General features: G+C 39.2%; 2 protein-coding genes across 2 annotated transcripts; one reads left to right on the top strand and one right to left on the bottom strand.

The window, feature by feature from the left end:
• Nucleotides 1–5140: 5140 nt before the first annotated feature.
• On the bottom strand, nt 5141–29757 carry VPS26C (VPS26 endosomal protein sorting factor C). The gene is made up of 8 exons (XM_009905723.2): nt 29642–29757; nt 20919–21062; nt 19551–19700; nt 15338–15418; nt 12535–12609; nt 7416–7566; nt 6933–7085; nt 5141–5266 (listed from the first exon to the last, which is right to left on the bottom strand). Exons 1-8 carry the CDS (start codon nt 29696–29698, stop codon nt 5184–5186), a joined length of 894 nt encoding a protein of 297 aa, XP_009904025.1. The 5' UTR covers nt 29699–29757; the 3' UTR covers nt 5141–5183.
• Nucleotides 29758–52690: 22933 nt separating this feature from the next.
• On the top strand, nt 52691–132683 carry DYRK1A (dual specificity tyrosine phosphorylation regulated kinase 1A). The gene is made up of 12 exons (XM_054165779.1): nt 52691–52845; nt 81145–81224; nt 111784–111989; nt 121045–121137; nt 122017–122205; nt 122959–123106; nt 124932–125218; nt 126271–126417; nt 127183–127323; nt 127613–127919; nt 128713–128837; nt 129884–132683. The coding sequence occupies exons 2-12, from the start codon at nt 81215–81217 to the stop codon at nt 130505–130507; spliced, it is 2277 nt and encodes a 758-aa protein (XP_054021754.1). The 5' UTR covers nt 52691–52845; nt 81145–81214; the 3' UTR covers nt 130508–132683.
• Nucleotides 132684–144179: the final 11496 nt, after the last annotated feature.

Raw genomic sequence — 144179 nt, 5'->3', positions numbered from 1 at the left:
TCAAGTAACTTAACATTTTACATACAGGGCTCCAGTGATGATCCTTGCACAATTTGTCATGATGAGCTACACGAAGACTTGTGTGAACTAGAATGTGGGCATCATTTCCACAGAGAAGTAAGGATGTTCTCACCACTTAAATGCAAATGCTCAGAAATTCAGTTATGTTCTCATTCTGCTTTCTAACAGCAGCCCTTCCCTCTCTGCACTGTTCTTTAAGCATTGAAAGGTCACTTTTCTTTTACATGCTTGCTGTATGTATGGCTTTACCCTGTCACAAAGTTTTCAATTTCAGACTCCTAAGTAAAATGGTAGTCCATCAGAATGAACCTAAGCTTATTCATCAAAGAACAAACGTGGTAGTCCAGTTGTAGGTTGGGTTGCAGCATACTTACAGAAGGGACTGTCACTATAAACCCTGTATTTGCCACCTGATAGCCCTTGCATTTGTAACTTCATATATCAAGAAAGCCTGGATTATGTGAGGGTAACTTGGTGTTTCCATCCCTGACTTCTTCCCATTACTGTAGCTCTTTAGTTGCTGATCTGTTGCTGCAGAATAGGTGCAAATTTAAATGGATCAGCACAGCATCAAAATGGGAGAAGAGATTTTTAAAATGTGCTGGAAAAGTGCTTGCCTATTAGTGAGTTCCTTAAGCTGAACTCCTCATACCAGTCTTGGTGGTCATACCATCTTCCTGTTCTTGCAGTGCATTAGAAAGTGGCTTAAGCAACAATCAAGTACCTGCCCTATCTGCCGCGTCCACGTTCTCTTACCTGAAGACTTTCCTGAGTTCTCTGCACGGAAATAACCACTGCAAACAACCGCCCTGGTAAGGAACAGGTGCCCAGCAAGGAACAGAACCCTGGGTTTATTGGATTCATTAGTGGAACTCAGACTGATTCAGTATTTAACGCCTCCTGTTAAGATGCGAGTGGCTGGTACTGCAGAACCAAGTCAGTGTGCTCCAAGATCCAGAGCTTTTTGGCTAAGGACTATTGAAACCGCTGAATCAACTGTTCTTAAAGTCTGGTGTGTAATTCCTGTGAAGAGCGGGCTTTCCTCCACAGCTTAGCCCACACTGCAAGTCAATTCTCCTATCAAACAAGTAGGTAACCTGAATGGCAGACTACTAGAGTTTGGCACAGCCAAGACATTACCTTTCTCTGGCATAAACAGTAACAATTTAACTGCAGGCTTCAAACCAGGCTTGTGATTATTATGAATGCTCTTCATGGAATTGCCGCTCCCTTACCTGTATAAATTCATCACTAATAATTAATTCAAATAATAACTTCTGAAGCCCTTGCTTCAGAATTTTACAGAAGTATTCACGTGATTTCTTTGGTTTTGTATATTGAGTGACTGAATTCTTTAATCTCAAAAACATGTTCTTAAATTTCTCTCATTGCTGAAGAGCTAATTTGTTTAAATCAGAATTACAGGACTTTTTCTTTTGAATGAAGCAACACTGCATCTGTATTCCGTGCATCAACCTTCATCAACGGTGAGGTATACAGTGAGAATACGAATAGCTGAACAGCTACCCTACTGCTTTAAAAGTCTGAGCTTGACAGAGTACCTTCATCACTGCAAAATTTCATCTCAAACAGCCCAAAAGCCAGGACTAGAGGGTGTATGGTTTAACCTCTCTGATAGCAGAATATGACCGTTGTTTGGATACAGGCAGTGGTAAATGGATTATATGAGATGAAGTTCATTAATGCTGGGAATCCTTTGTTCCCCAAAGGGAGTATGTAACCTCCAGATGAAGTTGTAAACTGTTCTGCAGTTAATCTGTATGTTAATTGGCACCTGCATAAAAAATAAAGTTATTACTGCAGCTGTTGTGGTTATTTTGGGTAGCATTTTTGCTGAATTATTGATGAATAATCTACTCTCTGCTAGAGCCTTATCCGGCACCTTGCTGCCTGAAGAACTGGGTACCGTGTTGCTCTGCAATACCGCACTTGCATCCTTTTCATCAGCATCCACAATTGTCTTGGGAGGGGGACTTCTCACAAAAGCACACTAAGTCCTTGGCACTCAGGACATTTTTCCATAGCAGAGATATCCCTGACTTGCAAAGAAGTTAGCAACTGCTGTAGTAGACTGCGTTCTCCCAATAGAACCCAACACGCCGCAAGGTAATGAAGGTAAGCTGGCTGCGGCAACAGTAGAGAGTCAGCACTGAACCCATATACTTGTTCATGGTCAGCCAATCTCCTTTTTCCAGTATTCACAGCACAGACAGGCCCACAGGATGGCTTTTGACCCATGCTCCTGTTCCCTGACTCCCTTAAGCAAGGATTTTGGTGGTATCCAGAGACAGTTTATTCACACCCTCCTTTAAAAGGGGGATGCTGTCTGCTCTAATACCTCCCTGGACTACTGCTGTGCAGGGACGGGGACCGTCCAGCAGGCTGCAGCAGGAGGATGCAGCCCAAGGCAGGATGAAGTCCAGCTCCATCTTTCCAAAGAACTGTGGAAGGTGATAGTGCCACTTTGAGCAGCAGGTGGCACTCTCACAACAATGTGTAGACTAGAAGTGCCTTTGTCTTCCTGAAAATCAGCCTGGACCAGTTCCTGATCTGAGGGTAGGTGACTTTCCTCTTGTAAAACACTGAAACAGATTTCAGATGTTTACTTCTAAAATACAGATAATTGGCAAGACTGCTGAATTAATGCTAAAGGAGATGATTGGTTTTTGCATTTCTGTCTGTTCAGGTTGTCACCTTTACACTTTGTATAATACTTCATATACTTAGTCTGTGTGGAAAATTCACAAGCAGGATGAAACTGTTCTGTTAAAGCAACATCAAAATCAACAACCTGTGTTGGCAAACTCAGTTTTACCAAAATAACCTTTCCTATGATAGTTCCTTTAAGCTGTATAGTTACAAAATTTTATTTACTGTAACTTATTCCCATCCTGGCATTTCTATTTATACTTTCAAGTTGAACAAGTGACAATATTAATCCACCTAATGAAGAGTGACTGTTTCCCCTGCAACAGTTACTAGTACCATGACAAGACACATCCTAAAAGCAGGAGGTGCTGCAGTGTGCAAGGTTTTAATGCCATCCTTCCACCATCAGCAGAAGCTGGTCTGCAACAATCACAGAATCACAGAATCGTCAGGGTTGGAAGGGACCTCAAGGATCATCCAGTTCCAGCCCCCCTGCCAGAGGCAGGGACACCTCACACCAGATCAGGTTGCCCAGAGCCACATCCAGCCTGGCCTTAAAAACCTCCAGGGATGGGGCTTCTACCACCTCCCTGGGGAACCTGTTCCTGTGTCTCACCACCCTCATAGTGAAGAATTTCTTCCTAACATTCAGTCTGAATCTAACCCCTTCTAATTTTGCTCCATTTCCCCTAGTCCTATCACTACCTGACACCATAAAAAGTCCCTCCCCAGCTTTCTTGTAGGCCTCCTTCAGATACTGGAAGACCAAAATAAGGTGTCCTCAGAACTTTCTCTTCTCCAGACTTGAATAGCCCAAACTCTCTCAATCTGTCTCCACAGGGAGAGGTGCTCCAGTCTTCTGCTCATCCTCATGGCCCTTCTCTAGACATGCTCCAGCACATCCAGATCCTTCCTGTAAGAGGGGTTCCAGAACTGGATGTAGTACTCCAGGTGGACTCTCACCAGAGTGGAGTAGAGGGGGGAGAATCACCTCCCTTGACCTGCTGGCTATGCTTCTCTTGATGTGGCCCACTATGTGATTTGCTTTCTGGGCTGCAAGTGCACACTGCTGGCTCATGTTGAGCTTCTCATCCACCAGCACCCCCAAGTCCTTTTCTTCAGGGCTGCTCTCAAGTCAGTCACTGCCCAGCCTGTATCTGTGCTTGGGATTTCCCCAACCCAGATGCATGACCTTGCACTTTGTCTTGTTGAACCTCATGAGGTTGTCATGGGCCCAGCTCTCCAGCCTGTCAAGGTCCCTCTGGATGGATCCCTTCCCTCCAGTGTGTCTGCTGCACCACACAGCTTGGTGTTGTCAGCAAACCTGCTGCGGCTGTCCATGTTGCCAACAAAGATGTTAAACAAGACTGGTCCCAGCACTGATCCCTGAGGGACTCCACTTGCCACTGGCCTCCACTTGGACATGGATCCATGGACAGCTTTTTTTTTTCATGCACTGATTTGTCCATCCATCCAACCCACAATTCACCAGCTTGGAGACCAGGATGTCGAGCGGGACAGTGTCAAAGGCTTTGCTCAGGTCCAGGTAAATGATGTCAGTTGCTTGTCCCTCATCTCTTAAGGTTGTAACCTTTTCATAGAAGGCCACCAGGTCTGTCAGGCAGGATTTGCCCTTGGTGAAGCTGTGTTGATTGTATCCACTCACCTCCTCCTTACTCTTCTGTCTCAGCTGTGCAATGGAGTGGTGCTGTTTGTCACATGACAGACTTCCTTTCTTTCTTTTGTTGTTTTCCACATCAAAACTGATCTGTAGAAGTCTTCTAAGAGGGAAGATAATGCAAAGAAGTATCTTCTCAAACTAAAAACTTTTGACTTACCATCTTTTTGGCAACTATTTTACACAAATCTGAAAGAAAAAGTAATCCAAGGGATGAGCCCAGGGAGAAACCACACGGCTCTAAGCATTCCTCCCACGCAGAGTCATCTTCCCCATTCACCCAAAATACCATTTCACATCACTTATTTCACTTTCAACTTGTGATACTCATCCCACACCAGCACTTTGCACTGTTGTAGCACCATTTATTGTGCCTTCAAAGACCCTATTCAGTATTATATTGCAAGTCCCATACTCTCCTCCCCTTACATATAGACACAATCTGTGTAACAGGACTTAGTAGATTTAAGAGACCTTTAAAGAAGCCTGGAACAATTGTTACAAAATGAAGTTCAAGAGAGGAACCAAGTATTCCCACACACTGTAGGAATACAGAGAACCATTCCTTCAGCATTTATCCAAGAATAATTGGGGAAAATGTGGTTGCTGAAGTCAGAAAGATCCCTGTCAAGGCTGTATGGATAGATACATCCTGCAGGCTATCACAAGGCAGGCAAAGTCTTAGCAAGATTACCGAGAACTGAAGACACAAGAGCTCCCAGCAGGGAGAAGGAAGTGATGTGTTTTCAGTTAAAATAAGACATGGAATTCTGTCCTTTTTCAGGAAGTCCTGAAGTGATTCTCCTCTGGCTATTTACATCCTGCAGAGCTTCAGTGGGAAGTTCTCTGTGATGAGATGATCATCATGCAGAAGGACAACAATGTTAACTTCAAACTCTGGAAGAAGGGGAGACAAAGAAAATAAAGGTTTCCATATGAGTCTGAATGGTAGCAGTAGAGTGGAAGGCAGGCAGTTCCTGCTCTCAGACGCAGCACTTCACAGGGCTCTTTCAAGCTCTTCAAATACACTGGATTTTCCTGTGACAGGTACTCCAGACAGAACTTTACCACAGGCATCCCCAACCTTTAACTGTTTCTAGAGAATCTTGCCCCATTGTAACCTCTGTGATCTCTCTGGATTCACAGCCACATCATGGAAACACTACAACATGCAGTCTTCTGGACAACAGGCACAGTTTAGATTAACATGTTGGGGAAAAGGTGCCTCAAACCACTATGCATTGGTTAAAAGCATGTAAGGGCAACAGTTAGGAAACAGATTCCTCCCCTGCTGTCAGCTTGTAACAGAGTCTTGGAATCTTGCATTATGTATGGCCTTATGAAATTAAACACCAAAATACATTGCACCTGCAAGCCATGAAATCATTTCAGAAGAAAATCTCTTTAGATACTACTCTGTGTTGTTCAAAAGCAGTATCAGATCTATAACCAATCCAAAATGAAAATGACATCAAACTGTTGGAATAGCTCCTAAGGAGGGCCACAAAGACAACCAGAGAGCTGGAGCACCTCCCCTATGGGGACAGGCTGAGACTGTTGAGCCTGGAGACGAGAAAGCCCAGGAGGACCTTATAGCAGCCTTGCAGTTACTGAAGGTACTGGAAGGCCTACAACAGGAGGGTACTTTCAGGCATACAACAAAGCTGGGGAGGAACTTTTAACAAGGGTTTGTTGTGACAGCACAGGAGGGGATGACATTAGGCTGGAGGAGGGTCCATTTAGACTGGGTATTAGAAGGAAATTCTTTACAATAAGGGTAGTGAGACACAGGAACAGGTTGCCCAGGGAGGCTGTGGATGCCTCCTCCCTGGAGATATTCAAGACCAGGCTGGATGAGGTCTTGAGCAACCTGCACTAGTGAAGGGTGTCCCAGCCCATGGTGGAGGGGTTGGAACTAGATGATCTTTAAGGTCCCTCTCAACCCAAACCATTCCAGCATTCTATAAAGAAGGAAAAGTCAGGTAGAGTTAATAAATTAAGGGAACCAGAGATCAAAATAAAGTGAAAATAACTGTATTAAGACTGTTCTTTATAAATAAAAGTAGATTCTCCACTAACAGTAGCCATTTGTCACTGCAAATTACTATTCAATAGCTGGAAATGGTAGAAAGTAGAGAAGAACATTATTTTGGGGAAAACCACCACATCTCAGATATAAAAATGTTCTTGGAGGAAAAGATAAACAGGTAGGCAAAGCTAGTTGTCCACATCTGTCCAAGATGCACAGCAGAAGTGTAGGAGGGACTTGAGCTGGGAAGGATCCTAAAGGCAAGGACTTGCAGCTTCAGTAAGATACATTAAAACAAATTCAAAAGAACCACCAAGAGATTCCAGCAGAACGGAGCAAAGGAAGACAGGCTAGCAAAGAGAATTTCTGCACTAGTTATTTGAAGAAGCGAGGGAAATCCTGAATCTCAGGGGTTCAAGGAAAATTTGGGATTTTGGCAACAAAACCCAAGAAGAAGCAGCTGGTGTAGATCAAGAAAAGCAAAATCATGTACAGCTGAAGACATCAACAAAGCAGACAGTCCTATCCACTTACCGACTTTGAAGTTTGTTGTTTCCAGGTTGGGGCAGGTGAACAACCTGGGAAACACCATGTATATAGGAATTGGTAGGCCCCTGCAGACATCCCCATCAGCAATCTGAATGTTCTGTATCTCTGTGGCATCTCTGGCATAACCCTCTGCACACCCTGGTGAAAGCAGGGAATTCAGAGGGAGAAGGAGGGAAAAGGAAAGAGAGAAGGTAAGGCAGTAGCCAAAATTTAAAATAAAGGCACACTGAGGTTGGAGGGAGGTATCTGTGGGCAAAAGATTCTGCCTTCTGACCTGCAGGTTTCCACATAAGCACTCTGAGTTAAGGATCACAGAGGTTATTTAAATTCATGTTTGGACTGTTACACCCAAAGTTGAAAACAATTTTTGGCCTGTATTGCTGATTTTGAGAGTCTGTCATATGCAAGCAGGAAGAGTGCAAGTGGCACTTACTGCAGTCTGCACACGTGCCCTTTAGAGGGACTTACCACAGGTCTCCACTCGCACTAACTGCAGCTCAATACTCTTGACTGCTGCCTCTGCATTCTCCACTACCAGCTCCCCTGTCAGTGGCTGGGTGATGATACAGTTTGTAGAACTGAGATGACCTCTGATGAGAAATTTTGGAAGTGAAGCTCTCTGAAAGAAAAAGAAAACATGGAGAGTGGGGAGAATAAAGAAAGACAACTGCCAGAGCAGACTAAGGGAAAAACCCAAACAACTTGACAGAAAGACAGTTAGCAGCACATGTAGGAAATGCCCCAAAGTTGCAAAGTTAAGAACCCACTTCAGAACCGCCTCAAGTAACGTAATGTAACTTTTAAAGTACGCATCCTTAAGCAGATGCATTAAGATATCTCTTACTACCCTCCCCCATGACATGCATCCCCCTTGCTCCTTCTATCCACAGGAACATTTTTCCTGAGGGGAGCTGGCAAAACAGGGCTATTACAATTAATCCAGAAGCTGGGAATTGCGTGGTGAAAGAGGTGGGCTGGCAGGAACTAACAGGATGGTCAAGTTGCATCTGCTGGCAGTGCTCTAGAGAACTGCATTCTGGTCCCATTTTGTTACAGATTACAGTAGTCTAGCATTTCAGTGATTTTCCCACCTTTTGAAACTGGACAGTCTTGGGATGGAAGACAGGCATCTAGAACTCTTTGTTTAGTAAAAGATGTAACATCCTGCTTACGTGCTCAGACACCCATTAAAGACAGCTAATAGAGAGATTCATCTAAATAGAGAATCACACCATTTGTAAAAGTTTCTTATCAGCAAGCATGTTTCCTGCTTTTTATGGAGGAAGCAGTATAAAAAAGTTGATCAAGGATGACATTCTATAGATCAGTTTCCATAGAAGATCAAAGCAGGGGTTTTGCTCCCCTTGGCCTCTCCTTTTGCAGGCCAGCAGGCATTGCAGATACTGTCTGCCAGGAGAGAAACTCGTATGACAGAAGCTCCAGTTACATTTCAAGTTCTGGCAGGAGGCATACTGAAACAGTCAAGTTTTCTACCCACATCTTCAGCTCATATCTTTACCATCCAGCTTTCTTAAGACTCTCTGAGCATGCTTCTCTAACCTTTCCCTTCTTTTGCAAGCCTCCTTCTTCTCTCTCTTTTTTTCATTACTGACATCTTTGATGTAAGCCCCTACCTTCCAACCATCTGTTCACACTTGCTTGTGGCGTCGGATTTCCTTCCCCGTGTAACTGATTCGCCCTTCTTCCAAACCAACTCTTGTTGCAATTCCTTTTTCTCCCCATCTGTTTGTTTTGCTTCTTAGTCCTGGCTGCCAGTAGCAATGGCAGAAAAAGTTCCCCTCAGCTATTCTTTAGACTGCTTCACTCAGATACCAAACACCTCTGCAGAATTTAGCTGCTCCATTCAAAACAAATCTCAGAGAAATAAAGAGAGGAATTTTCATGTGGTTTGTAAATATGATCTCACTTGGGTATTTTCTCCTAACTTACATGAGGGAACTTACATTCCAGACAAAATCACTCCATGAAATATTGAGTTCTACTAGTAGGTTAGTGAAATGCTTTCTCATTGTATGATCCCTTGTAGGTTCTTCTCATCACCACTATTAGTAAACACAGAACTCCCTGCTTGCTTCACAAGGACATCACATAGCTATCCATCCCCTGAAGTATAGAGGTCAGCAACCTGAGAGACAGAGACAAAAGGAACTTGCAGAAGGAGAACTCAAGGCCATTTTGCTCAGTCCTAGTCTGCAAGACTTGGCTTTTTTAAAGATATATTTCCCCTAGAGCCTTACTACTTTTTTCACTACTCTTCATATTCTAATACTAGCTAGGTCTTCTCTCATAGGACCTATCATTTACACTCTATTTCATAATCCCTCCAAAATGAGGATCAAGAACATGAAAGCAAATCTATCCCGGTTTTTCATCTAACCTCTTTGTGCTTTACTTGGCCACTCTAAAACTCTTGATCAGTTTTCTAGTAGTCTACCAGAAACTATAATTTAGTGTGGTGGGTTGAAAATTCCCCCCCTCGCCCCAAACATGAAATGTGCCACTCCAGCTCAGTTGGAAGCAAATGAAGGCTGTATTTACAAGCAAAACTCCAATCTACAATGGCATGCAATGAATATGTACAAATTTTACAGGATTTACAATATTTACAGGTATTTACAATGAATGAACAGCACGAGGACCCCCCTGGTTGAAGACCAGGGGAAGCTAATAGCTTCTCCCTTCCTACCACCCCCTTATTCCCCTGTACAAAAGGGACAAGAGACAGAACAGAGAATCATAGAATCAGTCAGGGTTGGAAGGGACCACAAGGATCATCTAGTTCCAACCCCCCTGCCAAGGGCAGGGACACCCCACACTAGATCAGGCTGGCCAGAACCTCATCCAGCCTGGGCTTAAACACCTCCAGGGACGGGGCCTCAACCACCTCCCTGGACAACCCATTCCAGGGCTTCACCACTCTCATGGGGAAGAACTTCCTCCTCACATCCAGCCTGAATCTCCCCACCTCCAGCTTCATTCCATTCCCCCTAGTCCTATCACTACCTGAGATCCTGAGAAGTCCCTCCCCAGCCTTCTTGTAGACCCCCTTCAGATACTGGAAGGTCACAATTAGGTCACCTCGGAGCCTTTTCTTCTCCAGACTGAACAGCCCCAACTCCTTCAGTCTGTCCTCATAGGAGAGGTGCTCCAGCCCTCTGCTCATCCTCGTGGCCCTTCTCTGGACACCTTCCAGCACATCCAGATCCCTCTTGTAATAGGGGCTCCAGAAGTAGAGGCAGTACTCCAGGTGGGGTCTCACCAGAGCTGAGTAGAGGGGGAGAATCACCTCCCTTGACCTGCTGGCCACACTTAGAGAAGGTAATACCAGTCACTACAAAAGTGATGCAGCCAAGGTCAGTGAAGCCAATTAGTATCTCCCAGCCCAAAGAAGCGAGAAGAAATTGTTTACATGACTGGCTTAAGTCCATTATCTTTCCAATGGGATTGTTTAGAACTATCATTATTTTCCTTTTTATGACCAACAGTGATTTATTTACATTTTACTACTTTCTGTTCAAGATCTGTGAAAAATTTTAAGGGCATAGCCTAAAACTACCACATGCAGTCACAATCTCCAGACAGAGTATTGCAATGTTAATATTTTAAATGCACCAAAACAGACACTTTTTCTACCTGTCCAGGAGGTAGTCACTTCAGACCCATACATTTTCTGAGTCAAGAAGTTAAAAAAGAGGCCACTGCTTGTGCTACCACACACATTCAATACCATTCCTTAGATAGCTCCACAATTAAACACCAAGATCTGCTGGATTGGAGGCATCAGAAGTTTTAGCGCCTACTTTTGTAGTTATGCACTTGAAATAGAGGAAGGCACAGGATCTGCCACCAAACTTAAGGAAGAGCTTTTAACAGACAGGACCTTCTCATAATGTACACCACTGAGTTTCTGCTAAGCCTCTGAACAAAGTGTCAAGATACAGAAGATGAAGAAACGAAGCTGTTAATGTGGAAACAGAGTTTGTAAGAAGACCAGACGGCTAAGGTCTCAGTATTTAGCAGTAGTCTCAAAGGTAATTTTACCACCAAGAACAGTTGTTATGTCCTTGTATTTGCAAAAAAACATGCTTTCAGAGTGCAGGCCTCTAACTCAGCTGGAGCTTGGCTTTGGCCATGACAGCTGGTGGTTTTCTAGAATCACCTCCTCCGTGCTCAAGAACAGTCTATTCCGATATGCAGACAGTCAAAGGTAGGAAGAGAGCTGCACTGATGAAGAAGATGCTACTGATAAAAATCATGAAGTATACAAAGATGGAAGTAGGGTCAGGTGACTTAGGAGGAGCATTAAAACACTATCTGAGTGTGCAGGGATGGTTTTGGGAAACCCTAAGAAAACCTAGAGATGGGAAGGGCACATGTGGCCTCAGTAGGGGAGAGCAGAGGGTGTGAAGAACTTCCCCTCAACCTGCTGGTCACACTCTCCTTAATGCAGGATTTCACTGGCTTTCTGTCCACAAGAGCACACTGCTGGCTTGCAGTGAGCTTGTCCAGAAGCACTCACAGCATGAGGATGGTTAAGAGCACATGACATTCAAGAAGAGACTGAGGGCTGGGATTGTACATTCTGCAAAACAGAAGGCTCCAGGGAATACTATCAATGTGTGAGTTTCTGATGGGAATGAGTAAAGAAGATGGAGTCAGACTCCTCTCAGTAGTATCTAGTGAAAAGAAAAGGAGACATGGGAACAAAACAAAAGAAAAATGTACTTTTTAGTCCTGTGAGGCTGGTCAAACACTGTAACACTGCTGAGTGGTTGCCAGTCTCCATCCTTTGAGATACGGAAAACTTGACAACACATGGCCCTGAGCAACGTGCTCTAGATGACTAGGCTCTCAGCACAGCAGCTCTACAGACCCATCTCCAGAGGTCCCTCCCAACCACAATGATTCTTGAATCTGTAAAATGAAGTCAACAACAGCATGAAACCACCAAGCAGCTGATTATGAGTCTGCTTTGAGAAACAGGTGGAAGAGTAGGTCTAAATTGAGGTCTGGAACTAAAAGCAATGAAAGACAAACTGGGGCTGCAGAAAGGAGACCCAAAGCAGAAAAGCAGTCTTATTAACACAGAAAGCACAGGGAGAAAATATGGAAAAACAGAACACAGGTTTCAGTGTACAAACAGAAACCACTGTTCAGAAAGCTAAATAACCAAGATAGCCACTGCTGTTTATACAGACTTCCCACAGCCGTGCAGGGCTATAAAAAAAGGCACAACCAAGGATCAAAATATACCTTTTTAAAGGATCTTGGCCACACATGATATGGAATGTTTTCCTTTTGCATCTTCCAGTGACAGAAACAATAAAAATGCTTAACCATTACTGAACAAAGTTCCACCTTACATTAAGTCACCATTATCACAAGGGATCAGGGAGAATCACTTTATTGCTTGCAAAAATAAAAAGTACAAAAGGGGGAAAAAGAAAAGAGTTGATGATCTGCAGGGTAGCATTTAATCATTCCTCCCATCACAGGCATTATGTTTAAAATAAATCAGAATCACACAAGCACTACATTTAAAATAAGATTGTAAGAAAATCCTTACCTCTTTAACATTTTGCAAAGTTTCAGGAGTAATTGTGAAGTCTACTGGGCGTGCTGTCAGTTTCCTTTTCTGTGACTACAAATAAAGAGTGAAACTGTAAACTACGATTTACAAAACACAGAGAGAGAATACTAAGTAAGGCAACAAAGTCAAGCAACTGTTAGACGTGCTAGTTTCCAGGATTGCCTTCATACTAAAAGTGTGCACCTGTGTAACTGAAAACCTGAGACTTCCTGCCTTTGTTATTAAATAACATTACAATATTGTCTAAATACAAGTCACAATGCATCACAAACCTAAACTGCAGAAACAGAGCTGTAGCAATTTCAGGTTACTTTGTGCTTGCCACGGTGATAAACAACCAAAAGCTCTCCTTCTGTAAAGTTTTTGGCATAAGCTCTGCCTACAGAGTGGGTGGTGGAGTCACCATCACTGGAGGTGTTCAGGAGAAGACTTGATAGAGTGCTTGGCTGCATGGTTTAGTTGATTAGGTGGTGCTGGATGATAGGTTGGACATGATTATCTTGAAGGTCTCTTCCAACCTGGCCTATTCTATTCTATTCTATTCTATTCTATTCTATTCTACTCTGTTCTATTCTATTCTACTCTGTTCTATTCTACTCTACTCTACTCTATTCTACATGGAAAAAAATAAAAAGGAAAGCAAAACCAAAAGATGTGGCTGACTACTATAAACCACCTGCAAAAGAAGAAATACATTACCTATCTGAAGAATATGGTATACTGTAGAAAAAAGCTGAACTCCACGTTTCTGTATTCACAAATAATTACATGTTCTATGTGGCTTGCAGTATTTCCCTTCATTCTTAATACTTAGTAAACTTGGGCAGGGGACAGGGGGAGATTATAAACTGATTTGCTCCACTTCTTCCAGTATGTTTTATAAACTCTCCCTCTTGTTGTCTCTGAGAACTTTGATGTCTTTCTCCTGCCCTTTCAGTAACAGCTCAGGTCTCCTAAGCCATCCTCGTATTACTAGGAGATCCTCAGCTGATGGAATCTAGCATAGCATTGATTTAATGCTATTAAGCAGTCCAGCTTCTTTAACAGAAAAATAGAAGTTAGTCCAGATTAGGTTTTCACACTGGAAAAGCAATTTTGGGGGCACACTTCTACAGTTCTTCAGTATCTATTAACATCTTTTATCACAAAAGCAAGAAGTGCTTCCATAAGAGGCTGAACGGGCCCCAAAGCTCTGCTGAGATGGCAGCCTGTATTCTGCATCAGGAAAGCAAGCTTTGCTTACTGTTCATCAACCCCTCAGTGAGCAGCACAGTCTTTTCCATACATACTTAGAGTAAGTGGCCAGTGCAGGATTATGGGAGACACAACTGCATGTAACTGGGACTTGGCAGTGCACATCACCACCAGCGGGCTTAACTTGAACTCTTAGTTAGGATCTACTGTCACTACTTAAGAATTCAAAATAGCTTCTGCTGCCCAGATGCAAGATGGAAGATGTTAGCAAAAGATGGACTGTATTTTCCCATAAATGACAAATTCTGGCAAAGAATAAGGTTAGGGGAAATGGTACATTGAGCACTGACAGTGAAAATTATACATTCAGTAAAATGTGATTTATTTACCCTGCCTCAGAGATTAGTGATTTACTGACTCATGATCTAAGCAGTGCTGTAGTGGGAACAAGAAAGAAAACAAGGAAATTGTCTAATACACAATTCATTCCCTATTTTGACAAGTGTGGCTTACTTGTAACAATGGACCAGTAAAATATGGCATAATCTATTTTAGAAAATAATGAAGTTTTAGCAACAGAAAACTGCTTTACAGCACCTAGCTCAATCTCATAAAAAGGTACTATAGAACTAAAATAACACATTTCCACCATGATTCATAAGTAAGACAAAAAAGGGTCTAATAGTTTATTGTCCTGTTATGAGTTCAAAGGGATGATGCAAACAGTATGTTCCAAGAAGTCGTGGGTGGAAAAAGAGACAATTAGGCCTGCACAGTCTGTACTGACATTAGATGTACTGACATTAGAAGTACAGGTCAATATAAACTAAAATCCCAACCTGATACAGGAACTTGAAATAGCAAGCAGCAAGAAAGTATTTTTTGTGTAACAGTCAAGTCTCATCCCACTGAATCTCCACAGAAGGAAGTGCATCTCCATGTTGCCAAGTGCAGGTTGAGGGCATTTGTTAGCCTAATTATTTTAGCATACTGCCAGCCACAGGCTTATTTGCCAGTAAAGGTGATTAAGATGACAAGCTTCTTACTAGCAACTTGATGCAGTCTAAGTTTTGATACTTTTGAGTTAGGGCTTTAAATCGTAATTAGTCATCTGAAGAACAGAAATCAAATATTTTCTCTTCACCAAGGAACTTGCATTTCTAGGACAGGCACTGTGGGTGCCTGGAACTTTTTGACTAAGAAATGCTTAGCTAATTTGGAGCAGTGTTTAGAAGAACACTATTAATATTTATCTAACCACACCATTGTTTCAGAACCAAAAGGATGAATAAGAGAATAAACTCAGTGCAGTACAAAAAAGGTCTTATAATCCAACCCCTCTTTGTGCTATTTTTCTTTAAATGAAAAGAGATTATGTGTTGTTCTAATCAGAAGCAACTGACATCCCAGCTCTTCCAAATGTTTGTTTTGAGGTTAGCTTCCTTTACCCATATCTCATGTGTTGCTACTGTAAATGAAATGATTTTACTCGATTTTGTAACTTTGCTGCTAAACTTTAAAGTGGGTGGGTGGAAAACAAAACACCCAAAGCACACTGTGTACAGTTAATACAAGCCACACTTACCAGTGAGTGGACAATGAATTCACAAGTCTTAGTTAGGTCCTTTGCCAGCAAAGAACGTCGCATATCACACCGCAGGGTATACTGGCAAGAATAGGATGGCAGAGAAAAAGAAGAGAGCCGTAGTTAAGATTCCCCCTCTCTCTTAACTTTTCATCTTTGCATTGCAGATGTTACTATATGTTACTATTCTTCACATTTAAGGCACTGTTTAACCCGGATTAGCAGGCCAGGTATATACCAGTGATAGGGAAAACAGGTAACAGGCATACGATTTTAGATGCTCCCAAATGAACGCTGGCTTTCCTTCGTGTTTACAGTCCTGCAGTCATTTGCAAAAGCTTCTGTATCTTGTGTCATTCAACAGCCTGTGAGACTGAGGAACTAATTTACTGACAGTGAGCAGTATTCTCATATCACACAATCACAGAATGTTAGGGGCTGGAAGGGACCTCAAAAGATCATCTAGTCCAATTCCTCTGTCAGCCCCAGGATTACCTAGAGTAGATCATGCAGGAATGCATCCAGGAGAGTTTTGAATGTCTCCATAGAAGGACACTCCACAAACTCTCTGGGCAGCCTGTTCCAGTGTTCTGTCACCTTCACACTAAAGAATTTTTTCCTTATGTTTACATGCTTCAGCTTGCACCCCCTTGTCCTATCATTGTATGGCTTTAGCATCCAAAGTACATTCAGTTAAGATTGCTTCTATCTTTTGGATAGGTGATTACCAAAAAGAAAGATGTATCCACAGGCCTCAAATTTTAAATATGGTGCAAGAGTTTAATAGTGGTAACAGTTGTAGCCACATTTAATGGTGAACTGTCTCAAACCACACAGCTGAACTTAAAAGCAGCATGCAATGAAGTCAGGCAACAAGGTTAATTTTGCTGTTCACTGGTAAAAAACTTGCTCCCAACTTCCTCCCCTCCTTTCTCATCTAAAAAGGGAGCCATAAATGAGAGACTGGAAGAAGTCTGATACAGTAATCGAACTCTTTTGCATCTATAATGGCCTTTCAATGTCCTTACAAGATAGGGAATTTGTTTGGGTCAGGTTTTTTGTTGTTTTGTTTTTAATACCTTTATTCACCAGTGAGGAATTAGTAAAAACAGGTGCACTCAGGGGAGGGACTCCGTAACTTCTAGTTCATGACGCCTCTCTGCACAAAACTTGAACATGAACACAAAAACAAGGCCAGGGAGCCTTTCCCCATCACAGACTATGATTTCCACTGATGCTGATCACTGTTGAGTAAACTTTCTACTACTGCACTGCCCTCAGACTAGGGAACACAGATGCAGCATGACCACACAGACCTTGCAATCTGGCCCACATTGCCTCCCCATCAGTGTCTAATTAGAAGGTCTCTGCATGAGAACAGAGACTTGAATCACGATTCTGAACCCCCAGCTAACATACTAATACCTAGATGCAGAAATAGAGCCTTTCTTTTAAACTACAGAAGACTTGGACAGGGACCTAAGAAGTGTTTCTTAAACAGCACCTCAGGACTACATTTTTCCTCTTCAGGAGAGCAGGTCTCTCAAAAGTTCACTGAAATCTAATGATCAACCTTTTAGTTACATTCCACCCCCTGTCTGTAAAAAGAAGCTACATAGATGAGAGAAAGAATGGCAGAACAACCCAAATATTCACCATTGAAATATACCTTAAAACAACAAATACTGACCATAGGAAAGGCATCTGGATTACGGAAAGCAACTCAACTGCTTTTGCATTATTTTTTGACATACCTACCACAAATAACAGATGTTACATTAGGAAGAAAGCCTAGGCTAGTAGATGGAGGAGGTTCTGTATTTTTGGTTGGCTTGTTAGGGTTTTGAACTCACAGACTGTAATGTAAGACTTCTGGTTCAGCTAAATGGCAAGTTGTCTTATACTCTGTCATCCAGCCACATAATCTCATCAGTGAGCTGGAAGTAGGGGTTAAAAACAAGAAGTTTTACAACCCAGTGAGCCTTCATCAGTATTGGTCTGAAAATTTTTGCACTTAGTGGCTCCTTCAGCTTTTCCTTTGAAGGAAAAAAATAAACCACCAAAATACCGCCAAGCCAAAAAACACTCCTCAGTAAATCAAGCATTGCCTAATACAATATTTATATTCAAGAGATGGCTGAAGACTTTCCCTCAAAAAACACCCCAAACAAAACAAATAGAAACAAACAAGCTAAAAAACCTACAATATACAAAATAAACCCCCTGAATCCTCTCAAACCAAACCCATCTATGTTAAGAAAACTTTTAACCAAAAAAGGTAAAAGTTTCAAAGTCATATTTCCACAAGATTCTATTGTAAGCATGTAATACACACAGATTTGAGCAGGAAGTGTTATTATTCATCTGGAAACCAAACAATTCATGGTTTTGAATATGCTAGAAGCTCTCAACACTTTGCTTTGAGTCTTCATTATGAAATTACACAGCCATGTTTGTGTGGAACAAAAGGACTGTGATGCAGTCTCTTTTCATTGAGAGAATGTTTATAGTTGGATACCACATAAGGAAGTATTGGCTATGTTACAGTAGTTCTGACAAGGTATTTCAGGCAAGAAATCTTGTTACTGTTCTGTCCATGCCATCCTTCTTTAAAGTTTACTCCATACAGAAGGCCTGAAACAGTAAGTGATAGGAAGATTTCCTCTAGTTACGAGGATGCTTCTCACAAAAGAATGCAGGAAAACAGACTCTGAGCACTAGGTACCTTTGTTCCTGTAAGTTTTATCCCTGTACCTTAAAATGGATCTGGTATTCTGTACACTTAATTTTTAATCTTTAAGTTTTATGAGCAGTAATTGGATGTCTATTATGCTAACCAAGTCTCATTGGTACCAGATTAACGGTACGCACACTTAATCATAGAATAGAATCATAGAATTAACCAGGTTGGAAAAGACCTCAGAGATCATCAAGTCCAACCTACTACCTAACACCTCCTCACAACTAAACCATGGCTCCAAGTGCCACATCCAAGCCTTTTTTGAAGGCTTGTATCTTGTATCAGTGTATGTACTACTACAGTAACTGACTGCAACATGATAAAATTTGACTTCTTTGACAATAAAATCAGAACTAAATCAAAACATCATCCTGTAAGAGAACTCTGCAAGATTTAACACACGGGCCAAATACATTTTATCCTTTTTCAACACAAAGCCCCTCTTTCTGGTATGCTTTTCATTCTCTCTTGCAAATCCCATGCTTTATCTGATGGGTTTCATTACCATCAACTATTTTCAATTAAAGGCTTAAATCTGATGGAGAAGGAGAAGGAGAAGGAGAAGGAGAAGGAGAAGGAGAAGGAGAAGGAGAAGGAGAAGGAGAAGGAGAAGGAGAAGGAGAAGGAGAAGGAGAAGGAGAAGGAGAAGGAGAAGGAGAAGGAGAAGGAGAAGGAGAAGGAGAAGGAGAAGGAGAAGGAGAAGGAGAAGGAGAAGGAGAAGGAGAAGGAGAAGGAGAAGGAGAAGGAGAAGGAGAAGGAGAAGGAGAAGGAGAAGGAGAAGGAGAAGGAGAAGGAGAAGGAGAAGGAGAAGGAGAAGGAGAAGGAGAAGGAGAAGGAGAAGGAGAAGGAGAAGGAGAAGGAGAAGGAGAAGGAGAAGGAGAAGGAGAAGGAGAAGGAGAAGGAGAAGGAGAAGGAGAAGGAGAAGGAGAAGGAGAAGGAGAAGGAGAAGGAGAAGGAGAAGGAGAAGGAGAAGGAGAAGGAGAAGGAGAAGGAGAAGGAGAAGGAGAAGGAGAAGGAGAAGGAGAAGGAGAAGGAGAAGGAGAAGGAGAAGGAGAAGGAGAAGGAGAAGGAGAAGGAGAAGGAGAAGGAGAAGGAGAAGGAGAAGGAGAAGGAGAAGGAGAAGAAGGAGATACTGCAATTTTTTTTTAAAGCAACATTATATTGATGTGATTCTGAGACCTCAGGAAACTAGTATTTAAAAGGTTGACATGTATCACACTTTTTATTCTTAAATTATATCCAGAAAATGCACCTGAACAATGCTATGTTAATAAAGAGAAACTTAAACGCTACTTTAAAAGTGCTCTTAACTTTCTGCTCATTCTTCAAACTGAGAAAAGAAAACATACTGCACTATGAAGAGAAAACTACCACAAAACTTTGTCCTCTGCTTCCATGGAATAAGACATATTTTAGAATACATTCTGCAGATGATGTAAGTTCAGATTTTCTTTACAGATACAACTGCCTTACCTGAATATTAACAAAGACACCATGATATGTCTCATACAGGACTTTGTTCCCCTTCATATGCAATGGAAATTCAAATGGGATTTCTGTCCTGCCACTGGGAAGTTTCCCTGGTTTTACCATTTCAACAGTGTTGTTAATAATCTGAATAGGCTGTAAAGATAAATATTAAGAGGTTCAGGTTGAAGCAAAATGACAATCCCATCATTTCAAGAACTAGCAACATCCACTCTAATATAATTCCTGAATTTCCAGAAACTCCACTATTTTTTCACAACACACAGCTCTCCAGTCTTAAAAGAAATATAAAGAATGCTTTCCTCATTTTTGTGATCTATTTTATGGATGTATCATGTTAATAGACATCTATATATTTAGAGGGATAAACAGTAGAGTCTCAAGCACTGTGGTAAGTGGAGTTATATATTTCAAATTATGACCCTTAATAGTAGCAGCAAGAATCCACAGCTGTGTGTGCCAGCTGAGTAAGGAATCATTCCCTTCAACCTTCTTCCCAGCCCTTTCCCACCCTAAACATCAAGAGTTAGGGCTAGTCTCTTACTGACACAATGGTTAACTACAATTTTACAGGGAAGTCTACATGAAGATTATGCTTCTTTTCTGTATGGAGTGTTACTATTTTCCCTCTAGCAGCACAGCAATAATAAAATCTGTTGCTTCTGGTTTTCACTCATTTATGGGTCAGTTATTCACACAATTAAAGAAAAAATGTAAAAAGACCTTAAAAAGCCCTTCACTGAATTTCACCTAACTTTAGTGAACCATATTGCAAAGGTAGCTATACCGCCTCCAGAAAGAGCTGGCCTTGTTTCAATCAGTACTCATGTGCAGCCTGAGATAATTTGTCCTGCTAGATCCAAATCCCATGCTTCCAAACCTGGAGACCAGTACAAAGGTCTTCCAGGAGCTCCTCGGTCAAGAAGTCTGTACACAGCCTCATGCTCCACAGAAGAATATATGCAGGTCCTGTATCATGTCCAGTAACACAAAACCCTAACAGCCTCTGCTGAAACTATTGTGATAGTGACTGATCTGGCACAAAAGTTCAATTAAAAGCAACAATTTTATAAAGAGAGAAATCACACAACTTAAAATTTTTCTTTCAATCGTGGTCCTTGGACGCATCATCCAGTAACCATGCTATTTATGTTATTGGATTTCAGCCTCTCCAATTGCTGCAAGTTTCTCCCCCAAAACATCATCACCTAACACTAGACAATGTTGAGCATTTCTCTTCTTTCTGTCATTTGCATAGCATCAAGTGCAATCTGAGAACCATTAAGGAAGGGTATTGTTTGAGAAAGGAAAGAAAGGTTTTGTGCTAGAAATATTAACCTGCACAGGTCTTACCTTGACAGAGTTATAGAAAGCTTCAAACACACCCACACTTTTGGCACTAAGCTGCAAATTTACTGATCCTTCCATTGTTAATGAGATACCTTGGTGCTGGACTGTGTCCTTACTTGTTATGACGACGACTCCAGAAAGAACCTCCTAACAGGAGAAAAAACACAAAAACATTTGTTCAAATAGATTTCTCCTATAGCTGTTACTTAGTGTGCTAACTTGTTTTCATACTTGAGAAAACTGCTGCCAGAGAACAGTCAATCCTTGTCAGAAAAGACAAATATTGATACTAAAAGCAATGTGAGGAAGAGAGCTCTGTACTTCCAGTTTGTTTTCTTTTAAAAGTATTTTCTTTCTTCCTTGTAGAAGTACTAACCAAAGTTTCAATTTCTTTCAGAAGATTCAAGACCTTACTCTCCAAGAAGACAAAATGTACCCTCCTAAACAATTACTGAGTCAGTTGATAATTGACATGCTCCATTTCACAGCTTAGAATGAAATCCCAGGATGAATTTTTATGTGGAGATTAGGATGGTCAGCCATGGGAGATTGAAAGGAAGGCATAATAGTAGACCTGAGGGCAAACCCAGGATAAGACTCACCTCAAGTGTGGAGCAGAATAGACTTTAAATAAATAAATAAGTAGATACAGAGTTGTTCTACTACACAAGCAAACTGCATGGTACATGGGAAAGAGGATCAAAGGCACAAGTAGTATGACTCAAAAGACGGTCACTTATCCCCTTAAGAATGTTTTGTCTACAAAATTGTGTTTACAAAAGAACGGTGCATCTTGGAAGTATCAACTTAGAAGTTCTAACACTGAAAAAGAGATTAACTGCAGGAGAGGAACACATAATTTTACATACCCATAGCTTATGTTTCCCCTCTCCTACAACAGAGACTTCACTCCAATCCAGAGCTCCAGGTCAAACATTCACACACAACTGGAAATAGCAGCAAGTGATTTGAGCACCTGAAGAAAGTTTCCTGGGGCTCACATTCTCTTCTGCTTTGACGGTAATACACTCTGCACCTTCATCAGGCTTGCAAACTAGACACCAAATTACAGATCCCTCCAACCAAGGATAATTCAGACTGCCCACTCTACACTCAACCAGTTAAAACCAGTTCTAACCATGTACATCTCTGACAGATGCTATTTGAATTTTGCCAGCCTTTTGTCTTTACTCATGGTACAAGATGACAATATAGAAAATGGGTCAGGAGGTTGAGATCAGAACAGGACAGCAGTGGAGCATCAAGCATCACAATGAAGGCTGACAACACTAGAAGTCTGAAAAGAGGACCTGCAGCAACTGGGAAATGCCAGGAACAGGAGGCACAAGCACAAAAGGACAGTGAAGAAAAGCTGACCTAAATACTGTACTGCTTTGCTAACAGGCTTTAATTAGTACAAGCAATTAGGTTATTGCTTTGAAAAACGAGTACAGCTGAACTATAAGAAGCAAGGATAATTCTGAACATGTGAACTGCTTTAATAAATGAGAGCAGTCTCCCACCATACAGTGACAACCTATTGCAGAACTATTGCCTACATACTTGGACACAATAAGGGTGTACATATTTAGGGCAGAAAAGAGAAGAATGACTTGAAGTCAAGTATGATTTTTTTTTTTTTTGTAACATTCAATGTCTCCTGAGAAATTAAAAAAGCACCTCAAAATCAACACCAAAAATCTTTAAAGGTGACTAGTGTGAGGGAGAGGGATGTATGATGAAAAAGATGCTATAATATTGAAATGGTTTATATGCAATCAGATTGTATATCTTTTTGATGTATGTGAAGAAGTCAGCCATGTGTTTTCTAGAGAAGAGCTACTTTGTCCTTTTTTTTCCCCTTTAATAAACCCATGGTTCCTTCTAAATAGAAATCTGTCAGTATACTTGTCCTCCTAAGAATACAAATCAAAGAACATAAACTTACCAAAATGTTCAAATACTTTAGGAGTTAGCACGCAATTGATAATAAAACTTTACTTTTGCAAAACACCTACAAACATGCATCATGTTTGTAGCAGGAGGAACAGAGGCTGAGGGAGCTGGGGTTGTTTAACCTGGACAAGAGGAGGCTCAGGGGAGACCTTATTGCTCTCTACAACTACCTGAAGGAAGGTTGTAGACAGGTGGGGGGCTGGTCTCTTCTCCCAGGCAACCAGCACCAAAACAAGAGGACACATTCTCAAGCTACGCCAGGGGAGGTTCAGGCTGGATGTTAGGAAGAAATTCTACACAGAGAGAGTGATTGCCCATTGGAATGGGCTGCCCAGGGAGGTGGTGGAGTCACCATCATTGGAGGTGTTTAGGAGGAGACTTGATAGGGTGCTTGGTTGCATGGTTTAGTTGATTAGGTGGTGTTGGATGATAGGTTGGATGCGATGATCTTGAAGGTCTCTTCCAACCTAGTCTGGTCTATTCTATTCTATTCTACTCTACTCTACTCTATTCTATTCTACCCTATCATTTGTGCAAGTTACATGACATCAAGTAATACCAAACTAGTACCCTCTTCAGTCCATATCAAAAGAACTTCATTTACCTTTAACACCATGACACTAAAGGGGTAGAGAATGTCACTACTGGAATAAATCTGCGTGTTACACAATACAGTAACTTATAATCAGTTGCTGTCTCTCACTTTTTTCTCTGTCCCTTACTTACTAGGAACTCCTCATGGCTTCATCATGCGATGACAAAACTTTAAGATGGAACTAAACTACTACATAATTATTAATTATTATTATTATTTATTATATATTATAATTATTTATTATTATTCTTTAAACTACACAGAATTATTTATCTAAACACAGCATCCACCTGAAGGAAGGCCAGTGAGTACATTATGTGAAGCAGACACAGAAGCCAAGTACTTATGCCGAACTGCAAATTCATGTGCAAAGACTGTCCCAGGTTAATGATCACAAACAAGCTTTTCAGCTTTCTGTTGTCAGTTCCTTACCATTCAGACATGCACATGAAATTGACAGGAAGACACTTTCAAAGCTCCAGTTACTTTTAAGGTCACAACTAAGATGAATATAAGCTTAAACTGAACCAGCAGCACAATCCCTCATTTCTCTAGTGGTGCAGCAGTGTTACCCAAGTCTGGCTGAGGACAATTTGGATCGATCTTCAATCAGTAACATGAAATAATGCATAGCACACATCACAGAATCTCATCTTGAGAGTCCTAAGTCACATTTAGCATTCTGACTGAACTAGACAGGTATTTGGTATCTATAAACTTTATGTAAAGGATCAAAGTACGTGCTATACTGTCCCATCAATTGTTGAGATAAGTCTTTTTTTACTGTTAAAATAGATAGTAATTACAACCTGACTGTTTACATTGTGAGATCTGTTTGCTACATTAAGGAGGATAAAAAATAGGTTAAGCAAGGTATTATGTACATTCAGATTGTATAGATTGTATGCAATATCTTAACAACACCATTTCAGAGAAAAACCCACAGCTTCCCCCCCCCCCAAATGCAAGGTAGCTTTGAAAAACTTAAAATGGCTTGCAACTTCAGTTCCATGTAATATCCACTATACATCTATGGATTAAGTTTATTTTAGTAGAATGGAAGTCCATGATCTTATAATGGCTTAGGTTGGAAGGGACCTTATAGATAATCTACTCCAACCTCTCCACCATGGGCAGGGCCACCTCACAACTAGACTTGGCTGTTCAAGGCCTCATCCAGCCCGGCTTTAAACACCCCCAAGGAGGAGGCATCCACAACCTCCCTGAGCAGCCTATTCCAGAAGAACTTCTTCCTAATAGCCAGTCTAAAGCTACCCTCCCTCAGCTTCAAACCATTCCCTCTTGTCCTATTGCCAGACACCCTTATGAAAAGTCCTTCTCCAGCCTTTCTGTAGGATCCCTTCAGGTATTGAAAGGCAGCTATAAGGTCCCCCACCAGGGTCTTCTTGATCAGCTGGTTACCAGCAAGATGCTTTAGGTTCCTTTTAGATTCCACTTTCCATGTCACATCCCTTCACTTTTACAACAATGGGTCTTCTTGATCAGGGTCTTCTTGATCAGCTGCTTACCAACAAGACGCCTTAGGTTCCTTTTAGATTCCACTTTCCATGTCATATCCCTTCACTTTTAGAACAATGGGTAGGCACTTGGTGCTTTTAAAATTCACATAAAGTTCATGTAAGTCACATTAAATAAATCCTGATCATTTCCTTCCCCACCTCTCCCTCTATGCAAGCCACCTGCAAATCTTAACGACACAGCCTTCTAATTATTTAGAAACGGACCACGTTCAACAGAACAAGGCTACCCCACCAAACTAATTAATCACTTGATGATCTAAATCCTCAACGATCAGATTTCCTAATTAGTTTGCTTTTTCAGAAAAAGGAAAAGGCCTCCTTGTGGGCAAATTCCTACTCAAGTTTAGTTTGGATTCACTTGACATCAAAAGTCTTGGCTGCCGTTAACTATGGCACCTTTTCTTTGTACAATGCATCTTTCATGCCTTGCAGCCTAGAATTGTTTTAATTATCGATCTCAAGACTACAACTGCCAGAGTTACTCCTGTCATCTTGGCTCAGGTTTTCTAAACAAAACGTATCATTAGGTATGCTTGACCCCTCATTCTTCTAGCATTCCAGAGTTTATTAAATGAGCCTCAATGGCTCAAGAATTCCCCATCCAATTAAAAGAGAAATCTCCGGAACAAAGATCTTCTGCTTCTAGGAACTTAAACATAGCTTTGCTTCAATAGGCCTTATTTTGCTTCACAGGACATGGTATGAGGATCCATTTGATTGACTTTTTGTTAAATCCTCTTTTTTGTTGTTGTTGGTTTTGTTAAACAATCCTAGTAGTTGCTTGGTCCAAGAAACTGCAAACTAGTTTCTTACTCACGTTTCAAAGTAATCTGTTTAAGCCAGTTTTTCTCAAACTGCAGTCTGGACAAAATGCAAGTCTCGGTTTGCTTAGCTCCTCCAGTTTCTGATGACAATAATTAACAAATACAGAAACTGCTTACTTTTTATCTTTTAACCAATTTCTTTTCTGCAAGCAGGAACACAATCTCAGGCTTGCATAAGGCATGACTATTTCACAAATGTTGTGTCTACTTTCTCCCAGTAAAAAAAAGAACAGTCAACACAGAAGGAAAGAACAACTGATAAGAACAAAATAGCTGCCTGTGCAATTTACCTAGAACTAAAGAAAGTTTTAGGAAGTGAAGTGACTCTTACATGGTGTAGGAGATTGCTTTGGAACAATGGGAAAAAAAATAACCACAGAATCATAGAGTATCAGGTTGGAAGGGACCTCAAGGATCACCCGGTCCACCCTTTCTTGGCAAAAGCATGGTCTAGATAAAATGACCCAGCACCCTGTCCAGTTGAATGTGAAAAGTGTCCAATGCTGGAAGATCTACCACATCCCTGGAGAGATTACTTTAACACCCAATTGTTCTCGTTGTGACAATTTCTCCTCTTGTGTCCAATGGAAATTTCCCCAGGAGTAAGTTGTACCCATTAACCCTCACCTTTCCATGGGACTCCCTGTAAAAAGGGAGTTCCTGTCATCTTTGTAGCCACCCTTTATGTACTGGAACATGGTGAAAAGGTCTCCCCTAAGCCTTCTTTTCTCAAGTCTGAACAAACCCAGTTCTTTCAGCCTTTTCTTATATGGCAAGTCCTTTGATCATCGTTGTGGCCCTTCTCCAGACCCTCTCCAGCCTGTCCACATCTTTTTGGTACAGTAGAGACCAAAACTAAACACAGTATTCCAAGTGTGGCCTGACAAGCACTAAGTAGAGTGGAATAATGACTTCTTTATCTCCACTGACGCTGCCTAGCATCCTGTTGGCTTTCTTTGCCATAGCAGCACACTGTTCACTCATACTGAGCTTGCTATCCACCAGGAACCCCACATTCATTTACACAAAGCTGGTCTCTAGCTGGGCAGATCTCAGGCTGTGCTGCATTCCTGGATTACGTTTTTCCAGGTGCAAGACCTTATTCTTGTACTTGTTGAACTTCATAGGGCTCTTGTTAGACCACTCTTCCATCCTATACAGGTCTTCCTACAGGCTGTTTCTCCCTTCCAAAGTCTCCGCCTCCCATTTGAGTTTGGAATCATCAGGGTACACTTGATCCCATCAACCAGATCACTTACAAAGGTATTAAGCAGTGTTTGTCCCAGTATCGATCCTTGTGGGACCTCACTTGTGACAGGTTGCCAGTTTGAAAAGGAGCTATTTACCTTAAGTTAGACTAGTTTAGCACAGCCAAGGTCACCATACCAGGATGAGGAGTCTGACATGGCTCAAAACAGGGGACAGTATTTGAAGGTTCTGCTGTATTTGAGCACCAGAAAGAAATTTTAAAGCTCTTGGCCTGATAGGGAAAACCTGTAATGAAACATATGGATTGCTCGGACCTTGCAAAAAGGGGGAAAATAAATAAATCCGTGTACTTCTGGTGTACAACTCCTTCATCCTTCTGTTCTCACATTACTTAGACCTCCGAATCTCAGGCCTAGTTAATGAACTAAAACTACAAAAGTTTTCACATGGAGTAAAAGTGGGAGTAGAAAAAAAAAAAAGGGGGACAAATTGACTAATTATAAATATTTAATTTCAGCTTACAAGACAATAGAAATATCCCTTTCCTGTGTTACAAGAAAAAAAATTACCCACTTTAGAATGATATAAAGTAAGCCAAGTGTAGAAAAAGAAAAGAGGCACAACATTCAAGAAAGATATTGAGGTGCTGAAATGGGTCCAGAGGAAAGCGATGAGACTGGTGAAGGGACTGGAAGGAAAGTCTTATGAGGAGAGGCTGAGGGAGCTGGGATCGTTTAGCCTGGAGAACAGGAGACTCGGGAGAGACTTCATCACACTCTACAACTACCTGAAGGGAAGTTGTTGTAAGATGGGGGTTGGGCTCTTCTCCCAGGCAACTTGTGACAAGACAAGAGGGCCTGGCCTGAAGCTGCACCAGGGAAAGTTTAGGTCAGATGTTAGGAAACACTTCCTCATGGAAAGGGTAATTAGACACTAGAATGGACTGCCCAGAGAGGTGGTGGAGTCACCATCCCTGGAGGTGTTTAAGGAAAGATTGGATGTGATGTGGCACTTAGTGACATGGTCTAGTCAGTGTGGTGGTATTAGGTTATAGGCTGCACTTGATGATCTCAGAGGTCTATTCCAGCCTCATAACTCTGTGTGATTATGATACCAAAATAATGAAGATCCTTCTAATAATATGCATTATGAAAACAAAGTGAAATTGAGATGAAAACAGCTGTCTTCACCACTATGACACCTCACCTAAAAGGATGTGTTGTTCACAAAATGATCATTTATTAAAGTTATTATCTAGATGATTTGAGAATTGCAGAACAGATACTGAATACCCTTCCATTCAAATCCACTTAAAGCAGTTCTCCAGCATTAAAAAAGTTCAGTAGAATGAAACATGTTTTATACATGGTAACAGCCAATTAGTAACACAAGGGAAAGTGGTGTGTGTGTGTGTATAGCATTTTTGTAAACAATACAATCTTTCTAGAAAAACAGTGATAAAAATAAATCTCAAAAACATGAGCCAGGTGATTTTACTTTCCCCCCTCTCTCTGTGCTTAAAATCATCCAGAACTAAAAAACAAACAAACAAAACCAAACCAAAACAAACCCAAACAAACAAACAAAAAACACCCCACACAAAAACCATAGCATTTTTTCAAATGGCTGCAAAAGATGAAGAATGAACATGATCAACTACATGAGTGAAAAAGTTCTCACTCCTGCCCATTGCGGAGGGGGAGGGAGGGGTAAGTCTGCTCTTGCCCAAGTAGTTGAGAAATTATTTCCTAGATGGTACAAATACCACTATTAAGACATTTCAGATTTCTTGCAGAATGCAGAAACAGAACAAAACTGGTCGCACCTGCATACTGTATCAAAGCATCAGTCCTGCTGGAATACACAAGTAAAAACAACTTAAGTCATGACACATTCTACAGGTGAACTCCAAATTGTCCAGTCTCAGGGGGCCTCGCTCCTTCCTTTCCCTCTGCAACCCTGCCGCCCTCCCCAAAGATTGATTGGCCGTACTCCTGTGGCATCGCCCCGTTAGCTAGGGGAAGGAGAAGGACAAAATGCAGGCCTTAATCCTAAAGGCGTCCCGGGCCGGAGCTGAGCACCGCTTTGCTACATGAAGGCAGTGGAAGCCCGTGGTACCCTTGGCGTGGACCTAAAGAGGGGAGCCACGGGGAGAACAAAAGTAGTGGAGAGAGAAAGCTCTGAGCACGGGGAAAAAAAAAAGCTTTCCCAGACGCTGTCAGCAGTAGCCCGCAAGCCCTGCCACAGCCCCATCACCACAGCAAAGAACGACACGAAGCAGAGAAAGAGAATTACAAAGGCAGAGACAGAGGAAAACGTTGCTATTTTCAAGGAAGTGCGCCGCGATGTCAGAGCAGCCGGGATGTTCCCTGGCTGCCAGACACAGCAGAAAGCTAGGAGCCAGGACGCAGCACCAGATGGGCAGCCGAGCACCGGGCGGGCAGATCGGCGCCGCGGTGACGACCTCAAGCCAAGACGGGGACCCGCAGAAACGGCGCCGGGCTCTCCGAGGGGCTGAGGCCGGGTGCCAGTAGGCTAACGGTCGCGGGGTCGGCTAGGACCGTTGGGCGGGAGGGCGGGGCCGCCGGCGACCGCACTCACCCCGCAGTGGTAGACTTTGTTGGCCCGCTTGATCTTGATGTCCAGCGCCGTGCCCATCGCGGCGGCAGCAGCGTCCGCGCGCGGTCACGTGACCCGACTCACGGGGAGAGATTCGGGGGAAGTCCTTCCCTAGCCACCCGCTTCCGCCAGCGGGGGCAGATGGGAGAGGCGCGGGGCGTCTGCCCCGTAAACATCCGGGTCTCCAGTGGTGTCATTTTTCAGTTGGTGACTCCCTTTCCCTGTTGAGCTCCACCCGCTTCTGGTAGTGATAGCAACAGAGAAGGGAGATAGGGAGCGGCTCCCCGCCGGGCATATACGTGGGCGCCTTTCCACCGCCGCGGAGGCGAGTGGTGCTGAGAAGCGTCTGACACGACAGGACAGACCCCACCAGAACCCGTTGTGGGCGAGCGGGCGCCGCCTGGCCTGACGGGACGTGTAGGCGGTGCCCGCGAGAGGTTGGAGCATGCGCAGTGGGGCTCCGCCGTAACGGTCGTGCTCGGGGTTTGGCGCCTGCGCAGCTGTTGCTTTGGAGTGGCGCGGGCTCGCTGTCCTTTGGGCTTGGCGGAGTGTCGCCGCTTGCTTGCGCGACCTGTTGCTGGGTTTGGTGCCTTTTACGACGGCCGGGCGGGCAGTTGCTTATCTCCAGGGTCGGAAGGCCTGGCGTTTTTGTAACGCTGGTGATGTCCGTATGGGGCCGCGGGCCGCTACACTGTGGGCTGTCGCCGCTCAGCTCCCGTGCCATGTTGGTGCCCGAGAGCCATCATAGCCTATCACAGTCTCACAGTATCACTAAGGCTGGAAGAGACCTCAAAGATCATCAAGTCCAACCTCTCACCACAGACCTCATGACTAAACCATGGCACCAAGTGCCACATCCAGTCCCCTCTTGGAACACCTCCAGGGGTGGCGACTCCACCACCTCCCCGGGCAGCACATTCCAATGGCTAACAACTCTCTCTGGGAAGAACTTTCTCCTCACCTCCAGCCTAAACCTCCCCTGGCACAGTCTGAGACTGTGTTCTCTTGTTCTGGTGCTGGTTGCTAGAGAAAAGAGACCAACCCCTTTCTGGCCACAACCTCCCTTCAAGGAGCTGCAGAGAGCAACGAGGTCACCCCTGAGCCTTCTCTCTCCCTGCTAAGCAACCCCAGCTCCCTCAGCCCCTGCTCACAGGGCTGTGCCCATACTTCAGACTAGGCGGACAGAGATCAGTCTTTCATACGTTTTACAGTCATAAAGGCCTACCTGTGTGGGGACTGAATTTGCCTCTTGTATAACTTCATACATAATCCAGCATACTGAATTTCAAAATACATTCCAGCCTCCGTTCCCAAAGTTGTCTGCAACTTGTTTGATAAGAAGGCAATGTCTTGTAAGTAGTGAGAAAATCTGTCTTGATAAGTTTAAGCAAGGAAATACCTAGTCTGGAAAACGTTGCAGGCAAGCAGCTAATGTGTGTGGTTGTGTTTTAGTAGAGACAGGAATACTTGAGTCTCTCAGAGGTGTGGACCACAGATAAATAGTTCCTGTGGGACCAAAAATTGTCCATCAGTGGTATCTCAAGTTCAGTGGAAATCTCTAAAACGTGAATGTAGTTAAGAATCTTAGTGCTTTTCTAAAGTCACTATTCTTGCAAATTGAGGGCAGTCATTACACTATTACAAACCAGCTTTGAAATCTAGTAATGCTATTCTTGACTAATTTTAAAAGGTGAGAGTTACTTGGTCTTAAATTGTAGCTTGGGGAGGCAGCAGGGCATTGTGATTTCTGCTTTTTGGGCACTAGCAAGTCAAAATAACTACCAAAAGCCTGAAAAGAAATCTGGAAGTGGACTGTGTGACTACTGTAAGATGTCTCTACTGTAATAAATGTACATAAAGTGCACAGCTGAAGGGCTAAAACAGAACTACTGAAAGCCTGAACTAAAGCCTGGATATAGACCGTGTAGCTACTGTAAGCTGGCTCTACTGTAACAAATGTGCATGAAGTGCACAGGTGAAGAGTTAAATTTGTGGAAAGAAGTCTTCCAAGAAATCTTTAGACAGCCCAAGATAGGTGGTGGGGGAAGTGTTCATCGGTGGTGGTACAGATTTTTGAAGCCCGATTGCTAGAACTGGTTCTCTTGAATGGAGCTTGACAACCACTCTACTGTTTTTATTACTGTTCTCCATTAAAATAGTCTAAAAGAAATTGGAGAATGAACAAACCTTTTAAGGACTCTAAAGCTCTTTGTATTTTTATTTTATTGCCCCGTATAAAATGACTGATTTTTAAAGATACATTCTCTTGAGATTCACATAGTTAAATAAATACAGTCCCTATCAGTTCTTACCACACCCTAGCAACAGCATACAGATAGACCACTCCTGAGCATGAAGGGGCTCTAGAAGTGATAGGAGAGAAGCAGTCACAACTTCCATAAAGTGGTCTGCAGCACTCCAGGCCTGTGAAGCCAAAAAGTTCTGTCCCATTCATCCTTACCACTACACACACATCAGTACTGAAGACCACCTTATCACTGTGCTTCCATCCTCCCTGTGTACTGAAAGCTTGGCAAAAAAACCTGCACACTTGTAATTAGGAGTACCTTTTATTTCGGGAAAAGTGAGATATTTAAGTCATTTCACATTCTCTGCATTTGTTTCAGAGAGGAGAGAGTGAAAGTGGTCAGTGTAAAAAGGGAGCATTTAGCTTTTATTACTGAATATTGGTACTATGCTTCATATAGCTAGTTACTGTTATTAGTTACTGTGAGGCAGGTGAAGAGGAAGTTTTCTTTGGGTTTTACCCCAACAAAGCAGAACTCGAAAGAAAAAGATACTAACCTAGATTGTATAGCTGCCTTCTAAGTATGTCAATTTTTCTGCCATCACTTTCACAATCAAGTGTTTTGTCATTCTTAGGAAACTTCTTTAAAGGTACTTCAATTACTCATTTCTAGGAACTGCAGTCTCATGTCCAGAAAAAGCTCCCCTTGGTACAGGCTGTAGCTGCCCATCTGCCTAGCAACACTGATCACAAACAAACTACTCTAGGGCACCCTGGCTCCAAATACAGTTTCTGTATTGACAGTTCAGTACTTCCAGTGCAGTTCTTTTTTTCCAGCATTGGATGGCTCCTTCATGATCATGACTTCTGATGCAAGATATGTTCTGGTGCACTAATGAAGCTGTTGGCAAAATTAAAGAGATTTACTGATACTGCCATTAGTGTTCTTAAACGTCTGGACTAAGCTGATACTAGTTGTAACAATTAGAGGTGCTCAAGCCATACACCAACATCATCAGTTCATCTTGCCAAAATGACACCAGTTTTACTGCTGCTTTCTTGTGACTGTCCCTTCCTCATTTAGCTACTATTATCCCAAGATACATATATATTTATTTTGTTAAAAAAAGTTTATCAAAGTCAAGTCATGAGTCACCAAATTATTGTTTCTTGTATTATTTGTTTCTGTCATGTTGTGAGTTGCAGGCCTAATTTAGAACCATTCATGAGGACTGATTTTTTTTGGTTGATCCAAGTTATAAATTTTCTGAGTATCCTCCTTATACTGAATTGTTTTAGAAGATTTCAGCAAAATTAGTTAAACAGTTGAAGCTTCAGAGAAAAGGCTTGAATTTTGGCACTGATGGCTGCTTCCATCTACTTGGAAGATCTACTCCAAATCTGAAAAAATGTTCTTTGGCTAATGGAAGGTCCTTCAGAAAACTGCAGCCGTGTTTTGTTCACCCCAACCACACTCCAGGCTGGCAAGTACAGAAGACATGAAAAAGGCAAAGAGGCTAAGTGGCTAAGTGGCTATTCAGTGGTGGGAAGGTAGCACACGTGTCACCATGCCTGGGCTGACAGCTACTACTTGCAGCATTTGGGACAAAACTTGGGGATTACTTCCTGTGATGGCTGGCCCTGGCACCCAGCAACAGCTTGTATGACACTTAGGCCATTTAAGTAGCAGTGGTCTGTGATGGAGCTGAAAATCCCAACAGCTGATGTGCATGTGGATCATTACTGTACCATATAGGCAGAATCTGGGAGGTATTTGCATTGCTTTCTTCAGCTTCTAGAAATGTGGAAGTGCTGATTGGATTCTCGAGTTAAAGGGTCTAAGGTTAGGTAATTATAATATTAGGGTTACTGTGCAATCCTCAGGTGTTCTCTCTGAATTTAATGACAAAACCCACACTGAATACTTGCCTCCCTTAAAGCAGTTGGTTTATTCCTCCTTGTTTTTTTTTCTTTTCCTGTTGTTGATTTGTTTTGTTGCAGAGTTTTTGTTTGGTTAGGTTTTTTAACATTTAGGAGATCTGAATTAATTTAGAAATTTAGTAGCTACTTTGATATGGCAACAATTCCAGTGACTCCTTCCAGCCCCCCAAGTGAAAGCAAACTGTGGCTTGCATTCCGGCGTTCGTCTTTCAGCACATCCAGCTGCTGGGATCCTTGTGTCACACCAGAAATATAGATGGGTTTCATCATTCATAGTTTGATGGCATCAAAGTACACTGTGTGCCTGTACCTACTAAACTTTTATACTCTTGTGGGTTCAATTTGCCAAGACATTGGATCCATAGAGTCCAGTAAATGCATTTGTCCCTCTTTGCTATCTTGGTTGGAGGCAGGGCCCCTTTAATTCTGATTGAAATCACCTGCATTTTGTGAAGATGCTGTGGGAGTCCCTTCAGGAGAATCAGAAGCAGTATCGTGTCCTTTTTGAGCAATTTTCTGCTGGAAACTGGGGCAGCATTTGTCTGGGGAGAATTTCCTTGTAAATCACATACTTGTGCAGCTTGGACTGAAGTGGGGTTTCCATCTCAGTTCCTCATGTCTTCCCCATGGTCACATAAGTAAAACCACAGCATACATTGTGGTGTGTACCTCCCAGATTCTCTCCCTTGGATCAGGATGCGCCTGCTCCTCATGGCTGAAACATGGGACCGTACAAGTGGGGAGTAGAACATGTTATTTTGGATTTGCTGGACCTTCCATGCCAGTTCTTTCACAGCTCAAACACAGCCCTGTACAGAGGAACAGAGACTTCCTCTCACATTGCTGGAGCTTGCTAGTTGTTTCATCTACTGTTTGTGTTGACTTCCTGTTATCGCATCCTTTCATCTCCTGCCAAAATTGGGTGTCCTAGTTAAGACAGCCTGGCTTTTTGAGCCCCACATTGGGCACCAAATAGTGGACTGTCCTGGGTTAACACAGACCACTCTCACAAGCTCCCCCACAGAGAAGTGGGAAAGTAACACAAAAAAACCCTTCTGGGTTGAAAAAAAGACTGGAGATAAATAGTTTTACTGAAATGATATGATACACAATGACCTTAGCCTATTTGTAGAAAAGCACAGCAGAAACCAGCAATGAAAGGGTTCCCCTGATCCAAGCACACAGGAGTCAGCCTAGCAGAGAAGACCCAAAACCTGAAATCAGAAGCAGCAACCCAAACCAGAAGCCTCTCATGTTAAAATCTGAACTTCAAGTCCCATGATACTTTGCTTCAGCCAGCACTTTCTTTTTGAAGCTGTCATGATGGCATGATGACATCAGCAGCAGATTCTAGTCAACCTGACAGCGTGATACCATCACAAAAGGCTGAGTGACACTGTGCATTTTTGATGACATACTTTTCTGTATTCTCTGATGGCAGTATTGTAAAATGAGGTAAAGGACAATATGGAAATAATTTTAAAATTTCATGCAGAAACATACAGAAATGTATACAATAAAGTTGTCTACTATTTTCCAAAGGCAATAAAGCATGTATATGTAAGATTTTTAAAACCCATGCTAGTTTTCAGGTTTACATCTCTTTCAAAACTGCAGAGAGAGATCCTCAGCTGCTAGTAGAGAAGGACTTGGCATTGACTAAGAACATTAGGAAAGAATCCTTTCATTGTGGAGAAGAACATTTCCATTGACAGGTTGCAAATTGACTCTTCTGCAAGGTAAATTCTGGGCTTTAGGCCTGTTCTGTGGTACTCAAGAGAAACCTAGTTTTCAGCCTCTTGCTGATAATGGACTACTCCCTCTTCTCAGAACATTATAAAGAGGAATAGAAACAGCAACATAGAAGAGGAAGCTAGCATGCCTGAAGGATAAGCTAAGGGAGATTATTAGAAGTAAGGAGGTGTCCTTTGGAAACTGTTTTTGAAATACAGAAAACATGTGTTCATAAATTTTGTTACCCTAGTACAGCAAAGCAGATTAAAACTGAGCTTGAGGAATGCTATGCAAAGGCATTGAAAAAAATCCAAGCAAAATCAAGTCCTTTTCCACAACTAACAGAACAGAAGGCTTGCCATGGAGTGGGTGAGGCCTGTAGACCATAAAGAAAAATCAAGACCATAGGAGAAAAGATTACATGTGTGTTCTTACATCTGTATTCACAGTGCAACAGCTCAGAGAATTCCATGTCAGGATTTTGCATTATGGGGAATTTAGCAGATCTATCTCAAATGTAAGTGCAAGGTAGAAAAGGAAATAAGCAAGGTAACATCATGGGGACCAGATGGCATCCATCCCATAGTTCTAAGAGAACTCGGGTGCCAAAAAGCTGACTGCAGTGTGCAACCCTTCCCCAACTAAATTGGTGGGGAAGGGAAACATGAAGATCCAGGCAGCTACACTGCAGTGAGCCTCTTATGTTGTCCATGCTGAGCAAACAAGCAATACGTAATATCTGTCCTACCAAGTAGAATCACTGGACACGTGCATAAATATGTCAAGGAAGACAACAAAGCTCTTGCTGCATTTTATCAAGTATTGCAGATCTGTAATTCCTTGGGGATGTTACGGTATATGTGGACAAGAGTGATATCATGTTTAAGGGTTACCAGGATTTCCAGGGACAACGAAGTTCAAAGGCAAAAAAGGAAAAAGAAAAAACAAAGCTGCCTTTATGCAAGATGAAGCAAGAGGAATGGATTGAAAAATGGCTAACAGGAAACAGAAATAAAAGAGAATAAAAGGTCAGTTTTCTTAGAAGAAGTGGATCACAACAAGAGTCTGCAGGGACCTGTGCTGTGACTTGTGCTGCTTAATGTATTCATAAATGATCTGTAAAAAGAGGGTGAGCAGTCAGATATCTATCACAGATTGCTAATGATATTAAGCTATTTGGGTAAAGGAAAATTGGAGGACAAATTGTGGTGCAGTTAAAGGGCTGACTGAAGGACTGAAGAACTGAAGAAAGACCTTACAAGCCTGAGTGACTGCGTAATAAAACAGAAGATAAATTTTGATATAGTTGTGTAAAGTAGAAGGAAAGATTATATATACAAGGGTAGGCTGTAAGCTGGTTTTCTACTCGCAAGTGAGATCTTCGGGTTCTGATAAAGATTTCTATGCAAATATCAGCACAATGTTCCCTTTTACTCAGAAAAAGAAATCAAATACTTGGAATTATTCAGAGTGGACAGAGAACAAACGAATGTTATAACACATTCATTGCAGTATCAGTCCATAGGAGGCTAAGGGAGCTGGAATTGTTTAATCTGGCAAAAAGAAGACTGAGAGGAGACCTCATTGCTCCTAACAAGTACCTGAAAGGAGGCTGTAGTGATGTGGGTGTTGATCTCTTCCCTCAAGTGGTTTGCCACAGGACAAGAGGAAATGGCCTCAGGTTATGCCAGGGGAGGTTTCAATTTTGTATCAGGGAAAATGTACTGAAAGTGATCAGGCATTGGAACAAGCTGCTGTTGGGTCACCATCCCTGGAGATGTTCAAAAAACATGTAGATATGTCACTTCAGGACATGGTTTAGTGGTCATGGTAGTATTGGGTTGATAGTTAGACTTGATGGTCTTAGAGGTCTTTTCCAACTGTAATGATTCTATGATTCTCTGCATATGGTGGCATGTACAGTTTTTCACATCTCAGAAAGGGTGTGATAGAACTGTAAGTATTTCAGGAAAGATTTGACAAGGATAACCAAAGAAACAATAGTTCTGTATAAGGTATACCTGTGGGCTCTTAACTCTGACTGAAGGGAGATAAACCAGAGATACACAACATCACTAGTGACAGAGAAAAGATAAGATGGAGACACTATTCCTGTCCTTGTCCAATATGAAGAATATTAATTAAGCTGGTAGGAAGCATGTTCAGAACAAAAAGATTGGTTTTCTACATGATTTTAAGCTGTGGAAATCTTTGCTACAAGATACTGTAAGATGCTGCAAGATGCTAAATGTTTCTGAAATAAACCAAATCAGACAACAGAAGAGAAGTCCATTAAATGCAAAGGCTTTTAGTCAAGAAAATTCAACTCGCCATTCACACTGCAGAAGCCTCCAAACCACATATTACTGGACACTGGGAGTGTTTGGGAACAAAGCACTTCCCTTTCTCCTTAGGCATCCTCTATTGGCTGCTGCTGGAAATGGGATACCAAACAAGATGAGGCTTAAGATCCTAATATAGTGGTTCTTCATGCAGACACTATTGAAGAGAAAAGATTAAGGGGCCCTGAGGTTTGCCATGATGACATGATTCAGAGTCATGAAGGGTTAGGAGAAAAACTTGAGGAAGAAAAAATCTTAATCCATATAGCTGGAAAATATTGTCAAAACCAGTTAGGCAGCGAAGTAGGTCACCCATGTGTAAATGCCTAACACTAGCCCTCTGCAGAGAAAGCATCCTGGTATCTAAGAGTTCGGCTGGTGATGACTGGGACAGCTGGTAGCTACAAAGGCGTATCACTAAGCAGAAGGAGAGAATTAACTTTGAAGGCAAGAAAGAAAGATCACATCATTGAAAGAAAAGTCTACATCTGTGCAGGAGAAGAGACCACCTCAAAATCCTTCTTCAAAAATAAAAGGAAAATTTCCATTAATTGTCCAAACATTTTGGTTGGTTTTGTTTGTTTGTTTGTTTGTTCAGGTGCCCACTGCCATTGTGAGAAACAAGGGAGTGCAAATGTGGAAGGCAGTAATGTAAGAGGGAGCATCACTGTCACATGTGTCTGTATACTCAGAACTTTCCTTTCAGATTTATAGTAGAATGTGGTATAATAATTCAAGGCAGCCAGAATTAAACCCTTTTTATTCATTTGCAATAAAGGTAGCCTGAAAACAGATGGTATAAAAGGTGCTTATCTTACCTCAGCTACTTGCACATTGTCCTGGATTAACACAACACACTCCCACATAGATAGGAGGGAAAGTAAAAGACAACCTCTGGGTTGAGATAATATGAGTTTTACTGGATAATACAATGCACATTTACCTTAGCCTATTTGCAGAAAACACACAGCAAAGTGCAGGAGCTAGTGATAAAATAGTTCCCCCCACCCAAGCATGCAGAAGCCAGCCCAGTGGGAAAGACCAGCACCCCAAAACCCAGAAACGGGAAGCAGCAGCATAGAGCCTTTCCTGTTACAATTGGATTTTCAAGCCCCATGATCCTTTGCTCCAGCCAGCGCTCCATTTTGAAGCTGGCATGACAGCAGCATGGTATTGAATATCAGCAGCAGATTCAACTCAATCCATGACTCTCATTCACTAGATTATGCATAGAGTTGTATTAGCTAAAGTTGTAGTTGAATATAATTTCTGATCTCCTTTTTCATCATTTAGATATTTATTTTGTACTGGAGCTTTGTGTGCTTTGTTTCAAGTCAAGAGTTACTGGGAAACTTAAACAAAACCATCAGTTTTTTACTTACATAGCAGAAAGAAAAATACATTTTCCATTAGATGCCAGTTGAAATATACAATCATAATGCAAGAGATGAAATTTGGTTTGTGGGGCCATTAAGAAAAGGAAAACAAGTCTGAAGAAAGTCAAATTATTATTTTGATACTGCCAAAATTTAAAACAGAAATATAATTGATTCAGTAAAAGACACTACTTATCCTAGGTAATAGAGATCTGATATTATTTATAGTGCTGTATGAATAGCAAGCTGCTGTAGTACTGATTACTTTAATCACAAACTTACCTTCCATCTTTACCACCTTAATCCACCTTAAAGGATTATTTGGTTCTAATTATTAATGAATGTTTCTGTTGCGAATGCTGTGCTGTTTTGAAGGTAGTCGGTCCAGGTTCCCAAGTTTCTTCTACACAAGTAGGGGCCTGAAAAGATTAAGCAGATAGGAAGAGGTAACAGCTCCATCTGTCATATGTAAACTCTAGAACTTGTGATCTACGTACAGGTATGTAAAATCTGTCAGACAACAAACCTTGACAGTCCACTAGGAATATAACTGACAACTAGCTTGATTTTTTTAAACAAATATATTTCTTATATCCATAAAATGAAACATGTAAAAGAAGATGTTCTTTGGGGGTTGCATCAAAACTATAGGGTGTGTCTATTGGCTCTGAAGAAGCAGGAGAAGAAACACCTTTTCTCTCACAACTGATTGTGGTGAAGTCACTGACTGACAGAATGTCACAATACAACTGGAAGCTATTGCAGAAAGTCCTGGTTTTGTAGTTTATGATACTCTGTTGGGGAAAAGAACAACAAATGCTTGGAAAACTTCCCTAATTCAGAAGTAACTTGTAAGCATTTTTTTTTTCCTTCTATGGGACACATACAGCAATGTATGTTGCCTGTAAAAAAAACCAAAAGTATATTGCCTCTGCCTAAGAAGTAGATGATGCTTAGGCCATCTGTGCTTTGGATAAAAATAATTGACACAGATATAGGATATTTACCATTATTTATTACAAACTGATTGCACTGCCCTGAAAAGTAACATAAAAAAGGCAATGCAAAGTTCTTTGTTGTGAGAATCTAAGCTAGAAATACTTTTTCTGCTGTTTTCAGCTTTTTAAACTTACAGTTGGTTTGCAGTTGCTTTTATATTTCCCAAATTGAAATATTACTCTTTCCAAAATAACCCCAAATTCTCTCTATTCTTTCCCCTTTAAAAAGGAGGGTAAAAAAAAAAATCAGCCTGAGGCAACACCTAGAACCCACTACTTCTTCCAAGTAGTTAAAGCTTGGCAAACCTATAAACAATGGAAACCAAACAAACAAGGAATAGTTGGATGTTTGCCTCAGCCTTAATGTTCTGGACACACAGACACAAAAAAAACCAAACAACCCAAAACCCCCCAAAACAAGGCCAGAACGGTTTCAGCTGGTTTTCAGACTGAAGTTTGAAGGAAATACATTATTTGAAATTTATGTAAAAACTTAGGTTTTTAAATGAAATCTCAGTCCTCTGGAACGAGGTTTTAATAATCAATATAGGTGCTGCCCCAGTGCTGAGTGTTTATTTGCCTTTTTTCTATGCCTGGGTCTTGGTCCTCAGCCCCAGGGCTTAAGAAGACAATGCTTATTATTATCCTATCCAAGCAAAATTATGTCTGTCTAAAGAATTACAGTTTCTCATGTATAATAGAAACTTCAGTAAATTCCCTCAAGTTCCTGCTTCTACAATTAATGCAGCAGTGGGCTAACTGAAGTTGCTAGCTCTGGCTTGTGGTTGCATCTGAGTTCTGGGCACCCACACTTCCTGCGGGGAGAATGTCTCCCGTGTCTCTTCATCATTGCTTCTGCTGAGGTCCAGAGGAGGTGCATATCTCACTGAATGTAAGGACAAGGAGCAAGGTTACTGCAGGCAGTAAGGGGATAGGGACAAACAGGAGAAAAAAAAGATCTGTGAGGTATAGATGATAGTTGGATGGCACAGACGAGTTTCATCCTCAGTGAAAGAAGTGTCTGTAAGGCCAGCCTTGGGCCTCAGGCTTCTTTTGATAAATGGTGCTGTAGCTGTACCTTCTTGGGTTAGTACTATCAGCCCTTCCTTTATAGCTTAGCTGCGTCCTAACATGTTTTGTAGTATAAGGACCCTGCCCAATTTAATAAAAAGTTAATAACTTCCCACAGCACAACTCCAATAGGAGATCATATTTCACCTAGTTGAGCGTTTGATCAGGGTTGCTGACTTCAATGTATTGAGGCTGTATGTGCTCTGTTCAGTGTCCACTGGCATTAACCTAGCAATTAACAGTAGTATTTACAGTAGTTAAGTACCAGGAAGGGAGACTTAGTAATTATAAACCAGAAGAGCTAAGTAACACAGTGTTCTGTACTTTGTTTCACATAGGAAAGAAAACTGTACCCTCTGTCTATTGCAGATATAAAGTACCTGTGTAAATTTGAGTGCTGTTTTATGTCTGCCATGTATATAACTGGCACTGTGCAATTAGTGTTTTATTAAACTATTATAGTCTAGTTCTTCAGAAAAGATATTAATTCATACTTCTGGGTGTCAAATATAGGATTTATATTCAATATTGACACACCTAGGATAAAATTCAGAGTAGGTACGTTACCTCAATTTTTTTATATACTACTGCAGATGCATCTTTGCTGCAGCAAAGATAAGGTTGCATTAAGTAACAAAACAGCTTAAAAATCAACATGAGTTTTCTCTGAAATTAGGGAGATTTTGCTACAAATGTTCACAATTTAGGTTTTAGGCACTTTGATTTTTCTATACACTTTTTGTTTAGCTGTGTTACAAATTTAACTGGCAGTCTTCAAAATCCCAGTCTGCCAGAAATTCAGATACCGTGGTTGCATTTCACATACCTGAGATAATATTAAAACAAAGCAAAACAACCTCCCCCCCCAAACCACTGTGATTACCTTCAAAATTCAGTTAAAGCTTATTGTGAAAAGATCTGATCTGACATATTGGTTGGAAGGGTGGAAAAAATATGTGTTTGAAATAATTTTCCAGCTTTTGTTTTTCATTAACTGAGTTTTATATATACCAAGAGATACACTTTATGTGTTATGAGCATAACAGTTATGGTCTCTGCTTATAAACTTGATGATGTTTGCACTCTTAAGGGTGATGGACTGTTCATTCATAAACTTGATGGGTCCTACACATAAAAGTATTAGCTATGTGCAGTTATGTTAATTTTATTTTCCAGATTGGAAAGAATTTATGGGAAATTCAATTAACAAAGTGGTTTGTGTAGCCACTGACATAGTGAGTTTCATGTGCAGCTGCTGCTGAAACAAATATTTCAGATCTCTATAGACCTGCCACCTTTACCAAGTCCATTCTACAACTTTAAAAATGACAGATTCCTTGTGAAAGGGTCTAAATGCTGTCCTGGGTTAATACAGCTAGCTCTTGCAAGCCCCTCACCCCCCACACAGACAAGAGGAAAAGGAAAAAAAAAAAACCAAAACCCTCTAGGCTGAGATAAAGAGTTTCACTGGAAATGAGATAATACAATGCACAATTACCTTACCCCATTTGCAGAAATGTCCAGCAAAATGCAGAAGCAGCAGCCTGCCCAGCAGAAAAGACCAACACGCCAAAATCAGAAACCAGAAGCAGCAACTGCAACAGGAAGCCTCTCATGTTACAATCTGAACTTCAAGCCCCATGATACTTTGCTTCAGCCAGCAATTTCATTTTGAAGCTGGCATGATAGCATCATGGTATTGAGTATCATCAGCAGATTCAACTCAACATGACTCACAAATGCACATAACCCAGCAATAAAAGAAACAGCAGAAGTTCTTTTCATTCACCACTCACAGTCAGGTTTCATAGCCTTTAGGCACACAACAACTTCAATTAGGCTACCAAATGCTTGCCAATATTCCATTATCTCCTGTATAAAATATTCTTTCTATACATCTTGTAACTGTGTCCACCTTCCAAAATGAGTACTGATGCAGAATATGGTGAGCTGAAGAAGGTCTATATTATTTACATATACAGAAGTAATGGGATTGCCAGTAGTGGTAGATAAATGTAGTTCAATGTGCTTAGCATCTTGAAAACCAAACCACCATTAAGGAGCCAAAAAGGCAGATTTAGACATTTATATTTAAACTGGATCTAAGACTGTATTTAGAAATACACTGTAAACATACATACATTGATAACAATTGGCCACAAGTTGAGACAACCTGTAGTTATAACAAATTTGGGGTGTGAGCATGAACAAGTCGTGACTGCAGAGGTTTCAAACAGCTGTAGCACACTAGTGCACTAGCTGTGCAGCTTGTAGGCTTACTCCATGTACAAAGCCTGGAACTGACCTTAGTAAAAGAACATGTGACAATGCACAGTCCTTCAGAGGGAAAACCATTAATAAAGAACAATTTATTCTGTAATTATGGGCCAGTTCTTGCTCAACAAGCATCTCATGCAGCTCATGATTTCCTGATGTGATTTGAAGTTGGTTCAAGCCATTTTCACTAAAGTGTTTTCACAAATAATGTATCTGTGCTGAATAAATGAACAATCAGACTTCCTGACTGCAGATGAGGAAGAAAAAGGATTCATTACTCTAGATTCTTGTGGATGACTTGCAAGGTTCTCTAGTTTCCTGAGACCTGAAAGCTATCAGTTCTCCAAGCTTTTTTAATGTTTTTTTTCTTTTCAACTCATTCTGGCAGTTCAGCAGGCAGATATTTTAATATTAAGGACTCCCAGCACAAGGGACTTTGGGGTGGAAATCAATGCTGACATTAGGAGATAGCCCTGTCTCCTATTTTAAAAGCATGGGCCCAGAGAACTGTGATGTCCAATAGAGTCAAGTCAGCCTAACTCATTGCTAACCATCTTGTGACCTTCTGGACTCATCTGCCCTATTACACCCCTAAAAGGAACCTAAGAACAGGAAGAGTGGGCTGGCTGACATGCTAGCACCAAGCTGATTGTATGATGTTATTCTTCCCACAAGGTTTCAGATTTGTGTCCAGATGTGTGCTTTCCCCACAGGTGCTTGTGGCATCCTGCCCTGCACAAACTGCTGAAGATGCTAAGCCTGGGGAACCTACAGCAGGAATACTTAAGGGATCTCCTTGCTGTAGCAGAAAACCCCTGCCTGACACCCGACATGCTATTTTAGTAGCTCCATTCTGGCAGAACTACCCCTGTGGGACTTGACACCACTGGCCTACCACTGGCATGCAGTACTGATCATGATGAGATGGGCAGGGGCATTCTCAGCATAAGGTCACCAGCCTTGCCTGTTCCCTGGAATAGCTTGTGGAGTTGAAACTTCAGGCCCCTACAAAGTGTACCCTACAAAAAAGGAGTGCTGGCCCACATAGCAATTAGCCTACTTAGTGAGGCCACAGAATATGCTTGAGGGCCACAAAACAGTGTGGATAGACAGGAAACTTAGTCTGAAATATACATTATAGGATGGTAATGTACATAGAGCTGGTTTGTTGTACATGTATACTGGAAAGAAATAAACTCTTTTTATTCTGGTTTCATAGGGCTGAGTGGGCTGCCTCTTGATTAGACCCTTGCTTCATCTCTTGTAATAGTTTTTTAACTCCTAGTAATGATTGGCCACCTCACAATTTGACAGACCCATCTGGGCAGAGCTCAAATAAAAGAGGTTCAAAAATGTTCAGTGAAAACTGGAGTCTACATCAAAGATCGATCCTGGTTAATTAGTTAACTCTTTCTTTGGGGAAAGCTGAACTAGAAGATGAACTGTTTATGCTTCTGCTTGGTTGCCTGTCTGGACAACCTGCACACATGTAACTCCATAAAACTGTTGTTCACAAGAGTGCAGTGTCACATGCTGGAGTTTTGGGGTAGTTCAGTCTGAAGCACAAAAGGCATCCGAAAACCTGAAATAATATATCAGACTGGGAGGAGATAAGAGGATCTGGAAGGAAAAAGGGATAGACAATCAAGCATCCTTGCTTCTCCTGCTTGAAGAATTATTTTCTTAGTACGGTGAAGTACTGTACATGGCAAGTTTAGAGAAATGTAACTTCAAACTCACCACAATTTCTTAGCTAGCAGGAGGTTCCATGGTCATGTAGCAGAACATAGTTCTAAGAACTTTCTTGAATAGATTTGGGAAGCCAGGATAATGGAAATGTCATGCATTGGAACTTTGTAGACAATATCCCTCCAGAGGGAGGACAAGAAGCTTTCTCCTGACATCAAGAACAAAGTTTTCATTTTAGCTAGTAAAAACATATATTCTGCTGCGCAGCTGCAGAGTAAGGAACATGTATTTTGTATCACTGGATAAGCTTCAAAAGAAGTTGCCAATGAAGGACCTAATTTTAACAGGACTGAGGACAGTCTTTGACTTTTCCAGGACTTTCTACAGAGAAACAAGAGCTTTACATTGAAGAGATGTAGGTAAATTCAACTTAGCCAAGTCACAATCTGCAGAGCCAAATACAAATTTTTAGAGACATGCATTGTGTTGTACTAGTCCCTTTGGATGTGAGGGAAATTTTTTTATTAAGTTAACATCTTTGCAAACAAAGGGAAATCAGAACCCTTTAAAAGTAGGAAACTGAGGTTTTAGAGAAGTTCCCATATGGGAAATACTTGACATTGTAGCACTTGATTTGCAAGAGTTTTATTAAAGAACCACAGTTCTACAGGATTCCTGGTTTAACAGAAAACTGTTCCTCATTCCAACAAATGTATTTAGCATGGAAAGTGGTTTCAGGAGGACTTGTGTGATACAACTTTAAAGTATACATGTCCCCTGAATAAGTAACATAGCCTTTCCCAGAGGCTTCCTCCCCAAAATCTCCATTGTTTTGGGAAGGACTTTTAAACTGGAGTAAGGAATTTGTCACACTTAGGAGTGTGATCTTCAGCCTGCCCCTTTATAGAGTGAGAACACCAAGGAATATCTGACTGCCATTCAAGAGAGTATCAGAGAAAACTCAGGGAGCTGCACACGGGTTTTTTGTAACAAGCCTCATCCAGCAGTAGCAATTCCAGGACCTTCTGGTCCAGAGGCGTGCCAACCTACACAATATGCAGTACTGCCTGTCAATCCAAACCTTGCACTATCAAAGCTGGGCTCTGATGATGACTCAAAAGCATATCTATCTACACTCAAATAGGTTACCATGGCAACCCCTCTGGCCTAAAAAGAGATGGACCACATTAGTTACTTAGCAGCACCTTTTTGACAGGCGAAACACAAGCTGCTCACTCCAGACGATGGTTTGATTTAGAATTAAGTCTGTCTGAGAGCTGCCCTGGCATTCTCTGAAGTGTTAATGTTGTAACCCATAGAGAACTTCTTTTGGGAATTAAGTTCAGCTTGTGGCCTAGTACCAAAGGCATTGAGATACATGGTAGCTTTGTCTGAGAAACACAAGTTAACAGGACTGTTGACATCATAATCTTTTTAACTATCATAACCTTATTATGAAGGAACCCTTTCTGAAGATTTTCTAAGCTGGGTCTGCTGGCCTAAGAAGGCCACTCTTGCAGTAGACATGCAGGATGCCAAGGATTATTTGAATTGCTACGGGCACAACACAGCATCTAGACTGAAACTTCTGTAAGTCCTGGAAAGGCCAGAGTGCCCATGACTGGTGCAAAGGAAGCCTGAAGTTCAGATACTGCAAAAGAAAAGCCGCACGGCTACAACAGTGCTTTAGGGTTTGGGTCACAGAATGAAGACTTCCAGAACATGCAGTGGAGACAAACAGACCATTCTACTCGATGTAAGAAGGCTGAAAAGGAACATATTTCCCATAATTGCACTCTGCTATCAGACAGCTATGTGACTAAAACAACAAAATGATTACCTAAAGTTTGAAGCAGGAAAAGATAGATCCAAGCTGAGAAGATGCTGAGCAGCTTCCACAGACTTGGGAAGAATTTAGCCTTTCAGTTAGGAAAAAGTCTTCACCCCCAGCATATTAGAGATGGTCTTACTGATACAACAGGTTCTCAGAAGACCACAAAGTGCTTTAATCCTATGACTGGCTGTGTCAAATAACTAAAAAGCTACTTTAAAATACTAGTTATGTCAGTAGACATTCCTAACTCTAGGATTATGAAGTCCTGGTAATCTTCCACAGGAAGTGAGGAAGGTTCTGAAATTACCTGTTGCTTCCAACATCTGGGAACTCAGCTAAGTAAATCTGACATCATATGGAGACTTGTATACTATACCTGTAATCAAAGGCAAATACATAAACCAACAGAAAAATAAGCAGAACTAGCCACAGCAGATGTAAGAAGTACCACATTAAGCACGCCAGTAGTCCCTCCCTTCACTACCATAAATTTTGAAGACAGTTATAAAACAAGCAGACCTAACAAATAATTCCTTCCTAATCTCTACTGGGTAGAAGCATCAGAGTAATGTTACATAATTTTCAGCTTTCCCTTCTGATTTATTATCTCCTTAATCTATTTTTTTTTAAATAAAAGAGTAAATAGGAACACATAAATATTTATTTCTAACTTTATATTCATCTGCCATGCTGCATCCTATTGTTCTTCACTTAGATGACAAAGTGTGTGTGTTTTTGCCCGCTAATATCAATAATAATAATAGCCATCAGTCTGAGAAATGGTTGTTTCTACTGTGTACTTTCTGTAATAGTCCTACAACTTAAGGAACTCTTGAATTCTTTAAGTTCCAATTACAACTGTTTCTGCGCAGGTCCTATGTCGACTTTGTTAATAGCATAGATATAAATGCACAATAAACCACAGAGGGAAACAGGAAGGATTATGTATCTCATCATAATCATAGTGAAAGACAAGAGAGGCAGAATAGTCAACCAAGGGTGACTGTAAGGTGAATTTCTGTCCCACTACAATACTGTAATTTAATGTTTTTAAAGTACCTACTGAACTAAGGAAAATGTATGCTGTTAATGTTCTATTTACCCAGAGCAGCGCTTCCAGGACAAGATGATTGGAGGCAAAGACGTTTGTTGTTATAGAGCAAAGGCACATGTGCCACATCTCAACTGGTCATTTTCTCCTGTAATTAAAATAGGTTAAAATAACAAAACAGTATTTTAACACATCCAACCAAATTCTGCCCAGTTTCTCTCCTTCAGTTACAAGGTGTTTACATTCCCCTCAGAGTCAAAGACAAAACATAGCTTTCTCTAATTCGAGCAAAGGCAAATCTTCCCTATAGTCTTCCAAAGCTACCCGAAAACAACCTCTTCCCACAATTTACTTCAGTTCTATTTCTCTAGACTGTGGTATATTATTGTCTTAGATATTATGTTTCTGTACTGTACTCTTCCCTCCTCATTTTTAGTGTATTTTTTTCCCTATTTTTTCCCAAGTTGCCTACTTATTGTTGTTTGTTTTGGCCCCAAATAGTCAGTTTTCTGAGGGGTTAGTCTCAGGAAAAGTATTTCTTAGGAGCCTGTCTACTAATTCGTAAAGAATGTATGCAAACCCTATTTTCAAGTGTGACACTAAAATACAGTTAACCTACAGTCAACCTGATCTACTTGACGATGTCCCTGCTGTGGGGAAGTCAGACTAGATGACCCATGGAGGTCCCTTCCAGCCTAGACCACTCTATCATTCTGTGATTCTACTCCATGTGTTTTTTGATGAAGAGTTAAAAAAAAAGACTTAACCTTTTCCTGTCTTGACAGTCCCTTCCTAAAGAAGAAGAAAAAAAAGGTAGTTATAACTCATTATTATGTTGAGCAAACTAGAAGAAATTAGCAAGAATTTGGATGCTCTTTTTCCAGGTCACAAACTATTTCTCATAGCTTCATTTTCAGGCTCTATTATCTCGGCTGCTTCTCTCCAAGTCAGATCTCTTAGAAGACAGTGTCTCTTGCTGTCACATTTATTTTTGTCCTGTTGTATGGAATTCACTAGTTAAAGTGTACCTCCATCTTCTACCCCTTAGTCCCACCCCACATTATGCAATACTTTTTGTTCACTCCAGTGAAATAATTTATGGGATGCATTAAATTACAGATCAGGAAGATCACCTGATTTGAAAATCAACCCAAAACCTTTACCCTAAACTTATCTGCAACACAGGACTCCTAGCTCCCACCACTAAGACAAAGCTCTGTCCTGCTTTCACCCTGTGTGGTAGGTTTGCATGTGAGGCAGGATTCTGGTACAGTCCCAGCCTAGAATGTGGTCAGAGCCCTAACACTAGCCATAAGCCTACTGGCAGCAGAGGACCTAAGTCCTCCTCCCTGCAAATACAGACAAGTGAGCCTACCCTTCTCCTGACTCTAACCCCAGATTCTGTGGCTGCAGTAGGATTATGGTTGAACTGCAGTTTGCAGTGTCTTCATTTCTTAATATTAATGATTACCAACTTCAACACTTCAGCTGTTGATCTAACCAGAAAATGTTATAGACCATCTGTACTGTGTATACGGGCTTTTAATGACACGGCTATGTAAGAGAACATTGTTGTACAGAGAACTATACAGGGTATTCATTATCAAGATAATATTAACAAACAAAAATATTTAGGTTTTGCTGAAAAGGAAAATAATAAAAAAGAGCCATCACCTTTTAAAGAACATTTTATCTTAGTCCAAGTGGCCACACACAACTGTTGCCCCAGTTTGGGTATAGGCAGCAAAATAAAAGTAGAGGACAACTGAGCAAGCACACAGACTCAAGAAAACTCTTTAATACTTTTAAGCATCAGCAAAAGATATTAAAAGAAAAAGCAACCAAACCCGAACAGGTTACTTTTACATAGCAAATGGTGTGACAACTTCTATGAGCTTTGTAATTACCTACGTTGAACAACAGAGAAATTATTCCACCATGGCATGTGAGTATTCACACAGGATGGCAACGAGATTTTACCAAGTTTTACAAAATCCTCATGGGAAGAGCTGCCCTTCCTTACTGGTGAATTGGGCAGAGCATATGCAAGGCAGCCAATGCTTTTCTGTATGCTCTGAATTTCCAGTACAATACACTGTGCAGGCATGTACGCTAAGCCAAAATATGATGATACTAACTTGGAAGTCTCTGGCTAGAAGCAGATGATCCTGTAGGGCTTTGTTACACTGTGTGCATGTTACCTTTCCTCATCCTGGGAACTACATACTGGTCCTCTCAAAGGCAAAGAGGTAAGTGTCAAAAGTAGTCCCAAGTGACCTCTCAATCTTTCTGAGACTGAGGAAAATGAGAAAAGTAATTTAAATCTTGGTGCTCCTAGACACTTACTACACCTTTAAGGGGCATCTGCATGGATGAGTTAATCTAACCTAACCACGTTGTTACTCATGAGGTGGTCCCACAGTTCTCCTGCATGCTCCTGCAGTCTTCTATGCATCAGTATTTCTCCTAGCCATACAGAGACCATTTTTAGAAGGGTGTTTTGGTTAGTTTGATTGTGCTGACATTCCTGCTGATGCAGAAAAACAGAGGCAGAGGGACTCCATGGGTGAAGGTGGAGGCAGTCTGCACTGTTATTTTCAGCTGCAACAAAATTTTAGCTTGGTCGAACTGTGTATGATCCTGCATTTGTAAATCAATGCTTAGATTATGTGGGAGACCTATGGCTTTGGCTGCTGATGCACCTATCTCTCCTTAGCTGCTTATTTCCACCTTTTAAGCTAAGAAAAATTAAAATAAGAAGCAAATGGAGCGAGTGTTAGTAATATGTCCTAATTTCTTCAAGGAGGCTGGCTGTTAAGTAAAATGACTTGAAGTATCAAAATATTAGATAAAGGCCATATTCTACTTTTTCATCTTTGTGAGCACTGCAGAAAATACTGACAAATCCCCATCACACATTGAGGCTAGCTGCACCAACACTGTAAGTTTGCTCCTCAATTAACGGGTAGAAAGGAGCGTTCAGCAACTCAAGGCTCCCTTCACAGAGCATACCCACACCACACCTGCCAGATAAGGCAACTCCTTAGTGGTTCCCCCCCGGAACATATTTTTCAGAAGTGGGAATGCAGAGCATCCCTGCCCGTCCGAGTCCCCCACACACCCCATCCATCCCTCCTGCACGGGAGGGAAGCCTCCCACACCCCCGCAAGCCTCCTGCGGCCTCCTCCAACGGCGGGCAACACTGGAAGCCCGGCCTGCTTGGCCTCGACTTCCTCCGGAGGGCCTGCTCTCCCCAGCCGCCGCGGTACCGGCGCCCTCTGCGGGCTGGAGATGGCGGCGCCGTAGCCCTCTCCCGGGCCGCCCCTCCCAAGCGCCCACCGTGTGGTAGTGGTAGGGGTAAGGGCAAAGGCAGCCCCCCCCCACCCCGCGCCGTTACCGGCCTCGAGCCCCGCCCAGCCCCGCCGTCTCCACCTCCCCCCGGTGCTATTCCAGCCCGCAGCGACGCGGATACCGTCACAGCCCGGAGGGCTGGGGGGAAAGGGGGCAGCGGTTGCCACGGTGACCAGGGCCCGCCCCTCACCCGTAGCTCGCTGTCCCGCCCCCCCCACGTCAGCGCCGTCTCCCGCCCGGCCGGGGTGGGGCAGCCAGGCGGCATGATTGACAGCTGCCATAGCAACAGGCTCGCCCCGCCGCCATTTTGTCAGTTACCTTTTTTTTAATTTTTTTTTTAAAAAACCCTCTTCCCGCCTGAATCGTTGCTTTTTTTTTTCCCTCCCCTGCCCTCCTCCTTCCCACCTCCACCCCGAAAGACGCTATCGCACAAGAAAACGAAAGAACATCCTCCAAAAACTGTCCCCCGAGGGTCCGGCGGGGACACGCGAGAAGTTCGTCCCGCGCGGGCGGGCGCGGACGAGGACAGGCTCGAGGCGGCGGCAGCAACAGCAGCGGTGCGGCGCGGGAGGGAAGCCGGGCGGCGCAGCGCCCTAGCGAAGCCGGTTCGCGAGGGAGGGGGAAGGAGGAGCGGGCGGGGAGGTAGGGAGGGGGAGGAGGTAGAGGCTTGCAGGCGGGGGAGGGAAGGAGGGAGGGAGCGAGGAGTTCCCGGGGGCTCGGTACGGCGCTGCGCTTCTCCCCCACCCCCTCCTCCTCCTCCTCCTCCCCCCGCCCGCTCGCGCCCGCCTGCCCGCCCGCCGCTGTCCCCGCGCTGCCTGGCCGGGGCTCAGGCCGCCGCCGCCGCCGCCGCGCTGAGCTGAGGTGAGGCTGGGCCCTGCCGTTGCCGCCGCCGGGCGCTGCGCAGGTTTGGAACGCGCGCCATTTTGTGAGCGATAGAAAATCCAGCCCGGCCAGGAAGCGCCGCGGATCCGCCCGCCGGGCCGGGCCCCCCCTCTTCGCCGCCCAGAGAGGAAGGCGCGCAGCGGACAGACCCCGCGGCCGGCACCCCCGGCGCCCCGAGCGGCACCGCCACCGCCGCCAGCCGTGCGGGCCCGAGCGCGGCGGGGCGGCCGGACTGCGGAGCGCACAAGAGGGAGGCGCTGCCGCGCCGGGGCCCCTGGCCGAGGCTGGGGGAAGCGCTCGCTCCTCGCCCTGCCAGCGCCCGCCGCTCGAGGGAAGAGGCCTCAACCGGGAGAAGCCCGGCCGGAGCGCAGGGCCCGCCGCCCCCCACACGGGTAAGTGAGACGCCGCAGCCGGTGGCGGGGAGCTGCGCAGCGGGACGAGCTGGTGCCACCTCCCGGCCCGGCGCGGTCGAGAGGGGCGCAGCGCAGGGGGCAGCTCCGCTGCCATCTTAGAGAGAGGAGATGGGGAGAACGCAGGGGCCCGCCGAGCCCGGGGCCGGAGCCGGAGCCGGCAAGGCCAGGACCCGTACCGGGCTTTGGACCTGGCCTTCTTCCCCGCCTTCGCTACCGCTGCCCCCTTCTGGGGCAGGCCGGGCATGGCCGGGGGGCAGCGGCGGCAGTCGCGGCCTCTGCGGCCCTTTTTCCTTCGGCGTCCGGGAGAGGCTGTCGTTGCCGTGTTGAGAAGCAGAGCGGCGAGAAGGGCCGCGGGACCGGCGATGGAGGAAAAGAGCTCGCCTCGATTCTTTTGCTCTTATGCGCAACGCCCTGCGGTGGGCGGGTGCGAGATCTCGCCTGGGTCTGGGAGCAGAGAGAGGGAGGCGAGGAGGGCATCAGGAGTTGAACCGTCAGCTGAGTAGGCACCTGTTGTGGTGGAAGCTTTAGGTGCCCCTGCCAGTACCCGTGTAAGGGACTTATGTGGTAGGTAGATTGAGAAGTTGGAGGCCGATGTAGAAAGAGTACTTGTGTGAGATGACTGTCATCTGGGCGGGGGGTGGGGTAGGGAAGAGGAGGGAGAAGCAGTTGGTAATAGGCACAGGGACACACAGGCACTTCTATGTTATAATAGCTGGCCGCAGTCTTTTAGGAATTTAGCTTTGTGTTGCTGAAGAAATTGAAGACCTCATCTGATACACAGGGTGCTTCTTTTGAGTGGCATTCCGTCCAGCCACCACAAAATCAGAAAACGCAATTAAAAGTACAGTAATTTGAAATTTCGAAATTGGTGCATTTTTGAATCTCAGTCAGCTTTGAAGTTTTCGGTTTAGTCTGTCCAAAGACTGTGCAGGGGTTCTTTGATCATGTGTCTAGATTGCTGCTGTTACTTAGTTCTCCTATTACTCCACAGTCATCGGGGGAAATACACATTCATTGTTCTTTAAAATTAACAAAGACAGAATATCTGAGTACAAAATAAATCAACAAGCTTGTTTTTGACAGCCTACAGTTTTAATTCGAATGAGGGTGTGCTGTTAACTTTTGCTAGCAGGTATACATAGTCACACATACATGGATCTAGTATCATAGGGGGTCTAGATAAGTAGAAGTTGACAGCTTACTTTATTGGTTGTCATTTCATTCTCCTTTCCTTAGGAAAAGGTGTGTGAAGCTGAAGAATACAGTTGTGGTGATAAATAAGTAAACACTTTGTTAGTAGTAATATTTAATTATCTGCCTTTAACCAGGTAGAATCTAAGTTACCTCAGTGGAATAGTCTGCAGCCCTAAAAAGTTTTGGTAAACTCGTTTCTCTTTTTTTTCCCACACCCTCCTTGTCCCAACCTCTGTAGGTTGGATATTTTTGGATAATTAATTATGTTTTATAGAATTAGAATAACAATACTGAAAATAACTGAGTATGAGCTAGTATTTGTTAACTATTATCTATATATATTTGGTGAAGTTGGTGAGTGTCTATATATAGACCCCTCTTTGTAGGCTATACTTCATGTTTTGGGCTTCTATGAATTATTTAGAACTGGAGTGGTTTCTTTATTTGCAGTCTGAAGTAGAATGTGTGAAGTGTTGAAATGACATTTTCCACTGTGAATTAAAAATTCTGTCAAAGTTTATGAAGCTTAGTGTTTAATGTATGTTTTTTAAATATTCTTTGAGTACAGCAAGTGTTTCTTGTTCACAAGTGAATAAAGAGTACGGTCTTCCTAAATCAAGAAGAGAGGGCATATGAGAATAGTTTAATATTATTTCCAGGCAAATAGGTAAGAAAGACAGTTTGTTCCTGAATCAATACTTGGGTGGATTTAGAACTTGTCATTGGAATCCCCTCCCCCTCTTTGGACAGTGACGGAGAAGCTGCAACAAGGATAATTTTACCTAATAGCAGCCAAGAGTTCTCTATTTCAGTGTCAATTTATGGGTAGTATTGTCTTACTTGTGTAAAATAATGAGGTAGTCATCAGGAATTTATCAATTTTTAAAGTATGTCGGTTTTGTGTAGACTGGGAGTTGACCCGTGGTGATGATAAATGACTTCTAACAAACTGGTTGATAGTTTAAACGGTGGAAAAATATTACTGATGTCTAGTAAAAACTGTGCCTTGACTAAGCTTTGAAAGTACATGAAAAGGACATATTTGCTAACATGTATACACATTTCAAAGTCTCAATTCTGATAGGGCCTTGAAAAGAAGCCTGGGTTAACCATGTTGTTAGATTTTGCCTTAATTGACATATTGTGATATTTTTTGTTATTTTAGTTCAAATTAGTCAACACCTTAACATGAAGTGGAAAAGTCCCTTTTAGTTTAGTTCAAACATGTTTGAAACTGTACCACCTGGTCATAGGGTAGTATGTGAAAAGACTAGTTAAAACGTGTGAAAAACTGTACTTTTATTTGCTGTGATGGCATTTTACAGTTTCATCTGAACTGAAATGGGTGATCATTTGAAGACTAAAACATACTCTTACCAAAGAAGCAATTTTGGTGATACAGTTAGATTCTCTTTTCATCATTCCCCTTAATATCTCTTTATTTCAGTACCCCTGGCTAGGGGCCTATAGGTTGAGAGTTGTTAGAGCTTGTGTTTTTGAGTAAGAATTGAAGACTGAGATATGTTTAGTCTTTCTGTGGTAATTTTTAATGCCATTTGGAGAACTATTCTCCAAAGTCAAGTAAGAAACTTTCTGATACCTTTGTTTTATGGGAGCATGGTAGACTTGTATAACTTCTGAAATCCTTTTGTAAACAGATCTGTTGTTGTAGAGTAGGATTATTTACAGAGAACTGCTGCTTTTGTCTTTATAACCTAGTACAGTAGATTATTTGTTAAATTTACATTTTCACCTCTGTTTTACTAAGAGTTTGATAAGAAACATATTTTTTGAAAAAAATGTATATTGCAGCCTTTTGGATTGTCAGACTTAAGGAGTGCAAGACTTGATACCTTTATGCAGTGAGACTTCCTTTTTCTTCTAAGACTGTTTGAAATAATACAGTATTTCTGACCAAACGTGCCTTTTCTTGTAAGGTTATGAGTGGCGAAAAAAGTAAACAAGGCACTCTGAGAAGGGGAATACTCTCCTTTTCCTTCCTCACCTCCATGGGTCCTTCAAGAAGACAGTTATGGGAACTGTAATCTATTGATGGTGTAATAATAGTGAAGAAACTTTTGATGATTAGAAGCAATTATTACTTACATAAAGCTGTACATACAGAAAATTTCTATCTAGTCCTTTCTCTTTGAGGTGACACAACGTACCGATAGATTTGTAGTGACCTGATCATTAGTTGCATGTAGCAATTGCTGTAACAGTTTGTAATTGATATCTATTGATTGTCTTTTTCTCTTTTGGGGAAGGAAGGTAAAATTGTGCATTTGATTCTGTGTTATCAAAGCGTGACCGAAAAAATAACTCAACTGGTTTTGCCAGTATAAATGTATTTCATTACTTTAGAATAGGTCTCTAGTTCATGCTTACCTCACCTTTATTTGAAATCTAGCTTTCATTTCCCCCAATACTCATATGTATGAGTCTTGTCCAGTATCTGTGGGTGCTAAATTATAGCTTACTTATCTGAAAACACAGATCAAAGAAGGGGCTCATCTTGACTTAGTGAGGAGACAAGCTGAGTTGCATTGTCTTCATATTTACTTTCCCCTCTCTTGCTTCTCTCCCCCCCATTTTTATTTATTTTTTTAAAATTCTGCTCCTCAGTCTCTAAAGGATGGATGAGTTTTTCCACATTTGAAAACATTGGAGATGGGATAGCTTAATATGAGAGGTACTGACGTACCTTTTCATTCCAAAATGTTCTGTCAATACGGTTTATCGGGAGAATACCCACTGAAGAGGTAGGGAAACATGGAAGGTAGTTTCTGGGAAGCTCTGCTTACATCCCTACAGTGGATACTCTAAAGCCTCTGAAGTCTAGATAGTAGCTATTTCAGTTACCCTGTGTGAAGACATAATTAGTTTAATTTCAGCTCTGAATATAGCATTTTTTAAAGCAGTGAAAATGTTTCTGTAATTAAAATAAGCTAGCACTTATTTGTAAACATACTCTTCACAAAGTTTCCAGGGTCTTGGTAGCACTAAATACTTGAAAGTGAAACTGAGTAAATGAAAGTGAAATTAACTCCATTAAGTGTTAGTTTTCTTCCAGCTGTGAGAAACCAAGCTTTCAATTTGTGTTACATAAAGTTTTAAAACCTTCTATTTTTATTCTCCCCCTCCCCCCTCCTTTTTACCCCTGAGGCAAATAAAAATAGACTGTGTTTTGAGTCAGTTAAAGAAATAGTTAATTATCTATGTGTAAAAGAGTTTCTTCTTTCTTTTTAATAGCTGTTTGGATAGTGAAATAAGAAAGGAATGGAAATGTACAAGTTGCTTTTTGATGATAGAGTTATTATTTCAAAATATAATTGGAAAAAAATGAGAGTGAATTTTGAGGAATTACTAAAACAAAAAAAATTCAAACCAGCAGAGTTGACTAGTTGGCACAGTCATATTTAAATATATTTCAATGACTAAATCAAACTTGCCAGAGAAACCTTTAAATCCTAGCATCCTGAAAACCTAGTGGTTATTGGGTTTTGGCTTCTGGGCTTGAAACACAGTAACTAATGTTGTTTCTTCAAAATCCTATTTGCCTGTATGTTCTCAAATCTTACTTTGTGTTCGTGTGAGCTATGGAAATTGCCAATAACTTACATACTTTGCCAGTGGACCTGTCACTGAGGAGCCAATTGGGGCACAGCACATCAGCTACTTTGGTAGAGGAATTAATTTTGTGTCCATGATATCAGTTTACTGTTTAAACTGAAGGGAAAGGTAAAAAGAGGAAAAATTGTCAGGTAGGGAAGTTAATGTGGTAGTACTTACTCAGTTCTCTGTTTTTCTGAACACTATTTCCTTACACTGGTCTCTGTCCAGTTGTAACTGCTTTTTTTAAAGTTTTGTTTTCCTTTCTCCATAATTTATAAATGTATAACCATGTTTATTATTTTTTTAAATACAGTTTTATTAAGACTTACCCATGAAATACAGGGTATATGTGTGATTACAGACAGATAATTTCTAAATATGCTCTTTCAAAATCCATTAATGGTATGCCAAAAAAGGCAACTTAGTGTTTTAATTTTGATGTCTTTGTTAATGTTACAAGAAGTAATTGTTGCATGAAGATCTTTGCAGTTTCTCTTTCTGTGTTACTCAAATTCTACAAATACTGGGTCATAGTTGTGCTGAATCTGTTTTCCACCACAATCAGATGTGCATAAGCTTAGAATTCTGTGTTCTTGTATTTAGGGTAACTTTTCTGTCAATGTCATAGTGTACCTTCAGAAGTTGAGATTTTTATGGCAGGCCCTGTGCAGGAAAATGAGCATTACAGTGAAGGCTGAATGTGTACATGACTGCATATATCTGTCTATATCTTCCCACTGAAATCAGACTTTTTTTCTGAAGTTCTGTATGTGCTAAGATTATAAACTTACACTACACTTTCCTCCTAAATCAGAACTGCTGCTGGGGAGAGGTCACTTAACTATGTGGTTAGTATTGTTTTATTTTGAATGACCCTTGTATCTCCTCAAACTTTTCCTGATGGTTTATTATTTTTAATACATACAGCATTTTACAAACTTAGCTTTTAAGTGACTTAATGTCTTCTGTGAACTATGTCTACTAGAGACGCATCATTAATGATTCATTTATGTTGAAGGCTGAGTGGAAAGAGTATATATGATACTGCGTTATAAACCATAGTTAAAGTTTGTATTGTAAGGTCATAGTTAAAATTGCTTGATTTTATGTTGTACTACTTGGAGACCTTAGCTAGGATCTGATTTCCATTTTGTTGTGTACTGTACAACATGAAGTAAGTAGTAGTTTCTCATTTAATAAGGATTTAATGACTTTAGAAATATATATGCATGCAACTCAATGTTCTGTGTAGCATTTTTGTTACAGTGTTGTGTAAATGCGTATCCCATTTGTGGTTTGTTTTTTCTTGTAGCTAATAAAAAGGGTTACTGTAATTTGATAATCCAGTGCACAGAAGGTCTAAAAACTAATATTCTGGACATGTGAATGGAAATGATTAATGGTATTTGATGTGGCCATTACAAGAACATTTAACTAACCTCTTTGTAGAATTTGTTTGGACATACTTTCACCTGTGTATTTTAAACAATGTCCAATCATGATTTGCAGTTCACTGTGTCTATGTGAGTCTACTTTCAGATTTTTTTACTCATCAAAACATTAATTTACTTATCTCTGTAGAGTTAAATTAACCAGTCATGTTCACAGCATGGACATTGAAAAACTTCATGAGCTTAGTTTTGAAACCCTGATAAATCCAGTCGCACGTGTGGGAATAGATTTCTGGAGTATAAGTACTTGGCTGCCTTACCTTAGTGGTTAATGGTAAGGCGGACAAATCCAGAATGGCAACAAAAGTTAAGATTGGCTTTGCTTCTGTTTGATGGGGAACCATTAGAATCAGAGACAATTTCTAAATGTGGGTTTTGAAGGTAATACCCATTCACCCTTTCATTAATTTGCAATCTGCCAGACAGTTGTGGCAAACTAAAATATTTGTTTAAATTCTTACAGGAATTAATAAAGCAAGGAAGACATGTTGGTCAAGTTTGAAGTATAGTTTAAAAAAAATTACTCTTTCTCCCTTATAATGCAAAGAAATAATTGTACACCTTCCTAAAACAGGTATAGAATTCTGTTTTTCTGCTAGATGTTCTTAACCAGGACACCCCCCCTACCCCCCCTTTCTGTTTTTTTCCAAGAAATGAGAAAAGTTCTGCATATAGCTCACAAGGTTCAAGTATTATACTTTGCGATTCTCTTTTCTGTACATTGTACAGAAATGCTACTTCTCTAACTGAATGGATATTTTACAGTGTTTTGTTTCAGTGTAGCTACTGTTCTAATGGAAGTGCAATGTAAAATGTATGTGGTGATACACATTCAGCTCAGTTTTTTTTGTATGTGAAGGAAAGGAATGCATGTATGTGACAAACTGACATTTTTAAGAGGTCTTCTGAAGCGCTGCCAGCATATGCCTGTGGTGCTTTGCATTTGGAATCATCAGAGATGATCAATGACCTATGATCAGTCTGTATTCATGATTTGTGTGCGTATAGACTATTTGTATAATGTGGCATTTTTATTTAATAGCAGAAGAAAAATAATAAGCTTTTTAAATGCCTATTAAAAAACACTAACATTTTAAGATAAAGGGAGCACCAGATTGGAGTGCTTCATGTCCTTATCTGTTTTCCTAGTACTGAAGCATAGGAGGTTTGGTTCTTCTGGAACACTTCCTTTTTTTTCCTTCTTCCTTTTTTCTTTTTTTTTCTTTTGCTCTCCCTCTCTCCCCCCATAATGTCTTTTTTTATATTTAAAATTTTTTTGTTTAATCAGGAGCATTGTTCTGGCTGAGACCAGTAAATAATTTTTGTGTGAAAAAGATTTCCATGGCCTTAGTTTACATTTGTTGCCCTTTATGTGGATTTCCAAAGTTTGTTACCGGAGAAAGGACTTAATTGACCTTACCTGTGCTATTCATAATTCTGTGTCTTTATTGCTATTTTTCATTTTTACTTCAAAATTATCATCTTAGACCTACATAGCTAAAACAGTGTTTTGTCATATTGTTGGCCTCGCTCTTTTCTGTTAAGATTTTGAGTTGTCATTGATATGTATTTTCTTGAAATGTGAGATATGCAATTATTTCTATACAGAAATTTGAATATGGGATAAAGAGTTTAATTTTTAGGCATCCATATTGGAAAACTTTCTCTTGGTATTTTCTGATATGGGATTCTTTATATGCTTTGCTTTCTTTCTTTTTCCCTGAAGCACTTCAGCTTTAAAAACAATAAAATCTTAATTCTCATCTTAGTACGTGAAAGCAAAGTTTTGTTTCATAAAACAATTTGAGATCTGTAGTTTGAGGTGAGGCAGAAGCTCAAGATACATTTTTAGCAAGCATACAGTAAGCCCAGAATAAAATTCTAAGTTACATGTTATTCATTATGTATATTCTGAAACCTGTGAACTCCCAACTTGACAGTGCCAGTTTATTTATGTTACATGTATGCATTATATTCCATATATTGTAAGCATGGCCTTTCTCATTTTAATCTCGAGTACTCCTATAGAGCTGCATTTGACATCATTATTTCCATAAAAAGTCCCAGACTAAGTCAAACACTTAGAAACTGACAAAACAATATTTTGCTGGTCTGAACTTTCATTATGCAAAAAACATAACTTTTTTTTTTTCCTTGGTAGGTACAAGTTTATAATAATTGCATGTTTTCCAGATCTTGTACTTGGACTGTTTTGTGACTTTCTTATAGATGTGTGCATAGATGTAACATTTTAGTATCTGAACCAAGCAAATGCTAACAGATTCTTTCAGCATCTTGTGGAAGAGAAATGTTTTTCAGTGATTCAGATCTAATGTACAGTGAAAGCCCCCCACAAACTCTAGAAATATTTTTGTATCTTGTTTATTGCATTCTAACTTAAGGCACTGAGTTTCTGTTGTTTTTTGAGGTGGAGAGAGAGATTTCAGAGATTTTGGGCATTCTGTATAGCATTTAACTATTTTGCTTTCCATATGCATAGCAGTTCTTGCTTTGCTTAACAGGAGATAAAAACGTGTTACTAAGATGATTTTTAGCAAAGGAAATGAAAGCACGAAAGGTAAAGTGACTTGCCCAAAGTTACACAGTGATGCAATGGGTGGAGCTGAGGTTAAAGGTTTAGGTGTCTTACGTCTTAACAGCAGGATGCTGTGTATTTGCAGTTGCATTTAACTTGAGTTTATATTCTGAGTGCTTTGTAACTCAGAGCAGCAGTATTTTAGGATGGAGAGTGACTCAGCATATCCTGATAGAGGTCTGCTCAAGGAACTTTGGATTTATTTAGAAAATTGGGGGAATTTGACTTCAAACTAATTTTTCCCCAAAGTGAGCTTGCTTGTCTTAAAAAAATTATTTTTTTACTTGCAATCTTTTTCTCCATTTGATACACATACCTCAGTTTTGGGGAAGAAACGATAGAGAATTTCATTACATAGTGTCATTTATGGTATAGCTGGCATTTGTTGTGTAGCTTTGTTTTCTATGTGCTGTCTTCCTGATGTAATTGGTAAACATCTGTTAAGTGGGTAAAACAGCATTTAACTGTGAAAATATAGTATATTGTACTGCAGAAATATATAAAAGAAACAAAATTCCTTATCAAGCCTGCCTTAAACATTTCTTACTTAGTGTATGATTTTTGTGACATATACAAAACTTTTTTTCACATGAGACAGTCACATATGGTACTTCACAGTTTGTGTGATTGAAACATCTCCATCTTGTAAGTACAGAAGCTCCCACCTTTCTTACCTGATCTGACAGCGGTGTGTTCAGCTCATATGGGTCAACCACTTGAGTCTGACCAGTTTGTGGAACAATGGGTGCAAGTGTACAGCAGATGTATAAACTATACTTTTGTGTGCTTGAGTTCAGTTTGCTTTAATGAGGGGAAAGGGACAAAATATATTAAACGTGACTATTCTGCAGTAGTAATCTCTGTTCTAGCGTCAGCTGGTCAAGCCCTTCACAGTCTTGAGACATTGGTTAGTAGTAGTGGCAGCAAAGGAAAGCAAACTGATAGAATGTGCTGAGTAAAGACTGAAACTATTGGTCTTCTGCTACTATACCTTTTTAAATTTGAGGGAAATTTGAGAAGGCTTCTTTGTTTTTTTAAAATTTTAGTTTTAAAAAATCCAGATCAATTCCATCTTCTGGCATGAGATAAGACCATGAGCTGATAGATAATTTCAGTGCTGAGAGAATGCTGAAGGGCAGCATAGCAAAGAACATACATTCAGGGGCAAACAAAAGCAATGTTGGTTGTGGGTTTCTTTTTTTCCCCCCTCTCCCCTTTTTCTTCTGTCTTAAACCATTTGCTCCTTCCACCCAACCAAATCTGTATATATTTTCCTGGGGCTAGTGAAAATTACCTTGCTCTCCCAAAACTGTGCCTATACCAAATTTGAAATAATTAATAAAAAAGAAGCAAAAAGATGAAAAGTAGCAACTCATATGTGAGCAGTTTAGGACATGAACAGTATTTTTTCTGATGATGTTACATATAGTTGTTTTGTTTTTGTTTTTTTTACACCATATGTATTAGCAAACTGATGTGAAGTTCATGTTGCAAGATGTAGAGGTACTGAAGTACTTTGAGGGAAAATGTTGAAAGAGTCATTCTAAGGCAAAGTGTGCAACAAGAAGTTCTTTGAAGGCAATTACTGCTTAAGCAGCTCCCCTTCTTTCTTGATTCTGGCTGCTTGTTCCCACCTGCTTTGTGTTGGCACAGCTGTTTGAAAGACCAACCAGTGAATCAGACTTGGAAATTGAATTGGCTGAAATACATAATTTTATATATATAACATTTGGGTGTGTGTGTGGGTGGAGAATCAGGTTACTTTTCAGTCAGATCGGTTCCCAAACTCAGTACACTCTGCTGCTGCTCAGACATTTGACAAGATAATGAAATGGGTTGCGTGGGTGGACAGGAACAGGGTGCCTAGAAGAGGCAAGGGTTGGTTGACTAGCTCTGATAGTACTGTTACTTAATGGAGAGCATCATTCTGAGGAGTTTTTGCCACCCCTCCTGTAGTAAATCACTCTCCTGTCATTCTCTCTGTCCGCCCCGCCCCAGCTCTGCCTCAAACTTCTGCTTACTCCCTCAACTCTCCATGCTTATTTCCTCTCTAATGGTCCCACTATGATGCTGTCCTGCTTGTGTGCACGCTTCAAATGCACTACCACAGTCTTACTTCATAACAAGTTCTCTCTCTAACTCTCCTGCCCAGTCCTGATATGTGTTTTCTATCAGTCTTTTCGCTTGCGGTGGTCTTCTAGTTCTTCAGTCCTGCCTGCTCTTTCTTACAATTTTCAAACTTCTATACATGTTGTTTTTCTCCCATGTCCTTTCTAGTGCTTGTTTTCTCAAGTGCCTCTCTTCTGTCACTTTCTGTCTCTTGCTTGCTCACTTATTTCTCCTGCTTATTCTTTCTCACTTATTCTTACTTTGTCTTCCCTTCTTTTAAGAAAAATGCTTTTGAAGGTGTCCACATTTTAAAGACTAAAACCTCCCAAGAAACCCAAAGGTTTTAATTTTATGGGTGTGTATTTGTTTGTTTCCCCAAACTTTGTCACAAAGCAAGGCAATATATAGATTTCTTCTCAATCTTCTGCACTTCTGAAATTTTTGTGTGAATTCTGTATTGCCTTAAGATAGGCACACGCAAAATATATATTGTTCCTTTTTGGACAAACTGAAGGATGAATCAAAATTTCTAAAGTTATTAAAATGTATTTTTCAGATGTCTTGGTAGGATGTGAACATAGTTTATTGATACCAAAAGCCAAAATGCAGAGTAAAGTTGCTGAGTTTTCTTGTTACTGCTGTACAAGGGAGACATGAAAAAATAGTCCTCTTGAAAGACAGGTCTTAACATAACTTGGTCCATCTGATGGTTATGTTAAAAACAAACAACTAACTCCTTTGGAAATGCCATGTTTGTTTGTTCTCTTAAATAAGTGACCACAGCTACTGAGGTTATGCCATTTAATTTCCATGTTTCAGATACACCTAATGTTTTTGTTCAAGTTACTTAAATTTTGTTGTTAACTCTTTACCTGTTAGGAAAGTAAACAGGCGTACTGATTCCTTAGTATCTGAATCTATACATATTTTCATAATGCAAATTTACTTTAAATAAAATCATGTAAGATTAGACAAAAGCATTGAAATTTTTCTCCCCATCTGCTTCACTTCTCTAAGCCTTTGGGTGGAAAAAGGTCAGGGGCACGTTAGGTACCTTGCAAGATACGCCTTCTCCACACAAAATGTGATGGACAACATTTTCCTTTTGCATTCTTACATGAGAGTGCTCTTGAAGGTAAGACTGTGAAATTGCATCTTTTTGTTTTGTTAGGCCAGATGTTCCAGGTTAGTTTATCAAGCAGCTTGCTATCAGGGTGTACATGTACAAGGCAAACACTACTCTGGATTACAGTGGTTGTATTTGGAAAATAGTTCCTTTTTGGTTACTCAATAAAAAATACTAGTCATAAATGTTGTATCTCTTCAGCAGTTTGTGCTTGTTTGATTTTTGTTTTTTTTTTTCTCTCCTGTAATTTTGTTTTTAATCCTGTCCATCATCTCTTCTGCCTTGAGTCTTGCTCCAGTCTACTCTTCAGTAAACTTTGTTAATCATGCTGGTTTTATGCATGGGTTTTTTGATGGCTAAAAAGACTTTTAACTTGTGATAAGCATTATAGCATTGCTCAGTTTCTTAGAGTCGTTCAGGCTCCTTAGTGAAATAATAGTTTAGCTACTTTGATGTTTAGTGCCTGTCTTTCCCTCCCACCCCCCTTTTTCAGCAATCCAGTGCACTCTTGATAAAGCCTTGTTTCTCTTTTTCCCTAACTTGCTTTGGTTTGACTATTTTGCATTTTGAAACTTCCCACTTGGGCTGTCTTTGTTTACTCTTCAGGATGTTTTCTGTCTCCTTGACCCCTTCAAGAAAGGGAGGAAGACTGCTCAGTGTTTTTAGGCAGTGTCTGTGGGAGGTATAATCTGTACAGGTCTTGTTCTTTCATAAACGCAGAGATACCATGCTTTCTGGTAATTCCTGTAAAGCTAGTATGAAGCTAGCTTGGAATATTTTGAATAAAGATCTTTCTGTGTAAAACAGGAAGAGTAGGCCTTTACTGCTGGATCTACATGGGGATTCATATTCCATCGTATAGATTCAGCATAGCCCACTGAACTCCATAAAGGTTCCTTAAGCTCTGAGCTAGGAGGTATCTTTCACCATGAGGATAGTGGAACAGGTTGCCCAGGGAGGTGGGTGAGGCCCCATCCCTGGAGATATTCAAGGGGAGGCTTGACAGGGCTCTGGGCAACCTGATCTAGTTGAGGATGCCTTTGCTTACTGCAGAGGGAGTTGGAGGTCCCTTCCAACCCATTCTATTATTCTATGTTCAGTTCCAGTAAAGTCTCAAATTAGTGGTGTGGAGTTCTGTCTTTTTTCCAAAGCTGGTGAGTTCTTTTTGAAAAAAAATAGGGGAGGGGGAAAAAAAAAAAAGTGTTGGGAAAAGGGAAGTTCCAGATTTGAAGCCATTAAATTTGGCTTGCCTTCTTCTAACTTATATTGGAAAGGAAGATGTTAGTCTAATGTGTGGTGTTATGGTTTGGAACAGAATTCTCTGTTTTGACAGTCTTGCTGACTACATTGTCATGTTCAGTGCTTCGTTTTTCTTGCACTAGAAACTGGTTGTATGAAGGGCTATAGAGATAAATTTGTTGGGCCGTGATTGGTTCATTTGATGCACCTGGTATGTGCTCTGACTCTTGCATTTTTTTTACCTCTTTTGCAGTGCTGTTGTGATTTCATATGTTGCTTTGCTGTTTCAGGTGTGTCTAGAAAAATTGTATTCTTCTTCTGTTGGCATCATCCACAGAGTGTGTCAAATCACAGTTACAGCCTTCTTACTGAGCTCTTTTGCAAAATGGCTAAAAGCAGGTCTGAATTAAATGCTACCTATTTACAGCAATCTTTCTTGAAAAGCACAGTGCATCATTACATGAAAGATACCAGTTCAGTAGCATTAGTAGAAGATTAAAGAAAAAAATCTGCTGGAAAAGTGACTTTGTTTTGGAGTCTTTCCATATGTTGATCTATTCTTGGTAGTCTGAAAGGACTTCAGTGGGTCACTAAAGATTTTTTTGCCTTTATATTTCCTGAATATCTCAGATGCAGTGATCTTGAGCACTCTTCGGATATCTGCAGGGTCAGGATTTAAAAGTCTTTTCTAATTTGTCTTTATTTTCTTCCTGCAACCTGCCTTATTAAAATAATTTAAGGAATTTTTATCAGGAGAAAAAAAAATGATACAAGAAATCAAACTGCGGGTCAGAACCCTAGCAACTTCTGATCTTATCAGTGATACTATTAAATAATCAGAAAATGGTATAATCTTAGCATGTTCTAGAATTTCCTAAGTGGATAATTTTGTTAAAGTTTCAGTGCAAGTTCTGCTTCTTGAACACATGATGAATAGCTCAAGAGCATCCAGTATTTGGATGCTGGAATTAGTGAAGTTCATATAAACTCTCCTAAAGGTTCAGCTTTTTCTGTTTGGCTTTATAATTGCTCAAAATTAATCTGAAATGCTTCTGTTAGAAAGATTTTTCCTGGGCTTTTATCTTGATGAGACATGTCTTTCAGACTTTTGTCTTAAGACTGCCATCAGGTAATATTAAAAAATTAATTCCATACATCTCCATTGTGAGTATACTGAAGATGGGATTCAAAACATTATTCTCAGCTGACAAAGCTTGAACTGCATATTTAGGACCATAATATAACACAGTTTGTTTGCTTTAAATTATTGTCCCGAGATCTTTAAAACCTCTAATATAGCAATAAAATGACGTATTTCTTCAAATAATTTGGCATCATCTGCGTGTGTGAGAAAGCCGTGTAAGCAAACCGGAAGAAAATCTGAGATTCTTGTAGGTCAGTTAGTGGGAGAACATTGAGGATTGGGAAAGGGAGGAATCTAAGCAGAACAGTTTCACTTTATTTTTTTTATTATTTGTATTTCCTTCGGTAGCAAATTGTTAGATTGGCTTCGCAAATACGTGCTACTTCATACTTAGCCTTAACCTTCTCTTTCCATTGTCTGAGTGAGAGCAATGTCTCGCCTTTATTGTGGGCTAAGGGGGTGTGGTCAGTTAATGTTACAGTTTGGAACTAAAACTTAGTTGTGAACTGAAGTTTCCAGAGGTTTTGGACAGTAGGAGAGGGCTGGACTCCTCACAGTATAAACTGATGAATGCTAACTTGTAAACATCATGGTGAATTTGAACTCTTCACTGTCCAATTTGGATTGAATTACATTATGGAAGGGTATCTGTAACCTCTTCTTAGATTCATGAAACTTTTTGTGCAGCAGAAAGCCCTTCACTTCTATACTGATAAGCAGGAAATAATACAGTTTTAATGGCAATTGGCAACCTATTCCACTTGATGAAAGACTTCTTGTTCTTTGAAGGGTATTAAATGATTAGATCTTTTTGTGGGGTATTCCATACATTGAAGGTTTTATGAGGAATTAATGAAATTCTAAAAAATTGTGTAGAAGGTCATATTAGATTACAACGAGTGTGTTCTAGACTAAATGGAGTGGGCTTTTTGTCTAGTATTTTGTGAGTGTGTTTTGGTTGTCTTGTATAAATATAGTAGAAAAGACAATGATTTTATCTTGCTGAACAAGTGTTCTAGAGCTCCACTGAGCTACTCGTAACCATATTATGTATATATTGCTGCCTTGCAGGTTTGATGAAATCTCTATTCAGTGTGATAATAGGTGTACCCCAGTAAAGCTTTTGTTGGTTGATGTAATACCTGCTGTGTGTGCATACATCCATAAGAATATAAGACTAGAATAAGGGTGTGTGTTCTTAATGGATTATTATACCACTTAAAACTTGGCAAAATTATGCATCCTATTACCTCTACAGTGGTATCGTGGTATATCTTGAGATATACCAAGATTTCCTTTAACATTGTGCTTAATGGCAAGGAGGAAGGCTAACAATAAAGTAAGACCTCAGAGTTTGAAATCTGAAAAAGAAGATATTTTGACTTAATCACTAGATTATATGAAAATTTACTCAAGGTCATTAATTTATTTCCTTCTTCAATGAGAGTTTTCTAGGTCAGTGGTTCTTTAACCAGGGAATAAGGCCATGGTAAATGAACTACAGATGGAACTTAAAACAGTGTTGAATTATGTTAAAACTGTTATGTCAGTATGATTCATATTTTGTTAAATTTTTTTTGAGCTGACAGTGATCTATATTCTAAAAAGTATTAGGGCTGTAATTCTGGAGTGAGTGATGTGAGGAAAATATGTAATCTTTATTCATGTATTTATTTTCTGCATTGAAGGAAGAAGAGGAAAAACCCATTTGTGTGTGTTTTTTTTTTTTTTTTAAATCTTGATCTACTTTGGGGACTTTACTGTAATTTTGGAGTGCCTTCTGATTTCATATCCACTGGAGATTCCTGCTCATGAGGCAGAACTACAGTGGTTTCCTCCTTCAAAGGTAGTTTATGAGACAAAGGAATGAAGCTATGACCGCAGATGGACTTGTAGCCTACCTTTTGGGTGCCTGGATGTTGTGGGCGAATATGACATGGCTGTATTGACAGCAGCCTAAATGGGATCACATGAGATTCTGTCCATTTTCTCTCTTGATTAAGCATATGTGCAAGTTCTTGTTGGAGTTTTTGCTTTACTTTTCCACGCTGGGCCAGCTTAAGAAGCTATGCACAAAACCCTAATGATGTAAGTAAAGACAAAACTACTGCCAGTTCAGCTACCTAAGCTGTTTCGTCATGAGGTGGAAGAGTGCCAGAGGGGAGAGCCTTGCCTGTAACTTGCTCTTTTCTTACAAGTACTAGCCATGGGTTTGGCCAGGTTTGGAAGGGATTCACTTGGCGCAAAGTTATGTTTTGCGGCACAAACTGAGCTAAGCATGTTTCCTGTTATCCTTTTTGTTCCAGGTTTTAAGTTTTTCTTACCATTTGCTGAGTCAGTTCAGTTTACTAAACTGGCAGGAAATGAACCTGACAAAGATGCAAACGGGTTTTGAGTTGAGTTTATTTGTTTTGGTGTATATTCGGTGTGAATGCTGAAGCTTTCCAAGGAAGGGGGCACACCTATGCGTGTGAGTTGGGAAGGACAGTGGGGAGCTGCTGCCCTTCCTGGCAGCTTAGTGTGTTCCTTAGATGGAGAGAATCTGAACTCAACTGTTTATCAATTCCAGTATGAATATCTAGATTGCCTGGCTTTTCAGATGTTCTTGGCAACTGTCTTCAAATAATCTGTACTATTGTATAAAACAGAACAAAGAATCATGGGACAGAGAGAGAGAAGAGGAAACATGACTCTCCAATCCAGTGCTTAGTGGGCTTACCTTAAGGAAAAAGGGAAAGAGACATTTGCTGCAATTTAATCCATCCTTATATGTTTTACAGGAAACGGCTCCTAGATAGTTCATTTTCTAAGTAGAAAGATAGTATTTGAATTACAGCACAACCATCAAGTTAAGACTGATACATAAATAAAATGGAGAGTGGAGGAGGGTATAGACAGAATATAGAATGCTTTTTATCAGTGAGATTGTATTCTACTCATATGCTGATTATTTGTTAAGGTGCTTTGATGCCATTTTTTTTTTTTTTTTAAAATGAAATTAAGTTAATTTTCTGAAGGAAAATCTGATCAATTGTGTGTCTTTTTGTTAATGTGTTGAAATACAAATGCTCTGCAATGGTTTTGGAAATGGATTGTATATAGTAACAGCAATTCATAAGAATTAGATGGTGTTATGCTAGAAGTGTCATGAGTTTTGAAAACAGTGCATTTCCTTAGCTCCTCTAAATTTGGATCTCCTAAGATAATAGAATTAATGTTTCCCATGTGATTGTTGAATTATTTTTGCTTTAGAACTTAGATTTCTCTCCTACTGTTACACTGGTCAGCCTGAGCCTGAATTAGGACTTAATACCTTGGGAATCTGTATATACACTTGGACTGGGACATTGAGAGTTGAATGGTAAAGATACTGAATCTTACTGTTGTGAAAAGGTTTTTTATATTTATTCATTCTCCTTTCCACTGTCAGAGAAGTTTGTAGTTGGCATGCCTGATTAAATTTATTTCTTCAAATTTATTTATGTAGACTATTATGACAGACACAAACTATATATAGAAAAGCCTTGTAAACATATCACTTGCATTCTTGAAGTAGAAGTGGGGTTTACTGCTATCAATATTAAAGCAGATGTTAGTTGGAGTCTTCAAGTTGCTCTGTGGCAATTTGGCAAGAACTACTAGAAATACTTTAGCTAGGTTGCCCTGTACTTACTTTTTTGTACTGTATTCTTAGCCTGTACATAAAATGTTATTACAGATAGCAAAAGCTAGTGAGCTCTCCACTTTTGTCATTTGGTGGACAAATGTGGTCTGATGGGATAATGAGCCTATTAGGTGAGGATCATGATTTTACTGTGTCATTTAACACATAGCACTGTGAGTTCTCACTCCACGAGCAGAATGCATTGTTTATTACCCCAGCACAATCCTAGAGGATGGGTGCCTCACTTTCAGTATCAGGAAGTATTTGGACTCCTGACTCTGACCTAGGAACTGTCAGTTTTGAAGGTCCAGAACATCAAAGACTGCAAAAAATGCAAATAAACTTCTCTGTGATTCAGAGTATTATGCAGAATATAAATGTGTTAGCTGTATGCATGCACTAAAAAGAACAATTAGGTTCTTAATGTGTAGCTTTCTAAGCTGAAAGTCGGACTTGGGCTCTGGAGCTCTGCAGAGTCAGCAGAAAACTGAATGAAAAAAGGTGAATATTTTACATCATGCTAAATTGCAAAACTGACTCAGCAAGACTGGGGTGGATTCCAGACATGGTGCAAGAGATGGGCCTGCACTAAGTAGTTGTGGGCAAGAAGGGATATAGGTGGGAACACAGCAGTCAAATCTAAATTTGCTTTAGCATTTTGGGGAACTGTAGCCTGAGAATTCTTATTTTAATGAAATAATTCAGCTTATTCACCATCGATTTTCAATGCATCTGTTTGGGGTTTTTTGTGTGGAGCCAGAGCTTGAACACCGTCCATTTTCAAAGCTATTGAACTTCATATGAACCACTATTTGAAAGCATGTTGAACAGGATTTTTAGACATGGTGTTTCTGTACTGACATGTCTGGCAAAAAATGGAGTTCAGTTTGTGGTTTCCAAGTCAAAAAGATTTGGAGAAGCAGTTGTGGTATATGTAGTTTTGGGAAAATGGGACTCCTCCCCTTTTTCTTTGAACAGTTTTTAACTTGTTTTTGCCATCTGTGAGCTTAGGGTCCACAGTGCTTTGTCAGTATCCTGAAATCCTAGACTTAATCCTAAAATTCCCTTCAAGTGCCTTTTGACATTGATAGGTAAAAGGCGAACCTGCATTCTGTAAGCAAACAAGTTATGATTATGTTGCCATTTACTACACCTGCATGGCTGTTATGTATGCTTGGGATACTATTAAAAAAAGAAATAATGTTCTGGGACTTTGAGTTATGCAAACAAAGGGGGGAAAGATGTCCTTCCACTTCAAAGAGTTTGTTTAGAGTTACTTTTAGGAATAGCCATTTGTGAGCCAAAACTGCTATTGTTAAAACTCTCAGCCTGCTAATTCAGCCTCCTCTCCTCACTTTTCTGGTAAGGCAGCATGTACCCTATTTCAGAAGTACTGAGTTTGACTAATAAATGTGAAGCTTGTGAAACTGTCCTGCATAAAACCCATCACCTGATCTTTTCCCTATTTCCCTGAAAAAAAATAAAAGAAAGAAGAAAGCTTAAAGCCTAGGCCATCCTCTGTGGTAGACATCTTAAATCATTGTGCTCTAAATACAGTAATTTTAGTATTTTTTTCCTAGTGACTGGTGAGTTTGCCGTCAGATTCCCAATAGAATGAAGTCCTGTTGCAAAGATTTTTAAGCGCTAGAGAGTTTTTGTTTGGTTGTTTTTTTCTTTGGGGAGGTTGGTGAAGCTTACATTGAATTCTGCAGGATTTCTAGGGTGATAAAAAAAGTCGTTGGGGTTGTGAGTTGGGGTTTTTTTTTGTTTGTCTTTTTGTAACTGAAGAAATTTGGTTTTTTCTGCTCCTTTTAGATGCAGTGGCTCAAGAGTTGTATCTGAACATCAAAGTGGGTGAAGTCTGATAGATGCATTAAGGAAAATCCTGATGTCCAAGAACAAAATACTTTAATTTATCGTATTTATATACAAGGTGGAAGTAGAGAAGCTTCAGTTTTTCAGCCTAAACTGAAAATTGGGCAGTTAAATCAGATTTATGATGTTAAAGTGGAAAGGATATCAGCAGTACTTCTGCTTTATCACTTTTCATATCAGGAGTATACCTGCCTTAGCAGAAGATAAGGAGATTTATGGGGTGAAGTCTGATTTAAGACCCAGGCATATAGTTAACGTATGACCAGAGAATATATGTGTGTTCTTCAGTCTTAGTCTCCTGAATAATGAAAGTCAAAGTTAGACTGTGGCATTGCAGTTGTCAGTAGGAGTTGTCCTATGGGCATCGAAGAGCAGATAGTGGTGGAGTGTTTGAAAAGGTTAAAAAGTATTTGAAAAACTGCACAAACTGATGTATGGCTGAAAAAAGCCACTTAACCAGAGTCTACTAAATAAGCAGCATTTGTTTATGGAGCTAGCTCTCAGTTTACAGTTGTGTATAGGTGATTGTTTGTTTGCTTTTAATTTGGAAGACTATAGTTGTGCATATCGCCATGCATTAAAATATTTTGTAAGACTTCAGGATTAAAAGTACTACTCTATCAGGGCAACAAGTATCTAGGGTGTTACAAATATACTTGAAATACATTGTTTTGAAAGTAACAGCTGAACTATCTGCTGCCAAAGTTGAAATGGAGTAGTCTATTACATTTAGACATACCATAATCTACAGATAATTTCCCAAGAATCTGTGTAAGTATTGAAATTATTTTTGCAATGGAGTTTGCTGTGGTCTAAGTAAGATTTTACATTCTCTGGCTTTGCTCAGTTCTGTTACACTAATTTTTACTGAGTCATGATGGTACCCTATGAATGTATTAGTTTCTGCTTCTTGTTACATATATATCACTGCATGATGTGGAATTTTTTCTGCTTCAGGACAGAGTTAAAAAGGGAAAAAGAAAAAGCAAACAGTTAAATCAAGAAAACCCTAATGATGTCAAAACCCAATAACATCTGAATTTGATACAGTCATAGAATCATCTTGTTTGGAAAAGACCTTTAAGATCATTGAGTCCATCCAAGTCTGATGCTAAACCATGTCCCTTAGCAAGGGGTAAAAGATGGGTCACTTAGGAATCTGAAGTCTCTCATATGTGTCATAATATTTTGTGTAAAACTCTGGTAGTTGGTGAAAATACGACACCATTCAGATGCCTTTTTTTTTTTTTCCCCAATAGCTGTTTTAGCAAACTTTTGGATAGAAACTATTGTCTTCTCATGATGAGAAGTGAGAGTTTGTTTTCATCAGTTTGAAGGTATTGTGGTTAAAATAGTCTGTATTTGCAAGGAAGAACAATCACCCTTACATTCAATACAGATGTAGCATTTCTATGTGTGTCAATATGTATGTATAATATATGTCTGAGCTCTTGCAGTGTTTGTGAGGGAAAAGCAGCATTTCAGTAAGTATTGCTTGTCTGGTGACCACTAGAAGTGCTGTCTCAACTGCAGTCTTGGATTAAATAGTTGAAGTAGCTGCATCTGAGTACCCTCTCATCAGTTCTCTGAGAAGCAGAGTCTGTTTTGTAAGGGGTACAAGAAAGAAAGGAAGTAATAGTTAGTGACCACTAAAGTAGAACAGTAGTGAGCTGTAGTAATATCAAGATTCTATTAAAGATCTGTAAAATGAGTGGCTGTTTGGCCATATTTTGTGGAAATTTTACATGTTCCTTTAATTCTTTATTTGTTTGCTTGCTTTATGGATGAAAAAACCCAGGGAAAAGAATAGGAAGGTTATACTCTCTTGAGACTTAGGTCTAAAGTTCTAAACTGATGAATGTAAAAATACAGTGGCATATGTTTTGCTTTGCATTTTTGAAGTTCTTTTCCAAACCACAAGAAACAGAAACAGTTTTTTAAAGTGAAATTATCAATCTTTTTGAGGACATCTATAGAAAAAATCTCAGCTCTGAAAAACATTTCACAACTGTGAGAACACCTTACTGTGGCTAAACTAGTTTTAGTCCTCATGGATGTTCTACTTCGAAATATGACTTTACTCGCATGCTACTGTTTAGTTTGTGTTTAATGTATTAACTAAAATGCCTCTGTTAATAAAATCCTTGCTTATCAGATGTCACCTTTTAAGGGACTCCTATGTAGGTAGGATCTGTGTGTTAATATGAAAAATAATTAAATTGTTACATCTGCTTTTGTAAGATAAAAGAAATCTGTATTTCAGAAATGTCCTTTCTTCTGGAATTTTGTTTTCATGTTTATATGAATTGGAGGTTAAAATATTGTCAAAAACCATAGAAATGGAACTCTATAGCAATTGCATTTGTACTCAGCGAGGCCATTAAACAGTACAGAAAGAAGTACTTGTTTGTAAGAGTTCAGTGCCATCCAACAGCTGTGAATGTTATAGCTGATATTCCAAGGGATGGACAACTCCTGCTGCAGCATTTTTTTAGTTGAAGGAGGGGAATGTAAATGGTGTGGTGTGACTTTGCTATTCAAAACCAATTAAAACATAACCACATCTGTTTTGCTTGACACTCTTTAAGTGGGTGGAAAAAACCCACCACTCCCCCTTCTAATTTGCGATTCCTTATATGGTCAGTTTGATGAAACATATTTTAAATTTGTGCTTCTAAAATTAATATTTTTAGCCAATGAGTAAGAAAAGAAGTGTATGCAAATTATCTAAAAAATCTCAAGTATTTGAACTTTCATATTAACATAAATGTGGGGCTTTTTTCTCCCTTTCCTCCCCCTTCCCCCAAGTATGTGAATTTAATTCTTCATGAAACCATAGGCTTTATTCCAGGATTCACATGAACAAATGAATATTTAAAAAAACAAATCCTGAGTTGTCTGGCTGTATGGCTCAAGCAAAAGTTTTATGCTTTTCAGTTCCTTCGTGTATAAAAAAAGCAGTATGTATTTTAGAAGTTACACCTTTAACATGAAAAGGATACACTAAATAAAAAGTATGTTCTAAATCAGATAATTCAGGGATTCAGGTTGTACTGTATTAATAGTGATGTGATACATTTTATGTCCTTTATAATAAAATAAGGTGCACTTTGATTTTGAGTGTTTTGACACCAGTATTGGCCTAAGAAACCCCTTTTTGTCCCAGCTGTTTGTTCTTGTTGCCAGGCTGCTGTGCATCTGTTGTGGACCAGGTTAGAGAACTGACGTGGGATGAAAAATAGTGCTCTTTTTTTCCCTTCTGCTCCCTGTTTTTTCGCCTGGGTCAGTTCCCCAGTATGTTTTGCTGAGTGACCTTGTAATAGTAGCAGTCTCTCTGACAAACTGGTACAGTGCTGGATACAGGCTGCTTAAGTGGTACTGCTGTTGAAAAGATATTCTTGCCCAAGTGCAACTCTAGTTCTGCCTTTGCCAGGCTTGAATTTGGCTGAGAAACTTTGTGATTTCACTAAAGCTGCTTATACGTGCTTTCATGCTTAAAGGATGGATTCTTGCATCATATATTGTGAATGAAACATAAGAGTGAAACTAGTCATTCACAGTATGTTCTTTTTAGAGAAACTAGTGCTTTTTTAGCACACTGAAAACAATTTTACAGCATACAAGGAAAATTATGGTGAAGTGTGTTTTGGTTTAGATGCTATTGTTTCATAAGTATCATGCAAGTATTGGTCTAGAAACTAGTGTAGCAGTGTTCACGTAAAACTTACCATGAGTACAAAGTACAGTGCAAGCTCTTAGGATGAATGGTGTATTGGTGAAGTCAAGTATAAAGTCAGTTTTGATCATTGCCTTTTCACCCTAACTTGGAAACCAGCCATATAGAAAAATGCCCTCTTCTCGAGATTTTAACATTCCCTAAGTGTGGGATAAACTGACATAGGAAGATGACTCTGGTCATAATTCTGTTAAATATGCAAACTAATATGAAGAGAGGTATGTTCTTTTTTCTTACTGAATTATGATTTTTAAAACCTAAAGACAGGCTAAGTGTAATTGATGACTATTTCAGTGAAAACATTCAGCTAACAGGTTTTCCATAATACCAAAGCACTTAAACCTGGAGAGAGGGATCTCTGGGTTCTGTGGGAACATGCTAAGTGTGGTACTGATCACAAATTACTTGAATTTTACTTAGTACTCAATGTATTTGCAATCAGGTATAGAAACATGCAGGTGACCATAAAAGTGGAGGGATATATTGGGTTTTCATGCTGAAACGCAATCTGGTTTTAGTTACATATGTGATTTTTGTGAGTGAACCTGGGATGATGTACTGAGTCCCGATTTGTATATTTTATATGAGACTACTCATTTTTAGCTATGTTTTTTTTCATTCTTGTGAATTATTTCTTATATACAACATACATCTATTGATCTTAAATGGAACAGGAGCAGTAAATATGTGTATGTATGTGTGTTTGGGTTTCATATGTCTGTTAATTTGTACATCCTAACACATTGGATTTTGCCTAGTAACAAAACACACTATATGTGCTAGGTGGTATAAAAACCTATGATTTCATAATTTCTCAATTGTATCTTTCTGGGAACTAGTTCTAGAAGTTGACAATCACTAGCATCCTATGCAATATATTTATTTCTTTTAAATTCCAGTACTATTGGTTGTATTTCACATTTTATTATGCATATTTTAAATAGTACACCAAATCCAGTGTATTTGATGAATCTTCTGCCATGTCTTATGCCAAGCAACATCATTGATATCTGGGTGTAGTCTCAAGAGTAGGCTGTTGAGATGCAGAATATCAGCAGTTTAGGAAATTGCTGTTGTATATATTTAAATCTGTATAGGTCCATTATATTCCACTATACGAATAATTTCAATTTAATTGAGTGTACCTTAGGATAATTTTCCTAGTTTATACATATTTTTATTTCTAAATAAGTATTTATGTTTTATGTTGCTAGCAACAAGCCTGCCTGCATTTACCAAAGGTCAGTGACCTGAATTGTGTTAATCTCTGACAACAGTGTGTGTAGGCATGAGATATGCAGAGATTTCTCTGGTACTTAATGAGTATGACTTAAGAACCTTTTCAAAGAGGAAAAATTTCAAGACCTTTTTTTGTGATTAGTTTGCAGAAGGTGCCATATTGAATATTAGAATACTGTGATAACAGACAAAAAGAAAATAAATATGTATACAAAGTTACAGTCAGTAAAATGTTAAAAAGTAAATGCCTCCATAGCAGACTTTTCTTTTAATTCAAGCTCTTGGGTGTGCTGCTCTTGATGTTCTGAAAACTAAGTTAAATTTGTGGTGGAAAGAGTTCTTCTTATATGCTTAAAATTAAAACAGCAATCACAATGTGGCCTTTCTTTAGAGGTATTTGTCATAGTTGCCTTGGCAAACCTGCATTGGAGTCCATTGTATAAAATCTGTTAACTCTAGGTGCCTTAAATTCATATCTATTATGCAAACTAAATATGCAGCATATTATATGTCTAATGTACAGTCATGAGTTTATGAAATAATATAATTTTAAAAAAACAGTTTAGACTCCACTGAACTGGCTTCTTGTTGTGCTCATAGGTCATAATATTGTGCCCATTTGCAAAAACTCACAAACTAATTATGCAGGTGAAAACAAAAATAGAAAAAGAGGGGAAGATGATGAAGTTTCCTCGAAGATGTTGGTAATGGCTTTTGCACTTTCAAGGTTTTTAGAAGTATGATTGCTCTGAACCCAACTCTAAAACCAACTTTGATTTACAGGGAATCTGTTGTAAGCTGGGTATTGAGTGTTTTGAAGGAATGAATGGATGCTCTGAAAGAACACAATGGCATAAAACAGTAGTCTCCAAAAAGGCTTAACAGGAAAGCTAGGCTTAGGATGTAAGGAAAAGTCAGGGATGTGTGAAAGCTTTTTTTTTTTTTTTTTTTTTTTTTTTCCCCCCCACAGTCACCCTCTTTACAGTATAGTGGAGTATAACCTAGGAAAAATTGCCTTAGGGTCTCTGTCTCATTTAACTAAGTGTTTTGTAGTAGAGCTGAACTCTACACTTGAAATTATTGATGACTGTAGAGTTGGTTTGGGTAGGTAATCCCATTATCTGTATTTTGAGATGATCACAGAGGAGCATTGTATAGGTAGGAAAAATGAAAAGTAGAAAATAACAGAAATTAAAGCATGAAATAAAAGCATGAGGCTTTAGTATTGTAGCTTCATACACAGTTCTTAATACCTGCTTTCTTTGTTTAAAGACTTAAGCTTTTATTCTTTTGTTTGCTATACCAGTTTGAATTTGTTTCTCAACACCTTTCTTAGAATTTCTTCCTCCCTCTACTCCTTTATTTCTGATTAACTGTTCTATAACAGTAAGTAGATCAAACTGGGTTCTTGAAACACAGTGAATGCTAGTACTAAGGGGATTCTTCTACTAATGGTCTTGCAGGCTATGTCATGAGTAGATTTGTTCTTGCCTCTTTTTCCCATGTTACCTAAACCAGGAAACCCTTGTACAGGCATTGTAAAAGGCCTTATGGTTTTAAAAACTTGCCAATGCAGAGGCACAGTGGAAGACACTCAATATTGAATTTAATGTATTACCCCTGCAGCTTTTTGTGTGATTTTGGTGGTATCTATTTTTAAAAACTACTACTTGTTTTTGTTTTGTTTTTGTTTTGTTTTTAATGTTACCCTTTTGTGCTTTGTGTCTGTGATTCTGTTGCCATCACAGTCACTCACTGTCTTTGTTCTCCACTAATGTTATAAAATGACTTTTGATGTTGTGGGTACCTTCTTATAATACAATGCAGCAGTAGACACCTGTCTTTCCACTTTGGGGTCTTTATTCCACACTAGTTGTCCAGTTCTTCAGGATACGATAATTGCTGGAAAGTTGTAAGCAGACTGAAGAAAACATTGGGGTGTGGTGGATATGTTTTGCTGGTTAGCTGATTCCCTCTGAATAAAAGTGCTAATGACTTTATACTTACGTCACCAACTCTAACTTATTGTTGGTAGCTCTAACATAATCTTCAAAATTGTAAAATAATACATGTCTCTGTGTGTTACCTTTCCAGTTTGGTTTCTCCTTTCTTTTATCTTTGACTTTTCAAGATAATATTATAAGTGATCTTAAAATATTCTAGCGTAATTTCCAATCAGCAAAAAGCATATCTTCCCATATGCATGAAGTTGCTTCACTGCTTTACAAAATCCAGCTGTGTGATTCCAATTTCTGTAGCTATAGCTTGGTAGTCTCTGTGTTTATTTGATAGTATATTCTTACCAACTGATTTCCTCTTCTTACAGTGCGCAAGAGTTGACAGTCTGTTGCCCAGGATGTTGCTGTATGTTGCTAGCGTTGCAGTCAGTTTGATACATTAGGCTGTTGCAAAAGTTGCAGAGATACTCCAATGTGTTGCTTTTGGAGTTTACCATTCCCATTGTAGAACTGCCAGAAAACAATATATGAATGCTCTAAAATCTATTTTGGCTGAAAATTTGCTCGCTTTGCTCAAGCTGCGTCGATAGTTTAAACTCAGCTGGCTTAGTATTGAAACTGGCCTTGTACTGATGCAAATGAGAGGTGATCCTTGCTGTATTAGAGCTACCGGGTGCTGAAGACAAAAGGGTGATCCTTTAGTCATTGCAGCTACTACTGGAAAATACTTTCTGTAATCTTAGAGTCCATAGATAGGGCAGAGTTCTTCTTGTTGGGTTGGTTGGTTTAGTTTGTTTTAAAACAAAGTGTCTTGGCCAGAGAGCGCTTTCAGACATGGGACCCGTAGCTCTGGAGCCTTAAGATGCCCATGAAGGCTGGACATATTTGGTGCTTCAGGACTTTTATTTTTTATTTGTTTAAATCCAGGGATTATTTAGTATAAAGAAGTAAAGAGTTTTGTAGCTACTTAATGAGTACTGTCCCAAGTTTGTGTAAAAATCCATATATTTAAGAGCTCTTAAAAGATGAGCAACTATCTGCAATGTAACTTCTTTGTGGTTTCTTGGATTACTGTAATTTTCAGAACTGTTCAATGATCAGTTGAAATTTAAATTAATCCCTGAAATTTTGACACTTAGGTATTTTTTTTCTAGCACTAGATGTCAGTGGCATGTCTCTACTTTTACTGTTCAAAAGCTTTTTCTGTTGGGACTTTATACAGCTAGAGTTGAACGAAGTACTGTGTGGATCTAGTGGAATAGAGCGTTACCATTTTTTAGGTGTCTTATTGGTGTGTGTTTACATTTACTTCTTTCTTTCTTCATTTTGCAGTGTTGTTTGCTGCTGGACTCCCCCCGTCCCCCAAACCCCTGCAGGATGATATGAGACTTGAAAGAAGACGATGCATACAGGTGATCTTATTTTTAAGGGCTGTTAGAAGGGAAAATATTTTACAGTTTTCATTTACTTTTTGTTTCTATTCTGTTCTCTGTACCCCCAAAATTATGTCATTCCAACTACAGTAGAGTGTTTAAGAACCTGCAGAATTTTGAAGTTATGCTTTGGCCTTTGAAATTCTTCTGCATTTGTCAGTAAGAAAATGGATTCCCTGAATGGAAATACTCTTTCCAAAGCTTTATGCAAAAAAGGGGTTTGCTTTTGAAGATCTGAACTAAATGTACTACTTTTAGGCTTACCTTGTTTCATATTACCTCCTTACTGTGAGATTTCTCAAGAACTGAGAATAGGATCTTTGAATGTCTTAGAAAGTCACTAGTCATTAAAATTGGTGGTTTAGGGAGTTCTTCTGTTTTTTACTAATCAAAATACTGTAAGTGCCAAGTGTATTTGCATATTAGATAGCTTGAGTTTAGTGATACCGTTTTGCTGAAAATATGGTTAATATTTTGACATTAAAAAATCATGATCAGCAGAAGTAGAATAAAATTTAGATTGTGTGGGAGGATTGATGTTTTTACTCAGATGCCCTTATTTAAGCAATGAACAGGTTATAACTTATATTTTGAGACTTAACAGTGAAGACAGATCTTTCATTTGCTTGTTCAGCTTTAAAACCCATGAATCCTTGGGGCTGGAGAAAAAGCTAGATAGATTTACGTATGCATACAGATCATCTCCTGATTGACAGTTTTCAGTTGCATCAGCTGTTCATGCATAAACAGCTTTAGAGGGTATATTTACATGGAGCATGTTGGATTAAGACCAAGATGCTATAAGTCTGTATTTCATTTAGTGAAAACTAAGCATTCATTCATTTCAGTTGAAGGTTTGTAAGTTATATGTTGATAGCACAAGTAAAACTCAATCTAGTAGCATCAAATTTGGGATTGTGCTGTGTACTTAAAAGCAAGGATTCATCTTGCTTTTAAAAGTTAATGGTTTTGAAGTGATTACTATGTCTTGCACTTGGCTGGTTGTTAGTTTTTCCCTCCTCTTTGTTCAGGTTACCTTATAAAAATAGATTTGGTTGATATCAAAGAACTTTATGGCTTTGGCATTCTGTTTTGTTTTTTTGTTAAGCTGCAGTCTAGAAATATGTAACTAAAAATAATTAGTTGTCTGGCCTTAACCGAGCTTATGAAGAACTTAAACCTTTTTCTCTCAACTTTTGTAAGAAAACTATTCATATTTCAATTGCCAGTACAAGGTAGTTGTACTAAACCAAAATTACAAGTTCCGGAAGGATTCATTCCTTAACACCACATACTGATCCTCAGAGATTAACTGGTAACGGTTATTGTTGAAGTATTGCTTTTGAAAGCAAGAGGGGAAGGAATAAGAGTCTCTGTGTTCTGAACTGATTGTTGATGATGGTGAACTATATTAAAACAAAACAGATAACTCTTCCTGATACAAATCTCCCACAAGACCATTGAATGTTGTTTGGGACATTGCTGCATACTAAGGGCAGAATTGAAACAGGGTAACTGTTATCAATTATGGCTTAAATAGATGTAGCAGTATTACAGTATTTTTGTCCTGTTCTCATGCCTGTATAAACTGATGCAGAGGTTAGTTAATGTAAAATCATTAAAAAGAAGCATAGCGTAGTTATCTTTAATAGTGTGATAAAAGTTATCATGTATTAACTTTTTTTTTTAACATATTCCCATTTTCATTAATAGGTTTGAATGTAGAAAATGGATCAACATAACAATTATATCAAATTCTTCTCTTAGTCATGAAAATATGTTGAATGTATCAGAGGTTGAGAACCAAGCGAGTCATACAAAACAGGAAAAGAGTGTATTCAAGTTTGATAACACTGCAAATGATTGTATTGCTCTTAACTTTTAAAAAAGTATTTCTAGTCTTTGAAAGGGGGAAAAAAGGAGGCCATTGCAATACTACTCAAAAAGAATAGTACAAGAACAATGAAATAGTTAACGCTTGCAAAGATATTTGTCTTCCCATCCTTCAGTACCCAGACATAGTGTAACTGGGTGTTGGTAACACAGCCCATCTGCACATTGCATCTTCTCCATAGATGTCCGGACTTCAGGGCTGAAGTTCTTGGAATGGGTTACATTTATAGTCTTGCAAGCCTTCAGGTGTTAGTTCTATTTAAGAGTAGAATGAAAACTTAGGATTGGGCAATGTGCCTCACGTCTCATAGCCCTAATAGTCTAGCTGCTGATTTCATTGAGCCTATACCTAATTTGAATTATGATTTTTTAAAAAATATGTGTCAGTTGTAAAAAAAACACAAACAAAAACAAAACCACAAAAACCAAAGCAAAGAAACCCCCACTCTTACTCTGTACTCAGGAAAAAAAAGTGTCCAGTACTGCTGCTCTGTATTTTGAAGCTTGTCTGTATTGTGTTATACCAGATCTGCTGACAGGACTTTTAACTAATTTGTTGAGAGCTACTTAAAGTTTTACCAGGGAATTTCAGAAACTTATGGAGGTGTCACCTTTTTATCATTTACCTGTATCTTCTTGTGGAAATGATGACTATACTGCCTGTGGTTCTACTTAAGTAATTGTATACCTGGAGTGTCTTTTGTGAGTTGTATGTTTTTGGCATAAAACCAGAACTGGGTTGTAGAGGAGTAAATGTTCAGTTTCTGAGCTAATCCCATACTGAAGTGGTATGGGCTGTTTCCGATTTTGTTTCTGGTTGGTAACTCTCATTCCAGTTAGACTGATTCTGTCTATCAGTACTTATTCGTATGTTTGGCTGTATCATTGCAGGCAAATTTTGTTGGATATTCAGGTCTTGAATGGACAGATAAAAAGAAGTTTAAGGTAAAAAAAGGATACCACGAAAATAATGCAAGAAATGGGGTTGCTCATTAGTAGTGGAAGTTTTAAATATAGATAGCTAATGAGCGCTTTGCATGAATAAGAATGCTTTTAGGGTTAACCACTGTTTTTACATAGATTACTCCCTTTGCAGGAGTTGTTTGTGCTGTCTTTCTGCCTGTTTTTTTTTTTTTGGTCGGGAGTTGTGAGAAAGCAGCCTGGAATGAGTTGAACATAGTTGCTCACTGAAGGGTAACGTTTACCATATTGAAAGTGGAAGCTCTGCTTTTCAGAGATGGAGTCATTGACCTCAATGAATGATAACCTTGAAGTCAAGAGACTAGATTAATGCTCTACTTTCTGTATTTGAGATGAGAAATGTGAAAACCTGGACAGCTAAAGTTAGATTCATGCATCCATATTTAAAAAGAATTTTCCTATTTAAAAGAAAAGGGATTTTTTTTTTTCCCCCCTTCGCTCCTCTAAAATTGCTTAGAGCCCATTATATAGAAGATTTCAGTTTTCAGCCTCAGCCCTCATCTAAGAGGAAACAAAAATCCAGTTCTAGGGTTTTGGCATGAAAATACAGCCTGGTGGTGAATGCTACTTCTCTTATTCAGGAATGGACTAAAACATTTAAACTAGGGGGAAAAAAAAATAAATCTGTGTTCTGATTTAATTTGTTTCTTCTTAAGAAAGAGCAACTCTGTCTCTCTTCACATAGGTATGAATTACTGTAGAAAAACCTGTTAGTAGCCATCTAGGCTTTTTTCCATATCTAGAAGTTTCATTTGTGTTTTGCAGCAAAAGTAATTGATATTTTCTTTCTTGGGTAGTTCATAAGAGTGCTCACTGGGACCCACAGGGGCATTGGGTGAAAGTGGTCAACAGTAGCTTGTTTCTTCTGGAGGGCAGGGAACACGAGTCTGTGTTGAGATGTCAGCTCAAGAGACTGTGGAGATAAAATCAGGAGCTTTGCACTTTCAAAAGAATTATGTTGTTGCATAATGCATACAATAAAAGTATCTTAAAGATACACATCTATGGTTTTAATGTTTTAGAAAGGTAATTCCTGTTCATATTGTATCCTGATTTATGTAGTTGTCTTTTAAAAACTTTTTTTGAAGTAACTTTTAACAGAGTATTAAGTGATGAGGACATTTCTTTTTAACAGTACTAGAGCTCCAGCAATTCTATTACAAGGCAGAAATTTGTTTCTGTTACCTATTTCTAAGAGCAAACAAGGAATCACTTGAGGAAAAAAAATTGATTCTGAACAATATTCAACTTCAGATTAAGAATTACAGTCTTAAGTATTATAAAAATACTGTATGTTTCCAGACAATGAATGTAATGCTGCAGTCTTTCTTGTAGCCCTTAGAATCATCAAATGAGCAGCTATAATGAAAAAGCCCCTGTGGTGTCAAAGTGAATGAAAAGTAGAGGTTCTCTTGGGTAATGCAGTAATGGGATGGCTAGACTGCATTTAAAGCTGCTAATATAGTCTCGGCATCGTGCTATATTGTGTTGACTTACTGGCTCATGTGTTTGCAAGTGTGAGCGTTCCTTTCTTATAGCAGACAGCTTTTTTGTCCATTTTTCTGTGCTTTTAATACCAAACTGCATTCACAGAAAAATACTGTTTGCCTGGTTTGGGAGGTATTTGAAGTTAGGAGTGGGGATGGGCTTTCAAGTGAATCTTACCCCTGTGCTTCTTTGGGGAAGGCCGTTGGTTTTGTTCTAGAGGAAGCTTCTTCCCTTGAACTCGATGGGCAACACTAGTTCAGGAGCTTGCCCTTTACGGCTTTCTAAGAATCACACCCAAAATCTTGCATTCCTAAAGTACATCCTAGGTGCAAATCTTTCATGATGCACAGCAGTAGCTTCACTTGAATTTGTTGTCTCTTTTGATAGAATACTCTGAAGTAATCTGTTTTGACCAGCCTTAGCACTAAACAAGCTTAATACAGGCTTAACTTAAATGTGCACCACTACAGTTCCTTAGCATAGCCTACACAGAATCCATAAGCAGGGGAATAAGTTTTTGTAGGAGGCATCCCATTTCATAAGTCATGCAGTCAGATATGAATGACCTCTCCTTCAATATCTGAACAGTTACATTTTTTGGAGGTTAGGTTTTAAGACACAGAGAGAAGCCATAGGATGGCTCTCTTAACAGACAGTCCTTAGTTACTTGATAGTTCTTGGTAGGAATTCTGTTGATAATACTTTATCAAGTAGGTGGGATGCAAGAACTATACAAATACAGTTCATAAGTCTTGCTGAAATTGGACATTGTAACTTAGAAACTGTTACTTCTCTGATTCTAGTCAGCCTGCTGTTTCCTGTGCACTTCAATCAATCCCTTGATAGACATTTTTTAATATGGTTATATTAAATGCTATTTCACATGGTGGTGACCAGATATTAGCCTAACTGGTACACCAACATGGTGTATTACCATCTTGTGAAATCAATATTTGATATACTAAGACTTGATGACAGAATTTTTTGCCTAGTTGTATGTAGTGAAGAGTTCCTCTCATCAGGTTTTACAGTAGTGTCCATGTCTTCATATGCAAGCAACTGTGCTTATTAGCTTAGGTATTTCCATAAGACAATTTCAGGACATACGTGTCAGCTGTTCTATGTCACTAGGCACAGATGTAATCTAAGCGGGTCTAGTGAAAACATACACTAAGGAATATAGTTAGGCTTGGAAAACTGAGACTCTTTCAGTTCTCAGATTTTCATCTTGATGCTCTATTCTTAAAAATAAATGCTTGTTGATAAGCTGTTATGGACAATGATTAGATTAGAGAACAAGAAGCAAACATTTGTTTTTATGAGTGGCAGTGAGATACCAAATTTGCAGTTTCGACCTTTCAGTTATCCTGGCAACAGTGGCTAATATGCAGCACAACATACATTGATCAACCAAAGTGATATTCTGAAACCTTTTTTTCTGAGGCCCTGCACTTCATTGATACTTATATCTAACTCCTGTTGACATTTTGCTTCTATTAGGTACTTAACTCCATCTTTGAAGATGTGGATTTATAGTATATTGCAGCTACAGACAGCTGTTGAACATATTTACGATAAAGGTGAACAGGTGGCAGCAGTTTTGTTCCAGTCAGAGAGGAGAGATTTATTCTTGATTTCCTCCTCCCCCATGGACATACATTGGTGTCTGAGTTTTCCTCAAATTGGTTATTGAGTCCCTTAAGAAGTTAAGGATACAAGAGCAGTATTAAGTTCTACTTGGACTAGTTCGCTTCAGTTCTTCAAAGCATAGTTTTTTGTGTGTTGGGTTTTTTTTTAGGTACCCCTGATTTCTATTTCATTGTCTTACTGAATGCACCTCATATGTGAGCAGAGAATCCAACCCAAAGTTTGGTACACTACCCAACACTTCTACTTTGGTTCATTGTCTTTACTAACATCACAAAGAATTTTCCGATTTGTCTATCTTGCCTATTTGAGATCATTACGTTACAGTGAACTTTCCACTTCTTTGTGCTAGCCCTGAAATGTTATGTAAAAGGATCAATAGAAATAAAATAGAAAGATTGAGTTGAATTCATCATTTCCTGGTTTGTGGACACAAGCGATGTTTTACCTGCTTATGTAGGCAGCAAAGCATTTGAATAAAAAAGCATTGTAATCCTGTGATTATATTCCACTGTTCCTCAGGGCTGTCTCACCCTTCCAGAGGAATAAATAACTGTTTCTGGCAAAATATGAAGATCCCTGTACAGACAGCAGTGATTATAGAAGACCAAGAAGTGAGATGAATACAATCATATTTTGATGTATTCTTTTTGAAATGCTAGCTTATCTGTAGTAGGACTTTCATCCATCTTCATGTTCCCCCAAGGTCACTGAATATGCCTAGATGGCTTGAACGGATAACTGCAAGATTGCTTTTTAATGATAGTAAACGTATATATGATTTCACTTGTCACATTAAAAGTGTGTGCATATATATATATATATAAGCACTCCCCCAGTATGTTTATCAGGATTTGTAATTCCAGTAATATGGGGGCTTTGTGTTAGCTTTGAATCACAGTATCACCAAGGTTGGAAGAGACCTGAAAAATCATCAAGTCCAACCTGTCACCACAGACCTCATGACTAGACCATGGCACCAAGTGCCATGTCCAATCCCCTCTTGAACACCTCCAGGGACAGTGACTCCACCACCTCCCTGAGCAGCCCATTCCAATGGCTAACGACTCTCCGTGAAGAACTTTCTCCTCACTTCGAGCCTAAACTTTCCCTGGCGCAGCTTGAGACTGTGTCCTCTTGTTCTGGTGCTGGTTGCTAGAGAGAAGAGACCAACCCCTTCCTGGCTACAACCACCCTTCAGGTAGTTGTAGAGAGCAATGAGATCTCTCCTGAGCCGCCTCCTCTCCAGGCTAAACAATCCCAGCTCCCTCAGCCTCTCCTCATAGGGCTTGTGCTCAAGGCCTCTCACCAGCCTCGTTGCCCTTCTCTGGACACGTTCAAGTGTCTCGATGTCCTTCTTAAACTGAGGGGCCCAGAACTGGGCACAGTACTCAAGGTGCGGCCTAACCAATGCAGGGTACAGGGGCATAATGACTTCCCTGCTCCTGCTCCCTGCACCATTCTTAATGCAGGCCAGGATGCCATTTGTCTTCTTGTCTGCCTGGGCACACTGCTGGCTCGTGTTTAAGCAGCAGTCAATCAGTACCCCCAGGTTTGGCAGCTCTCCAGCCACTCCGACCCCAGCCTATAGCTCTGCATGGGGTTGTTGGGGCCAAAGTGCAGTACCCGGCACTTGGATTTGTTGAATGCCATCATGTTGGCATGATGCCCATGAAAGGGCAAGTTTGGCCTTTGGAATATTTTACTTGAAGTTTATCAAAATATCTGTGAAAACCAACAGATGTCCATCATACTTTAATGTACACTTTTTTTGGGGGGGGGGGTGGGGGGAAGTGTACCACATTTGTACGTTAGAGTGACGCTTTAAGTGGGATATGTGTTAGCTCCTTAAAGATTGTACAAAAGCAGTAATCAGTTGATTCCCTGTTTTTTCTTAATACTAATGTAAAAGTTTCTAAAACTTTTCTGCTGTGAAATAAAATAATCATTTTTTATAGCGCTGAATAATTCTTGGAAACCTAATAAAATGATGTATCCATAGCATAGAGTTTAAGTGCATTTCTGGTGATTAGTCTCAGAAGGTGGTGTACAAAAGCTAGTGTTTATACACTATATGTTCACCTCTCTGGAATTTTCTCCAACATGGCATGTTGAGATGTTGAGGGAAAAGTTTGAGTCTAGGATTAAGATGAATATGATAAATAACTGCAAATTATAAGGCAGTCTTGTGTGCTGCAATGTGTGTGAAAATCTTTGCATGTAAGTGTTTTGTACTTGGTGGTCATCAGCATCAACTAATTATTCCTATGCAGCTTTATCTTGCTGTGCAGGTGTCTGATTAGAGTGCTACCTTCTTTTAAAACAAGCAGTTTGCAAAGAGACACGTTCAGCAGGCCAGAATCTCTAGCAAGCAGTTCAGTTTTTAGACAATAGCTTCTGACATGTCTTCCTTCATCTTTCTCTGTACCCCCAGTATTTTACAAAAAATGTGTTCAAAATTGACTCCCTTCTGTTTTGCCATTTTCACTATTTGAAAGGAGAGGTTCTCAAGATAGGTAGGGGATGCTGTGAAGTATGCCAAAACAGAGCTGCAAGAGCAGATGTAGTCAGAAGAGATACAAGAACAAAATTTCACAGACAAAAAGGCCTACTTCTCTGTTAGTAAATTGAATGTTCCCAGTTGCTGAAGCTGGTCACATGGAACAGCACACATCTGTGCTAGTTAACTGTCCTAGCCTGTAAAACTGGGTGGCTGCCTGAAAGCTGCCTATTGGGAAGGATTCCTGGAACATGCTGACTGCCACACATTCCCAGGAGTTACTGGGGAAGAGTGCTAGTTGGAATGGATGCTATGAATGCTCCAGCATTTTACAAACACAGTGGATCATAGATCTGTGTTTAGGAGGCTTCCTCAGCCCAGCTGAATCTCTTAGTACACAGCTGCTTAGGTCCATGTTTACTGAACTATTAAGTTAGCTTTGGTGTACTAGTCCTTAAAAGAAACCTTTTTCCTTTCCTTTTGGACTGACTGTTGTCTCAGAAGATTGTTTTACCTTTTGTTATGTACACATTTTATAGATATATATATAAAATTTCTTTCCCTGACCTGGAGCTGCAGGAATATTCCTTTGCTTCCTTCTCACTTACAAAGCCCAAGAGAATTTTGTGTTGCTTTCCTGTAGGATTTTTTTGAAAGTTCTCTTTTTTTCCATCTGCTGACAATTTCTGTCTGTAAAGTTGTTCCTGTCCTCTGGCACAGGCTGAGTTTATGGTTCTTCATGAGGTCTCTTGTGAAGAAAAGCGATTTTCCTCAGAAAAAGAGGCTGTTTTCCACCCAAATCAATTGGTCAATTTTCAAATAAGGATTCAGCAATTTCGCTATAGAATGCTGTGTTCAACTTTGTATTCCTACAAAGTTACTGATAGCAAAAGGCCTGAGGCAACAACTGTTGGAATCTTGAGAAAGGCAAAAAGTAGTTGTGGTTTTTGTTGGTTGTTTTTTCTTTTTCTTTCTTTTTTTTTTTTTTTCTTCTGTGTCTGGAGGCATGTGGAGCTCCATGGGAAGGCAAGAAGCAAAACTCTTTTTTTCCTTTTTTTTTTTTTTTTTTTTTTTTTTTTTGTCTTGGGAGAAATCCAGACTCTATAGGCTGCCATCCAAATGCAAAAATTCTGACACTCTCTGTTAAGAAAAAGTGCCACCAAAACGTAGCGAGCTGAATACTCCAGTTCTTCAATAGATGGCAGTTTCCTTAAATAGAATTTGGGAGCTAACTTCGTCTAGAGCGATGATTTGGGATAAAAACACTGCCAGAAGTATAGTGACGTCTGTTTACTTGAAGTGGTTCATTCTGGCTACAGGTATTCAACTTGGATGCATGTAAACACTCAAAGTATATTAAAATAGCTGAGGAATTATTTGTGTCCTGTAACTCTGATCTATAGCCTTTATAATATGAATGACCAATCTGCTTCACTGTTTCTTCCAAGAAGGAGGGGAAGGGGTTGGTAGAGAAGAGAACAGAATTCTTGCTTTGCACAAATACACTTGTGCAGGATTTACAGGTTGGTTATATTTTAAGGGTATTTCAATGCAGTATTTTATTGTTTTAGTTTGTGTTACACTTTTTTCAAAGATAAGAGTTTATTAGTGGTATCTTTCTGCCATCAAAAATCCACATTATCCTTGATAACAGATTAGCAGTAGTTTGTCTTTCCAAGAAGCTGCAGTAAACCATTAGGAAGATGGTTAATCTCCCTCTTACCTAAGCCTTTTGATCAATTTAGAGAAAAGTGAATTGGTATCTTATGAGCAGGTCTGTGTAGCGGGCTACTTAGAGTGATTTGGTCTCCTTTCAAGATTAGCTTCATGACTCTTTATTTAATGAATTGGCTGAACTTCATCAAATTGGACAGGTGGTGTACCTTTTGGAAGAATGGTACCTTTTGAAAGAGGTCTATCTTTCTGTCTCTCCTTACTGAAATATAGGAACTGTGAAAGTGTTCTGGAAAATAAGGAATGCCTTCAAAAGTTATTGGAGGTATTTGTATGATGTGCTTCATGGAGAAGCATCAGTGTGCTAGTTTTTGAAAAGCCAGGGAGTCTCTTTTCTTCAGCTCATTTTGGGGTCCTCAGTACAGTTACAGGGGAAAGGACAAGCATGTTAATATCCAAGTATGCATCTGTATGCCTAACATGCTTCTGGCCTCCAGTAGTTAAATCCTGTCTGGCTGGCTCCTTCTGAGTAGACAGAATGACTGTAGTGTCTAATCTACTTGATTATAGAAAGGAGTTGTATACCTGCGTCCACTGACTATTGCTCTTTCCTCAGATTACATTCCTTGATTCTCAACCTTATTCTTTGAGACTGTGATCATTCCTTCAGAACTGAGAAGTGAAGTAGTAGGGATGTGTGTGCACACACGTTTCTTCCAGGCAAATTGCCCCTTCTGCTGATGAACATAGAGAAGATAATTCAGATTAATTGTTCCCAGTGGAAGAGCTGAACTCGGATATCTACCATTTTGGATACATATAAACTGAAGAATGAGGGAAAGTCTTACAGTGCTTCTGTTCAAGCTTTTCCTTGTTTTATTTGAACAGAAAAGAGTATGAAGCTGCTGCACCATTAAAGAAGTATTAGCTTCTTTTACCAGAGTTGTCAAAAATTAACTGAATCTTACTGGGGAAACTCAAGCTGACATACAAAATGAGAGAAGGTGGGCAGTTGCCTGTCTTTCCCCAGTTTTGGAATTGAGTCTGGTTTTTAAAGTAGCTCTGCAAACTATAGATGATAGCTATTTAAAATATTTGATAGTAAATAGATTAACGGTTGGCAGCATATTCAGTTATGCCAAAGACAAGTAGAAACAGATTGGGACATATACGGATAAATTTGTATACTTATTCAAGAGCTTTTCAGAAGCTTTGTTTGCAACACTGTGCATCTGCGATAACCAAATGATAACGTTCCATGTTATCTCAGTAGGAATATTTGGTCAGTGTTGAGACCTTCTAAAAATTCTGTTATATATTCAGAAACATGTTTGCATGGTTTATTTAAAAAAGATGATAGCCTTTTTGTCCTTGATGAAAAATACAAGAGAATGTCCAGTGAGAGGCAGAAGTACAAAAGGGAACTCTAATTTGTCTATGATTTTTTTACGGTTGAATGTTGGCATTTTGGTGTTTTGATTTTTTTGAGCTATGTAATCATAATAGGATTTAATACAAACTGTACATTCTTACTTGGCACACATCAGTCTAGACATTCATTCTTTGTTATTCCATAATAAACCATTCACTTTGTTTCTTTAACATGTCAAGGTTAGATAGTGGAGCATTTTTTCCTTTGTCATCACTAAGCTAGTATGCTGAATTTTTTTGATTCTGTGTTTCCTGTAAATAAAAGAATTGTAGCCCCCCACAGCAGAGATCTTTCCTTTTCCCTCTTCAAATAGAATATTGGGAACTTTGAAGAGAAAATGTGAAGAGGCTTCAACATAGGCTAAACAAAGGCTGTAGGAACTTAGCAGGTGACATTTTTGTGTGGAAGGGTTCTCCACAGGTAGATACCATGCCTCTTTTTGGATGAGTGCAATCTAGCTCTACCTTAAAACCTTAGTCAAGACAGGAGCACCAGCAAGTTTTAAGATTCTCTGCACAATTTTTTTTTTTTCCCAGCCTCAGAATCAAGCAGACAAATAGGTGTCTTGAACCTTGTGCATTTGAGAAGGGGTTGTTAGTTTCTGACATTAGTCTGCAGTGTGCCCAGGTGCAGACCTCTGATTTGCTTTATGGTTAGAAGACCAATCTCTCTCCTGTGAGGTGTCTTCCAAAGTTTTCAGGACTCACAAATAATAGCAAAGACAATTTTTCCATTTCTGTCCACTCCTTTTCTAGAGATGTTAGGAAGTCTCCCTTTTGTAGTAGAGGGGAAGTGCCCTGTTGTGCCTTCTGTTCGTATGTTACAAAGCTCTCTGAACTTACTAAGAATTGCAGCACTTCTGCAAATTCCTATACAAGTCTTGAAGAGCCTGTCTGAGATGGACTGACATTTTAAACAGTTTTGTGCTAGCTTGTAAAGCAATGCCAGCAAACAACACCCTATTGCTTTCAACCCAGATGCTTTGGCAAATAGCAGCTTCATGTGTTGCCATTGCTTGGCATAATGACTGATACTACAAAGCAGTAGCAGGTGGTTTGGATTTTTTCTGTTCATTCTACACCAAGTCTCTATTTTTTGCAGTGCCTTTGGAGCATGATAAACAATATTGCTCTTTTCTTTTTTTTTGCCTTCTCCCCCCCCCCGCCCCCAGTAAAGATTTTAAACTCTTAGGTGCACTTGGTAAAAGTTTGGCTTAATAGCCGTCTACTGGATGAGGATATTGCATTACATTGCTCTCATCTTCTTTCACAAACATCTTACAGGTGACACATACTATGGTGGTTGTTGGGTTTTAATTTATTTTTTTAATTTATTTTTTTTCTTCCTTTTATACTTTCCCCCCAGAATTAATCACTGTAGTAAGAGGAAGTCATGTTACTTTACAGATTGTTTTATAACCACTCAGATTTATGTTCTTTTTAACATTCCTTCTGCATCTTTCCCCACAATAGCTTAACATAACCCTTAGTCTAATACCTCTGGTTGTTCAGTCATGGGGATGAGGGCACTTCTTCCCTCTTATCTTAGCATCCTCTAGAGAAGAGTCATGCTGTTAATATATACATCTTCAAGTGTATATTTGCCAGAGTCCTCACTATGCTAGCTGCCTGCTATACATGAAGCAGAGTGTTTTATAAGCATTGACTGTATGTGCCCATTTAGTCCATAGAGCTGATGAGAGAACATGCCTTATTACAATAATGCTTGGATTAGAAAGTTTCCTGTTCTGTATTTTTTTCCTTGAAAATAATAATGAAAAAATGTAGAGATTGTGTTGTTTCTGGATCAGGTAAAATTATGTTTCATTCACAAACTTCATTGTGAACACACTTTAAAAATTTACTTTAATGCTGAAGCTTTGAAATACATGGGTATCTATCCTTTTAAGGTCAAGAGATCATGTTAATTGTTTCACTTTATGTGTTCCAATGACTAGACCCTTGGTAACATTACATGTTAGGAGACCATGGTTCTTTTGCACTGCTGTACAGGCATGTCGGGTGCCTATAAATGTAATGTTCAGTATGTGCTTATGTAGTGGAAGTATATTCTGACCAGACCACTGGCACAGTTGTGGTTGAAACTCCATAAGAATTAAAAGCCTGCAGGGGGTTAGAACTTCGTTAGCATTTATGCTATGAACTGAACTTGTGATGATGTTTTCACAGAACACAGTTGTTAGCTGAACCTTGAAGAATTGGTTGTCTGTTTTGTGTTTGGATTCCATTAATATTTTGACATAATCTCCTTTCCTTAAAAACACTGAAGTCTCTTTCCTCAGGTGGAACGTTTGCCCTTTGCACCTCACTTGAAAAAAACACCCAAACCAAGCCCATGTCTAACCCTCTGATGAGATTTTCCTTGGCATACTTTAGATATTTTTCAGTGAATGGTGGAATGGGTTTTTTTCCTCCTCACCCCATTTCTGCCCTCCTTTGGAAGTAACTTGTCTTTTCTGGTGGCCAGAGTGTACCTTACTGTCTCTGTATTGCTCCTCATATTGATGCTGCAGGCACATGTGACCAGTAGTGCTCTCAGGAGCTTGCTTTGAGAATTTGCATGTAAAACCAGAGACTGATGGAAAGAAGGCTTAATCATGGCAGTTAGAACATGTTTGTCTTTGTTTACACATACTTCATAATGTTGTTAGAGAAGAGAGGTGGCACTTTTTGGAAGGAGTAGCCTGCAGTCACGACAAGCAGGAACTCCAGTCTCTGCTTACAGAGTTTTTGTAAACTGAGAATCTAAGATTTATAGATGTATGTGGCTGAAGATGTAAACAAAATTGAAAGGTTTTAAATTTGCACATCTCTCATACTTACTTAGTTGTTGCTCTCATCATTGTTATTGGTGTGGAAACCCCCACAATTTTAATACTTTGTCGTAATTACTTAATACATACTGCTTAATTTATATTAGAAACAGTAAAGCCTTTGAAAGAAGTTTTTAAGTGACACTTAAAAACTATTTTTTTTTAAGATTGTACTATTATAATAAAGGATTATTAATAGGGGTTTTTTGTTTGCTTTGTGTTTTGTTGTTGTTTGCTTTAGTTTTTAAAAATTAACTTCTATTTTAAAATTTGTGCTACTTGAGAGAAATGAATGCAATTTACAATGACCCTTACTTTGGGGTTGTATTGTTGTTTAGATTAATGAAACCTGGCATCACTGTCATTTGGTGGTTACTAATTGTAAGTGCATATTCAACCATCCTTAAGGTTTTTATTCATCATAAAAAGCTAGTACTTCAAAATGAGTCAAATCAAAAGAAGTAATGACTTAAAAGTGTGCATACTAAATAGAGAAATTATTACACAGGCAGGAAATTGGTCTATCAAATAAGTGCTTTGGAATTGTGAAGTTTCACTGTACTTTAAAACCTGGGGTTTATTTCTCATTCTCGTTTGGGTTTTCTGTGATTAGTGGTAGCTAAATATGGAAGTGTTACAACTGTTTTTTTCTGGGGAAGGAGTTGTTTAACAACTTAAGACATCTGAATGCCGCCTTTCAGGAAGTAAGGACTGGCTTGAGATGACTATTGTAAAATGCTGGTGTCAGAGTATCTGTTATCAAAGTGTTGAGAACACAGAGAAAAATGTTTTAGTTCCAATTTACACCTTGTGAATATTTTGTAGAAGAAAACAATTCTGGTGCTTCCAATCTACTTCGGAGTGAGGAAAAAGCCCTTTTTGAATGTTACTATTTTTCTGAACCATAATATGGATTAACAAGGACAGCATGCCTGGGAGTTTTTAAGTACTCAGAAACTGTCAGATTTTTTCTGTTACTAATGCAGAATATAAAACCACTGTACTGTCTCCAAAAGCTACATAACTTCTCTCTACTATAAACTCCTGTTGAGTGAAATTAACTGTTTTAATATAAAATGAGGCATTGAAGGCATTCCCTGGAATCATTAACACCAGCAGGTTTCATGTACTTGAGATGTAATTTATAATGGTATATACTTTTTTGTATATAAGAATTAAATACACTTTTGTTTAGTTTGTCACTTAAAAAGTCATCTGTGTATCTAAGTCTACGAAAAGCTTCTGTTTGATATGAATTAAGTGCACATGTTAATTTTTTGTCAGCATAGCAATCCCAAATAAAGTATTGTATAGCCATCTTGACATCAGTAAAGCAAAAAGAGTTGTGATACCAACAGGGCTAGGAATTACCCAAATCCTCAAATGGAAGGAGTGGGGCATAGCATAAATCCTGAAAGCATGTGCTTACTAATGTACCAATAACTTCATTTTCTACAGTTGGTTTTATTTTAAAATTTTCAGCACTGTATCAGACAAAATTTATAGTAAACATCAGAATGGAAAGGTAGATTGATATAATGAAGTGAAATAATATGCAATTATTTAACTGTGATATAGAGTTAGATTTTGCATCAATTCAATAGTACTGTATTTATTCAAACTACAAAAGTACTTTCAGATCCTCCCCGTCTCCTGAAAGCTGTTTTCTTTGGTCAGGTATTGAATAATTTATATCATGTGAGACTGTTGCACATGATGTATTCATCCCTTGTTTAGCTCTTACATTAATGGTTTGGCATGCTAGCTGTACATTGATATGGTAGATGCTTTCCATTTTTTCTGTACCAACTGTTTAAATATATCTTGTGCCTCAGTAACTACAAATGGGAAATGACTTGAATTATTCTATTTCCCTTGATGTTTTTCATGCATAGGAAAAGATTCCTCTTTTAATATATATGTATTTGTACAATAGATTAAAGGAGAGTTCTAAAAATTATTCAGATATTTATACTAACATTATGTTCAACTGGAAATGCATGTGCAATCCTAAAAGCAAAGTTTAGACATTAGCTGTTAGACATGGCTCCTGATCAGGTACAAAATACTTGATGGTTTTCACCTCTTGTCTGAATTATATGAGTTGATGTGTTGCCATGTAACAGGTAATTTGTATGCAGTTTTTGATTAGTTTTGCATTGTAAAAGGAAAATTTTAAATAATGTTGCTTTATATTATCTTTGGAGGAGGAGCGAAGAGAAGGCACTGCACCAATACAAAAAACTCTTACTTAAATGCTGATGAAAGTATTACTTCGAGAGGACAGTTGCACAGACTAGGAGAAGGATTAGTGCAGCAAAGTACTGACCCAGGCCGCATTGCTTGGAAAATCTTGTAAGCCTGTGGTCTGATAACACTCTTCTGCTTACTGCTGTTGCTGCTGCTGCACTGTTACAGTTTGATAGATGAGCATAAATCAAAGAGCAGTAATTTAGTTAAAAAGTTAGCATCTAAAGAACAGATGGAATTTTTGCTTTGCATGTATCAGAGAAATTAGTGCACATACTAATACATACTAAATGTATGTGTTTTAGCACCAATACAGAAATACATTAGTATTTTTACTATTGGAAAAATTTCCAAGTTGAAATTGTTATATTTTCTAAATGAAGGAGATAGTAAAACTTCAATTTCTGCTAGCATCAAGCTGTGGAACTGGTGTTTTGAGAACTTCTATAAAGCAGATTTTGTGATTTGGATCTGAAAAGTTTGAGTGTTGTAGTTACTGGGGAAAACATGCAGATCCTCTCTTCAGCAATGACCCACGTTAGTGGCTGTCAGAAAGTCAGTCCTCCTTTAGTGGGCTGGTGAGCAGACTGGTGTCATGATCCTTTGAGGGTTTGAGATACAGAGGGTGCTGCTGCTGATACTGCTTTGTATATTGTACCTGGTGCGTACCTGGACAGGAGATGTTTGTTGCCAGTGTCAGGCACCGTCTACAAGCACTAGAGAAAAAGAAAAGCAGAGCTCCAGCCTCCCAGGTGAATGAATTGCAGTAGCACTTTCACATCACTGTTGGGCTGTGGAAAGTAAAGTAAAACATGCATGGGATCACTCGCGTCCACCACAGTGCAGAGGGAAGCTGTGCAGCTGTGTTCCGATTTTGAAGAGAGAGCCAGTTGCTTCCAGAGTAAGTCTGACAGTCTTTGCATTTAGAGGCTTCTTTTAGAGGGGGCTGAGCGATGACGGTTTGCAGCATACACATCTGTGTGTGTGGCAAGGGAACCTCCTGAGGAGTGTTGGAAGCAGTGATGGTCAGTAGCTGCTGTACTCCCCTGTGTATTCACATTGTCACAGGCAGAGACACTTAAGGACAAATATTCTTTCAGATAATCAGAACTTTTTTTAATTGGTGGGAGAAAAACGTGCTTATTTCTTATACAATACTTCATATTCTGATGTTTGGTCTTTATTGGTGGTTCAGTTTGGTCAAATTCATTTACTTAATCTGTCAGTAGGGTAAATAATAAAGGATATTCTTTCTTCAGTGTTTTTGCTTTTCCTTAAAAACCAACCAACAAACAAGTTTAGTACCTGTGAAAAGGGGAATGATATAAGTACCATGTGCTGTCCGATACACGATAAGCAGCCCATATAATTTTATAAGGTGCTCTAACTAAGCCAGTGGAAGGGAACTTTACTGCTTTTAAGTGCTGTGTAAAACCCTCTGAAGAATTTTAGCGGAGAGATAGCAGACCTGAGAGTGTCTGAATACAATCTTCCCTGGCTATTTTAGCATCGGAGCCCTTCAGAATGCGCATTCTTCAGGCCGTCCCGGCGCAGCAGAGCTATTTTGCGGGAAGGGAAGTTTAAATCCTAATGCAGCGCTTAGCTGTAATCCCCCTGTATCATTACTGCATTGCCCTGCCCTTGCTGTGGGGGTGAAATGTAGAACATGAGTCTAATCCTCGGTAGATGGAGCTAATTTTGCTTTAAACTTGAAAGTGTTAACAACAACTTGAAAATGTGACAAAGCTCAATTGCATTTCTTGTTTATTGCTTGTTTTCCGATTGGACAATAGGCAGCAGCTCTGCCCTGGCAACTGAGGGCTGCAATTTGCATAGCCCGCTTTGATTGGCTCCTCAGCTGACGAGCTCGTCCAATCAGGCGGTGGGGTTCTGGTGGTAGGCTATGCTAATTAGGCGCTGTTGCTGGGGTTCGGGGTGGTTCGGCGCGCCGTGCTGCTGCATTGTGTTGCCTGGTGAGCGGCGTTGATAAATGAGCAGTTAATGATCTGCAGCAGCGCCCGCGTACTGCGGGCAGGCTCCGCGCTCGCAGCGCAGGCCAGAGGAGGATTTAATTGCTCTTCAGTCCTCCCCATCATTGCACTGGCCCTGGTGTTACATTGGGGTGGGGTGGGAACATGTGTATGTTTAATAAAGTGTGTATGTATATGCACCACGTTAATTATTTAAAAAAAAAAAAATCCACTGGAATTGCTTGGATGCCGGAGAGGGTGCTGCATAGATGGAAGAGGACTGTTCTGGTTCTTTCCCCATTTCCTTTTTAGTTTTTTTTAAATTAAAGTGCCATATACTGAAGTAACTAGATTTATGCAGGAAGCATGGCTGTGGAACATTAATAAAGTCAGCTTTAATATCAGTGCTTCCCAAAATGCAATAACCCTTGTATCTCAGATAAGTATCTATGGCTGGTGTGAATATAGAATAATCTATTTCTAGAATACACACTTGCCTTTTAAAAATGGTGTATTCACGTCTTCCTCCACCCCCCTGGAAAAAAAAAAAAAGGGCAAATTCCACTTCAGCTCTAACAGTTCAGTCTGAATTTTTTTCTGTCCTATATATCACTCCTAAGAATATTGGAAAATCTGATGTTAAAATACTTTTGTTGTTTAAAACTGTGTGGGTTTTTTTTTTCTCCTCTTCCTTCCACCCTTCCCTCACCCTGGAGCTTTCTAAACCTACTTGTTCTCCTGTTGAGTCATTGCTTAGTTTACCTTCTTCACTTCTTCTCTTCCCTGGTCCCTCCCTGTGTCTTCCTTAGCTGTCCAAATTGTGGGCTTTCTTTGCATAACTACTCAAATTCTTTCTGTCCAACTCACTAAAACTGAATGTAGGGTTAATGAATTATTTAACTGAGTAAAGCTACATCGGTTCTATGGTTGTTTTTTTTTCCCCTTTTTATTTTTTTTCCTCCCCTGCTCTCCCCTTTTAACATAGGTATAAATATTTGTCTGAGATGTGATACCAGTATAATTTACTGGAAATGATGGAAATTGCTTTCACTGATATCCTTTTGACCAGGTATAACTTTGGTGTCAGCAAATTTGGAAACCTTAGAGTGCAGAAGGGGGAGAAGTTTTGTTAAAAGTGAATCAATTTGACAAAGTAGGGTTTTTTCAAAATATTTTTTAATGCTTCTATGCACAGGTTTTTTAATTAAAAAAAAAATCTGGATTGCTTGGCACTTTAATACCAAGAGAACAGACATCATTCTTACGATCTAATGCTTTTACCTTAGGACTAAATAAGCCTTAGTTTCAAACTAAATGTTGGAGTGCCTTAATTCAGCTGAGTGGTAGTCAGCAATTGTTTACAAATTGCTCTCACTGTGAAGACCCATGCTTACTGTTACAGAGCAGCCCATGATGAAAGCTGATTTTTACTTTGGTCAAACTTTAATTTTTTGGCTGTTTTGCAAACCTTCAGGAAACTGTTAGCAGAGGTGCACCTAATTGATCTTCAGTAAACCAAACATTTCTTCTTTATAGGGAAACTTGGTGATTTCTAGTGTAAGTTAAAAGCTAAAAAGCCAAGGTAAAATATCATTTATGTGCACTTGAAGTGGAATTTGCTCGAAGCATTCTGAAAATTGAGTGTAGAAAGTGTTTTATAGTGTGTTTAATGGAAGGGCTTTCATAAAACCATGTCAACTTAAGCTTTATGTCACTGAATTTCTCTTGTCTATATTACGAAGTTCCTGTGACTTACAATGTATTTTTCTGCTTTTGACAGAACTTTCTCCATAAAGAGTGTTTTCTATTTTTATTTGTATTTTTAACAATTTTGCACTAGAAACTGAAGGGCAGGTGCAGGCCTTTCACCTAGATTAAAATACGCTTACATAGTTGGAATTAAGTAACTGTTTTTAAACCTTTGTTTGGAATAATAGTCACACTTCATTCTTTGCTTCTATTTTGACAGCTGTTATGAACTTTCACCATGATCATAAGAAAAGTAGATCTGCATTTTCTCTTGTCCTTATGATCTTTCTTTTTAAATGGTAGGATTTTCATTAAATTAGAAAACTTATAAACCATATAACCTTAGACATAATTACATGAAATAAGCATAAATGTATATATAGAAAGAAGTGTGAGAGCCCTAGTTTTGTCACATTTTCACCAGCATTGGTGTCCTCTGAAAAATGAGTGGTTTATTCTCGTGAATATTTTAATAATTTCCCTCTTCCCTCCAGTTTAAAAGAAGATGATAGGGTTTTTTCCTTCTTGAAGTATTGTTTATTAAATATTGATTAAGTAAGTATTGATTGCTAAGCTATTCGGTTTCACATTCGTTTGGTGTAATATAAATACCACATTGGGCTGAATCATCAGTTAAACTAATTTGACCAGTGTTTCTCAAGCAACAAGTTTGTGGTGAAAAGTTGGACAGAGTTAAATTTGGTAGGAGAAATTGTGAAAAAGATTAAATGTGTGTTAGAAAACATAAAATCTTCAGTAATGAATATGTTTGCATGTATACAGTTGCACATTTGAGAACGCTTCTTCTAAGTACTAGAATATCCTTTCCTGGAGGATCCATGAAGGGATTGCTTCAAAAGTGATCTGAAAAAAACTCAAACCAGAACATCCTTGCAACAGTACAACACATACAGTTGCTGATGTGAAACCTCTCATTCATTTCTTCATGTCCTTATAATTGCATCTTTGCAGGAAAGTGGCTTTGTTGTTCAGTATAGGCCATCAGATGGAAACTGCAAGTTCATAACACAGAAGTGAGGTGATGCTTAATGTACCTGCTGAATAAGCTGTGGAGTCATCTGCTATGCAGTCTTCTGGATGCTAAAAGCTGAAATGCGACAAGTGGTTCAGCAACTCCATGGAAGAAAAGGGTGTATATACACACGATCACAAAGACTTTGTCTTGTAGTTCTTAGACTGGAGACCAGATGAACAGGCCTGACATCTACTGCTATATGCCCTGTTTTCTTCATAGATGACTGCTGTTGGCCACTTTCTGAGCCAGGACACCAACTTGAATGGTTTGATTTGATACACAATTAATTCCTATGTCCCATTACTAGAAAGAACTATGCTACGTTTTAGTACTTAGTCCAGCATTAAGAACTTTTCTTCTAGTCTTGTTTTGCTTGTGAATAGACATGAACATCCATTTCAGTCTTCTTTCCTGTGGCTTGGTTTTCTCTGAAACTCAACCTCCTGTAAAGTTTTTACTTTGTGGACCTCTGTAAAGCAGAGATTTACCTGCTAGTATGTGTTCCCTGTCTTTGTAACGTTTTTTATGTTCTATATATACAAAATGAGAACTTTAAAATTATGGAACTCTTTAGTGTGTAACCTGTTTCTCTCTGTTTTTCTGTGGGACAGAATAAAATCCAGTCTTGTAATAACATTGCCCAAAAAAAATGTTGTTTGTGAATTACATGGGTACAGAATCAATGACTACTCCATAGAATATATATGCAGACAGTACAAATCATTTTATCTGGAGCACAGTGTGAGGAGTGTCAAGGAATATTCTGTTAAATACAAGGCAAGGAAAATGATCTATTGTGTGGCAAGCTATTCAGTGAACACTGTTTCCATTCTATCCCTTAAAATAAATAGGGTATTTATGTAACTAAATGGTACCATAATTTATTTACATGGGTGCACTAAACTACAATTGCGGAAGTATTCTGGCATTTCCTAATTTTTGTGCACAGTACTCTTAAATTTTAATATCCTTTCAGTCCATTATGTACCTAGGTAGAGGCTTCTGGTCTGGGTTCTCACTATTCTCACTTTCAGACTTTTTTTTTCCAGATGTGCTTTTAAACTGCCTGCTGCTCAAGAACAGAAATGTAAAAACCTCACGGAGCTTAAGATTTTAACTTTGAAAGTTAGATTACCTGTGTTTCCTTTAGGCTTTAGCTGTGAAATTTGCCAATCTTTGGCTTCATTTATAAAAACAGACTAAAAAAGTCACAAAATTTTCTTAGTTCTGAGATTCTCCAGAGTAAAAGTAGTATTTATATGTTAACAAAATACAGATTTGTATAGTGTTGCCAAAGTATTAAATCAGAAATTGTTCATGAGATTTAGAGATTTCCTTCCCTTGTGGGAGGATTATAGTGAACAGTGTTTAGTTTTTCTGGTATGAGATTTTTGAAGTGGCTAGGGAGAGATACGTACCCAATCTCTCCTTGTCACAGGTCTTAGCCACCATATTTCTACAGTGTACAAGCATTACTGCACAAAAGCAGTATGGCACATGTATGCAAGTCCTATCCAAAGTCCACCTTCTGCTGCCGCTCATTCAGGGAAGAGAATAGTTAACCCAGGCACAATGCTATCAGAGTTGTTAAGCCTACTCTTGGCCCAGCTTTTCTCTAGGTTTCTTGCTCTGTCTCAGCCTTATGACCAGACATGTGACAGACAAGTCATGTCAAAGGTCTGCAAACTGTTGGGAAAGAAGGGAATTAATTTTATGTCACCTCCTAAGCTCTTCATTTACTTGTCAGTTTACTCTGCTAGGAAAGAACACAAACAGGAAGATTCTATGGGCTGGGTGTATTGGCCGGGTGAACAGGACTTGAGAGTGTGGTTGTTTCTAAGTTTAGGGCTTTAATTTTGCTTTGAGAGAAAGTGGCTTTTGACATTTCTGTACAGGAAAGTTGACTCAATAGTTATTGTAGAATAGTTTCTGAAGTAGCCATTCTTAATAATATTATTTCTCCACAATAATGTAGTTTCTCCAAAAGAGGAACTAGTGTGCGATATTTATAGTAGAGTTTTTTGTTCTACAGTAGCTGCTGCAGGTAGTTTTCCTTTGTTCCTTGGATTCTCTCACAGCTTTCCTTATTCCAGAGCAAGCTGAATGAAGTCCATGTACCTTTACATTCTCATGCAGTCATTTTAAATGCATGTGGACAATAGGCAAAGCAGTGATTCAGTAGAGCAGTAGGTCACTTAGAGTTCAGGCTGGCATTTTCTTATTGCTTAAAAGATGATTGTTCTAAACTCTGAAATACTAAGTGCATCACATTTATTATTACTTGACTAAAACATGGGTTTATTTGGACAGAGAGTTCTCAAGATACAAGTGTTTGTTGCTAATTGTTGGCTGACTGTTTTAGGATGTGCTAATACAGTACAGAGGGGGTTGGATATTAATGCAGAGATCCATCTTCTTCATTTTCTAGACTTGTGTCTTAGAGGTACACTCAGTGAAATAGCTGGGGTATCATAATGATAATTGATACTGAGAACACATTAAAGCAGGGATTTTGTAAAATAAGGTTGTACAGAACTCTGCAAAACTATTAATCTTGCAAAAAAAGTATGGCTATTACGTGAAGAAAGAGGGCTGAACAGTTGTTCAACTAATACAGCATTTTCTTTGATGGGACATTTGGCTGTTTTCACATTCAGTAATTTTAATATAGACCAAAAAAAAAAAAAAAAAAGAAGAAAAGGTGAATGCCTTTGTCTATGGTAGCATAGCAGGGATTGTAAATAAAAGGATTTTAATTCTGAGCCAGGTGTATACAGTACTAAGAAATACCATACTTGGTCTGTGGTGTAGGCCCACAAGCTCTTGAACTCTTGAGTGTGGAAATCAGAATGCCCATTGTGGTGAGTGATGCAGTTCACACTTCAATTCTCTGGTCATGTTTTCTGGCATGTTCTCATTCATCTGTGAATGTATCATTGAGATGGAATATCTCTGCACATTGCTGAATGACCCAAATAGTAGATAGCAGAGATAGAACAGGGAAGGGGAGGATGGGTCAGGAGGGAGAGGAGGTCAAAGGAAGCTCAAAACATTTAGGGTCAAAGAAATGATCTTTATAAGTAAAATGTTGAAGAATAAGAAGAAAAGTTCTAGCTATGTAAAAAGAATGAAAGAAGGTGAGTAGTGCAGAGAAGAGTTTCATGCTTCAAAATGAGATGACCCCACAGTCCAGGATAAACCCCCAAGGAATATCGCGGCTGATTTCCAATTTAGTTCTGTGTTATTTCTGCCAGTTAAAGGCTATTATGCCATCCTTTACAGGTCTTGAATTTGTGGATCCGGTAAGAAATTCTGCCTCTTTATTGAGCTGCCTTGAACAAAGCATTGGGAAAACGGGGACAATGATGCTATTAGGGAATAACCAAAATGCAGTAATCGCTGCTTGGAAGCCAGATGCAGAAGGCTTAGCTACAGAAGTGGCTATGAAGTTGTTACAATTTAAAAGAAATCAGTTACTGAGAGAGCAGGTTAGTGGTAAGTTCTCCAATGTGAGGAATGACTATATTTGAACTTCTTAATTAGGAAATAGAATGAGAGTATGGCTTTGACTACTTTTGCCTGGTTCATCCTGCACAACAGTCTATAGAGAGTGAAGTATTTTTAAGGCCATTGTAAAGGCTGTGTTGTCAAGTAGAGAACTCTCTATCTCTTGGTATTATGAAATCAAGATCAGCTGCTGCACTGGAGGATGCTTTTGTCAGTGTTGATGGCAAGCTTATATAGCTCATTGGGTCAGAAGTATTACAATGGCCCTTTATTGCTTTTCAGTTGTAATTATGAGGTAAGTTGTGTAAAGAAATATTCAGGAAGTGCCACTTTTAAAATGTTCATTGATTTTAATGTCTGAATTTATCTCCCTTTTTACCCTTCACAAGGGGCACACCTAAATGGGATGCTTTTTCGTGCAACTGTGATAGAGGGACAAAGAGTGATATACACATGTTAAGCATCAGAGTAAATATTTAATGGGTTGGGGACAGAAAGGCAAAGAAACTATCTAATTTATATGGGAATTTTAAGATGCAGTCCCTAAAGACAGAGGAGTTGAGCTAACAACTCTCTGATTCAAAGAGAGAAATCCTATCAGTTAGTTTGCACTGACAGCTGTGGTACCGAATCACAGAACTGTTGAGGCTGGAAGAGAACTCTGAAGCAGTGGTCCAAACTCATGCTGCTGAAGCAGGACCACCTAGAGCCAGTTGCTTAGTACTGTGGTTATCTCCCAGGACAAGTTATCCACAGCTTCCCTAGGCAGGCTGTGCCCAGTCAGTGTCTGTGAAAGGCTGCAGCATGGCATTTGGTTGTATTAGAGATCAGTCTCACCCAGAGAATAGACTTTACAGTGGCCTAACTGTGGAGGAAACTTAAGTTCATAGTATTATAGTATCAGTCAGGGTTGGAAGGGACCACAAGGATCATCTAGTTCCACCCCCCCCTGCCATGGGCAGGGACACCCCACACTAGACCAGGCTGGCCAGAGCCTCATCTAGCCTGGTTTTAAACACCTCCAGGGACGGCGCCCCAACCACCACCCTGGACAACCCATTCCAGTGCTTCACCACTCTCATGGTGAAGAACTTCCGCCTCCTTCCTTCATCCAGTCTGAATCTCCCCACTTCCAGCTTCATTCCATTCCCCCTAGTTGAAATTATTATGTTAGTGAATAACAAATTTAAACAAGTACAGTACACACTTTTGTTCAGAAACAGTAATGTACTCTTGGGGTGGCAGACAGCCACCTGCAACTCAGTTACAGTCAGTTGGTGAGTATTTGTGCCTGGCTTTTCTGTTGGAAGGAGAAGGCCAACAACGTATTGCACCACTTGGTGCACCACATTGTTTTTGAGGAGGTGATATCTAAATGAGTTATGTAGACTGATGTCAAAGTGGGAAGGACTGAGTTGAAAGCAGATGAGGTGGGAAACTGAATTTTGAAACTGTGTTAAGTTTTTTTAAAATTATGTGAGGCTGTGCCAAAATTCTCTTGTATTAAGCCTAATGTAGTTCACTTGTAGGCTGCTCAATAACTGCCATCTTGAGTATTCTGTGATAGTTGGAAAAGTAATTTAAACTAAAACTATTTTGAATGAGGAAAATATTTCCCATTCTCACCAAATGAAGAATTCTTGAACTTAAGCTCTTCCACTGTGTTAAGATGATGCTTTTAAAGAAACAACTTCTACCTTTTTCATAAGATAGGGCAAGCCATTTTTTTGCAGTAGCTGTATATTCAGATAGTTCTGAATTAGGAACCTCTTTTGGGTTTATAATTTTAATTTTTTTCTGCCTTTTTCTCTGCCATCATTTATACTATTGGTCCCTTTTAAAACATTCTCTTCTGATTATAATTAACAGTAATTTGCTTATGCACTAGTGTAGCATTTTGTTAATGCACGCCTCTTTCTCACTTTTTACTTTTCAGAGACCATACATTTACAAAAGTCAAGAAGTTACTACTGTAGTAATTTTACATTTTCTTTCTATTATGGTATACCAAGCATCGCTAGTTTGTTGCTACAGAATATTCTGAACAGCTTTGCTTCAAAAGAGCTGTTACATTCATAACTGTAGGCAAAGAGAGACACATGTTCTCAAGGCTGAAATAAGGGATGCCTTCTGTAGCTGGACTTATTTTATGACAAGTTCTGATCTAGTCTTCATCGCAGGCAAATAAACGTTTGTCGTCAACTTTAACAATTTACACCTTTATGCATAATTGCAGTTTGTTTTTATGTCATTCCCAGAACTAATGCACTAGGTAAGGCCTCTTCATAAAATAATTCTATCTGCACCCAATCTGTAATCCCTTCCCTTAATGTACTTCATGCATAGAGATCTTGGCATATTTTTTTTTCTTTTTTGGCACATTGTTTCCTTCCCTGGGTGCTTCACAACATGTCGTAATTTGAACTGAGAGCTATTAGAAAGAAGACTGATGATTGGCTAGAATTTGTTCCTTAGATACTTCTGTCCTGTAGAAGTTACGGGTGGGGTGTGGTAGTGTGCTCCCGTGGTGGTCAGTAGATCACTTTTTGAGTGTCTAGAGCCCTCCAAATAAACTTCAGCCAACAGGGGGCTTGTGAACATCAATTACTGGATGTACACAAATATTCCTATTTCAATAGCTGACTGCCTTCTCGATCTTAAAACTAAAGGAGGTCAAGATTGCTATTCCAGCCAATTCTTCTTTTCCCCCTCATTCTTCCTGATGTGGCGCTAGGTGTTTCTTGGCTCATAATAGTAAGTTATGAGTATTCTCTTGAAAGAACTGGGTTAGGATTGCAGATGTCATGGAACAAAGTCTGAAATGTGACAAGGGCAGTTATTTCATCTTGAACATCTCTTGGTTTTGTTGATAGTTAAGACTGCTTTTAGCAACAGAACTCTGTGAAATTGTATGTCTGTTTCAGTGACAGTAAGAAATCATTAAGATGATCGTTCCAGGCCTTGTAGTTAAAATTCTTAAACTTTTGACCCAGGTAGTTCTTACTTATTGCTAACATGGTTATGGGTTGATACCACCATCTTCACAGAGGGTATTGAAATGCCTTTCTGTTTGGTATGTTGAACATGGTGTATGAGCATACTATTTCCATCCATCTACTTGTTACAGACGTCATGTCAAACTCTAATCAGGCTCTTGTGTTTAATAATATCCCCTTTTCTGAGACTCAGTGCTGCTCCATGAAACCAGTTTGTCTTTTTACTAAAGAACAATGGTTTATAGAAATTTTCTTATTGGATAGTTTTCATTCATGAATTTTGCTCCCATAGGTTGTATATGACTTCCCTTCAAGCAAATAGGTAACAGCTTATTAACCACAGCCACTGAATCTCCAACAAATTTTAAACTGAATAAATAAAATAAGTGATTTGTCAAACTGTGGTTCTTAGAAAAGCTTTCTTTGTGATTCTCCAGTCCAGTTGCTGCCTTCTAAATTACAAAGTTCTCTTTTCTTCAGCATTGCTGTTGAATTAAGTGAGGTAGAACAACTGACTGTCATCAGTTTGGAAGATCAGGAAAGCTGCAGCCTTGTTCTCCTGCTAATGGTCTCAGGAGAGGAGTGTGCTAGTGTTACCTATAAAGTCATTTGCTGTACAGTTTAGAATTAAGAAAACAGAGGAAAGTGCAATTATTTTAAAATATGTACACTGAGATATTTAACTAGTGTTTTCACTTTTAATGTTGGAAGAGAGTTTCAGAGCTTAGTAGGATCTCGTATTTGTGTTAAAAATCACAAAGTAATTTCTAGTGGACTTCTCTTTACAGAAGAGTTACAGTAATTTTTTTGTGCTGTGTTAACTTCTCATATAATTGTTTTAGGTCAGGAATTTCTCTATTTTCATTTGTAAGGTCATCTTGATACTTTATCATGTTACCAGAGGCACCCTAATGCACACAAAAAGGAGTTTTCACATGTCATAGTTATTTCATAAAGGTTTGAGGAGGGGGGTTGTTTTGGCCTTTTTTATTTGTTTCTTTGGGGCTTTTCCAAGTGAAATGTTTGAAGATTTAATGGAACGTTGTGAAAATATGTGGGTGCTTGAGTGCAACCGGTTCATTTTCAAGAGCAGTCTGTTAGTCTTTTAGTAGTACTGAATTGTAACACTGGAGAAAAATACCAGTGATCTGTCAGTGGGTATTTCATTGTACAATTCTACTTCACCTCTTTTAAAGTTAGGGTGTTTATACTGCATATAGGCTTTATTATTTATAGCCTTTGAATAACATTTTACCTTTTTTTATTGACTATATCCATGAAGTTGTGCTACTACCATGATAGGTACTGAGTTGATGCAGTATAATTTTCAGTATTTTAATTTTCCTTAACATAGACAACAAATTGAGCAGTTAGTGTTTGAAGAAAGCCCAACTGATGGGCAGTGCTTATCTGCTATCTTATACTGTCTATATTTTCTTGCAAAGTTTTGGCTGTGAAATAAATGAGGATGTCTCTTGATGGTTAGGTGCTTGATTATTTCACATCTTGCTTCTAAACTTAATTCATAATGAATAATTGTGCTTCCAGATTTCAATTTCTGTTTCCACACGTATTCTTTGAGTGGCAGTGTTGGCTTCATTGTGCCTGGCTGCTTGTCCCATCCTGCTATGTCTCTTATGTTGTGCCAACATGGCAACCATTTAGAGAATTTCCCCTCTCTGGCATAGTCAGCAAAAGCAAAAGGATGGCTGTAAAATGTGGAACATGCTAAAATTTCATTGGTAAGCAAAGAAAACAAAATTGTACTTTCATCTAATCTGCTCTCCAGTATGAGGCTATGAACAAGCAGGCTGGGAACCAGTTAAAAGCCATATAACAGATGTGTGAAACAGGAGTTGAGAGGGTGCAGTATCTGTCCTGATTAGAGGCAGATTCTGTGCCTTTGGAATTTGGATTTTTGTTTTCCAGGATGTTTTGGAATCTAGTACTTTGGACATACAGTTTGCCATTCTCTTGCAACTGGACACCAAGTGTTCCATCTGTCTCTGGCCTTGCAGTTTCTTCTGGCAGTGTTCTTTCACCTTCCCCAAAAGGAATTCATTCAAGTTACACTATGGGCTACGTATAGTTTGATGATACTCAGCAGGAGCAATCAGGGAGCTGAGTTGAAGCACACTGTATGAAGGGTGAAAGTTAAAAATGTAGGCTAATGAGCTAAGCAATTTATAGGAGGGCATAAACATTGAGGCCAAGGAAAGGCAAATTGCTGAGGCTGGGTACTAGGTTTTCTTTTCTTTTGGTAGTCAGTCCAGAAAGTTGCTGTGAGCAACCTTGAAAGGCAGAATTTTCATGGAATCCATTTTGAAAATCGATATCACAGATGTTAAATTCCAACTGAGTTGTGATACATAGGTGAAGATATTAGAAAAAGGATATTAAAGGATGTTAAAGATTTTAAGTAGGAATAAATGATTAATAACTAGTTGTCACAATGAAATGAGAAGAGGCACTTCAGTGGGTCATCTTTATATGAGAATGACTACTGGGTTCATTGTGTATGAAAACTGAGGTAAATATTTTCAAGCTGTTGACTGCATTAAAATCTCATGTTATTTTTGCAGGAGGAGAGACTTCAGCATGCAAACCTTCATCTGTTCGGCTTGCACCATCGTTTTCATTCCATGCTGCTGGCCTTCAGATGGCTGGACAGATGTCCCATTCACATCAGCAGTACAGTGATCGTCGGCAGCAGAACATAAATGACCAACAGGTTTCTGCCTTATCATACGCTGACCAGATTCAGCAACCTCTAACATTAACAAACCAGGTGAGTGACAACAACAAAAAAAATTCTGCTGTAATAATGTGTCTGGTACACATTACTGTGATCATTGTACTTCTTACCTTTTTTAAATGTAAAATTTAAATGGAAAGTGAATTTAATAATAGCTTTTTTTTTTAAGGGCTGTTTGATGTTAGAATGTTCTAATGGGCAGTGTTTTAATGCAGTCACTTGTTAGTGTATTTGGAATAGAGAGGTTTGCACAAAAGACACTTAGGAAGATACACTACTACTGCTATTAATATAGCAAAATCTAAAGCTATGCTGTCATTGGGATTTTACCACAACTAATTTATTGCTTACTATTGCGGAGAGGTAAAATGAACACAGGATTGTGGTGATCGTGGGGTTTTGATCATTTCTTCTGTACTACTTTTGAGTTACTAGCACTGCTGAAGCAGGTTTCTGACTAACAGTGCTAGGTGCAAGCTACAGGAGCCAGAACTGCCCTGTGTAAGAGATAGTTCTGTTTTGTTCTTAAAAATGGTGCAGCCCAGTTGTGGAGACATGAACATGGGGAGACAAGGCTTCAAAGCTTGAAAACCTGAAGTCAGAACTTTAAAATTCACTGCAGGCTGATGTAGCATGTTGCACTTAAATAGGAGTCTTTTGCTGCTACCAGATTCACATTTGTTCTTGTATTCAAAATGGCTTCAGAAAGTTTACAGTAACATCAGGAGACACTGTTGGTATCGCTCTGTAGGAAGGCACTTGTGCAGAAAGGGAGAAGGATTAGAGAGGATGAGAACGTTCAAACTAGGTGCCATGATATTTGATACTGGAATCTGGACATCTGTAATGACTAGGGCTCTCCAAAGAGTGGCAAAGTGAAAGGAGCTATCAAAGAATGTTTCTACTTTCATGAGAACCAATCAGTAGAACAGGTAAATCTGCTGAGATGTAATAATAATTAGCTTGAGAAACCTGCAAAGATATTTTATGTGACTTCTTTTAAAGGTCCCCTGAAAACACCACAGTAAGGTTAGTGAATCACTCTGCCAATTAAGAGAAGTTGCTGTTTCCTCAACCCTTTCAAGATATTTATCTAAGGTTTACAGTCTGGCATCACATTTGTGAGCTTTGTGTACAGTAGTGCTTAGTTGTTCAAGTTTTCAAACCAAAAAGCAAAATAAAGGAACTTCAGGATGTATTGGCATCTGTTGCGGTTTATGGTCACAATGGCTTTGAAATGGTAGCTGAGTAATAGAAAGCTGAAGAACAGTTTTTGGAGAATAGCCAAGATTAGTTGACCAGAAAATGCCACCCTCTAAGATGAAGACGTAAATATGGGATAAAATCTCTGGTTGGCTCCAGGAAGTTATCCATATGAAGAAATGATCAGCTGGCCACCTTGTTAGTGGCAATCAAGCCATCCTTGCACAGCTAACACTATTTTATAGAATAAATGACTGTTTAATTTTTCCAGTTTTGTCTTTTTCTCCTATTTACTGTGATTCTGTTGTTGAAATTTTTATAGCCCTCTGCCTAAGCAGCTCAGAATTGTTACTGCTTTATCCTTTGTGAGCTGCTTTCAGCACCCTTGACTTTGGTGGGCACCTCTTTGAAGTCTTCTGACTGCTTGACTTTTGAGTCTCTTTCCTTCCTTGAGTTCTTGTGCTTTTCCCATCAAGTCCAGTTCTCTTCAGCAGATAGTGGGTTGTAATAAAGATTCTGTATGAGCTTCTGTTGGTGAGTCTCAATGGCTTTTTGTCTTGCCACTGTGCTTCAGGTTAACCTTACCTGCAAAACCAAATCTAGCTAACATATTAATGCTAGTGAGTCAGATTATCTGCTCTAGACCTTGTGTCTGTGTAGAAAACTTTTCTTGTTCTTTCTCTTCCATTAGTCCTTTTGTCAGCTCTGTTTCATCTTGATTAAAACAGAACTCTTTTTTTTTTTCCCTTATAAAAGCCCTGTCCTTCTGTTGAAGGCTCTGCACTATCTTATATTTAGCCATTACTGTGTTCTGCCATCTTGCCTTTTGCTCCAGATGTAATCTGAATACCATCTAGGTTTTCATGACTGATACATACATCTTACGGAGTCTTTCTCTACAGTGTTTCTGCAGGAATCTTTTTTCATGCAAGGTTCTGCCTTGAATATGCAACTTGTTTCTCTCTGTTCTTGATAAAAGCAGTTGTGTCCTGTATATGTCAATTCTGAAAAACTCGTGCAGAGATCATTTTCTGAACTATCCTTATGAAATTGTTTCATTCATTTATTGGAACTCTGCCACTCATTTTTGTGAATTTCTGTGCTTGGCTGTTACTAAAGCTTCTAACACCAGGTGAACCTTTTGTAATGGCAAACTCTCTTCAGTCTTGCGAGGTGACATGTTTTCAGGTACACATAGTTAAGAAGATCATACTTTTAACTTGGGCATCAAAAGGAATAGACTCAGTGTTTGTTGTATAAGGCTTAATAGATTGATTTTAATGTAGCCAGTAAAAAATGGGAGGAAGAAAATGGTGACTTTAAGCAGATACAGGACATGTAATTCTTAAAGGGTAAAACCCTTTTAATACAATGCCTTGCATGCAGTCAAATAGACAAGAAGTTAGGTATCTGAGCTTCAGTGTCACAGAATTGCCTAATGCAGCAGTGGTCAGCAGCAACCTATAAGATTGGGTCAGGTTTGGTGCTATCAATTTCCTGAGCCTGAAAGCAGCCAATTTGCATGAAGGCTTCCAACAGTTGACTAAGAGCACGTTGCCAGCTCCTTTGCTACTGAGAATAATCCATTACCTTGTCGATTCAGTAGTCAGGTGTGTCAGTGAAACCCGAGTCTTCAGGGTCGCCAGTGGTTGTATCAGGACCACCAGGCAAAATTCTTTCCTGGGCTTCAGCTCCCATCTGCTGGCGAGAGTGCTGCACTGCATTGCCTGCTGAGTGCAAGGCAAAGTGCCTAGGCTGGAAAGGTCTGCCCTCACCTCTCCAAAATATTTTGTCGTTTCAATAAACACACTTCTGGTAAGTAATTTGTAGAGCAGCTTAGTGTATCTTTGAATGAATCTTCCGTTGAATGAATTGAGAATACAAGTGATACAAAGGTTACTTTCTTGACTGCTACATTTGCAGAACTTTGTAAACAGACTTTTGTCCAAATCCAAACAAAATCACCTTGCTTGAAAACAAAATCCAGGCTGAGGTCTCAGCTCTCTTTAATAGAAATAATAGATAGCAAGTAATTACTCTCTAAAAGATTTCTTCAGGCTGCAGCAAGATACATAAGGACACTGCTTGTCAGTTGCTATGAGTAGCTGTTTTCAGCATTTTCTGTAAACAATGTCATTTTGATAGATAGCAAAAATGATCTGCCTTATAATGTTTTTTTCAGGTTATTTTTGTGACTTTCTTTTTACTGAAGACTGACTCCTTTTCGGAGGGGTATTGTCTTGTTCAAGTTCCTGTAATAATTTTTCATTCATAACCAAATAATGGGGAAGCTGGGCTTTGAATGTTAATGTATTGGTTTTATTCCTGTTCTATCCTGCTTGCTTTTTGATTTATTTTTTTAATGTTTGGCAGACCATGTTCTGGTATTTCATGAATCATTTGTAGTTGCAGATTAAAGGTTAGGAAACAGTAATGACTATGCTTAAATTCTATAAATGATGTGCTTATATATATGTTACCCTTAATATATTTACATTGTCTTCTCTTGCACCTATTTATGCCTCTGATGACCCAAACTTCATGGTTTCATCATTGGCAAAGAATAAATAACAGGAAGATACTTTGAAGACACTTCACTTTGTGAAGTTTTAAATTACAGTGTAAAACTTACAGCTCTATACTTGGTGGTTTGTTTTTTTTTAATTTTCTCTTCTTAAATAGTTAGGCTTAAGGCTTTTGTTTCCCAAAAACTGCTGGATTGTAAGGATTTAGTTTAGGTCTGTGATTCACCAAGTGCTGGGCTTGCTGGTGGGATGGCAATCCTGCTCTTGATGGTGTGTTCTTAACTCTCTGATAAGTGCCAGAGCAGTTTCAGGAAAGCAGTAAGAATATGTGTCCTAGAATGAATAGAAAACATGAGATTTGTGGGGTCTTTTTCCTTTAGCAGTAACACACAGTATTTCTTTGTCCAGTTTCAGATGGCTGTATCTTGAGTGTCCAATGTAACCAGATGTTAATATATAAGCTTGAAAGTTTTCACAACTTTAAACAAGCATTTCTTTTATGCTGTGCTAATGTTTGTATTCGTCATGGATACTCAGATTGCCTGAAACTTTTTTCAGTTCAAAATCTTGGAATGAAAAAATCAGGCTGACTGCTAAACATCTTTCTCTCTGTATGAATCTAAGATCACTTAGCCCCTGTAAAATTCTAGGTTTTACTGACCAGATGTTGGCCAGAGATTTTGTTAATTGCAGCTAGATCATTGCAATGTTAATGTGTTCTAGCAGGCGCTAGCAAATCCTTAGTTCAGTTACTTCAGCTACTTAATCAGCAATATTATTTTTAGTGATGGTCAGATTCTGTCATGGTGTATTAAGCATGCAGCTCATTCTAGTAAAAGCATTTCTTTTACTTTCCATCCATTTCAGACATTTTATTAAAAAATATGTTCTGGCAACAAGAATTTCAGAGTTGAGTTTTTCATTCCCTTTCTCTAGTTCCTCCTGCTCCCCACGGATTAATTTATGTGTGTGTGGTGTTGTTTTTTGGTTTGTTTTGTCTTTAATGGCTGGGCTGAATCAGGCAGTATAGAATCTTGGTGGAGAACCCTTCTTTCCTTGCCGGTTTTCTTTATTTGTTTAACTTTAAACTTACCTGTTTCTTACTATTACTTTTATTCATCAACCAGTTTTTGTTTGGGGAAGGAAGCCAGAGCAAGAGGGAAATTCTTACAGAGCAGGTATCAATGATTGAAGTAATAGAACTGAAATTCTGTCTCTACTTGCATGCAGTTCTTGCCCTGAGTACAGTCAGTTTTAAGACTAGTTTTGCATTTCTCTTGCTTTGTTCTCTGGTACATACAATTTTTTTTTGTCCTGCCATTTTACTAAAAATCTGCAGCTTGCAGTGTATTATGGGGAAGTGTTGCTGTGGCTTGTGGTTATAGCAGCAAACCAGCTGTTTTGTTGACTCTCTGGAGACACCACGCATTGTGTGACTGCCCACCACGAAACAGGATTAGTGTTAACTTCCTATCCTAAGTTATTGTGATGCAAGAAGGGTTTTGAATAGCAAGTGGCACAGGCAATGAGACCGGTCCATTCAGTTCTTAAATATGGGAGTCTATTAAAGAGGTCATTATAAGTGGAATTCTGGCTAAAAGTTACCATTATAATATATATTCTTCATTACTTAATCTTTTTTTCTTTCTTTTTAAAAAATGAATGTGCATGGTGATGGATCTTTTTTAGAAAACACCTCTGAATTAAAGCATTCCACTAACAGAAAATATGTATCTGCTCAGAATTTCCCATAATCAGAACAAAACGCATTTGGTAGGGAGAAGTGCCATCTGGATTTTAGGTAACAAAGCATATGTCCAAAGAGAAATACACTTTCTTTCCTTCATTAAACCTCAAAGACTGCAGGTTAAAAATAACATACCTGAATTAGAAGTCATAGTTTCCTTCAAGCATCATTTTGTCTCCGATATGGTGAATTCACATAAGTGGGACTCTTGCTTGGGGTTTTATGTGTGTTTACTTGATACTTCTTTGTTTAAACTAGTTACAGGTTGCTTCTCAGCACAATACCCTGTACCTTTGATTAATAGGTTAAAAAAAATAATTCAGTTCCTTACTTGTAGTGTAATCTCCATTGTGGTACCATCTCAGGTGGTGCACTGAGGTGTAAGTGTGAACACATCAGAATGTGTTTACTGACATATATAATTGTAATTAAAGTTGTTTCTTGTTTCACAGTCCTGAAATACAAGCATATGCAATGTTCTATCTTTTCTGAAGATCTGAGATTGCAGTGTTGCTATCTGGCCACCAGATAGAGACTGAAGCTCATGCAATAGGATTTTTCTCTCTATTTTTTTTCCTGGTGGTTGAGCATTCTTTGAAGTCAAGGGAAATTGGTATTCCCCATGATAAAGCCCACTTCATTCCAGACTTCCCTCATCAGGAAGAAGGGAATGGAGCAAGAGTCTCCAAAAGGATTTTGGGGGAAAAAGACAAAATAGAATGTTATAAATTTTGCAGTATCGCAAGGAGAAGCAGGAAAAGGTCAATTGCTTCTCCCATCACCAAAACTTTATGAACCCAGAATGGCAAAACAGTACCTATTAAAAAGTTCATACAGGTTAAAGTGTATCCTCAGAAATGTGTGACTGTCTAAAACCTCAATTAAAAGCACAATTTTCAAATAAGATACTGCCTGCAAGCAGCATAGGGATAGCCTGCATAATCTTAATTACTTATAATTAGGGAGCACCAACAAATTAGACTTTAAAAAATATTGTTTTTAATTTCATCAGGCTGCTTATTTCAGAGTTGAAATTAGAAGATTTTTTTTAAAGAAAGCAAGCAAATTCAACTTAGAAAATAAACATGAATACTTGTCTCAGAAATTACTTCTCCAAATTAGAGCAACCTTAGATCTGAATAGTTGATCTGAACTATAAGAGTCCTTCCCCACAGGCTCTTTCCTCAAAACTCGTAACCTCTGTGATGGAAACCCTGTGATGGCATTGACAGTCTAGGACAGAGACTGGTCCCTGCCAGTATTTGTGCACTGCAGCACGGTTTCTTTTGCCAGCAAAATCTACCAGTGGTCCTGTGTTTCAGTAATCTCTTTTAAGTCATATTAAGAAATTTAAAGGAAATATGTGTCATTTGAACGTAACAGTGGCAGGAGTGATTTAGGATTAGATGCTGCTCTGCTGTTTGACACTGCAGTGGGAGAGAACCAAAAGAGATCATATTTAGGTGTAAATTGTTTAGTGGTTTACATTTATTCAACAGAGGAAAGTAAGAAACAAAAATGTTTACAAATGCCAAGTTGTTTAGGAAGCTTTAAAACAGGCTTTCCTGGTGCTTACTAAATGCTTGTGATTATAATAAAAAAATAATGAATTTGGTAAATCTGCTTAAGGGAAATTGATGGTAATGGGCATAACCAAAAATGAATTGACTGGAACAAACACCTAGGGCATGACTTGGGTTAAACTTCCCTGAGGGAAGTTAAACAGTGTTGCATCGTCTCCAAGAAACATTCCCTAATCAAAAAGACCACAAGTCAGCAGTCCTGCAGGGGTATAAAAATGTTATGTGGGCATTTTTGGAGTGGTGTGCACCAAAGCTTTGAATTGCCATTTCTCAGGAGCCTCCTGCTCCAATGAGTGTTGCACCTGTTAGGAGTTCCACCCTCACATAAATACAGTAAGCTTACTGGAAGTGTCTTGCCTTTTTCTCTTCTGTTTCGCTCTCTCACTTTTTCATGCTCTGCCTTGTTCTCATGCTCTCTTTTTATTTTACCCCCACAATGTGGTCTGTACATCACCAGATGAGAGCACAAGCTTAGCACAAGCTTAGTGTGGTTGCTTGGGTACCCAACTGGGATCCAGTTTCAGAAGCACAAACTCTTCATCACTTCTGTTTGTGAGAACTTTTTGGGGTTATTTCAATGTGATTTACAATTTTTGTTATTTGGTCACATATACTGTATGTAGAGTATTGAGTGCTACCATAAAAGACAGAGGAGTAGTTGAGCTTTTCCAGTCTGTTTATTAGTTCAGCAGTACTGATGTAAAAATTGGTTTCATTATTTTTGTTGATAGTTTATGCCCTTTCCTCAGCTCTGCAGGAGGCTGCATATCAGTTTAGCTGTAATAGGATGCAGGAGATGAGATTAAGCACTTGGAAGTGAAGAGAGTTATGAGTGTGAGCATATTTGATGGCAGAAGATGAGACAAAAAGCTTTTCTCCAGTGGAATTGCTTAAACTTGCCCTGTGTTCTTCTATCTTTGGGGAGAGAATAGAGAGAGGCTGGCTAGGGGACCGGTCCAACAAACCTCACCAACTTTCTCGCCTAGCTCTCTATCTGACACTAATTGTGGAGACAGAGAATTTGGAGAGCTTGTCTGGTGATACACTGGTGCTGCTAATTGTTTGCAGAGTGGGTAGTCAGCTTTAACCAAATCAAATGGTTTGTTAGTTTTTTTCTGACTTCTCTTTACTGAGGATGTTAACTCCAGCATACCACTTGGAGTTTTATCTTTTCAGGAACTTTTATCTTCTGACATTTCAAACAAATGTTAGGAGGAATAGAGGTTGATTGATCCAGAGTTTGCATGGCATGTGTGTGCAAAGATAAAAAGAAACACACAAATAATTTTATCAAGCATGTCTTGTTTCTTCAGGAAACCAATAAAAAGAATGGCCTGCTTTTGAAGAGGTGTTTGTTCTAAATGTAGTCAATTATAGGGAACACAAATGAGGAGCATAACTACCTTTTGAGGGACATTGTTTTAAAACTTTGAAAGTAGATACAATGTTCATGTGCAGGCTTTGGATTTCTTTAGATTTCCATTAGGCTTTAGATTCAAACTTAGTCCTGGGTATTGTAAAGCATGATAGAACTGAGGGGTTTTTATTTTGAATTTAATACAGTTTAAATGTGGCAAACTGCCACAGTTCTTCAGTAGTTAATACTGTTAACTTCCATTTGTGGTTTTAATGCAGCTATACATTAAATACAGTTACAATTCGTGTATCAATCGGGAGGTAGTGGAGTAATGTCAGCAAGAACCTGTTGTTAAAGGAGCTGCATTTTCAACTGAGGGAAAAAGTTTGTTTGGATTAAGCATATTAGGTGTAATGGGAGGAGAGCTAGTAATCTTGGGATTTATTTGCTCTTTTACTTTTTTAAACTGATTAAATATACTAAAAAGTAACTTAATTGAACTGTTATTTTCTGTTGATTATTTTTCTTTTTCTTTTTTTTTTTTTAAGTATCAGCTTAAGGAAAGAAATGTTGCAATGAAATAATTTTTGTGAGGAATGTCATGATTTGGTGTAGTAATTGTATCATTAAAGTTGAAGCTTTTTTCCTAAGTTGTGATATGGTCATATTACAGAGGCGGATGCCCCAAACTTTCCGTGATCCAGCCACTGCTCCACTGAGGAAGCTCTCTGTAGATTTGATCAAAACATACAAGCATATTAATGAGGTAATGGCTCCAGCTATCTTTTTTATTACAATCCATTATTAAATGTATTTTCTATGAGTAGTCTTGTGAAGAGATAAGAAAAAACAAGCTTTCTCTCTGTTCCTCACATTTCATTTGAGACCACTGATATTATGGTCCTACTTTCTGTCCAGCACATTTTTCTTTAAATCTCTATAGCTGCATATACATGTATATGTATTTTTTAATCCTGAGTTGATTTTCTGTTGCTTTATAAACAAATGCTGAGCTTTTCTTTTGCATGACAAGGAAATAAAAGTGGCAAATCCACTCTTAGTTCATGCTATAAACCTTTATGAATGTTTCTACGGACCTTTAAAGAAAACAGTAAAGTATTTGCCCTAAAGTATTTAATTAGATATGATTGACAAATGTAAAAAAAAAAAATCATGTCATTAATATAGGAAACCATCAGTTGGTTTATAAGTCTTTGGCAATTACAGGAAAAGCAAAGGGATTTCCACAGTGTTTGCTGACTGCCTGGGAATTCTTCTTTTCCAGTCTTGTGAAAAGAGCAACTGATAACTCTTGTTCTGTGTTGTATCTTCTTGGCACCAATGAACCCTAGAAATCAGTGTTATTAGTACATTTATTTAGATCAGCTGATTGTGTGGGGGGTTTTTTGTTTGGTTTGGGTTTTTTTGTTTGTTGTCGGTAATTGTTCACCAAGACTTTGCTTTAGGATAATGACTTGACTTGAAATAGTGATAGCAGGAGTGGATTGTTTGTTTCTCCAGTAGCGAAGCTGCATTTTAAAATCACAGGATCAGATATGATGATTATGAAGTCTGATTCTATTCTTTATTGAACCCGATGTTCAACTCAGAAGTGCTCTTAACCAATACACTTTCTTGTCTTTAGGTTTACTATGCAAAAAAAAAACGGAGGCATCAGCAGGGCCAAGGAGATGATTCCAGTCACAAAAAGGAGAGAAAAGTTTACAATGATGGCTATGACGATGACAACTATGACTATATTGTAAAAAATGGGGAGAAGTGGATGGATCGTTACGAAATTGACTCTTTAATAGGCAAAGGATCCTTTGGACAGGTAATGTGTATCAACTGAGAAACCTGTAATTCATGTGAATCATAATGCACCTTTCATCAGAGTGACATTCCTGTTTAATTTCAAAGTTAAACACTTTTTTCCCTTCATCCTGTTGTGGGGAGTGTTTGCTCAAGACACTCTTATCTTGTGCTGTTTCTTGTTCCTACAGATAACATTTGACTATACTTCAGTGTGTGGATCTGTCTGGTAATGCATTTTGTATTACGCAAATCCTCAGCGGTTTCCTATCAGTTCACATTTTCAGCTGTTTGGCTTGGGCTTTAAAATTAAAACAATGGCCTACTGCCAGGGATTACCTGTGACAAATGTTACTTAGTAGCATTGGTTTTGACTGTTGCTAGCTGTAGCCAAGGCTTGAGAGACTGGAAGGAGGATGGAGCTTTTATTTTGCTGTCTTTGTTATTTTTTTCCCTCAGATTTTGCCAGCCATTTTACAGTATTGGTGTTGATGATTTGATAATTGCATTTGGATAAAATGTTTGCCTCAGTGAAGCTCAGTGGAGCTTCCGTTCTGTTTTGTGACATAACTGCAATAAACCTCACATGACCAATTGTGGCTTTATTGTGGTATCAAGTAGGAGAATAAATTTAAGAAAATGAATTTATCTGGAAAGAATGTAAGTTCTGAAAATGTTTTCTCTGAATTGGAAAAGTGGAGAAAGTTTGGAAAGTGAGTTTTGCTGTGTTTTGGAACCTGGAGAAATTTTACTGATACATATTTGACTTTTTCAGGTCGTAAAGGCTTATGATCGAGTGGAACAGGAGTGGGTGGCTATCAAAATAATAAAAAACAAGAAGGCTTTCTTAAACCAAGCTCAGATTGAAGTGCGACTGCTTGAGCTTATGAACAAACATGACACTGAGATGAAGTACTATATAGGTATTTGAATAGTTATTCTTCATTTTATTTAATGAAATTATTAATATTTTAGATCTTTTTATGTAGCTTAGGATGCTTTTGGCACTAAAGAGATTAAAAGGATAATGCAAGTCTTAAAATTGTTATTTAGTTCTGTTATTTGCAACAGGACCATATCTGGAAGAAGATATATCTAGGAAAACAGACTTGATATTTTGCAGCATTGAGATCTTGTTTTGTAGAGTCTTCTCTTTCCAGTTAATGGTATGGTCATCTGAAGAAGTTGCCATGGACCGACCTTTACAGGGAGGCTGTGATCTGTGGTAGTTTGTGCCTCTTTCACTGCCTTGGATATATCTTAAATGATCTCAAAACTGTCATGGATAAGAGCATGAAAATTAAATGTAAACCACCATCATACAGTAATTTTAAGGCTAACTTAATAATTATTTTTTGATTGTGTGTGCTTAAAAAGCTCAAAATTTTGTTTGACGAAACAAAGACTTCTCTAAGTGACACAATTTGCCCATTTTTGGCTCAAAACTATTTTAAAACTTGCAATTTTGGCTGCTGCTGTAGGTTGGAATATTGTTGCCTTGACTTATTGTAGTGCTACTTAAATTTCATGATAGCTGAAACTAAGTCAGCTTGTGTAAAAAGTTGGATAAATCAGTTGGAATAAGTGATGATTCTTGCCAGGTTGGCAGGTCCAACAGTCTTAGGTGTGGGAAGGAGTTGGAATTAAATATAGGAAGACCACAAGGGCGTGAAAAAGATGCTGTTGCTTTTGTGATGGGATGATAGGGCAAATATGGCAAAAAATGAGAAAATACAGAAGTTCTAGACTGCAGGTACTAGCATCAGGGTGAAAGCAAATGGTATTGTAACAGGTAAGTTGTAAGTGACGCTTGATGAGCTGGCTGGTGAGGAAAAAATTATACATTGGACACGAAATAATGACCTTAACTGAAAGTCTGATTCCTTACTATGCTAGTACTGGTTCAAGATTTTATTATGATAAAAAGGGAAATGTGTTGCTTTTTACCTGAGGTCGGAAGTATGTTTCCTATTTCAGTTTTCTTTTCCTTGAGTCAACCAACCTGAATGATTGACAGACTGGCAAACCCTGCTTGCCTCTAAACAGATGAATGTGATGAATTTTTCACCTATTTCATGAAAAAAAACCACAATTATTTGATTTGGAACGGATTGGTTGCTTTCATAAATTGAGATTATGCTTCGTTTAAATGAGTTTAATGCCTTTGTGATACTGATCAATTTTATTAATTGAAGTAATGAAGTCATGGTGGTAATGTCTTACTGTATTTTAAATGAATCTGACAGATATTTTCCCTGTAAATGCAAGGAAAGTTCCTAATACGTAATTCAGTCTTAAAAGAGCTGTCTGCTTTACTGAATGTACGTGCACTTCTTTACAGTCTTCTTGGGCTTGCATACAGTTAGCTTTAGGAGGGCGGAGAAATGAACTGTAGCCTAAAAAAGATTAAAAGTGTTGCGCAAAGGTGGTGCTACACACAATTTGCACTTCTTGTCTCCTTTTTGCTGTTATTATTTACCCACAAGTGTGTTCCTTTGCTAATAGCAAATAGACTGATAGCTTATTTTGGAAAAAAAAAATAAAAAATCCCTTCTGTCTTTTAAATAATTTTGTAGCTTTACTGAGGTCTAAGGACAGGCATACTATAGCCATAGATAGAGGAAAAAAGTAACTTTTATCTTATAGCTTGCTCCATATTGATTAAAATATTTAAGCATTGTGTTGTAATTAGTATTTAATACTTACCCCACAGGATATGTGTTAATTATGTTCTTTCCCTTTTTGCAGTGCATTTGAAGCGCCACTTCATGTTCCGAAACCATCTCTGCTTAGTCTTTGAAATGCTTTCCTACAATCTGTATGATCTGTTGCGGAACACCAACTTCAGAGGTGTCTCATTGAACCTGACACGAAAGTTTGCACAGCAGATGTGCACTGCACTGCTCTTTCTGGCGACTCCTGAACTTAGTATCATTCACTGTGACCTAAAACCAGAGAATATCCTGCTCTGTAACCCCAAACGAAGCGCTATCAAGATTGTTGATTTTGGCAGTTCATGTCAACTTGGACAGAGGGTGAGTATTTGTAAAAGTTCTGTTTATGCTACTGTTGGATGCATATGAAAAATCTAATATTTTAAAGTCATAATATCTAGACAGCTAATATAAACTTCATTAATGAGGATTTAAATGAAATTGTACCTAATTTTTACGTAGGATTTTGGAGATCAACAGTCTGTAGGAGCTTTAAAAATGAATTTTAGTACCACAGTAGATAAATTTTCCATCTTTCTTTTCTCTTAGTTATATTTTTAATGCAGAAAGAATCAGCACTTGACTGTAGAAGTCAGCTTTGAAGTAAAATATTCTTTTATTATTTCCTCATTTCATATATGTTACTACTTCTGCTTTAGCATGTCCACTATTTAGTGTGCCTTGGAAATAAGATTTGAGAGTCGAGACAGTGCAGTAGCTGCGTTTTAAAGACACTGACTATAACTAAACCTTTTTTACAAACATTTCAGCAACTATGGAAACACTAAATTGAGTTTAGTCCTGATTGGTAGAATTATATTTGGCTGAGCAAGTGACTATTTCTATTCAGGGTGCCTTTGCTTTAGTTGTTTACACTGAACACATTGTTAGCTAGAGAGGTTAGGAAGACTTCTATAGATAGAAGTTAAACTTCAGTTTCAGTGAAAACAGGATTTTGAGCCTTCCCAGGTCCATGGCATGCCTATACGTCTAGAAATCTGTGAAGGTTATCTTCTTCCTTTGAGAGAGCTGGATGTTGAAAAAAATAAACTATCCAAAAAATAAATAAAACACAAACCCCCCAACATTTGCAGAAGAGATGAAGTTTCAGGAGTACGACTAGCAATACAAAAATGTTGTTGTGTAATTACCTGTAATTGTGTAAGATTACACTCATCAACCCTAGAGTGCAAAATACTGACATCGTGAGCGAATCAGCTCACGTGTGAATGCTAGTGGGTTTTTTTAAGAATTAACATTTAGATGCTTTATAGTGTCAGTAATACCTTTGCTTTCCCTGCACCAAGCATGGTAGTTCTGTTTTGTAATGTAGACCTGTACTAAGGCTCACTCTTTATATGCTTTTATTTCAGATATACCAATATATCCAGAGTCGTTTTTATCGATCACCAGAGGTGCTACTGGGAATGCCTTATGATCTTGCAATTGATATGTGGTCCCTTGGGTGTATTTTAGTTGAGATGCACACTGGAGAGCCTCTTTTTAGTGGGGCAAATGAGGTATGCCAGCTATATTATAATACAAGTAATTTGCTTGGGTTTGATTGGTTTACTTTTTTTTGTTCATTGTCATCATGACTTTCATCTGTTTAATTGTAATGCATAAAGTAGGTGTCATGGGTTGAGTTGAATTTGCTGCTGATACTCAGTCTCATGCTGTGGCATGCCAGCTCAAAAGTTCTGGCTGGAGCAAAGTATTCTGGGACTTGAAGTTCCAACTGTAACATGAGAGGCTCCCTGTTTGGGTTTCTGCTTTCAGTTTCTGCATTTGGGGGTATTGGGCTCTTCTGCTGGGGTTGGCACAGGATGGGACGGGACAGTGGGGTTAGCTCCCTGGCTTCTGCTGTTGCTTTCTGCATTTTGCTGCACTTTTTCTGCAAATAGGCTAAGGTAATTGTGCATTATATAATCTCTGTTATATTAAACTCCTGGTACCTCAATTCTTTTCTCAACCTGGAGTTTTTTTTCATATTTTACTTTCCCTCACTTTTGTGTTGCATGGAAGCAGCACATTAGGAAAATCTAGGAATTCTAACGTGAATATGTATCAGTGAGAGCAATGTTTTTTGTCAGGTCTCGAAATTGCTTGTTGATAATTTTATGTTTCTGGGTCCTCCTTCTTACTATTTTGTATGTTCTGGATTTTTCTGAGGTTTGCAAATAATTTATAACTTGTTTGGGTAGTTTACATTTGTGGTTAGAATGTCACTTTGTTGCACTGCTCAGCTCTGTCACGTGTTCTTCACTATTTTTTGTTTTTAACAGGTGGATCAAATGAATAAAATAGTGGAAGTTTTGGGGATACCACCTACCCACATCCTTGACCAAGCACCAAAAGCAAGAAAGTTCTTTGAGAAGTTGCCAGATGGCACTTGGAACTTGAAGAAGACCAAAGATGGGAAAAGGGTAGGTTACATAACTAGGGTGATAATCTGTACTGTTTCTTTAACAACACACACAAAAAGATGTTACTTTGTTTTGCCTCTTGTCTTACTGAAAATGTAGCTTTACTGTTGTTTATTATTATCCCATGTTTTAAGAGATGCTGATTAAATAACACTTTTTGTAGTGGTGAATAGTTTCTTACTTTTAGTTGACTTCCTTTTATGGCATATTTAAGCTGTGCACATTCAAGGCTTAATCTATAACTTGATTTCAAAAGACTTAGGAATTTCCATTTCTAACTTCTCAACAGGAATACAAACCACCAGGAACTCGTAAACTTCACAATATACTAGGAGTTGAAACAGGAGGACCAGGTGGACGTCGTGCTGGGGAATCGGGTCATACTGTAGCTGACTACTTGAAGTTCAAAGACCTCATCTTAAGGATGCTTGACTATGACCCTAAGACACGAATTCAACCTTATTATGCCCTGCAGCATAGTTTCTTTAAGAAAACAGCAGACGAAGGTACAAACACAAGTAACAGTGTGTCTACGAGTCCTGCCATGGAGCAGTCGCAGTCTTCAGGAACCACCTCAAGTACATCTTCAAGCTCAGGTAAGTTTTGCTTGTTAGCAGATTACAAAAGTGTATTTCCTCATCACAGCTCAGATAAATGTTCTGCCTTTTTTTCATTAAAAACCAAATATCTCAGTCGTGCTCAAAACAATTAATTAGCTGGAACAGGGAACAGCTTCAACAACAACAGAAAAAGATGAGCAAAAATGTGAGTGACTGTAGAGTCAGAGTTGTTTTGGTTGGAAAAGACCTTCAAGATCATTAAAACCAACCATTATCTAACTCTACCAAGACTGGTGCTAAACCGTGTCCCTTAGCCCCGCATTTCTGTGTCTTTTAAACGCTACCAGGGGTGAGGATTCAACCTCCCTCTTTCAGTGTTCACTAACTTCCAGTGAAGAAATTCAGTGGGGTTTTTTTTAATGAGCAAATCTACACTTCCCCTAGCACCCTAGCACAGCTTGAAGCCATGTCCTCTAGTCCCATAACTGGTTACTAGGGAGAAGAGACCAACAATCACCATGCTACAGCCTCCTTTCTGGTAGCTGTAGATAGAAATGAGGTGTCCCCTCAGCCTCCTCTTCTCCAGACTAACCAACCCCAGTTCCCTGAGCCATTCCTCCTAAGGCCTGTTCTCCAGACCCTTCATCAGCATCATTGTCCTTCTCTGCACCCACTCCCAGACTGCCATGTCTTTAGTGTAGTGAGTCCCCCAATACTTCCTGTAGGTCTTGTATCTTTATATTAAAGCAGTGTAAGTATCTTCATGCTGTCTTTGTTTTACTGTAAATTTTCTGTCTCTTCATTTATTGTGCATGTTTTTATTTTATAGGTGGATCTTCTGGAACAAGCAACAGTGGAAGGGCACGGTCAGACCCCACACACCAGCATCGACATAGTGGTGGACACTTCACTGCTGCTGTTCAAGCTATGGACTGTGAAACACACAGCCCACAGGTATGCGTAAGTAGAGCTTCTCTTGGTTTGATGTATGTGAATTTTATGAGGCTAATAAGTCCCTTAGATTTATTAACACTTTCATTTCAAGACTGAAGTGTTTTGGGCATGGAATTAGCAGTCAGATTTGGTTTATTACTTACGCCCAGCTCCTCTGTAGTCCTTTGTCAGTTAGGTCAGTCTCTTAGGCAAAAGTACTGTAAAAATTACCATAGATTCTGCAGAGGGGAAGGTTTTGTATTAGTGGCAACAAGTCAGGTGCAGCTGTCAGTACTTCCCCTTACACAGTGTGTAAGGGTAAACAGAGCTATGCATCTTCCAACCCAGGGAAGAACTTGTTCTTACTTCCACTTTATGGCATTCAGGTACTTCACCAAAATTAGCATGAACTAGTGTTTATTCAATGCTACTCCTTTGAAAGAAGCAACAATTCATTTACTGACTACAAATAGTGCTGTAATGTTTTTATTTTAGTTCGGGGCAGATTAAAATAGAAATTCTTCCAAGCAGAAAATTTATGCAACAAATGGGTGCATAACTAGATCTTAGTATTTTAGTAATGTTTAATAAGCTGTTTTCTTCCAGAGATGTGGATACAACTCCTCTAATGCTGTTGGCACTGTTCAAGATCTGAACTACAACATCATAATTTAGATTATGCATATTGTATCCAGAGGCCTGAGTCACAGAGCATGGCCTTAATGTTCTAGGTGTTGTACAAATATTAGGTTGTTTATTACTACTATTATTTAAAGCTTCTATCTTTATGCAAGGCTTCTGTCATGTTGGCAGTAAGGTCACATATTCAGCTTACTTAAACTGTTTTTGCTTGAAAGATATATCCAGATGCAAAACTATTTTTCCTAAGGTATATTTAGAAAAGTGTATTAGAAATGCTCCTTAACTGCATGCTGACGTTTCTGGAATAAGTATGCAGCTGTAAGATTTTGTTAACTATTTTTCAAAAGTTATTGTAAATGTGAATAATCTCTCTTATATATTACAAATGGAGATATTTGAATATTTTAATTTGCTCATTATCATAGGTTCGACAACAGTTTCCTCCTCCAATTGGTTGGACAGCCACTGAAGCTCCTACACAGGTCACTGTTGAAAACCATCCAGTTCAAGAAACCACCTTCCATGTAACCCCTCAACAACAGAATGCATTACATCATCATCATGGAAATAGCTCTCACCACCACCATCATCATCACCACCACCACCACCATCATGGACAGCAAGCCTTGGGTAGCCGGACCAGGCCGAGAGTCTACAATTCTCCAACAAACAGCTCCTCCACCCAGGATTCTATGGAGGTGGGCCACAGTCACCACTCCATGACATCTCTGTCTTCCTCAACTACTTCTTCCTCTACATCTTCCTCCTCTACTGGTAACCAAGGCAATCAGGCCTATCAGAACCGCCCAGTGGCTGCTAATACCTTGGACTTTGGACAAAATGGAGCTATGGACATGAATTTAACAGTCTACTCTAATCCGCGCCAAGAAACTGGCATAGCTGGACATCCAACATACCAGTTTTCTGCTAATACAGGTCCTGCTCATTACATGACTGAAGGACACCTTGCAATGAGGCAAGGAATTGATAGAGAAGAGTCTCCCATGACAGGAGTTTGTGTTCAGCAAAGTCCTGTGGCTAGCTCGTGACTAAACTGAAACTAAGTTTGTTTCTTGTGTGTTTTTATAGAAGTGGTGTTTTTCCAAAAACAAAGTGCAAAGCTGCTTGAATCAGAAGGAGATAAACTCACTGAACCGCTACAGGAGGGCAAAGCTGACTATTTTTTTAAACTTGAAAAGATTGCAAAGGGACAATGAAGTTTTTTTTGTTGATTTTCTTTTTTTTTGGTTGGTTGTTTTGTTTTTGGTATTGGTTTTTTTGGGTTTTGGTTCTTTTTTTTTAAAGCCATGTCTGGACCCACCTTAACGGATAGCTTAGTGGTGTTCACATTTGCTTCCTCCATTTTAACTTGCCACAACCTATTCATAGTATGTTTTTTGGGGAGGGATTTTGGTTCTTTTTGGTCTCATTCAACAGGGGTTATTGCTCAAATGTTAGCTGTAGTTGCAAACTAGTTTATTTTTAAAGGCATTGCACATGATTTATAAGAAAAGGCCCTTTGAAATTTTTGGGTGGGAGGGGAGTGAGTAATATATATATATTTTTTTTAGTTCCCCAAACAAACATGGGCACAGAAATGCAGTACTGTAAGAAAGAGGGACCTTCAGATTACACAAATATATATTCTTCAGCTGTAAAAAGGGACGGTTGTAATGGAGTTTGTAAGGCACATTAAGCATGCTAAGTGGCGGTGATCAGAACTCTCCTTTTCTGAATCTACTGAGGATCAAAGCAGCAATTGTAATGGGATTCTGTGGGTCTCATATTTTGGAGGCCACAGTCAGTTAGTATTGAAATATGACTGGTTTCATAACTGAGGTGCACTGAGAAGCAATCAACGGGTCGGTCCTGGCCAGTCCTGGGGAGGTCTAAGTGGTGGTCTTTGGGATAACCTTTGGCCTTATGGATTTGGACTCTTAAGTTAGAAGAGCCTACCATTTCAGATGCAATCACTTTTGGACATGCTTTTGCAGACAGTCCTTAATGCTGAAAACACAGAGAATGGGTAATTCAAGAGGCCTTTCTTTTAAAATAGACTTTTGTGACCCACTTATTGTAAGGTATTGCAAGGTCACTTTGCGTGTGTCATAAAGTTGACTTCCTTATTGGTTGAAGGTCACAGGAGTAGTGGTTTGCGTTTGATGGAAATAGCTACAACTGTGTCCCTTCCTGCTTTTTACTTTTTTCTTTTGCTTTTTCTCGGCACGTGGTTTCTCCACCATTACTTCTGCACAAAGACGTCTTCTGTTCATCCTGAACATTTTTAAAAATGCAGAATTTTATGTGACTGCTTTTTTGCCTCACAATTATGCTGTGAATTTTACAAAAATTTATTTTCTTTTTTGATAATTTATTGTACCAAAGCTGTTTTTATAGCACATAGATGTCTGTAACCAATAATGTAGCAGTTCTGCACTTTGACACAAGGTGTAACTAGACCATTTTTAAATGTCAGTTGAAAATTATGGCTGTACTATTGCTTAAACAAAACTGGAACTGTTGTTGAATTCATAGCCAATACATTTACAGCAATCTGTGTACTGAACATAATAGATTGACATCTACTTCAAGACTATAACATCTGTTACATTATAAATGTGTTCAGGCTTCTGAAGGTAAAAGGGACACTAGATCCAGAAGCTATGAAACCAGCAGTTGATTCTTGTATTCCTTATTAACATAATTGTAAACTTGAAGGCAAGACCTTGATTGCATGAACAGGTCCAAAATAATAGTCTGAGTAAAGCAAAACACTCACATGAGACCTGAGGTTAGCAGGCTGTATTTAACAGGTGCCTAATTTTTGGGTAATGCTGCCTTAATATAACACAGTCAGCTTGGCAGTTGCAAAATTTATGGGCCCATTCAGAGATCTCTTTGTATGAAAAGCAAAAGCTCCGTGAAAAACATTGGAACGAGTAAGGGTAATTCATTGATTGCCCATCCCAGATTAACATTGTTTGCCCATTACGTATTACAGAAGCAGTGATCTACCTCTGCCAGTAAGCCCTTTAAAAAGTTAATTTTGCAGCAAATTCAGAGTTTGTGCTGGCCAGTCCTATGCGGCCAGGTCATTTTTTTTCAGACTAAAATGTGGAATTTTTTATACTTACAGTGGCAACGCAGCAGCTGACTACCATGTAAATGGGAACGAATACTTGGGATTACCATTCTTCTGTAAATCATGGGTTTTGTTTCTTTTTTTAAGTTTGGGGTTTTTTTAACCAAGCAACCACAATTTTTTTGTTGTTGTTGTTGTATTGACACATCAACCCTGTGGATGAAAGGAGGTTGGTTTTATTTTCCCCCCTCTGTTTTCTTTTTCGGTTTTGTTTTTAAACTCAGTAATTCAGAGAAGTTTACAGGATCTGGAAGGCTGTCACCTTAGAAACAGGATGCTGAGTTTAGCAATATAAAAAGGAATCCAGTTCTTACTGCTGTCTAGGAATATAAGGGTAATATGGAATCTGGGTAATTTCTGGGTGCGCGGGTTGCCACACCTTAGCAAGCGCCAAAAAAAAATAAAGTAGTTAAAAAAAAAAATATATCTACGTAAAGAAGAAATCATAAAATCCAGTGCTTCTGCATACTGTGTTATGTTACAGTCCAGTTTTGTGTGCTTTACTACACAGTTTGGTTACAGGACTTCTGTGCATTGTAAACATAAACAGCATGGAAAAGGTTAAATACCTGTGTTCAGATTGTAAGATCTAGTCCGGACTTGCTGTGTATATTGTAACGTTAAATGAAAAGACAAGCCCTTTGTATTATAGTCATGCAGTCTTATGTATGATAAACAGTTGAATAATTTGTCCTCAGACTCTTTACTGTGCTTTTTAAAAAAAGAGTAATTTAAGAAAAAAAAATGTAAACATAGTAATTCTTCCTATGCAATTAACCTACTCCAAGCCATGGTATGGTAGGTATAATTATACTATAATATGTAAATATCAGATACATTGAAACAGACTTAAAAATATGAAAGTAAAAGTTGGAGGCATAACAGATAATTTTGAGTTTTTAATTGAAACAGCAAGGTATACAAATCATTGATGTACGAACACAGCTCTGCTTGATTCTGATGGACTGTACTTGTAGTTTGAGTTCTTTATCTTTATCATTTGTTAGTTTGAATGTTCTTAAATGCACTGCAGCTTTCTACCTACTACATGCGGACTAGCTGCTTTTAAGGCCAGAAGTGACCATGGTGATGAAATAATCTGACTGGCATGCCATTATCCCTAGAATTCAATCTAGTTATTTCTGCATCATGGAGTCCATATCTTTTGGGTGCAGTAGAACATACTTTTGAAAAAAAGCCAAACAGCTGGTTTTCATATAGATTCTTCAAGTGTGAGGATTTGTGTCTCTTGAGTGATTCAGCTAGTTCATTTTCCATGCTCTTGAGTCCACCTTCAGTTTTAGGACTGTTTAGTTATAGCTGCTGGCCATCAGATAGCTAGCTGCCTATTAGAATAACAAATAACTACTCTAGTTTTAAACTATTTCACTATTCACATAAAAATATGTTAACTTTAATAACCTATATAGATGGAGTTCCTTAAATCTCTAACTGTAAAGCTTTTATGGCTCTTCCGAAACTTCAGATGTTTTAAAATCCATTCTAAAGCGTGGATGTAAGAACTGCATACAGCATCTGGTAGTGATTTCAGTATTGCTGTGTGCGTGTAGTATGTGCAGGTACATTCTTGAACCTTTCAGTTTATATCTTCGCTTGTTTGTTTATACCTCCAAGGATTGCATTTTTAAATCTTTCAGTCTCAATTATTTGCATTAAAAGATTGTAAATTTAGATGATTATCCATCATGATTCCTAAGTCCTTTTCAGAACTGCTGCTCTTCCAGGATGTGGTCTTCCATCCTGTAAGTATAATGATGTCTGAACGGGACTGGTTTACAGAAGGGTTGGATTCACCTACAGACATGGCTTCTCTTCATTGTTTATCCCTCTACCATCCTTATTTCCATTAAACCATCAATGCGCTTAAATTTTGTTCTTCCTAACTAAAAGATCTTAAATACCTTAGAAGATAACTCCTGTTGAAACACACCTGAAACACCATTTTTTTAAACGAGGAAGTAATCTAAAACTCTATAACCTTTTGACACAACTTGGTGAATATGTTGTGTTAATTTATAGAACAAATCTATTTCAGTAAGATCATTATACAGAACTCGTGAATAGTATGGAAGTGTCTAGTCAAAATGACGCAGCTGACTAGAAAGTAGAGTTACTGCTGAGTGTCGATCTCATGAGGATAGTTTGTATATAGCATGACTTTGGCAAGTGATCTATTTTACTTAGAAGGGTGGATATTAAAGTTGCACAGTATCTTACGTCTGTCAAACAAAGAAGGACACCTTGCCAAACTGTAGTTTTCTCTTATTTATCTCCGGTTTTGTGGGGTTCCACAGAAGCAACCTCATGTTGAAAAGTTTGCAATTGGTATTTATTTCTCCACCTTACAATGATAGTTGAACTATTTTTTTTCCTTATTGATTCAGATGCCTTGTTTTTATTTCAACAGTTCTCCATACTAGCCCTATCAAATATATATGATCTGCCTAGACCTGAGAGGATTTGTAGTTTCTGTTTATTATGTTTTATGCTAGATATTGCTGAGCATCAGAGTTCAATCACAGTTACTGTGACTATCCTCAAAGACATGAATGATACAAGAGTGCAATATACTTTATAAGCCAGACAAAGGTGATAGTTGAAATGTTAAACTTCAGGCTGCTCTGCTGAATGGCAGAAGATTTAATTCACTTTAAGCAATGTTCATAGATTCTAGAGGGAAAGTGAGGGTAGACAAATTTAGAAAAGGGGAAGGATTGGAATTGCAAGAATGTTCTTTGTGGGAGGGACTCTAACCAATGTGCTTAAGAGCATAGGGAAGGGAGAGAAATACCCATAACTAGAGTGGAATTGTGCAGACCATGATATTTTTCAATTGTCCTGGTTCCTAGGAAAGCATGTGAGGGAAGCTAAATGAAAACCTTCACGGCTATGTTGAATAAGGCTTAACAGTTCTACCTTGAGTGGAATAGGTGTTTTTCACAGAAGATTGGATTCCAGTAATTAATAGAAAAGTTATCTAGAATGTAGCTCTCTGTTCTATTTCAAGGTAAATTTGAATCTGGAGTGTTTATCATGTGGTGGGACTTGGGATAAATCTGGTAGTTTGCAAGTGAGCAGAAATGAAGGTTGGGATGATTTTATTACAATTTAGAAAGCTGAAATGGAAGAAGGAGGATTCAATTTCTGACAGCAGACGAACTGAGCATGTTTGATAGAGATCAGCCTGGCAGAAGCAGCAGTAATGGATAGAGTGGATTGTCAGCATGTCAGCAACTGAAGGAATTTTAGTTTATTTACAAACTAGGGCTGACATGTATGGGTTACAATGGCCTGAAGCAGAGCCTAATGTGTCCTTAAAAAAGGCAAACCATGGTAGATGTAAAGGAGTTGTAGAGCTGTAAAAACACCAAAACCACACACAGCGCATGTTAATGAGTGAGTGAGTATAAAGACTTGTATGTGTGCTGAGTGGGATGAGAATGGAAGACTGGCCAAAGACATCCTTTAAAAAAAAAAAGTAGTTGTTGCCATGGAGTAGAGAGGGCACAGGATCTGTGTATCCTGAAAGATGTTCTATTGTGGATCTACCTTAGGTCCTTATTCCTAAGGCAGGACCTCCTCTGTTTCACAACAAGCAATTTTTCCTTGGTAAGCAACAGTGAAAAGTATCCCAGCTAAATAAATGGTGAACGGTGTCACAGTGAAAAGCTGATAAACCTCAAGTAGAAAGACAAGCATGTAAGGAAAACAGCCCTAGTATTTTCAGTCATTAAATGATAAATACCATGAGGTTTAAAAAAAAAAAAAAAAAACACCAAAAGAAAAATTAAGGCTAGTAATATTCTTACTGGTGAGACACAACTACCATTATTGTAAAAATGCCACAAACCCTTTCAGGAGGAGTGTATGGACCTGATTTGGCTTTCTAATCCAAATTCTAAGAGGAGATAGATACATTTTGGGCTGGGACAAATTCATCTGAACTTCAGTAGAGGCAATATGGGAAACTCACACATGTAGGTCATGCTTTTTGGACAACAGAATGTAATGTGGCTTGAGGTAAAGAAGGCAATGCAATTAAACTGCTTGTGTACTACACTGGAACTTTCTTTCCTGTACATCTTCACAAGAGACATTTCTCATCTCGGGTAAGTGGTACACTCCAGGTCTTAGTCTCCAAGCCCTCCACAAGAATGGCTTCCACAGGAATTTCTGCTTCTCACTGCTGCAAACTTCAGCATCCTGGAATACAATTGCCATGGTGTCTTGGCATATGCTTTGGTTAGAAAGGCATGATATTTTCTAGAACACTGCACCTTGCGTGTCAGATTTAGTTTAAAGGTGTCCAATTAACAAAAGGAGGTCCGAAAATGTTTTGACGTTTTGCTTCCATCTCTTTGTGTGCAGATGAAGAAATCTCATGCAGTTGTTGTGTCCAGGAAGGCAACACTGCAGCATCTCCTCAGAACATGTTGGTCTCCAATACGAATGCTTGTCTAATGTACGCAAAGTCCTCTTGCATACATCAGTCATTTGGATTCCTTGTTGCAACTTCCTGGCAGAGAGTATCATGAAAACTTTCTGGGAAGGCATTGTTTTGCCAGTGGAGCAACAGTGGAGCAATTTCATTCTTTCTAGAAAAAAAACAAAACAGCTTGAGCCTAAAGGATTGGTTAATATTAATTAATTTATTTATTTAATTTTAACCTGTGTATGCATTGCTATTTATGGTTTGTACCCATACCAACATTTTAAGCATTTATTTGTTAAAGGCTGTTAAACGTTGGTATGCTTGATTGTGAGACACACATTGTTTGTGTTGCATTTCCCTATTAATGGTTCTGCATAGGGTTAGGCAGTTCTCATTGCTTAAGGCAATGGCATGGCAGTATATAATTTTGAAGATCTGGCTTGGTAGCTTTTTGTGTGTGTGTGTATGTTTGTTGTTGGGTTTTTGGATGTTTGTTTTGGTTTTCTTTGAAAAGCACTCTGGCTTTCCTGCTGCTATGCTGCATCTGAGGTGTATATAAAGAAATCTGACTTAAATGTCAAGGCAATCCACAGACAGGTCCCTAAAAAGAAAAAATAACTAGAGGAAGGGGTTAAAAGCAGCGCTTAACCAAATCCAGGTTTTTGTGATCATCGCAGAGATGAGTCCTGCTAAGCAGTAGCTGTTGCAAAATCCTATGGATTTAAAAAAGTTCCTGAAACTTAGATCTCATGGGTATTCTGTATGGTCTTTAGTAATGAAAAGAGAGTAACATAGGTGAGACAAAAGAAATTAATAACTAAATCCACCTCCTGTAGGTCTCCCCATTAGAAGTGGGAGAAAAGGATATTAAGATGTTGACTGCTGAAACACAACTAGAATCATGGAATGCATTGGGTTGGAAGGGACCCTCAAAGGACATCTTGTCCAACTCCCCTGCCTTCAGCAGGGTCATCTTTAACTAGATCAGTTGCTCAGGGTTTAAGTTTTTCAAGTTTAACCTTGAATGTCTTCAGGGTTGGGGCTTCTGCTATGTCTCCCAGCAACCTGTTCCAGTGTTTCACTAGCCTTGTTGTGAAGAACTTCATTCTAATGTCCAATCTAAATCTACCCTGCTCTGCTTTAAAATCATTGCACCTTGTTCTATTGCTCTATGCTCTTGGTTACATTGGCTACATTAGTTAGTTAGAGGTTGGGAAATTATATATGGAAAAAATCCAACAACTGAGTTTTGTTTTTTCTGAAGCTACTAATTGAAGATACCAACCAGAAAATCATTCAGACTGCCTTCTTCAGGACATCACCAGTAGAAGAGATCTCTGTACGACTTGTGGTGTTCTAGAGCATTTCTTTACCTTCAGTAGCTTGCTCAGGACTCCCTGCATGACTCCCTTCCAGCATCAAATATCAGCTGTTCAGATGGAGTTAATTTTGAGACTGCAAGCATGATAATGGTGTTGAAACAGAGTTGTCTATCTGATGATGATTAAGGGTCTCTTTAGCTTGGAGAAGAGACTGAGAGGTGACCTCATGAATGATCATAAATGTGTGAAGGGCAAGTGTCAGGAGGATGGAGCCAGGCTTTTCTCAGTGATGTCCAGTGATAGGCAATGGGTGCAAGCTGAAGCATAGGAAGTTCCATGTGAACATAAGGGGAAACTTTTTCACTGTGAGGGTGATGGAACACTGGAACAGGCTGCCCAGAGAGGTTGTGGAGTCTCTGGAGACATTCAAAACCCACCTGGACCCATTCCTGTGTGACCTACTCTAGGTGATCCTGCTCTGGCAAGGCAGTTGGACTAGATCATCTTTCGAGATCCCTTCCAACCTGTAACAGTCTGTGATTCTGTGTAATGCAGGAACAAAGGCTAGTTCTAAACAGAACACATTATGAGTGAAACCACATTTTCAGTGTAACAAACTCTCTCATCATTTACCTCCAAGAAAGCTCCATTTGGAGACTTTGAAGTCAAAAATAAGTTTAGTTTTCAACTCTTCAATGTCACTTGCCTTTTTTTTTTTCCAATGCAGAGCTAGCACAGCAGGTTTCCTCCTCTGCTGCAATGTCCCAGAGCACTCAGATTTTTATTTTCATCTGAACTGGTCTCCTACCTTGTATAAAAAATATGCCTTGTGTATAAGGAAAATGTAGCACTTCTTTGTACACTAGCTAAGTTAGAATTTCTTCCCAGAAAATGGCTGTACATAAGTTGATTCCATACTGAAGTAACTCACTGTGTTATGCTTTATGTATGTTATATCAGTCTGGCAATTTCAGCACACAGAACTATGTGAAGGGGCATTTGCTCTGTAAACAAAACATGCTACAAGTAGACACATTACAGTGTCACTGCCTTGAAATCAGGTGTATCTGTAGAGGTAATTTTGATACAGTGATGGTATGAAGGCTTGTATCCTGACATAACCTCAGTGACTTGGGAAGACAAACCCAGGAATCTTAGGAGCCAGGGCTTCAAAAATGTCATATTCAGAGTTCTTTCATAGTGACAATGAGATACGTGTTTTGTCTGAAGCTTTGAAGAGTCAAAGATAGTAAATTTGGCTAAAATTATTTTCATACCCTCTTCATTTTCTTTTCAGTAGAACCTGTAGTGCATTTCCCTCTTCAGAAACAGTAACATCTCATATGACCTTTTCTACCCACTCCAAGTTCCTGTCCTTTCTTCCTGTTTCTCACTCCACTCCCCTGCTTTCACTCTGGCCCTTCTCCCCACTTCGCTACACTTTATACCTTTTATTTTCCTCTCCCCATCTTTCAGCCTTTCCCCACCCCCTGCTTTTCTTTTTGTTTCCTTCCATTTTCAGTCTTTTCCCTACAGTTCCCACTGCTTTTTTCCTGCTTCCTTCTGTTGCCTTTCCAGTCTTCCTAATTTTTCTTTTCAATGTATTTGTTGTCCTGCTTGTCCTCTTCCTGTCTTTGCACAGCTTTTCCTTTCTCGTCCATGCTCATCTTTCCTGCTTTTATTTTCCTGCATATTCTCCCTGCCATGCTTTCCCTGTTTGCCTTGTTTCCCCTGACCCCTTGATTTCTATGCTTTTCAGGTCATTCATTCTCCGTCCCTGCTTTTTCCCTTTGTCTCCGTGCTTGTTGCTCTTCCACTTTTTCTCATCTTTCAGGTTTCCTGTTTCTGCTGCTTCCCATTATTTTTTCCCCTCTTGTTTCTTTTCTCCCTTTGACTTCAGATTTTTGTTGCTGTTGTTTCTTTGTTTTGCTTGTTTCTTTTCCCCACGTTTCCAGGTTGTTTGTCTCTCTTCTTTTCATTGCTCTTCACTATGTTGACTTCTGTTCACTTCCTATTGTTCCTGCTTCTTTTTTTCCTGCCTGTCTTCCCCAGTTCCTTTTCCACTGTTGTTTTGTATTACTTTCTCCTCTCTGCTTTTTCTCCATGGACTTTCACTGGCTTTCTATTTAATGCTTTGCAGGTGTTTTCTTTGCTTATTTTCCTTATTTCAGTGCTTTTCAGGTTTCTTCCCCCTTTTCCAGTTTGTTTCAGATGCTTCTCAGATATATTCCTTCACCTCATTCATTTCCCCATCTCCTACTTGCTGCTTTGACTTCTCTCCTTTTTCCCTCCATCTCCTCCATGCTTTTTAGGTCATTTAATTGTCTTTCCACTTCCCTGTTCCCTGCTTTTGGCTGTTTGGCATTTTTTTCCCTATCTGTTTCTGCACACACTCCCATCCTTACATGATTTTCATTGCTTTTCACTGCTCTTTTCACTTTCCCAGCTTTTCTTGCTTTTACTTCTTTCCCACCTGTTCTTCTTTTCAATGTTTGCCACTCTTTTGGTGCTCTCTTGTTTTACAGATCATTGTCTTTTCCCTTTCCATAATTTTACTGCTTTTCACTACTTATTTCCTTTGATTTTTTTCCCCTGCATCCTGTTTTTCTCACCCTAAAAAGTTCTCTTATTTTTCTCTTCCCTCCACTTTCCCTTCCCTTTCTCTCCTGTTTTCTCTTCAGTTGACCATTTTTCATTACATTTCAGATTTTTGAAACATTTCCCTTCCTTTCCTGACTAGTTGTTACACTATTCCTGCTCTTCTGATCTTTATTCTCTCCCTGCTCCTTCTCTTCCCTGCTTTTTGCTGGCTTGCCTTTTTGTCCACTGCCCTTACATGTTTTGACTTCTTTCCCTGTTTTACTTTCCCCCCTTCTCTCAGCTTTACAGTGTTTTGACTTCTCTCATTTCAGCTCTTTTTCCTTCCTCTCCCTTCTTTCCCTGCTTGTCGTTGCTTTGACTTGTTTTCACTGCTTGTCAGTACTTTGACACCTTCTTTTTGCTGCTTTTCAGTGCTTTGACACTTTTTCACTGCTTTTCAGTGCTTTGACCTCTTCTGGCTACTTTTCAGGTCTTTTCCTGCTTCCCACCCTGGCTTTTGCCTTCCTGTTTCCTGATGCCTTGACCTTTTTTCCTGCTAGTAAGTGCTTTGATTTAATTGATTTCATTTCTTCAAGTATGTCCTTTAACCTTCTTTTCCCTATTTATCACAACTTTGAGTTCCTTTCTCTGATTTTTTTTTGTCTTTCCCTTACTTCTTCCTGCTTTTCCCTGCTTTCTACTGCTTTTTAGTTTGATTTTTAATTTTTCCCTCCTCCTTTCTCCTATTTTTCCTCATTTGTTTTCTTTCCCCCCCATGCTTTTCAGTCTCATCACTGCTTTGATTTTTTAAAGCTGCTTATCTATTCTTTTTTTTCCCCAACTGCCTGTCTGTTCTATTCCATTCCTTTCCTAATTGTTACTTCTTTGACTACTTTCCCTTCTTTTTTTCCCCTCCTCCACCCCCAGCTTCTCCATTTGATTTGTTTCTTTGCTGCTTTTCAAATATTTTCTCAACAACAAGAGCCCACCACCCCACCCCTTTCTTTACATCCACTCCCTGTTTTTCACTGCTTTCCCCTGCTTTAGGCTGCCCTTTCCTGCTTTTGCTGTATGTGTGCCTTTTTTGCTACTTGTCACATGGTTTTGTTTTGTTTCCCACTTCCTTTCTCTGCTTTCCCCTTTCCTACTTTTCAGTGTCTTAACACCTTTCAGCTGCTTTTCTGGTCTTTGATTTTCCCTGCTTGTCACTGCTTTGACTGCTTGTCCTTGCTTTCCATATCTTGTGGGGGATTGTTCCCCACCACCTCACCTCTTTGCTTTACCTACCTTTTTTTTTTTTTTAACAGTATTCTGAACACTTTTTAACAGCTTTTCATTTCTTTGCTGCTTTTTAGGTCTTCTCCTACCTTCCTTTCCCAATGCTTTTCCCCCCTTCCCTTGCTCTCTTTCCCCCACTTTGGATTTTTATCACTGCTTTTCAGCAGTGTGTCCCCTCCTTCCCTCACTTATTTTCTCTTTTCCTGTTTCTGTTATCCCTCTTACTCTTTCTCCATCTTCCCATTCCTCCTCCTCCATCTTCCCATTCCTCCCCCTCCCACTTCCCTTTTCCTTCTCTGCTTTTCACTGCCTCTCTCTGCTTTGAATTCTCATTGACAACTCCCACATCCTGCCTTTTTCCCTTCTGATTTCCCCTTCCATGCTTCTTCCTGCTCTCCCCTGCTTTTCATGGTTTTGACTTATTTTCACAGTGTCACAGTATCACTAAGGTTGGAAGAGACCTCGAGGATCATCAAGTCCAACCTGTCACCACAGACCTCATGACTAGACCATGGCACCAAGTGCCACGTCCAATCTCCTCTTGAACACCTCCAGGGACAGTGACTCCATCACCTCCCTAGGCAGCCCATTCCAATGACGAATGACTCTCTCCATGAAGAACTTTCTCCTCACTTCAAGCCTAAACTTCCCTTGGTGCAGTTTGCTGCTCTCTGACTTCTTTCCAGCCTTTCCTTGCTTTTTCTTTCTCTTCTGTTTACCTCTTCTCAGGCATTTTGCTCTTTCCTTACCTCTTTGATGCTTGTCCAAGATACATGCTGCTTTGACTCCTTTTCACTACCTTTGAGATCCATTCTTCTCTTCCATTACTTTTCTTTTTATGTCTCTTCCTTTCTTTTCACATCCTTCCTCTCCCTTCCTCCTTAACACCTTTCCCCCTCCCTTCCTCCTTAACACCTTTCCTCCTCACTTCCTCCTTAACACCTTTCCCCCTCACTTCCTTTTCTGCCACCTTTCTTCTCCCTTTCAACATCTTTCCTTTCCTCATCAGTATTCCAGCCAACTTCTCTTGTTGGCTTCAGTACATGGAAAAGGAAATAAAATGCATGCATAAAGTATATAGGCAAAAATAAAGTATTGATGATTGTGAAAACTTCTACTCTCACTTTGTCACTTTGACATTTCCCCCCTTTGGTTAAATCCATTCCAACCATTTGTCTGTAGAAAGGAGCTGATCCTTTCGGGTATCAGAATGCACACTGTAGTTTGCTGATAAAATATAATGGTAATGTTTACACTTGCAGTCTTGTGGACAGGCACATGGGGAGAAAAGCTCTGATGCAATGACTGAACATTTCATCCTTGAGTAAAGCATTCAGCTGAGATTTGAGAAATGTGGGATTCTAATCTTGCCTGTCCATAGGAGTACAAAGAGATGCCCCAATAGCACCACATAACTATCAGTTCTTTCTTGTGACTTCTGTATAGAAGGTGCAAGAAAAGGAAGAAGCACTGTGCACCCTATCTCTTAAAACTTAGTTATTGAGTGCTAAGGGTTCAGGAGTAATTGAGGAAGGCAGAGAATCCACAGTGAAGAGAAGCCTGTAGCCTTACAGCTTTGAAGCATTTCCTAGAAAAGGAGAGAGGTTAGGATTAAGACCATTTGCACAAAGGAGGTGACAGGGGTATCTACTGTGTCCTGTTAAGCTGAAAACAACAGTGTGGGTAGCACAAGGGCCCAGGGGAAGGCAAAGAAATAAAAACTCAAGTATGGAGTTAATGCGGGAGTCTTGATCACTGTGAAGGGAAGAAAGATGTTGAGGTATGCTTCATGCACATCATGCTTTCAAGTGTCACAGTTGCAGGCAAAATGGTGCAGGTGGCTGGAGGCAGCTTGGAAGAGCTTATGTGCTTCCTACAGATGACTCTCTATAGGGACTATAGACACATACTGATTTTACACTGGTGGGGGTTTGTTTGGTAAAGAC

The sequence above is a fragment of the Dryobates pubescens genome, chromosome 12, assembly GCF_014839835.1.
Source record: "Dryobates pubescens isolate bDryPub1 chromosome 12, bDryPub1.pri, whole genome shotgun sequence".
NCBI lineage: Eukaryota > Metazoa > Chordata > Aves > Piciformes > Picidae > Dryobates > Dryobates pubescens.
The sequence above is the reverse complement of the archived record's forward strand: the minus strand, read 5'-3'. Positions and strand labels throughout refer to the sequence as shown.

What these genes read in the sequence shown, in the direction of transcription:
- VPS26C (XM_009905723.2), bottom strand. Translation starts at nt 29,698, where the DNA reads ATGGGCACGGCGCTGGACATCAAGATCAAGCGGGCCAACAAAGTCTAC. An exon ending in GTGTCTTTGTTAATATTCAG is followed by an intron (nt 15,419 to 19,550) that starts GTAAGGCAGTTG and finishes TATTCTTGCCAG; the next exon opens with TATACCCTGCGGTGTGATAT. An exon ending in CTTTGCAAAATGTTAAAGAG is followed by an intron (nt 7,567 to 12,534) that starts GTAAGGATTTTC and finishes TTTTTCTTTCAG; the next exon opens with AGAGCTTCACTTCCAAAATT.
- DYRK1A (XM_054165779.1), top strand. An exon ending in CATGTCAACTTGGACAGAGG is followed by an intron (nt 125,219 to 126,270) that starts GTGAGTATTTGT and finishes CTTTTATTTCAG; the next exon opens with ATATACCAATATATCCAGAG. An exon ending in AGACCAAAGATGGGAAAAGG is followed by an intron (nt 127,324 to 127,612) that starts GTAGGTTACATA and finishes ACTTCTCAACAG; the next exon opens with GAATACAAACCACCAGGAAC.